The sequence below is a fragment of the Leptopilina boulardi genome, unplaced genomic scaffold (assembly GCF_019393585.1).
Source record: "Leptopilina boulardi isolate dan_hultmark-lab unplaced genomic scaffold, ZJU_Lbou_2.1 LbouV2_384, whole genome shotgun sequence".
Lineage (NCBI taxonomy): Eukaryota > Metazoa > Arthropoda > Insecta > Hymenoptera > Figitidae > Leptopilina > Leptopilina boulardi.
The window spans coordinates 2,003,919-2,148,097 of record NW_026137956.1 but is presented as its reverse complement, the minus strand read 5'-3'; the positions used below and the strand labels follow the sequence as shown (position 1 = coordinate 2,148,097).

Below are 144,179 nucleotides of genomic sequence, written 5' to 3'. Positions count from 1 at the left end.
TTGAAAACTATAAACTTTAAAAAAATAACACGTTTATGGGTAGCAAAAATATGTTCCATTTTTAAATGAAAAACAAAAAATACGTATAAATTAAAAAAAGTAAGCAAACAAGGACAACTAACTTCAAACTCAGGGTGATGAAAATAGAAAATCAATTATTTTATTTAGGTAAATAAATTTTCAAAGATAATATCATTGAGCACCACTGTTAACTCTAGAGTTAACTCTGAGTGAATGCCGAAAACACCCATCATCAAAAAATTTCATGATCAAAAATCAAAGGGCAAAAATAACTTCAAAATACAGGGAAAGTTGAAAATCAGCAGTCAAACATAACCTCAATATGTTTAAAATATAATAAAATTTATTTTTTTTTATATACCTGTTGAATATTAATTGGCTTTTAATAAATTTCAAATAGCTTTTTATATAAAATTATTTAAACATGTTAATTTTAATTATAAAATTAATTAATTAAATTAATAAATTTAATTTCTTTAAATGTTGTCATCATTTACAGTGATGCAGTCTATTACCAATAAAGCATAGTATACCCGATGTCGGTAAAAAAGTACGCTCATCTATTTTTTTCCACGTCACGTATTATAACCTGTCACTTCACGTATTTCCACTCATATTTCACTTTTAACTTTTACTTATTCCTTTAAACATCACTATTTTGACTAAACACAGGTATTTTTACATTCTGCTAACTTGCATCTCTCACTATACATATAAGTATTATAATGATCACTTAAGCGTTTTTTAATTTTTATTCACTAGTTAAAAATCTCACGTATTTAAATTGCACGAATTCCCCATTCCTTCAAATATGTGAATTCTCGTTTTCCGTATTTCAACCTCACTACTTCTAATATGGAATCGCGTTACTGATAATAATTCTTTTCTTTTTTAGGGAAGGCAATTTTTTGCTAAAGTTGTCAGTTGTCCAAGTCAAGTTATGAATATTTATAGACTTCCCACACAGCACAATATATTGCTGTAAGCTTACCTCAAGCATACATGTAATTTTTGTAAGCTAACCCTGTAAGTTTCAGGTAAGGTTGAGGTAATATAAAAATGTCCGCCATACAGTATAAGCTTACACAGTAATGCTATGGTAAACTTACATGGTAATGTCATGGTAAGCTTACATATAGTAGGGGCACTGTAAGCTTACACGGTAAGATCACTGTAAGGTTACAGTAAGCTTACACGGTAAGCTTATATTAATTGCTAACAAATAACAAAGTATTAATTTATCAACTTACAGTAAACAATAAATTGTTTTGCACAATTATATTTATTTTGTCATTTATATAAAAAACCCCGATAGGGTTTGCTTAAAAAAATTTACTGCGCATTCGTAAGTGCCATAGAAAGCTACTGCGCATAAATATTTTTAAAAAATTATTTATTGATACCTTTGAAAACTTGCCGTGTAAGCTTACTGTAACCTTACAGTGACTTTGCCATGTATGTTTTTACTATGGCCTTACTGTGTAAGTTTACTGTATGGCGGACATTTTTATATTACCTCGACCTTACCTGAAGCTTACAGGGTTAGCTTACAAAAATTACATGTAAACTTGAGGGAAGCTTACAGCAATATACTGTGCTGTGTGGGTTGGTTATCAATTTATCTAAAAGTATAACGAAATTTTATAATTACAACCAATTTCTAGCTTTTAAAAAACATCAATTTTCTTATATTGATAAAATTTTAATTTTCAATCACCCAAGTCATTTTTCCTCCAAAATTAACGTTTAAACTTAATTTTCACCATACATGATGAAAAATTTCATAAACACATTTTCATCTGGAATTATATATATCGAAAAGAAATATAAAATTATTCTCTTTAATTGGCGTTGTCGTTGTCGTCAGTGATACACTGAAATACAGTTGTTGGAAGGGAACGCGCGCTCATGAATCCGCAGCATTGAAGAAGAAGGATGAGAAACTTCATACTTAGAGTTCTTGTAAGGGCCATTCGTTTTCTCGCTGATAGTCAACTATTTGCAATGAAGGCGCACACTTAAAAAAAAAAAAAAAGAAAAAAAAATACACTTGCTTGTGCGCGCAAAAGCTTTAAAAATTACGGTAAACTGAGGAAGAGCGATGCCGACTTTGATCTTGTTGCTTCATCCCAGAAGTAGCGCTCTCTTGAACGATCGCTTGACTTCGAATTATTGTCTCCGTTCGTTTAAATTCGAAACAGATTCCTTTGCTCATTCTCAAGTTATTCGAAGATTGTCGCGCACACAATCCCAACAACACTTAAGGTGTTCAGATCCTGGAAAATCAAGAGGAGAAAGTGCTAAAAGTTGTCGTTGTCGTCGTCTCAATTCCATGACCCAACAATCACTATAAAATAGAGACGTCTAATTTTTAAACACTTAGTAAGCAAATTATCTGCGGAGAAATATGTTTTTTTTTCTTTAAAAAAAAGACCTTCAACTTTATGGAGGCACAAAGAAACAGTCTGAATTTTTTTTTAAAGATGTCAATTTATTTTTAAATTTTTCTTACCTGGATAATAAAAATGTAATATAGATATAATAATCAGTATTAAAAATTGAAAATTATAATTAAAAATGTAAATTTAGTAATAATTATTATTTTATAACATGTCAAAAACTTTGGTTTTGACGTAGTTGAAACGGACATAACCTCAAAATTAGTATCAGAAGTCAAGAGATGTTTTTATTATTATTTCTAAAACGAATATATTTTAAAAATATTTGTTTCGCTTATTGAACATAATTAAATTTTATATTTTAAATAAAGAAAATATTGAAAAATATTCTAAGTCCTATTTGAAGTATTTCTGGATAGAATTTAGTATATGGGCTTTATCAGATTTTTCTAGTTTGAATTGCCTCTCTATAATTCAAACGGGATTTTTTTTTGTAAAATAGTAATTTATATTGATTATTTTTTGTGTACATTTTAAACACTCTTATTTAATGTTTGTATTTTCTATAAAGATTTATAAAACACAAAATTGATACATCAGTGCTAATTTTTTTTAAAATAGCGACTGCAGCTCCACACGTACATTTCCAATTTTAAAGTACGTTTGTCCTTCTATTGATATTTTACATTCTCAATGCTTATTCTTTTTTTTCCGATAATTTTCGAGTTAGTAAGATAACTAATTAAATAATTATTCCAACAAACTATACTTATGCGAACTAATAAAAATAGTAACCACAACTAATAAATTAGCAGCAGTATATTTTATTAACTAAAAATGGTAACTCCAACCAATCTTTTCTCTCAGTGCACACATTTTTAGAAAATCAAACTTTTTTTTTTTTTATATATTTATTACAATTTTTTTTCATTCCCCTATAAATATCAAATGAAAAAAATATTCAAATTCAAGAAAATTAATGAATTTAAAAAATTGGTTTTATGCATATTTTGATAGATCTAATATCAGAAAAAAAGGATGAACGATTTTTATCGATCCAATTTCGTGATTTAAAGTTAGGACAGGTAGTTTATTAAAATGTATTTTTCAATATCGTACTGAGATTACTCCCTGCCGGGGTATAATAAATGCCCCTATCTATCTTTCTCTCTCTCTCTATCTCTCTCTTTCTGGGGCTCTCATCGCGACTATATCGTGGCGAATTGGAAGAGGCTTTTTTGAAGCGGGTCTTTACGAGCGTTAAAAACGCGAACGAAGCATAAGCAGAAGTATTCGTCTTATATTGCAAGTCACTCTTCAGAGAGAGAGTGAGAGAGAGAGAGGAAAAAAGTCTTTGTTTCTTATTTGTTCTACCTGGTCCGTATTTTGCGCTGACCAAACGAGGAAAACCAAAATTGATTCTTCTTTGCGCTGCGTCAAACACCTCAACCGCTCATCTCTCTCTCTTTCTCTCTTTACTCGATGTAATCATTTCGGAAGCGCCATTTGCCCATCTCGATAATCCACCGGAAAGTTGGACACGCTTAAATTGTACAGAATATATATATATATATATATATATATATATATATATATATATATATTCTCATGTACTGATGATTATAATGTTCGACGACCCGTCAAAACGCCACTGCTTATTATATCCATATAAAGATATCTTCAGGTGTAAAAGTCACTGGTATATTTTTCCTAAAAATCTCTATTAAAGCCAAATAAACTTAAAAATTTTTCAATAGTAATTTTCCCTAGTTTTCTCATTTTGTGGGGTACGCTCACGGTGCGCCAGAAGGTGGTTTAAATAAAAATGAATTGGCACTTAAAAATTCTTTTTGATTACACAGCCCCACAAAAAAAAGTGTCGTGCGCGGCAGCCTAGACTAGTCATTTCCTATGTATTTTGACGCGCTGAACACGAATCCGAAGTCCGTTTTGCTCCATCACGTCAGGATTTTTTTCTAACCTCCAAAAACCTGACGGATTTTGAGAGGTAGGCTATTTTTTTTAAAAATTGATGGATTTACTTCAAACTTGGTATCTAGGGGTTTTTTGGGTCGCTGATGACGAATTTAAAGTTAGATTGTCAAAATTCAAAATGGCGGCTCCAATATGGCGGACGAATTTTGTAAATATTGATGGATTTATTTCAAACTTTGTATCTAGGGGTTTTTTGGGTCGCTGATTACGAATCTGAAGTTTGATTTTCAAAATTTAAAATGGCGGCTCCAATATGGCCAATATGGCCCCAATTCCAATAGCGCATTCAACAGAAATGAAAGAAAACTATGAATATATGAAACTAGTTTTGGATAAAATTAGATACCGAGAACACAACTGGCAAATTTGTGGAGATTTCAAGATTTTAAGCATACAACTTAGACAACAATCAGGTTTTACAAAAACACCATGTTTCCTGTGTTTGTGGGACAGTAGAGATCAAGCAAATCACTACATTAAAAAACAATGGCCAAAAAGGAATTCTTTCGAACCAGGTTCAAAAAATATAATAAAAAATCCTCTAATCGACCCTTCAAAGGTGATAATTCCACTCTTACACACGAAACTAGGAGCAATTAAACAGTTTGTCAAAGCCTTAGATAAAAAAGAAAACTGTTTCAAATACCTGGAACAAAAGTTTCCAGAAATCTCTGATGCGAAACTAAAAGAAGGGGTTTTCGACGGACCACGTATTCGCAAATTGTTAAAAGATGAGCAATTTATCACCAAGATGAATAAAAAGGAAAAAGCCGCATGGCTTAGTTTCAAAGCAGTTGTCGGAAATTTTCTGGGTAATCACAAGAGTGAAAATTGGGAGCAAATAGTTAGTGATATGATTAAAAACTTCGGTAAGTTTACTTAGACTCGCATCGGGATCAATTCCCTGAAAATTTGGGAGATTACAGTGAAGAACAAGGAGAACGATTTCATCAAGATCTTAAAGAATTTGAGCGTCGTTATCAAGGAAATATGATGGCCGACTACTGTTGGATGCTGAAAAGGGATATTGTACCTGGAGGCATCAATTTGAAAAGAAAACCATTACACAGATCCTTTGAGGACAAAAGAGTGCGCTACCATAAAAAGACGTGAATACCTTACTTATATATATAAGAATTTTCATTTCTAGTTTTGAAAATCTAACTTCAGATTCGTAATGAGCGACCCAAAAAACCATTAGATACCAAGTTTGAAGTAAATCCATCAATTTTTACAAAATTCGTCCGCCATATTGGAGCCGCCATTTTGAATTTTGAAAATCTAACTTCAAATTCGTCATCAGCGACCCAAAAAACCCCTATATACCAAGTTTGAAGTAAATCCATCAATTTTTTAAAAAAATAGCCTACCTCTCCGAGGTTCCGACAGGTTTTTGGAGGTTAGAAAAAAATCCTGACGTGATGGAGCAAAACGGACTTCGGATTCGTGTTCAGCGCGTCAAAATACATAGGAAATGACTAGTCTGGTCTGCCGCGCACGACACTTTTTTTTGTGGGGCTGTGTTATGATTCTTAGATGAATAAAAAACATTTCTCAATAGTTTTTAAAATCAGTTTACGTGCCCGATTTAAATAAAATTGAGTTTTTATATAAAAATAGTGTTTTATGGGGAATCAGAATTTATTTAATCTAATAAATACTGTAATAAATGATAAAATAGTTACTTATTTTCAACTTTACATATAAATAATTATATTGCTGTAGTGTTTGTGTCCAATTTAAAAAAATTAAATTATAATGTTAAAAGAACGATTTTAAGAGTGACAAAATTTATTTAAGAGAGTCGAATGATCTCTGAAATTTTTTGGCAAGAAGAGACCTTTAATTATCGCTCTATAAAAACGGCACTAAACGTGAAAATGATAAACATTGATTTTAAAATACTTTCTTCTCGAAAGACGGACACTTTTTACAAAAGCAGCTAGAGATCCTTATCTTATATAAATTTCCTAAATCCTAAAGATTATACGAATCCATACAAAAGCACGATTGCAAAACGAAAAGTAATATAATGACAGGTACATTACCTCCTGCCGCCGTCAGATGGCAGCAGCATGCAGAGCGTACAAAGTCGCAGCTGTTATTAGATTACTTTTCTACTTTTTGTTTTACAACCATGTTTTTCTATGGATTCGTGCAGTCTTTTGGATTTAGGAAATTTATAAGATGAGGATTTTGGCTGATTTTGTTAAAAGTGTTCGTGTTTCGAGAAAAAAGTATTTTAAAATCAATACTATTTCACGTTCAAAGCGATAATTAAAGCTCTCTTCTTGCCAAAGAATTTCAGATACCGTTCGACACTCTTAATGCATAAATATAAAAACGAAACAAGAAAATAACTTCATTGTTAATAAATTTATATGAACCCAAATCTAAAACATCTATTATCTATACGTAAATAAGTATAGATTAAATAAATTCTGGTTCCTCATAAAACACTATTTTTAAATATTTAAAACTCAATTTGTTTTAAATTGGGCACGTAAGCTGATTTTAAAACCTATTGAGAAAAGTTTTTTATTCATCTTAGAACCATAATCAAAAAGAATTTTTAAGTGCCAATTCATTTTTATTTAAACCTCCTTCTGGCGTACCGTGTACTTGAATCAATTGAAACATTTTTAAGATTTCCATTTGCTCCAATTATGGTGTTTTAACATTAGTGCATTTATCCTAGTAAGTTAATTATTCTAAAAAAAAAATTAATCAAAAAGAACAATAGAAGCTTGAAATTACAAATCGCTTTGAGAAAAATTCTTCAATTTTATTACAAAATGTTTATATTATAGAAGAAAAGAGCAATAGAAAAGTTTGAAGTTACAAATTTTCGAAAAAAAAGAGCTGATAATTTTGCTCCATCCAACTCGATTGGAACTGTTTTCATATATGTGTTGTATTTGGATTAGCGATAAAAAATTTGATGCCCGCGCAATATTCATGGAGTGGAGGTAATGCAACGATATCAGTGCTCGCCACAATCTGAACGCAGTAAATCAAAATCCAATTTTTTTTCTTTCATTTACAATTTTGTGAATATATTTGAAATTAAAGACAGATATTGCTGACATCTCAACTTATTATATATGTGAATTGCAGGTACCTTTTTGTACAAAGCTGACTATAGCTACTTGCTGCTCCGGAAATGTTTCGGGTTTTGTAAGTCTAAATTATAATACCAGAGACTCGATGTCTTCTTTAAAGTTCTATATTCTATTGAAAATCGGTCTATTTCGAACAATACTCCAAATCCCTGGGGGTTATTCCACCATATATACATCAGATGGGAAACCCGTATACTATTGAAAAGCATTTTTGCCAATGATGTTTCTCTCTATAGTGAAAAAAAATTTCCTGTTAACCAAAAAAAAAAAAACGGTTTTTGAACACGAATAAAATGACAGAAAAAGGACAAATTTGAAAAAAAAAGTCATAAATACATTCGGTTTCTTAAGGATGATTCATACATTTGTAAATTATATATAGAGGTTGCGAGAATCTAAATAAAAAAAATCTTTTCGATTTGAGTACACAGATACTAATTATCAGAAATCATATATAAAATCGATTATTCATATTTCAACCAAGGGTTTTTAACTGAATCCTTTTCAGTCATTTTCTGCTAATTTCACTCAAGGGAATTCTATTAGTTATTGTTCTCGCAAAGTCCTTTGAAAAAAAGAAAGAAAAGACTTATTTCGAACAATAAATAACAAGCATTGTATTTAAAAAGAAAATTAGTGTTCTAAACGTCATCCTCTAGAGAATATAAATAGTCACGTGTTAACCTTGGTGCAAAAACTTAATAAGAAAATAGTTTCATCCGAAAATAATGATGCTACACAAATCTTGGTCTAACACCCTAACATTTCAAATTCGTTTCGCTTTCTTATAAACTGGAATGTGCTCTGAACTTACGTTCACCTGACTATATATATATATACGTATAGAGGAAGAGAGAGAGAGAGAAGAGAGCCCCATAGAGAATCCTTTCGCGCGACACTAATAATTGACACTGAAGAAAGAGAGTATTCTGAAAAACTGTTGAGGTCGAATACGAATTGTGTGTGAGAGATAATATATAGAAATCCGAGAAAAAAAAGTTCCAGGGGGTCCCAAAAACGTATGTAGTGAAAAAGAACCACGCCCCGAATATAGTAGTTTTTGGGCCTTATTTTTTTTCTTCTCTCTCTCTCTCTCTCTCTCTCTGTTCGCATATAAACACAATAGGAGATCCTCGATTTTTCACTGTCGACTGGACCGAATAACCAACCAGTCATGCCGATGTTGGTTCGGCCTGGTAATCATCTTGTTTTCGACGTCCAACACCGCCGCGCGCAGCCAATGCGCGCTTAAAGATTGAAGAATAACGTGAAGGATCGAATTGGCGTTAATTACGTCGCCACCGTAACGAAACAACCAAAAACCAACGACCGAGCCGTGAAAGTGAGATCACCTTGTATAAATATATATATAAAAGAATAGTGCAAAGACCTTATACGTGTATAATCGGTTTCCATTTGATTATGGTTATATAGGGGAGGATATATATATATATATATATACAGATTGAACCTGCTTATTGGACTGAACTTGTATCAGATTCGACACTTGTCCTGCGGCAACAACAAACTTTCACTTAAGAAGGTTCACAAGCCTCTCATCTCACTCAAAATATAGACTTTTTTTCATCGTTTATGTGAACCATACAACCTCCAATGCTCTCATACTCCACTTTAATAATAATGAGTGAGAGAGAGAGAGAGAGAGAGATAGTAATATATATTTCGAAACTTCTTAAATTAAGAGATTTTGCCTGATGTCTTAAATATATCTCATGCTTGCGAATTATGTGTGTTTTTTTTTTTGTTCACTTACATGAGACACCATAACGGGCATGCACATGATTAATTTTATATTATGGGAGCAATTAAATGATCAAAAAAACTAATTTGGCGCTACAAGTGCAATGTTATAATTTCTTTTTTTTACAAAAAGGAAATTAAGAATAATTGGAAACTTTCATGGAAAGTAGATTTTTTTTTTGTTATAGTCGCAACTTCTTGCGCAAACAATTTTATAATTAAATTAAAATATTTGTTCTTTTATTATATATGTATACATCTACTTATATTATAAAAAAGATTTCGCAGCCACCGGTTCTAAAAGTTGAATATAGGTTTAAAACGAACATAACCTTAAAACTCAAGGCCGCATGTCAAAAACATAGGTTGAAACAAAAATAACCTTAAAAATCAAAGTCATATGTCAAAAACATAAGGTTAAAGACACAAATAATCTCTAAATTTAAGGTTGAATGTCAAAAACAGGTTAAAAACGATAATATAACTTCAAAACTCAAGGCAAAATATCAAAAACATAGATCAAACCGAACATAACCTCAAAAATCACAACCATATCTCACAGAAAATTAAAATTTCATTAAAATTTTAATTTCTTGCCCTAAAAATTTTATTTCTTTTTTTTTTTAAATTTCAACTTTTAAAATTTTAATACTGTTTTAAGATAAAAATTAAAAGTATGGTGTAAATTTGTAGTGTTATTTTGCATGCGGAAGAAAAGTTAACTATCTTAGCTAATATTTAGTTTCTTTAGTTAAATCCAATTGCTATTATATGAATAGCAGTTTTTGATGATACCGGTAATAATAATTATTGCTATTATAGTTAAAATTTATAAGTTTTGTGACAGTTATAATTATGAGCTACCATAACTAAAAATTATCTATCCGTATATAATATAGGAAACTGTTTTTTCTCCGTGTGAAATGAACAAAAATTTTTGAAGATTTAAAAAAGTTTTTCCAAAAAAAATACAATTCAAATGACATATAATAAAAACAGACATCATTATAAGTGTAACAGAGGTCTTCATAAAAAAAACAACCACTAAGAAATGAAATATTTTAAAATGTAGTGTTTTTTTAACTCCTCCAAAGTTTTGTGAAGTGTTTTTTTTAAATCTTCCAGACTTATAATATATTATATGAAGGCATTTAAGAAATCAAACATAATAAATAAATGATCGCTATAGCAATGTATTTAGAGAATTAGGAAATTGAAATTAATCTTAAAAAAAATTTATACATATAGAAGCCAACAGTAGCGCCATCTGTTTGTTCTATAACCCTAAAAATGCTATTTGTTCAATGTCGCCTTTTTTCATTCGATTCTCTCTGAATTTCTCATTTTAAAAATTAAAAAACTACACAATAATAATTTAGTTTCAATTGCAATAAAATCAACTTATACTTAGAAAAAAAATAATTTAAAAAGTGTACTTATTGAATTCTTTTGATTATCAATGGAAAAAAACATTAATTTAAAATTTAGAGAAAGAAGGGAGGAATTCACGAAATGTGATGTCCATTTAGGGGTAGAGATGTTTACTTTTATACGTGACAGAGCGTGACATAGAAGGGGGTTGGGGTGAAAAAAAAATCCGGAAAAAGTCCGTGACATGATTTTGTGAACGTTCACAAAGTGGAGAATCGAATCGAACAAAGGGAAAAGCGTCATCGAACACTATAGAATATACACATGCTCTGATGCAGTAGTATACAAACTTGTATATATATATATACTAGCATGCATGCATTAATTTGTTTTCATGCAATTTAACCTTTAGAGGGCCGGCATTTTTTAATTGAAAGTCACCATGTTATAAACTGAAAATTTGACTATACTTATGAAGTCAATATAAGGTAGAAAAAACCTGACACCGGAACTGGCCACTATAGTGGCCACCCTGGCCCTCTAGAGGTTAAACATGCACAAAAATATTCATACTTACGCTATAGTAAATGTCTTTTCTAGTTTTCAAAAAAATCACCTATTTATGTAAATCATCTGAATCTGCTATTTGTGCACAGTAATGCAATGCATAAAAATAGTCACACTACAGTATAAATGTCTTTTCAGGTTTTCTAAAAAAATCACCTGCTTATTTGGATAAGCAATTTCTGCTCAGAATTAAATGTCTTTAGAGGTTTATAAAAATAATCACCTGTTATAAAAATCTGAAAGAAAAATAATAATTATAAATATGAAATTAAAATAAGTATAATGTTAATGTGTAATAATAATAAAAAATATATTCATATATATATATATGCTACTCAAATATATTCTCACCTTGTAAAATGTCAAAAAAAAAACCATGAATGAAGTTTAACAATATTCCCTCCAAAAAGGCAAAGTGTCAGCTGTCAGAGGTCAAGAGATAGTAGCCTAACAAAGATCTCGAGGATCTTAATGAAGACATCTTTTGAGTTATCCCAAGAAAGAAGGCACACCGTTCCAAATCATCCGCACAATGGACCAAGTCGGCGCGGCGGTTAAGGTAGTGTGCCGCGACCAGATCGACGCATAATGGAACCAGCTTTGTTGCTTCCTGAAAAGAGAAGACGATCTTCATGCCAATGTGCTGCAGGTCGAAACCATACATATATATATATATATAGGTATATATATGTATATACACGAGGATGAGGTGGGTATGGAAACTGGTCCTTGTTCACTGTCTTGTATTCTGTGAAACGAGAACCATTCCCGTATATACACTCTCGCAGTCGCGGAACCAAACGCGTGAAAAGGATTTCACAGAAAATTCGAACACGATGGGTGTTGGCATTTATGGTTTCGGTCCGTTTAGCAGATACCTGTATATACTATATATACGCACCAATATATACACATATATATACTCTACCTGTTCAGCTTCTCTCATTCGTAACGGATTCTTCGAACCAGAATCTTCACTCGCGAATTCAAAGATACTGATAGGCCTATCGCATACGAATTCATGAAACTATAGACGCTTAATGATCGCAATAAATTTTCTCGTATCTGCTCTGACAAAATGTTCGCTGCTCTCTGCACAAAAATATACAGCCACCTGCAAAAGTGCAACAGACAAAAATTTATATGATTTTCAACAAAAAGGAAAATTATGTTCTATTTACATATTTAATAATTAATAATAATTTAATTAAATACTGTAGGGCGAAAATTGAAACAATATTTTACCATAAAAATATAGTTGAACAAAAGTTTTCTTAATTTTCCGTATTATTATTATTATTTTGAATACTTGTAGAAGAAAAAAGAAAAAATTCCTAAACCACAGAACGATTATAATATGTTGACAAATAAAGAAAAAATTTCTTTCCTCGTAAATTGCACTAATAATGATGTATTGTAAGATTACATAAGCTTTTTAAACAGTAAGCTTAAAATCTTTCAGGTAAAGTCCCGAAAATCCGAAAATCTGATTTCGAGATTTAAAAGTTACCTGACTATAAAGGGATTTACACCAAGGGCATTTAAACTTAAAGAAAAGATATTGCTCACTCACTGCGCCTCTGATTTTATCTTCTCTATATATACTGCTGTATTATATGGAAAAAAAATCAGAGATATATATATATATATATATATATATACGAAAATGGGAGTCTTTAGTAGAAATGTCTATTATTTCAAGAAGAAGATATAACTTTATGTTATTTCCTAATAGCTAACATACAGCTAAGAAAAACATTTTTGTTATAACCATTTATATAATACAACTTTTTACAAATAAAATATAAAGATGAAACGAAACCTTCAAATTTATTACAATTTCAAACTCTATACACTGCAGTTTTTATTTCTATATTATATATCTTTTATTTTCTTTTATCGCAAATAAATTTCAAATACTTAATTATATATTGCGTATATGAAATTTTTTAAATTTATCTTTAAAAGATTACTATTTGGAGAATTAACTAATCCATCAACTGTTTTGATGTGAATTAATAAACAACATAACCTTCAAATATGCCAGTATTCGTAATTTATTAATTTAAAAAAAAATTAATTATCGTCAATTGGGGTAATTATGCCTACAAAAAGGGTATTTTTTTAGTCAACATGTCATTAAAATACAGAATTAAAATAAAAATTCGTAGCATTCCAAATCTTAATTTTAATCGTTTTAAATTATGAAACATAATTGAAAGAGATATAAAATTCAACTTTAGAATATGAAACGGATTGATTCGGAAAAAATATTTTGTTGAGTTACAATTAAAATTTAAATTCCGATAGAAACTGATTGTCTTGAAAACAAATATCAGAATGTTTCAGAATAATATTTATTAAAACTGATTGAAATTTAATGCAAAATTTTTCGTCAGGGCTAGAATCAAAATTTAAGTTAGAGAATAAGAAATTGGGAAAATATTGTCAAATAACGAATAATTATTTATGAATGCATAAAATAAAATAATTACCAGACGCAAATAACACTACGTTAGAGCATTATTGTTCATCTTAATTGAAAACTGCTTGCGTATTTGTAATCGCGTAATAAAGTGAAATATATTTTTAGGTTATAAAAATGAAAACATGTGTTTTCACTGCACAGGAACGGTATTGCCAACTTAAATAATATAGCGCTAAATTTAAAAACTTATGAAATTATTTATTATTTAAATAAATAGTAATTGATTTTTTTTTAAATAAAAATTACTAAATATTCGTACTGGTAAATTAAAATTTTTTCATATTGTTGAAATATTGGAAAAAATAATTGTAATTTAATATCGCTCTGCAAATAATGCCAAAACCTATAGAAATCTGAAATTCCGGCCAAGATCATTTGGAGTAACTTGAAATTTGTCATTTTGTCAATTCGATATCCACAATTCAAAATAAATTCAAGTTTTTTTATTACAATTTTTTTTATGTTATTACCCAGTGGGCAAAAAACCATGTTCGTTCTAAAAACGTTCTAAGGACGTTTTTAGAACGTTTCGTGTCCGCCAAATAATGTTCTGGAACATTTTAAAAACATGGATGTTCAAATAATGTTCCAAAACATTATTTGGCAAACATGAAACGCTGGGTATTGAAATTATTACAATTTCATTATAGATTAGTAACTAGATTAGGTAAAGTTAGATTTACTTAAGGTTAGGTTTGGTTGAGAGAAGTTAAATTAAATTGAACCTAACCTTATAAGGTTAGGTTAAGTTTGGATAATTTATTTAAGGTTTGGTTAGGAAATATAGTTAGGAGTATACCTCTCTTTCTTATAATCATATAGGATTAAGTTAGGTTAAGTAAGTTTAGATTAAGTAGGGTTAACTTTGGTTAGGAGTGGTTAAGTTAGGTTAATTTCTGTACGATTAAGTCTGGTTAGGTTAAGTTAGGTGTAATTAAGTTAGTAAAGTTAAAATAGGGTTACCTTAAGTTAGTTTAATTTAAGTAAGGTTAGGTTTGGTTAAGAGAGGTTAAATTAATTAAGATTAGGTTAAATTAGGATAATTTATTTAAGGTTAGGTTAGAAGTGGTATGAATATACTTAACCTAACTTATGTTAAGTATAAGGTTAGTTTTGGGTAGAAGTAGTTGAGTTAATTTCTGTACGATTAATTTAGTTTAGGTCAAGTTTTGTCAAGTTAAGTTAAAGTTAGAGTTTAGGTTAATTTAAGGTTAGATTAAGTTAGTATAGTTTATGTAAGGTTAAGTTAAGTAAGGTTACGTTGCGTGAGTAGAAGTTAAATAAGGTTAAGCTTGGTTAAAAGTGGTTATACAATATGTTTCATATATGCAATAATACACATTTGTACCTAAATTCAGCACTCTCGGTCAAAATAGCTACAACTATAAATTCTACCAGAAAGGAACGGTCATAAATCTATTTTGTAAAAAGAAGATGACACTGAAATCTAAAAAAATAAAGAGATAAATTTTTTTTAAAAAATCGCAAAAAAAGAAAATCAAAAATATATATGAATAAATAATGAATGAAATGAAGAGACAAACATCGAATGAATGACAAGGATATCTCTCGATTCCGGATTCCGATTGTACCTTGGGGTTTTTACGAGTTTATTTAACGAAGCCGAAGACAGCCTCGACTATAGTATGGTAAACGAAAATGCTTGTTAGAGCGTATGATCACAAGGAGTGAAGACGAGTCCTCAGAGGCGAATGAAAGAGGGGGTGTCAGTCGTGTGACACGTAAAGTGTCGAGAACTGGTAACTGGTACCTGATGATCTTTACGAGCAGTAGTATATGGGATGCCAATCCTAGTTCTAATCCTACAAAGCTTGATGCCGACGCACCACAAGGCTTATAGAAAATTTCTGAACAATTTATCCCCCGGCATGCAACACATAAAAAGGCACTTTTATTTCAAGCTGGTGCATCCACACGTGGTAAATGCGTCGCTATAAACTATATATATATATATATATATATAACAATATAGTATATAAATATATACTCTTATACTTAACAATGGTCCATGACAAGAGGTTCACTCTCGGATCTTTTATAGAGGGACCCCTTCAATTTGATTGTCCCGGTCACGTATATGTGTTTTTCCAAGAAGATTTGTTAGTTTTGTATATAAAGAGAGAGAGAGAGAGAGAGAGAGAGAGAGAGAGAGAGAGAGGAGAGAGAGAGAGAGAGAGAGAGAGAGAGAGAGAGAGAGAGAGAGAGAGAGAGAGAGAGAGAGAGAGAGAGAGAAATTGAAGAAAACAAATTACTCTTCTTCTTTTTTTCTGGTCAATATTGACTTGCAAGAATATCTCTCGTTTTAATATTAAACATATAGTCATTCAGATAAGATCATTATAATGAAATTCATGATATGATGAATAATAATGATAATAATAGTCGGTAATAATAAAAAAATTTATAGGTTATGTTTATGATTGTTTTAATTTGATTAAAATTAGTTTCTTTTTAATTACCTATGTATAAAATCATCAGTTTTTATTTTTGATGTATAATAAAAATGTAATCATTATAATGGTTTGTATATTGAAAGAGTTTGATCCTTTTTTGTATTTTCACTCCAAACTATCACAAACATAACCTATTTTTTTTGCTTCTTAAGTCCCTTTGTTCTTTATTCCAAACTATCATAAACATAACCTATAATTTTTTTGCTTCATACGTCCCCTTCTTCAGAGCAATTCATATATTTGTTTGCATTACAGTTGATTATTATATATATTTGATGAATTATTATTTATTACTTTTTTTTATCAAATTGTAGATTTCAAGGACCTTTATAATTGTTAAATAATCCTGTTAGGAATTTGTGGCCTTTGGTCCGAAAAAAAATTGAAGAACAATAAATTTGGTTAAAGGTTTTTATTTAACAGTAAAGAAAAAAATTCATTGTATCGAATCAGAAAAAAGAAATTCTAAATTGAAAAAGGAAATTTATTTCTTATCAAATATTATGTTAAAAACTCCTACTGTATAATTGTTTTTTATGGTTATTGTTTACTGAGGTGGAACATTGGTCAAAACTATATATGACGGTTATTCAAGTACAACCACAACCATAAAATTGTGGAATGGGGCGCATTTTCTCTCTCTCTCTCTCTCTCTTTCCAGATACCCATTGATTGTGTGTTAGTTTTCTCGCAGGTATATTACACGTTTGGTTTTTATAATAAATACCGTTCCTTCACACAGGATTTCCCAAATTTTAGCAAGCGTACAAAAAAAATTAGTTCCACTTAATTTTAACTTTACATTACGAGGTTTTTTTTTCTTTCTTTTGAAGAGAGAGAGAGACAGAGAGAGAGAGAGAGAGAAAATCAATTTTCTCGCTTTTACTTGGTTAGAAACATTATATCCAACACAACAGCTGTGTAACATGATAAACACAATCTTGTCTAGGGAAATTTTACGACCTTTATATATGTGATTCAGTTACAGAGATTTAAAGATATCACAGGTGTCATCAAATAGAAAATAATTACATATAAATGAATGAAAAACGATGAAATTATATATTTGAAAATAGAATTGTACTAGAAAATTACATTTAATATATATTGTATCGAGATTTTAAAATGAAAAAAAGTAACTATTTTCCCTAAGGCTATTTTTAGGTTAGAAATGAAATGCGCATGTACGTACGCATGCGCATTTGGTCAATTATTAATAAACTACCAGCGCTCCTATGAAATTAGCGCCAAATTTGATTTTTTCATTTTTAAAAGAATTCTATTACATATATAATTAATTTTTCAAATTAGAATTTGACAAAAATTCATTTTAAAACAAATTTTTATCTCGATTTTTATTACAGAATTTCTCTTTATACAGTTTTTCGTATAATGTAATTTTTTACTTAACCGAAAATTAATTTCTATTTTGATCGAATTTTCATTTGACAGAACTTTCATTTTTTTCGAATAATAACATTCGGCAGAAATATTTCGATGAAAATAAATTTTAAAATTAATCAGAAATTAAGCAGAAAATTTTGATTGGTTAATTTTAAAATTCGCGCCCAAATATTTCGGTTACCGTCAACTTTTTTTATCTACATTTTGAAATTCTGCCACTAAATTAGAATTTTTTTCTGGTATTTACTACCAAAAAAAAAATTTGTTTATTATTTTTCTAAATTTTACATAACACAATATTTCTTCTACTTCTAGGAAATTTGTATTTCATTTTGTTCCGCCTAATTTCCGATGAAATGAAAAATATTATTTTTTTTCTTCTTCCAAAGAAACATTCATTGATAAAAATCAACTTGTACATCATGAAAAAAAGGAGCATAGAAAGAGAAGAAAGAAAGAAAGAAAGAAAGAAAAATATTGAAGAAAGATAGAAAATGATACAAATCAATTTAGACAAAAGTAAACGAAAAGTTCTTGAAAAATGAACTTGTAACCGCTCCCGAAATTCATTAGGATTTACAACCTGAAAAGAAATTGTGATAGGATGCATTTTTTTTTTTTTTGTTAACCCCCATGTGGCTTTGTTCGATGATTTCTCTTTTTTTTCTTCATTTTTTTTTTCTTTTTGCCCTCAGCACACGTGCAATTATATCTTCCTCCTCTCTATGAGTTTTGAAAACGTCATCCCACGCAGCGACTGAGAACCGCTTGACCAAGGTAAAAGCAGAGATGGGCCTCCAAGTATCCCAGAAACCGCAGGGGTTCTTTCAAAAATAGGACTTGAGGCTATGCGTTAGAAATTCCTCACGATTCCACGCAAGAGACGACGTGTTCACAGGATATATATATATATATGTATATGGGAAAAAGAAGAAAAGAAAATTGTATACCTATATAATGTCCTCACACTGTCCTTTTCTATTGCCTATAAATCAGCTAATCCTCATTCAATTTGGTGACCTGAAAAATTTCTGCCGAAAGTCTCTTTCTTCATCATCATCATCATCATCTTCTTCTTCTTTTTTTCTCTTAAATAACCTTCGGGAAAATTATTACTCTCTAAATCTGAATTAGTAAAAATGTTTACTAATTTAAATTAGTGACTCACTTTTTGCTTTCAAAATTAGTTAAATTTTACTAATTTTTAGTCAAAGTTATTAATAATTAGTAAAATACTAAATCTGAAGCAAAAAGTGAGTCACTAATTCAAATTAGTAAACATTTTTACTAATTCAGATTTAGAGAGTACAACGTGAATAAAATAGAAATTCTCTTAAATTGGGCACAAATTAATTTTAAGACAGCACATCTTCATTTTAGCATCAAAAACAGAAGGAATGCAAATAAATAAAATTTTCCTTTTTAATCGTCAGCTGAGAATAACATACAAGTAACAGGTAGATTTATGTTTTAGATATCATTTGTAGCAAAAAAAAAAAATCCGTTTTTATTGTTCATTGGACGTCGAGGAATACAAGCTATGAAACTTTATGTCCCCGCTAAGCACCCAACAGATTTGTTAGGCACGTTCTCATCTCTATATAATATATAAAGAACAAAAATATTTACTACCATTCCCATATTTAATCTTTGCATACATATAATATTCAATTCAATTTTTCAACAAAATTTAAAGAATGAAAGAAAATGTTTAGACATGAATATATTTCGTGATTCTGAATATTATTTCTTCTTTTTTGAAAAGTACTTTACATTGTATATTGAAATTGAAAAATAAGGAACTTTGTTTACCCTAAGGCTATTTGTAGGTTAGGAATAAAGTGCGCCTGCGCATGGGAACAAACTAAAGGCACTCTCACACCTTTTTGGCTGCCTGCCTGCCTGCAGGTTACCATGGCAACGTACGAGTGTGAGTGAGACAGAAAATTTGAATATTCAAATTTGTAAATTTTCTGTCGCACTCACTCTCATGCGTTGCCATGGTAATCTGCAGGCAGCCAAAAAAGTGTGAGAGTGCCTTAACAGCGCTTCTATAAAGTTAGCGCCAAATTTGAATCAATTTTTTTTAATAAAAAGTAAAAAATAAGCTATTTTTTTTTGTTAATCGCAGATAAAATGGGACTAATGATTTCTAATAAGAAAAGCAATTTTTGAAAATGTTTTTTTTTTTATTGATAACCCGAATTTGGTAATTAATACATATTTGTCATAATTTTTAAAGTTAAATGATACTAATGAGTTTGTAGTATCCAAGGGATTGAAAATTGCAAATAAATCCGTCCCTGCTTTTAGTGCTATCTCTCTTTCTCTCTCTCTCTCTGTTTCTCACACACACATTCACACGAATACACACACTGCACCCTTTCCGACCGTCGTAACCCCCCTCCCCCTCACGCCCTTGTGCTCGCATCTCAATCTAGACCCCTCGTCATGTTTTAATTTCACGGCCGCTCTTCTCCTTCATTCTGAGCCCCCACATTGCGAACTTCTTATCCCCACCACTTGTCAAGAGTCCTTGAAGAAGGCGTGGCCAGGAGTTGCTCACTCATAAAGAGAAATTTGCGCGCACATACAACCTGCAAAAGCGCAATGTCGTGGGAGGATGACTGGATAGTGGAGGGGGGGGAGTAAAAAAGAGAGGGGATGATCCTGCAACACATACACATACATATATACATGAAACAAACTCCCCTCTGTGACCCCTTATATTCACCTGTTGAATCCTGGTTGAGGTGCAACTTTTAAACGCAGCGTGGCGATTGACTCTTGGGGTGGGGGTAACATCGTTAAAAAGAGAAAGAGGGAGGTGGTAAAAATTGAGAAGAAACCAAGGTAGAAATTATTGTGAATTCTGGTGGATTTTATTTTGGGCTAAATTTTTTATGAAAATAGAAATATATATATTTTTTTAAAATTATTATTGTAATCTCTTTTTTTTTGGGGGGGGGATTTTAATACTTCAATGTCATTTGGTTTCAAGTGGAGATCCAAGTGGCGCCATCTAGATGTACGGAAGGAAACCTACATCTGGATGGCAACCCGACTTACGTCCTTGTAACTCAAAACTTATTTTTCAAGGGGTCAAATTGAAACATATTTTCTTATTGGACCAAAAAATAATGATGATGAAACTTAACTTTAAAAAGAAAGAATTAAATTATTTTAAATTCTTAAATAACATAAAAAAAATTGACAGTTGATCGCACGGTTATTAATTAATTATATAAAATTATGAACTAATAAATATTTTCTTATTTCTACATTGCAAAAAAGACTTAAAATCATCAAAAGTTAGGAAAATTGTTATTGTTTGCCAATCTTATATTATTATTTGTTTAAACAATTTATTATTAATTATTAATAACATTTTTAAATACACATAGACAGTAGAAAATTTCTTTAAACTCAACTTTTTCGCGGTATAGTTATTATATGCAAAATTTATAAATAAAATATAGATTTGAATTTGCTACAAATATTGTTTAAAATTTAAACAATTATTTAAACAAATAATTGTTGTTATTTACTTACTATTTTCCGCAAATTTTTTTTCCCAATTTTGCCATTATTTTATCGAGCATAAAAACAAATAAAAATTATTATTTCAGCAATTATTGTTTAAACAATTTATTGTTGTTATTATTTACTAAATTTTTTTTTATGATACACCTAAAAAGATATGCAATTTATTTCCAATTTTGTCATTTATTAAGCTAAATACAAAAACATAAGTAGTAAAAATAAAATTAATTTTTTAAATAATTGCAGAAAAAATTTGTTTAAATAATTAAATTTTTTATATGTACACATCGCACGTAAAAAAGATGGAATTTTTCAACAATTTTGTATTTTATCAAGCTAAGAAAAAAAAAGTTTTTAAATTCATTCCGAAATAATTATTTTAGGTATTGTTTAAACAAATTATTATTGTTATTTACTATAAATTTCTTCAAAATGTACCAAGAAAGATGCTTTTATTTACTAATTTTACAATTTATCTAGGTAAGTATAATAATGAATGAAGATTTTATATAAAATTATTATTTCAACAATTACAACTGTTTAAACAAATAATTATTGTTATTTATTAATTTTTTACATTGCTTCTAGAAAGATGCAGTTTTTTTGTAATTTATTGAGCTAACCATAAAAAAATAAAAAATAAATATTAAATCATTTTTTCAACAATTGTTTAAACAAATAATTGTTATTTACTAACTTTTTTCTTAGTACTAGAAAGATGAAATTTTTCTCCAATTTTGCCATTTATTGAGCTAAGTATAAAAACGAATAAATATTCAATACTAAATTATTATTTTAGTAATTGTTTAAACAAATAACTATTGTTAAGTAATTATATTTTATACATTTCACGTTAAAATATAATTTTTTTTTCCAATTTCGCAATTTATTGAGCTAAGTATAAAAATAAATATTTAATATGTAATTATTATTATTATTTCAACAATTTTTTAATCAAATTATTGTTGTTTTAAAAAAAATTAGTAAATAATAATAATAAGAATTTGTTTAAACAATTGTTAAAATAGTGATTTTACATTTAATTCTTACTTCTTATTATAATTAATTCAATTAATTGTAAAATTAGAACAAAATGACATCTTTTTAGGTTTACTACACTCAGAGAAATGTTTTATTCGAACCAAATATAATATATTTGAGTTAAATAAACGTATATTTGTCTTACAATCTACTAGCCTATTTATTTGGGGTAAATAAAATTTTTTATTTAAATCAAATAAATATTTATTAGACTGGCAACATATCATTTCTCTGGGTGTAAAAAAAATTAGTAAAATAATAATACTTTGATTAAACAAAAAAAAGAAAGTTAATAACGTCTTGTTAACAATTGATAAAAAAATATTATTATTAATTATTATTAATAATATTATTATAAATTGACTTAAAATTATAATTGAATCGTGAATTTCGCACTCAGAGAAATGATTTATTTGAACCAAATAAAATATATTTGAGTTAAATAAACGTATAATTGTCTCAGAGCCTACTAACTTATTTATTTGGCGTAAATGAAATTTTTTATTTGTCAGAAATAAATTTTTCTTTGGCTTAAATAAATTTTTTATTTCAATGAAATGAAATATATTTGCAACAAATAAATGAGTTAGTAGGCTCGGAGAGAAATATACCATTTCTCTGAGTGCGAGAAGGGCTCAATATTGAATCATGGTGAAAAAACAGTTCTAAAAATATTGACAAAAATGATTATAGTTATTGGTTTTTTTTTTATTAAACATACATAATAAGTACACAGGCACTATCGAATACTCGAAATGTATACAAAAATAATCTAAATATTATTATATTTATATAATACGTAAAACTAAGAAGAAGTTCGTTATGTACAACAGAGTTTATTTTTTATAGATAAAAAATTTTTTTTTTTTTTCTAAAAATGTAAAACATAAGAATAGAATATATATATATATAATAAGTCCATATATATCTATGTAAATGCGATTTTTTGCTGTCACTGTGACACAAGCGAAATATCGCCAACGTCATTCAATACATATATGATCGAAGCGATTCGAGCACTTGGTTAAAAAAAAAAAATTTAGCCAGGGAGAATTTTTTTTTTTTTTTATTAATAACACCTATCCGTTTTTTGTTAAAATGTTTCTTAAGTTATTAAAAAAAAAAAAAAAATAATAATAAAGCTATAATTATTCCACCCGCACAACGCATTCTTCTCTGCTCTCCCTTGAGTCTCATTAAATTTCCTGACATTGTTCGACTTCGATTCGAAACCCTTAAAAACAAAAATCATTTTTTCTAATTACATTTACACAGTTTTTTTTTTTTTTGTTAATTTCTCCTTCGCACAATATAAATTAGATTTATTAAAAAAAAAATTCGAAGTCGAACGACGTGACTATTAAAAAAAACCGTACAAAATAGACTAAACATGTAAACAACAACAATATTAATAATAATAATAATATTAATAATAAATCATACAAATATAATACGCTTTTTTTCCAAATTCGATATTTAATATATATATATATATATTATATCGTTAATCCCGTCCAATATCATGAATTGAATTTTTTTTCCACTTGTCAAGTGCATAGAGTCGCTCAATTTCTATATTTAAAAAAAAATGTATAGAAATTATACACTTAATAACTTTCTTTTTTTACCGTTTTCTTTACATATATATATGAAATGTAATACACAGTATAAGATATATAAAAATGTCTCTCGATTTAAATACGTAATTAATTGGAGAATTACGATTTTGGAAGATTTTTTTTTTTTTTATCATTGGCTATATTTTGGCACGTTGAATGGACGCAATTAGAGTGCGTTTTTTCGTTAGATCGAATGCTCTGACAAAAATATACAGTCGAATAAATTTTTTTTTTTTTTTTTTTTTGATACTTAAAATTCAAAAGAGCAAACGATCGAAACGAATGAATTGACTGAATGCGTCATTAAAAAAAAAAATGATTTGATTTTTTTTGTAACATTTAAACTTATTTTTATAATGACGCTTTCAGTCAATGTATACAAAATTGCGAATTATTCTTGAGCAGAATGTGGTAGGTTTTCTGCTATACTGACAACGACGAATTTTAAAAACCAGAAGCGGCCTGCCGCTGTACTCAAATTCGTCATCGATTTAGGTAAATAAAAAATAAAAAAAAAAAATAAAATAAAGATGGAGACGCGACAGTATAGAGCTGAGATAGTATAGTAGATTCGATGGAATGTGTCGTGTCAGTCAAATCCATGGCACCTCCCTCCCTCACCGTTGAAATTTTTGAGCTCACGAAAAAACAACTACAAGGAATCAAAATTTGATTCCCTGTCGCTATTCGCCTGGAAAATGAAAAATTTTATTTTAATTTTTGAACGGAATAATGATAATAATAATTAAAGTTACAGTAAAAAAAAAATCGTCGACAAGAATCAATTATGTACACAAAAAAAAAATATTTACCTGAAACAGCGAAAGATTTTATTAGAATAGCGAAATATTTAATTGAAACAATGAAAACTTTTTTGCAAATATAGTGAAATGTTTCGCTGTTCTAGGTAAATATTTTCTTAAAAATTGTTGAATTTTTATGGAATATGTTACTTGGGGGTTTTAGGGGCCGCTTATTACGAATCTGAAGTTATCTTTTCAAAATTCAAAATGGCGGATCCAATATGTCGGACGAAAAAATAAAAATTATTCAGATCGGCTTGAAAATTGTTACTCGGGGGTATTTGGGGTCGCTGATTAAGAATCTGAAGTCAGTTTTTCAAAATTCAAAATGGCGTATCAAAATGATCGCTAATTGAGAATTTGAAGTCAAATTTTTATAATTATAAAAATCTGACTTCAAATTCTCAATCAGCGACCACAAAAAAGGCTCGGTATCAAGTTTCATAAAAATCAAACAATTTTTTAAAAATTCGTCCTCCATATTGGATCAGCCATTTTGAATTTTGAAAAACTGACTTCAGATTCCTAATCAGCGACCCCAAAAACCCCCGAGTAACAATTTTCAAGCCGATCCGAATCGGATATATTTTTTCGTTTGACATATTGGATTTGCCATTTTGAATTTTGAAAAGGTAACTTCAAATTCATAATGAGCGGCCCCTAAAACCCCCAAGTAACAAATTCCATAAAAATCCAACAAATTTTTAAGAAAATTTCTAAAAAAATCATTAATTTTTAAAAAATTTGTCCGACATATTGGATCCGACATTTTGAATTTTTAAAATATGACTTCAGATTCGTAATCATCGACCTCAAACCCCTAAAAATTTACTGCCTACTTCGTTTATTTATGTTTTTAAGTATAACATCCAATAATTTAAAATATTTAAAATTCCATAAACAATTTTTATTTAAATAATTTCTTGTAATTGCCTGTATTTAACACTGGGACAGGCAAAAATTTAAATTTATAAAACGTGGATTTTGGCAACATTGATTATAAGTTGTATCAGCTATACAATTTAAAATTTATAATTAATAATTATTACAATTATTGTTCGACAAAATTTAAAAAGTAACACTTAGTACGAGAACGACTATTCAAATTACGCGCCAAATTGTTTTTAGGTTATAACCAAGTTCTGACGTATGATCAGCAGTACTGTAAACGTAGAAAAAAAATAATAGCCATTTTTCATATGAAACATGACATCGTATTATAAAAATGTAAAATATTATTAAATTATGAGTGTTTTGCAAAATTTGTTAACGTTATTTAACCCTTTCAGGGGCACATTATTCTAAGCATACAAATTTTTGTTTCATTACGTATTTATACTTTTTTTGGGTCGCTGAATACAAATCCGAGGTCAGATTTTGCAAATTTTAAAAATTCAAAATGGCGAATCCAATATGGCGGACATTTTTTTTTTAAATTCAATATATTCGCCATATTGGATCCGCCATTTTGAATTTTAAAAAACTGACATCTGATTCGTAATCAGCAACCCCGAAAACCCCCGAGTAACGAGTTTCATACAAATTGCATTATATTTTTAAAAAGTCGTCCGCCATATTGGATCCGCCATTTTGAATTTTGAAAAACTGACCTCAGATTCGTAATCAGGGACCCCAAAAACCCCCGAGTAAAGATTTTCAAAGTCGTAGCACTTCGCGTTTACAAATAGCTGAATTAATTATTAAAAAAATGCATATTTTTCAGATTGATGGAATAATATTAAGTTAACAATAATAAATTATTCATAAACAATATTATAGATTCGTTATATTATATCCTTAGAATCTAAAAATAAGAAATATATGATTATTATTAGATAAATATGCCGGAAATACCAAAAATACAACAACAAAAAAGGTGGGACGTATACGTCCCACTGCCCCTGAAAGGGTTAATGCAAAAAATATATATTTACAAAGTATGAAGCAGAATATTATTATTAAAATAATTATTTAGTATTTAATAATAGATGTCCCATTGTTGAACACAAATCTTCAAAACAAGAAAAATGTATCAAGTTCCAAAAATTTTAAATTTTTCTACTTAATCACAATATAATCTTAATAGAATGTGTGCATTGTGAAAAAGGATGTTAGTTTTTCAAATTTCAAAATGGCGGATCCAATATGGAGGTCTTTTTTTCAAAAATTGTTCGTATTCGCTTAATAATTAGTATTCAGGGGTTTTTGGGGTCGCTGATTACGAATCCGATGTTAGTTTTTCAAATTTCAAAATGTCTGATCCAATATGGAGGTCTTTTTTACAAAAATTGTTCGTATTCGCTTAATAATTAGTATTCAGGGGTTTTTGGGGTTGCTGATTACGAATCTGATGTTAGTTTTTCAAAATTCAAAATGGCGGTTCTAATATGGCGGATAAATATGACAAAAATATTGGTTTCTTTGAAAAATTATTGGATTTTCATGCAAATGGGTATCTTAGGGTTTTTGGGGTGGCTGATCAGCCATTTTTAATTTTTCAAAATTTTAAGATACTGACTTTAGATTTGTAATCAGCAACCTCAAAAACCCTTGGAAAAAAATTTTCTGTACATTTTGGTCACTTTTTGTTGAATTCCTTCTGCCAACGAAGAGTTTAAAGGTGAAGAAAATAGAACAAAAATTACATAATTGAGAAAAAAAAAATAATTCAAAAATTCTTACCCTATCGGAATTGTACAGCTGCGCATGTTGAGCCGGAAGTCTCAACGTACTTCCAAGATCACGTTCAGCCATCGTGTGACCCTCACTTGTACTGTCCCGAACATCTCTAATATCCTTACGATCAGAGTTGGCTATCTTTGTCGAAGGCTGAATCGTCGTCTCTCCACAAGACCTTGCTAACGTTGAACCAGTATCCACCAAATCTAAACGAAGTAATTGATTCGCTGATGTTTGAATTGTCGTTTCAGTGCAAGAGCGAGCAAGACTTGATTCAAGATCACCTTGAAAATCATTGGAGCGCAAAATTTTTGTTGCTGGCTCAACAGTAGTTTCACCACAAGATCGAGCCAATGTCGATTCAGCGTCTACTGTTCTTGTAACTGTTGCTGAAACCTGTAAAAAAAAGAAATTCTTTTTTTAAAAAAAACTATTCCTCTAAAGTGACAAATTGAAAATTCATTTATCGTACCTGAAAACCAGCACTGACAAGTGCTCCAGTCGGAGAAATTGGAGTCTTTTTCACTCGAATTTCTGCTTCCTTGCAATCGCTACTATTAACAAGATTTGATTTTCTCATTCCAGGGTGGACTCCACCTTCTAAATAATCAATTAATTTGTGTTCCTCCACGGAAAATGTGCTCTTAATCGTAGGCTTGTGAATTGGCTGAGATGACTGTGGAGCTGATCGATATTTTGCACGTGGAATCATTACAGTCAAGGAACGGTCACGTTGCTCAGTGTTAACAGTTGCTACTGTAATACAAATATAATTAATGTATTTGAACATTTTTTTCCAATTGACAATTGCTGAAAAGGACAAATTTTTGAAAGAAACTTACTTGGAGGAACTACCGGCATCACTTTTCTAGCATGATGTCGTAATCTATTACTAGGTTTTCTAATGGGTCGTTTTACTGGAGGTGCTGGTGCCAACATTTGTGGAGGTGGTGGCAAAACATGAGGAACATGATGTGGAATCGCCAACTCTGTAACGCTGCCTTCACTACTTGTATCGCCTCCAGTTCCTGCACCTGGAATCATTGCTCGTCTATCACCAGAAGAGCGTCTTCTTCCAGGATGACGTAAACACGCTAAACCAACGCAAACAGCCAACAATCCAAGTAAAACTGCTCCCGTTGTTCCTAATGCAATTAGCAGTACTTTCAAATTAATTTGACATTTCTGTCCACTGTGCCATGGGAAGCATTCACAAGTATTGTGACCATGAGAATTTAATACACAGTGTCCTTTATTATTGCAAGCTGAACATCCCAATGGAGCTTGTGAGCATAATCGACCAGGATAAGCAGGATTCTCCGATAAATCAGCCCAACCTTCCTTACAAGAGCACTGATATGATCCTGGAAGATTGAAACAAACTGCATTCATTGAACAATCATGATGCGACCATCCATCCTCTACTGTTGTACATTCATCGAAATCTTCAGCTTCAACCTGAGAAAAAGAGAATTAATGAATTTCTACTCTTAAATTTCATTTCAATGATCGATATAAACATACCAAACTGAGATTTCGAGAAGCGTAGACCTCAGTACCACCGAGACTATAATTGCTGTTCACTAAATATTTTCGAATAATTCCCTTCAAATGAGTTCCATTTGCATTGTCAAATAGATAGACATGGAATTTTACTTGAACGGGTTCGGGAACAAATCCAGCAATTTTAACACCTTGATAGAGATCACGTAAATCACTTTGCATCAAAGTTCTATCCAATGCTTCCTTTACGTTAGGCGCTAATCGTCTATACTCTGCAGATGATGTATCATTCATACTGTCTGTGTAGAGGACATTGTCACGACCAATGCGATCCAAACCGACACGAAGGGTGTATGTGTAGGTAGCTAGAAAAAAGAGGCAATAGAACATTATTTTAAAAATTCTATTGTATAAAAAATTCTTTAATTTATATCGAGTCTATTAATAATAATCTAATAGAATTTTAGTTTCTGTATTTTTGTAATTAAATTTTTTTTTGTATAATTAGAACTTACGTTTACATGGTCGATCAGGGAACATTCTAGCAAAACCTGGTCTGCAAACACATCGCATTTCTCCACTAAATTCGGCGCACATCTCAGCTTTAAAGGCTCTACATTCAGGAACACATTGATTAATTACTGGATGAAGAGGAATCACTGGGGCACCTAAAATTCCTCCAGCTAAAACTCGATGAATTTCATTGCCTGCTGGATCTTGTTCATCTCTCGAGACTTCTTCTCCATATTCAGCCTCAACCTGTAAAGTTAATTAGTTTCTTTTACAATGTGTAATGGAGTATTTTGTTACATAGAATATATTTCGTATATTTTTTCGAATTTATTTTTTAAATCTACTTAGTGCGAGTCGATTCTATTTTTGTTTAGCGCCTTAGGGATTTTTGTAAAACATCTAGGTAGAACTTGATTTAGACTTTATCTAGATCTTGGTCTAAACGTTAAATAGACGTCGATTAGACCTTTCTTTTCTCGCTGGGATATTGAAACGGTTGTCATGGTAACGGTTCCTATAGTAACTATTACCATGGCAACCATACGAGTGTATGACGGACGTTTCGACAAAGCGAAACTATTAGGCTTTCGGCCCTGGGACACGAAACCCTAAAAATGGTCCATTATCAGTTAACTGAATTTATTGAGTCCAAGGATATTTTGAATCCTTTTCCAGTCTGGTTACAGAAAAGGTTTTAGTACCCAGACTTTTTTATTTTTTTGATTTTAGTAAGGCCTTTGACATGGTACCTCATACTTTATTACTTTTGAAACTTAAATCTTTTGGTTTGTCAAATTCGGTATTAAAATGGTTTGCTTCATAACTGTGTCTGGGAGAAGGCAGGCTGTTTTGGGACAAAATGGAGTATTCTCTGATTGGTGATGCATTGGAACGGGTGTCTCTCAGGGATCAGTGGTCCTTTGTTATTTAATTTTTTTACGGATGCGATTTGAGGAATGTTCTAGAATAATCTAAACATATGTACTTCGTCGATGACTTACAAATTTATATTCATTCTAGTCTGGATGATTTAATGGAGAATCTTGTCTTAATGAATGAAGATGTAAAGTCAGTATTAAACTGGGCAACAACAAATATTCTTGAAGTAAATATTGATAAAACTTATTTGATGATTATTGGAGCAACTTGTATACAAATAATATAAATTTCCCAGTGGGCAAAAAACCATGTTAGTTCCAAAAAACATTCTTAAAACGGTTTTAGAACTTTCATGTCTGCCAAAAACTGTTCTAGAACATTATTTGAACATCCATGTTCTTAAAATGTTTCAGAACATTATTTGGCGGACATGAAACGTTCTAAAAACGTTTTTGGAACGAACATAGTTTTTTGCCCACTAGGTTGAGTGATTATTTGTCGATTAATTTTAATGATACTATTATTCATTTTGTAGATTCACTAAGAAATTTGACTGTCATTTTTAGACCAAATCTTTCTAAGGACATAAGCAAGTTGGTAAAATCTGTAAGAGTGTTTATACGACTTTATCACAATTTAAAATTAATAAAAAAGCCTTAAGTCAGAAATTTTTTTGGCTACCTCTGGCGTTCCTCAGGCTTTACATTTGGGTCCACTCTTTTTTATGCTCTTTATTAACGATACACACCCTTTATTTAAACATAGCTTATATCAACTTTTTTCTGACGACCTTAAATTATATAAAGCTATCTCTTGTTAACAAGACTGTATTGAACTTCAGGCTGATTTTAGTGGGCTTGTCGATTGGTTCATTTTTAAAAACTTTTTTTGAATATTAAAAAATGTTATGTCATCTCATTTACTAAACATAGAAACTTTTTTGAGCATTGCTACAAAATGAGTACAGAAGATGTTTCTACAGTAACCACGGTGCGTGACCTTGGGGTTATATTAGTTTCTAGCATGGATTTTAATACACACATATGTCAAACTATTAATAATGCCAATAGAATCCAGGACTTCGTCATCCGTAATATTTCATTTTTTACAAATATTTTGGCCTTAAAAATACTTTTTTTCTCGTAAGTTAGATCTATTATCGAGTTTGCTTCTCTTATCTGTCAGCCTTATCAAGATTCACTACTAATTGAACTTGAACGTATTCAAAAAAAGATTTTTACATTTTCTTGATACGTCCAGAATTATCAGTGAGGCAAATCAGTTTCATACAAGTTTGGATTTTAACGTCCACTTGGAAAGATTCCTCGGAAAGTTCCCCCTTGGGGGTTCTATCAGAATTCCGTCGGAACTTCCATCGGAGTTCCAAAGAATTTCCTATGGGATTCCGGCGGAATTCTAACGGAATTCCGACGGAATTAGGACTCTAAAAATTTTGAAAAAAAATTAATCGGAATTCCATTGGAACTCCGTCGGAATTCTGATAGAACCTCCAGGGGGCACTTTCCAAGTGGGCGGCATCTCTTTAAATATGTTTATTACTAAGCTACGAGTACTTGCATATAATTATGATTAGACTGTTATAATCTTCGTTCGGTTCGTGGCGAAGAAGAAGGAAGGTTTTTAAACAATTCGAAATCGTATCACCGGCATTCGGATAAATAACCAGGAAATATATTTACCTCTTCAGCTCCAGGTTCAGGTGGTTTCTGATCACTCATCACAACGAAAATCGAGTCAATGGAATCATCGCTGGCCTCATTTTCATAAGATGCAGGAATCGACTGAAGAATAGTTGAAGTTATTGTTGAAATAACATTCGTAGGATTGATGAGAGTTTCTGTTATTGTTTCAACAGACGTTGATGTCATGGTATGAGTGAGCAAAAGCGTTCTAGTAGTGGGAGGTGAACCAAGAACTGAAGTTTGAGTTCTCGTTATGGTGAGTGTCTTGAATTTTGTGAACTAAAGTTAGAGAATGAAGATGAATTACTAAACTGTTATGATTAAAAAATCATTTTAAAAAAAATATGAATCTGAAGAAGAATGATGATAATAAACTTATTAACAATAAAAATGATTTTTAAATATTGTTGTTAATACCTCTTTTGGCTTCATTTCCAAAATAGAAGTAGATCTATTTTCACTGACTTCGTGTTCCTCAACGGTGCCAATGATTTCTTTGACGATTTCAATGCTTTCTCCTTTGATAAATAGTGGTATGTCTTTTGGTTTTGAAGTAGTTGGTGATGATTTACTAACAGAACTTTCGACCTTTGTTGCGATACTGTATACAACTCTGTTATCGGTATTATTTCGCATTGAATGTCTTGTGAAATGTGGTCTGAAAGGTTTTCGAACTTTGGTGACAGTTTCTCGATGAATGCTAGTTGGTCGCCTCTCTTTATGTTCTGGTTTTGAAGGATAGGATAAAGTTTCTGTTGATTCAATTTGAGTTGTAGAGGGCAAAATATTCTCCATACTGGGTTCAAGGAAAACTGGATAATCCGGTCGTTTACTTGGTTTACGGGAGACAATTACAGTTGACGTTGATGGTTCTGTCGATGGAGATTTACTTGCTTCAATGTGCGATGGTTTTGTTGCTGTTGGCATCACTAGATTGGTTGTCAAAATTGCCGAAGGTTGAATGGAAACTCTGAGAATTAAATAGATTATCAAAAGTGATTATCATATTTTGTATTATATAAAATTTTTTTTTTATAAACTACTTACTTGGATGCTTGTTTGGTTTCAAATGGTCTGGCAGTGTAAATACTGACATGTTCCGTTCGTTTAGTTTCCACGGGTCTAAGATCCTCTGGAACATCAACAACCACTGGTAAATCCACAGTGCCATGAATTATCGGTATTTTTGATTCAACATCTTGCATAACTGGTATGTGAGATGTTGCTACGGCTGAAGCTATTTGTATTGATCCAGAAACAGCAAGAACTGGTCTGACAGTAGCGATTTCGACTGGTTTTGATGTTTTCACTGGTGGAGGTGGTACCATATCTTCTGATAAAATATCCGCCAAGAATGGTCTAATGTGAGTAGGTCTTGCACTTGGTGGAATCATTTTAACACTTGGTGGTGAAAGTGTTGCTGCTTTACTAACTGATTCTTTCAAAGGAATAAATAACGGTGGTGGTCTTAAGCCAGATTCGTTTAGAGTGGTAATTTTTGAATCGGATGGACGATTTGTTGTTGTAATTTTCACAGGTGGTGGCGATAGTCCAACAACTTCTGTTGGTTTTAGTTTAACACTTTCCTGATGATCGGGCTTTTTAATCTGATCCGTTGGCTTTTGATGTCGAGGTGGTGGCATCATGTTTTGAGATGGTACCTTAGGTTTGATGGTGGTTGACATACCTTTCCTTTGAGAACCATCACTGGGTGAATCTTTGGCGTCTTCTTTAGAATCAGTACTAGCGAAATTCGTCTGGAAAGCAGTTTCCAATGTTTCATCAATTGGTTCTTTGTTTGGTTTAGGTTTTTTCACAAGTGAACTTGGAGGTCGTTCAGTTTGTGTTTTACTGTCTTCCTCATTGCCAATTGCCTCAATTGGTAGAGAAAATTGTGGTGGTCTATGCGAGTCATGTGGTTTTGCAGATCCAGATGTAATTGTAATTGGTGCTGGAACACGTATTTTAGGTTTTGTTATGATATGCGGATAATCTGGATGAATTCGTACACCAGAACCATGATCAGGTCGAGATATGCCAATGTACGTTGAAGTTGGTTTTGGAATTGCTTGGTCAAGATTTGGTCTTGAAGCCAGTGGTTTTGATCGATTGTGATTTATACTCCAATCAGGTTCAGCATTTAAACTGATAACTTGACCGGGTCCTGGTTTCATGTGTCCCTCACCAAAAAGAACGAAATCTGATTGATCTGGTCTTAAAATTTTAGAAGGGGGTTTGGTAATTATTTCCGGTTGTTGATAATTTCCTGGTTGTGCATCAGGACGTCCGTAAGGTCTACTGTGACCGTTTGGTTCAAATTGTGGAATTATTGCCGGTGGTTTTAAATCAATTGTATCGTCATGTCCTGGAATTTTTGTTCCTTGATAGGAGAAACTTCCTTGGACGTTGCCATAAATTGGAGCTCTATTATCGTAATTAGTTACACCATAGACTCCAAATGGTTTACCTTGAATAACAGGCGTATCGTAGGGTCTAACTCCATATTGATTACGCAAATCGTGACCATTGTTGTTGATAGGATATTGGAATATTACAGGTTTTTCATTAACTTCAGATTTTTTGTATGCATTCTGATTTTTTGTCTCATTTTCTGTGTTTGAATAATCCGTTGGAATTTCCGATTGTTCTTTGTCGTATTCGGGAGGTGTTGCAAATTTAACAGGATCGGAGTCTGCAGATTCTGAATCATCTACTGGTTTATTTGATTCATCGTCAATTGGAGTTGGTGAGTAATATTGATTACCAATATTTTTTATTTGCTGTTCAGACGATGGATTTTTATATTCCACTGCTCCAGTTGGAATGTATTCGTCAGTTCTCTCTGTTTGTGTATTTGGTGTTGGTAATTTCTCAATATTAGAGAAATTTGGAACTATATTTTGCTGATTTTGCATGTTATTCGTGGATTGTTTGTTGTTTGAAATAATATTGTAAGGAAAATCTATCTTATGCTTCTCATTAGAAGTATTCAAATTTTGTTTATTGATAGCAAAACGATTCGATAGATCAATTTGGGGTTTCAACGGCAGTCTTTGATTAGTGACAAACAGAGGTTTCTTAATGACGGGTCGTTCTGAATGAGGTCGATTATTTGTTCCTCTTGTTGGATAACGAGGTCTAAATGTAGGTCTAGGTCGTCTTGTCAATGAAATTCGTGGAGGTTTTTGATCTAATTTCCAATTTTTATTGCCTGATACTTCATTACCAGTTTCTGAATTAGCGGAAGAAAATGTATCCAGTGGTTTTTCGGTTGATAGTGAGACTTCCGTTCTTCGGGGTGGTGTTGCTTCAATTGGTTTTTTAAGTTTGTTAAAATCTCGTCGCGGTGGTAAATGTTGAACGGGGAACGGATGAGGTCGATGAGACACAGATTGAGGTCGAAGATTTACTGTTTCTGGCTTGTGATGGACCAAAATTTCCGTATGCACGTGACCTTGACCGGCTGGAGTGCCAGGAACTTCGGGTCGACGAACTGGATAGCGTTCCACGGGTCGTAGAATTGATGTTCCATGTGGTTTTATATAATCCTGATGAGTTTGTGATAGTGGAATTACATGCGGTCTCTTCGAATTTCCCGGTTTTGCAGTTATTGGTTTGTACGTTTTCGGTGGAGATGGTGGAATCATAAAGATTTTATCGTCCGTTGGATACTGTAAATTTTCTCCCTGAAAATAATCAAAGGATATAGTAAAACGAAAAATAGTTAAGTTGTGCAGTTACTAAATGGATGACTTACCTTTGATATGGATGTAAATGTAGGTCCAACATCTGATTCAGGATAAGGCGATGGATCATCAAAATATTGACCACTGATGTGAGGTTCATTGGTGTCTCCAAAGATTAGTGCTTGAGTGCCGCCTTGTGGTATTACAACATTTGCTACTTGACTTGGTTGAAGATTAACAAGTAAAGGTTGTCCTGTTCCTCTGTCTATTACATGAGGTACTTGATGTACAATCGGCTCCGTGAGTGATGGATTTGATTCAGCTTGTTGAGAAAATTCCGAAGGTTTCAAATGCAGCTTATCCTGTGACCAAGACTGATGATTGTCTTCAATCCAGGGTTTTGTTTTTAAAGAATAATCTGTTTGCAGCTGTAAAAATTTGAAAAATAAAGAAATAAAATCAACTACCAAACTAAGAAAAGGTAAATTATTTCAAAGCATACCTTATTTACAGAAGTTGGCAGTGGTGGTGTTAGAGGTTCCTTAGGATTCCAGGGATATTTGGGATTATCAATCTCCGGGAGTTGAGGATACTTTTCAACATTCGGTACATTAGGAGGCCTTAAAAGTGGATCGTTTTCCAAAATATCATGCTTTGAGCTAATTCTCTTCGGAGGTGGTAAAAGTGGTTGAAGAGGATGAGGTTTTTTCGAAGGATTCAGTGGATACCTAATTGGAACCTTGATGTGTTCTTCGTAAATCTGATACGCGGGGATAATTTCCAGGGGAATATTTCCAATGTGTGAAATTTCTTTATGTTTCAAATTTTCGCGATTATCTTCCACAACTTCGAGAACAGGATGCACTGGAATATTGGGCACTGACATTGGTGGCGGTTTCATGCCAATATGTTCGTCGTCTTTTAGAAATGTTTCCGGTGGTCTTGGTCCCATTTTTCCAGGCTTTCCAATAATTACATCACTATTTGCTGTTATCACTTCTCCGGGAGATATCGGAATTCCATCCGCAAGACTAGCGGTTACCTTGTGACGTGTTTCAGGAATATGATTGTGGTTCACATTTATTAGATGAGCTGAAACAAAATAGAATTGGTATTAAATATTTAAAAATTGTATTAAATAGTAAAACATGATATTAAATTCAAAAAAAAAATAAGGAAAAATTATGAATTACTTACCAACATTTTGACTTTCGGCGGTTTCTATATCACCATCGGCAAATTCCGCGACAGGTATATAAATCGGTGATCTAATAGTTGTTGTATCGGGTGCCTCAGAAACTGGTGCAGAGACAGCTGCTGCAGCAGCAGCAGCAGCTATCGGTGATGTATCATTTCTACGATTAGCTGTTTTTCCTTGCAACAATCCGGCCATAGCGGTAATTACTGGTCCCAACGCTGATAGACTATTAATTCCAAGAGATCCCAAGTTCAGAAGATTGCTTACTTGTATGTCTGAGTTTTGAATAGTAGGTCGTTTATTTTGCTCCGAATCCTCTACTGATTCAGGTGGTACAATTTCTTCCTATTTGAATAATCGAAATATTTTCAAAATTCAATCAAAAATTAATGAAATTAAAATTTTATAATTACCTGAATGGAAGATTCCTGCTCCTCGGGATTCGAATCTTCAGATTCGGAATTACTGTGAACATTGGATGGAAGTACTTCAGAACTTTCGGGTACTTGAACAACAACATTCTCATGACTAGCTGTTGCAAGCGTGTCTTGTAAAGTAGTACTGGTTGGCACACTCTGTTCATCGTCGTCGAAAAAAATAATCGTTGATCCAGTCACGACATTATTTACAGGATCAGAATGTTGTGACGTTGTTAAAAGAGCATTCATGTATCCAGCTTCAAGTAAACTTGGCGCAATTGATTCGGTGACAACATTCTCCACGATGTGAGATCGTGAGGAAATTGTAGTAGCTGTTTTCCCGTCTAGACCCGCCTGGAAACATTTAAAAAAAAAAAAAAAAAAAAGAAAGTATCGTTACTGGATTCTCTCTAAATGCCTCTTAAAACTTTTATTTTTTCTCTGCTATAAAATTGTGCTGACATAATCAAATTAAAAAAAAAATTACGCGGTTTTTGAAAATAATTTTCACTTTCTATTTAATTTTTGCTCGTAAAAAAAATTATTTTAAATTAAAAAAATATTTTTTTTTAATTACCTGAAGAAGTGTTGTGAAATAAGTAAATGTTGTTAAATAAGTTTTTGTCGCATAAATTTGAATTGGATCGGGTGTTTGATTGGCGGCAATTGTTTTAATTGATGTTTTCTTTGGTGCTTTCTCAAGTACATAATCAGTTGATGTGGCAACATTTGTTTTAATAACAGTGCTGTCTTTTTCCAAAAATGTATTAAAATAAGTGTAAGTGATATAGTAGGTCTTGGTTATATCAGGCGATGCACTTTCATTTTCATCGAGTGCAGTCAATGTGGTTTCAACGCTGATAGGACGAGGCGGCGGCGCTGACTCTGTTATTATAAGCTGAAAACCGAGTAAATACCTAATAAACATCAGTCACTTTCTATATACGAATGGCAAAGGTCATCACCTACTTCTCTCAGAAGATGCGAGAGCCTTTCGCTTATAGCTATTATATATATATAGAAGACTTAAAAGGGATTTTGTCAGTTGAAATTTTATCCCGTTACTAATACAATTTTTTTTTTTTTTTCTTATATAATTTAATTTACTATTTTTTTTAGAGTTCATAAATTTTCATAATGCTTCTTTGAGAAGGAAACAGATTTTTTTAATTGCTCGTAACAAGAAAAGAAAAAGTGGTTATTAATTTTAATATTATCTCATCATGAGAAATAAATTTTATCTTAATTTAAAAAATTTAAAATTGAAATGTAATTTTTTTTCTTCTAAATACACTATACCTGTGTGACAGTATCACTTGTCGATTGAATTCTGGTTCTTCCATCCTCAGTAATTGTCTTTTCTAGAACTCGGGTACTCAAATAAGTGTTTGTTTCCGGCCTTGGTGCCTCTGAGGGTTCGAGAATCATATCCAAGTAGTATTTAGGAGCTGTAACTGTATTTGTAATAACTCTGACGCTACTCTCTAATGCATTTTTCTCATCTGGATGATCAGTGTTTAGTGTTAGATATGTATAAGTAGTTTTAAAAACTTCTGTTTGTAAAGTAGGTGAGGCTTCCAATGTATAGGCAGCGGCTTCAGATGCTGGCTTCCGGTGACGTTCTTCTGTAGCCGTATTAGCAACAACCTGGAAATTTAATTTGTCATATTTTCTTCTAAATTAAAATTCTAAAATTAAATTCCAAATTAAAATTAAAGGATTTAATTTTATTAATTTTGAATTTTAATATAAATGGAATGATATAAATGCGTGAGGGGGAAATTAAGAATCACCTGCTGATCAGTAGAGACGATTGTAACTCCATCTTTGGTGATGGTACTGAGATAAGTAAAGGTCGTTGTACAAGTTTTGGTAACAAATTCATTTGGCTTTTCTTGTGGAAGTAGCATGACAACTGCATCTGATAATGTTAAAGTTGGTTGTGGATTTGAATTCTCCCACCTTAGAGCAGGAGTTGGCCCCGCCACGATGACCTCAACGCCATTGGACATAACTCTTGTTGCAAGATTAAATTTTCGTCCTTCTCCTTCAGAACCATCATCATCTTCTTTTCCAATGTATTCTGTCGTTTATATACAATTTTTTTTTTTTTATTTACGATCAAATCACAAGGATGAAAATTATTAATAGTCACATGATAATAAATTACAGGACAAATTATATTTACTTCAAAATACAAATTCTAAAATTACATCTCTAATTGAAATTTTAAATACCCACCTTGAATTAAAATAACCTGTTAAATAACCTGCTAATTAAAATTTGACAAATTTCATAAAAGTACGACATAAGAAAATAATTTTAGTTCAGATAAAGATTATTGTCAAAAAAAAGTATTTCTGAAATATTAGAAAAAAGTATATATACAACGGTTTGCCTTTTTTTATGTACAATTTATACAGATTTGTTTTTAATTTCTTTATTGGTTTTTTAAAAATTGGGGAGAAAAAACGGAGATCGAAAGCTTCCAAAGTTGCATAATTTATACTTGTTTTTCGAAGACAATTTATATATACAATATACAGATGCAGAAGTATTTGAAATAAGTATTTATGTACAGAGTTTAAAAATAGTACTATAAAGAAAAGAGATAGAAAAGAAGCTTTTGAAATTCAAATTTGTAACTTTGGAAACTGTCAATTTCACCTTTTAGCGAAAATTTGATTTTATCATTCTATACAATCAAGAATGATAAATTTTACTAAATATTTTCTGAAAAGCAATATAACATCACAAAAAAAAAAGATTGGATAAAATATATTTTTGAAGAACAATTTGGAATTTAATTTTTAAAATCAAGATTCATACATGAAATGGGTAACAGATTATTAGATAAGTTTTACTGTCCAGTATCTTCAGCACTGGAAAAATGTACTTCAAAGCGGAATTCTACTATTTTTATTACTTTAATAAACTTTAAATTGACAGTAATTTAAAGCTAAATTTAAGCGGCACAGTACAAAAATCTCGATTTTAAAATTAAAGATTAGCAAAAAATTATGTCTAAAAAAAACATAATTCTCTCAAATCAATTTGACAATCATAATTTGTGATGTTATTTTACTGATCCAGAACAATAAATGGGATACTCACCAGTAATAATATCTGGATTATTGTTTGATGTCGCGAGGCTTGATGTCAATTCCGCGGTTGGTGTCACTGTCACTGTAATGGGAACTGTCAATGTCAGTGTTGTCACTCTTGGTCTAACAGTCGTTGACGAAGTCACCTCCGTCTCAAGTCCATTAAGTTTTGTTACAACATACGTATAAGTTCTCAGTCTAGTTGACGTGACAATTGTCTCAGTGTAATAGACACTTGTTTTTAATGCCGGTGTTGGAATAACAGAACCCGAATGATCAGATGTTGGTACAACTGAATCAAAAATTGGTTTTGATGGTAAAATTTCAGGGAAATCAGGACGCGATAGTGATAGATATAAATCATCCGCTAAACCAGCTTCAATATCTTCAGGTGTTGGTGAAGTGAATGTTGTCGTTACTTGATTGACAATTGGACGCGATTTTTCAATACTGGAAATTATAATTTGACTACTTTCGAGAATGTATTCAGTGTCCAGAGGAATGACACTTGGTATATCAGCGTCATCAAAATCGGTGAAATATCCACTTTCGGTTTGTGGTGATTCTTCTTGTTTAGTAGATGAAATAACATTGACGAATGTTTCTAAGGGTTTGACGGTTAAAGAGTCTTCTTTAAGGGGTGGATCAGTTTTTGGGGTTGTTGATTCAACAGAGGAAATAGTATCAGAAATTATTTTTGGTTTCATAATTGGAGGTTGGTTCGAAATTTTATCGTCTTTAGTAGAAATTGTTTGTTTGCTGGTTGTAGATTCAATTGTCTCTTCAGTAGTAGTTGATATAGGTGTTGTTTCATCTATTTGGAATGATTCTGTCGTAATTTCGGGTATGACGTCTTTTGGAGAATTTTCAGTAACCGATTCTAATGGAGTTTCCTTAGTTGTTTCGTTTTCATTAAGAGTAAATGATGTTTCTGTTGTGGTGTCATAAAGATTCGTTGTATACCCATTAGTAGTGGATATTTCATCAGTTGTTCCTTTATCAATGTCAATTTTACTTTCATTCTTTTCTTTAGGATTTTCATTGTCTTTAACGTCAAGCTTAGCATCTGTGTCTACAACAGCATTTGCTTTATTACCATCCAAGAAGGAATTGTCTTTAGTATTCACAGTATCATCCATTTCTTTTGCAATATCTGTTTGTTTATCTTCTTCCTTATTTTGAACATTACTATCATATTTAGCACCATCATCTCTATCTTCATCATTATCATCATCATCATCCGGAAAAACAGGGAAAAAGAAATTATCCGTGATTATAATCGGATTATTAATATCCGGTACAATGGTTTCTTCAATTTTGGAAACCTCTGACAAATCTTTATTGTTAGGTTTGTTTTCAATTGTATTTGGAGTTTCGGGAAGTTTTGGTGTGTATAGATTCAGATTTCCATTTGGAATTTCTTCCTCTTCTTCGGAGTACTCTTCGTCGTCGTCATCATCATCGGACGGTAGAGTAAAGAATCCGGTAGTGATGATAGCCAATGTTGGCGAGGGTTGCGGTATTGGTCGTACAGAAACAAGTTTTTTTCTAGTAACCCTTTGGAATGTCGACGTTGTACTGGGTACAATTTTTCTTCTTCTAGTGATCGTTACCTTGTGCCTAGCAAATTCGGAATTAGGTTTTTCCACATCGGGATCACTAAATTCATAGGGACGATTTCTATCAAATTGATTACCGTAATTTTGTCTAGCGTTCTCGGTATATTGATAGTCAACATTTGGCAATTCATTAGCGTAGCCAGGAGTGTGAGCTGGTCCACGTGGACGAACACGAGTAACAACAATTCTTCGAGGTGAATGTGAATTGATTTCCTGTTCATGTGTATGGGAAACAATTGGTCTACGTCTCACAACAGTGCGGGCAAATTGTTTGCCATTTCTGCTTCTCACAACAGGAACCCTGATACGTACACGTTTTCGTTGTCTCTCGTCTGTTAATTTTTCATAATCGTCCGAATCTTGTACTCTCTCTCCAAAAGAATTAGTCGGGTTATTGTCAAATTTCTCGAAATTCTGTTCTTGATAGTGATTGCTAGTGAATTTCTCTCTGTCATCCAGTTCATATTGGTAATCACCTGAAACGGTATTCATCCAATTTTTTTTCGTTCTTCCTGACAGAGTAAAAAAATGTCATTTGTCGAGAAGTTGTGTCATTACACAAACAAAATCGTGGATTTAAAAATTTTGATAGTGTCTGAGAGCTTGTTGAACGTGTGGGCGCGCGTGCGGCGGCAATAATATTACAAATATCCCAAGAATGTTAGCGTGGTACAATGGGACAGAGGAAATTGGGAAAAAAAAACGAAATTAAGACTCAAGAGAGACAGAGAGTGAGTGAGAGATATAGAAAGAGTAGAGATAGAACTGAAAGGAAAGGAACTATACGAATCATCTACTAAAAATTAATTACAAAAATTATTTGGGAATGAAACATTGATGTTCACGGATTCAGTGAACTGTGTTCTAATCTCTCTCTTCATTAGAAATCTTCAGTGAAGATTTCAAAATTTCTAACTTTGGCGCTTATTAGATTATATTTTAAATAGTTTTTACGCCCATATGTATATTTATTCTAAAATAGAAATCATTCGGTAGAGTGATTGCTTATAGGAAATAATTAATTGTACAATAGTTCATCAACAATGGTTGAGCGAGGAGGATATGTTTTATGATGAAGTTGAGGATGAAAGGGAAATGCAACTGTATGGCTACGGATGAATGGGTTTTTTTTTAGGTGTAAATGGACGTGGAAATGTGCCGTCCTACGTCACCCACTACGCTCTCAAGACTTTGAGTCGGGGCATGTGGATTTGCTGGCTCCTCGCTTCCTGACAATATGTAACCCTCTGATTCGGAAACTCCTTGAAGTGTTGGTGGAACAGATGGTTCTACTGGTATATCAACATCTCTTCTTCTTCTCGGTGTTGTTGTTTCTTCTCCAATTTTCACAGTGCTAAGAACTGTACTAAATTCCCCAGGTCGTCGACCAGAAACATAAAGGGTCACTACACTTGATTCAGGAGCAGCGGGAGCAACAGTGTCCTTTTTGGCTGATTTACTCGATATTTTATAACGACGTGATTTTGATTCTGTTTCTTCTTCGGATGAATCGTCATAATTTTCCGATTTATAATCGGCATCGACTGGTTGATTTCTTCGTTCGACCTCTCCTGGTAGAGTATTGCTCTGAGATGCGGGAGCAGCTGCAAAAAGTGGATCCAACAAGGGATTCGGTTGCTGTGGATTTTGAGGTTGTTGAAGAAGATATAGCAATGAATTAAGATTTGCCTGTGGAATCGCGGCAGTTGGTGTCACTACAACTGTATCGGTAATGAATTCTGTTGCTGTGACGACATCAGAGGAAGATTCAACAAGTGTTGTCAAAATTTCCTTTCCTCGGAATGTTAGGGGAATAATTGTGCTTTGGAGTTTGGTGATCGTTGTCACGTAAGTTGTGGTGCGAGTGTCAAACCGTGTGGTTGGAGTTGCAGGTGTTGTCATGCCACCTAGTAATGGATTTTGTTGACCCAATTGACCGAGAAGTAATTGTGACAGTAAAATATTTGCCAAAGGGGAATTTGCACCGGGAAGGGATGGTTGAACAGTAGAGATAATATTTTCTACTGAATAAATAGTGGATGGTATAATGACAGATTGTGATGCCCTGCGACCTCCTAAACTTGTTAGGGTGTAGGACACTCTAGTTGTTGGTTTTTCGTGCAATAAAAAACGGGTTACTTCAACTTGACCCTGTGCATTGGTTCCGGTATTTTGAGAATTTATGACAACCAATGGATTGCCATCACCACTAAGGACTGTGCTGTATAATTCTGGGGCTAACACTTGTGTACTTGGCTGAGCAGTTATGATGTTACGTTTCTCGGTGATTCCGTTGGTTACATATGGAATTGTTACCTCCACGGGTACATAATGGGTAACAGTGATGGTTCCATCAAATTCAGGATAGACAAATCCAGCTTCTCGAAAATCTTCATGAGGTCCTCCTCTTGATCTGGAAGGTAATCGTCTGTTGTTACTACCTCTTCCTGAATTTCGTGACGATGATCGTGAACTTGGAAGTCTTCTCGATGAATCTCTACTACTGCCTCTCAATCTGGAACTGGTTCTTGATCTAGTGTCTACTCGACGAGTTCCTGATGTTGTTGGTCGTTTATAACTGGATCTAGTTGTACCTGTATCTTTTTCCCTTAAGGTGAATTGTCGAGATAATCCTGATACTGGTGATGGTTTTACGCGAGGTGATGTTCCACGATTTGGAGTTGGTTTGGTTCGGGAACGGAGATTATTAACTTCTGATGATTCGGAATTGTCGATTGGTTTTTTTCCCGTTATACTTGGTCGTGGTACATTCAATGATCTTCCACGATTCGCATATTTGGAATTGTATTTGGAATTGGTTTTACTAAAATCCTCATCACTTGAAGCGGCATCAGAGTCAATTCTATCTTCCAAATATCCTGAGGATTGTGACGAAGGTCTACGGGCACGATTACTGTATGCTCTCAACTGACTTGCTTGACGACGAACTCTTCTATTTCTTCCATAACCAAATGGTCTGATTTGAACGGGTTGTTTAAATGATTTTGCTGTTCTAGAGGAATTGCGTGCCGGTGCAGTTTCCTCGTGTTCTGAACCTTCATAATCGTTGTCAGCTATTTCCTCCACGGGAATATCTTCTAAATGTTGAGAATGTTCGCTAACTGATGCTTCATTTATACTTTCAGTGACGCCTTCCGTTGGTTCGGGTTTCTTGCCAAAAAGTCCTCTTGGTGGAAAAAGACCAGTTTGACCTTGTCTGGGTCTTGTAGATGGTAATGGGGTTGTTGGTCGAACATTCGCCCTAGCACGACTTACAACACCATTCTGACGAGTTAGATTATTAGGCCTTCTTGGTGCTGCTGGTGTTGTTGATCGTGGTGCAGTTGTTCCTCTCGGAGATACGTTTCCTAAAAGCGGTCTACTGCGGAATCTCAACAAAGGATTCGTTGATCTTCTTGGAGATTCTGTGGTGGTTTGTATAGTTGTTAAATCTTCATCAGCAAGTGTGTAGGGAGTTTCTTCGGTCACCAAAGTCGTTGCAGTGAATTCATTTGCATTATCTTCTTGATCATCTTGACGAGAGGTTGGCGTTACTTTGGCTAATGTTGAAGAGGGTCGAATTCCAGGTCGATATCTGCTGGAAGCTCCTGGAAAGACAGAACTTGAGGCAATGCGAGACGCTGGTCTTGCCGAAGAGCCACGTATTGAAGATGGTCCTCTTCGGTTAGCTGAAAATGATGACGAAGGCGTTATTCTTGACTGAGATCTACCACGAGTGGATCCTGCTGGTGCACCAGAACTTGACAGTGTGCTTGTTGGTGAAATTCTTCTGCCTGCAAATCTTCTCGAATTTGATGGCGATAAAGTGGATGAATAAGGACCAATTGGTGAAGTTACTCTAACTCTTGATGATGCATATCGGTTACCTTTACCAGCCAGTGTTGCAGTAACTGTGGGTGTGACATCAGTTCTTGTAATTGTCGTCGCACCTTGAGCATTTTTACGTTTTGGATTGAAAGTAGGACGGTTTCTTGAGGCGAAGGGTCTAATGACGGGAGTAAATGTCCTCTTTCTGCTTGAGAAGGTTAAACGTGATTTTTTGGTATTCTTCTGGCCATCTTCGTCCTCCTCATCGTCTTCTCCATCCTCGTCTTCTTCTTCTCTTTCTTGATTGTCATCTTCGTCGTTAGCAGTGGGATCTTCTGACAAAGATGACTGAATAACAGCAGGTGAAGGTGAAATGTGAATTCCTGTTGCATGATTAGGTTTTAGAGTTGCGGTAGGTGCCAAATTGTGACCAACAGTGGGACTTGTTAGATAGCTAGAAGTGCTTTCAATGATCTGAGCATATCTTCCCTCGATGCTCGTACCAATTACTTTTGATTCATAAAATACTGACGTACCATTAGCGACAATATTTCCTTGAATAAGCCTTACTAATCCAGTTCGATGACCATGAACTGGAGAATGCGTTGCTAATTTTGCTTCATCAATCTTTGTACTGGATGTGCTTTCGATGACTTTAGCGTAAAGACCATCAATTAGGGTTCCAATTTGTTTGGTGGTAAAGAAAACGGTTGATACTTTATCGGCATCGACAATGCTGCCCATATTTAGAGAAAGAACTCCTGTTGGTAAAACAGGAGTTGCTGTTGAAGATTTTGGTGTTTCGAGTTTAGTAGAACTTTGTTCAACTTGGGCATACAGTCCATCGATGTAGGTACCATATACGTCTGTAAGATAGTGAGTAGTTGTTCCATCAGCTACGTGACTTGATCTGACTGTTGATAATAATCCAGTCTTTGATAACCCACTAGCTTTTGATGGCGCAATTTCGTTCAAAGCCTTTTCATTTGTACCGAGGACTTGAACAGTTGGAATAGCACCTCCAATTGCTCGACCAGTAGCTACATTGTCAGCATCTTCGGGATAGTAAACACTGGTTACGGTTTCTAATCGACTATTCAAAACTGTTGAATCACCTACGTAGGAGGTGGTGAAATAAGTATAGGTTGTGTAAAAGGTTGTTGGATCTAGTGCAACTGTTGCCAATGGTTCAACGGAGCTAGCACTGTCTTTAATTGTCTCAATTCCATTCCACGTGTTGTCTATATTAATTTTACTGCTTGGTTTCTCGGGGAAAACGGGAACAAACGATGCAACTTCATTGTCAGCTGTAACTTTTTCCTTGTCAACATTTTGATATGATGGACTGTCTGAAATATCGGGTCTGTATGTCATCACCGAACCAAGTTCAATGGTTGGCGTTGCTGCAATTCCAGGTTCAACGACATTGCTCACAATTTCCTCGCGACTTGTTGTGATTGTGTCACCACCTTTGTAGAAAGTGGTCCAATAAGTGAAGGTTGTGAAATAAGTTACGGGTAGTGTGCTACTACTCTCGGCAGAAAGTACAGCGGTGGGTTTTATAGTTTCTGTGACGACATTCGTGACAGTTTCCAATCGACTGACAACATTGGATTCATCACCTTTGTACATGGTGGTAAAGTATGTGAATGTTGTGTAACTTGTCTGTAGCAAAAGAGTAGGAACAGGTTCAACTTCATGATGATTTGATTCTGAAAGTTCCTGATCCTCAGGGACGATATTTCTTCTTTCGGCAACGTCCAAAAGGGTACCACCTCCTGAACTTGAGGAGGATATTACGTCAGTTATCATTGATCCTAATACTTCACCATCGATTGGTGTGTTTGGTTTCACGTGCATTTGTTCCGTACTACTTTCAAATGTGGTAGGAACATCTGTATCTAAATCGGTAATTCCCTCAGTGGTAAAATAATCGTTGGCTGGTGTTGTAACTTCCTCTTCTTCGGGTTTGTTTAATTTTTTGACATCTTTCTTTTCTTCTTTTGCTTCCTCTTGAGATTTTTGACGTTTTAGTGCTTCTAAATAGGCAAGAATCTCCGGAGGGGGAATTTGTTCGGATTTTGATGGAGCGACTTGAACCGAAGTGGGTTGAATCTTTTCGGTGACAATATTCGTAAATACTTCGGTTCGGGTTTCTATTTCTGTTTCATCTTCGACAAAAATTGTTGTAAAGTACGTGTATGTTGTGTAGTAGGTTTTTTCTACTTTTTCATAGGATTTTGTACTGGATATCCCAACCTCACTGGGTTCTAGTTGGGAAAGAATACCATTGGGAGTGGTAGCTTCCTCCATTAATGTCGTGTCTTCAGTTGACGGTAATAGAGGATTTTCGGTGGTGAATTTATTTTCCACTGCCTTAGTTGATGGAGATTCGCCTGCGACTCTTGTTGGTGCTATGAAAATCGATTCAGACTCATCAAAGAGACCGTTAATGTCAACAGATGCTCCATTTGGACCTAGAGTTTGCGTGATGACATTTGTTTCGACGACTTCGCGACTCGATACACTTGAGGTACTCTCCTGGAAGAATGTTGTCAGATAAGTGTAGGTAGTGTAGAGGGTTTTGAAAATGAGTTCAATTTCTTGGTCCTCTTGCTTTTGAATAGAAGAATTCTCGAGGATTTTCGTCGAGGTGGAGCCTATTTGACTCGCTGTTGGTTGGATAAGTTCTGTTAAATATGTAACTTCGGATGAAACAGCTTCGCGGGTTTTTACCGAAGTGGTGGTTTGATCATTTTTTCCGGGTATAAAGAAAGTTGTGAAATAGGTAAAGGTTTTGAAAATCGTTGAAGGTAGTAGCCTGGTAGCTAGGGAAACTTTATCAGACTTGGAGGTTTGGTTTTTCCCTGGTATTTGATTTCGTGGCGCTTGGTGTTTGATACTTCTGCCCTGGGGATCTAGGGATAGAATTGCATTCGCAGTGTCGTCGTCTGTTGAAGCAGGAGTAGTGGTGGTTGTGGTTTTAGCTGGTCTTAATTTTGGTCGGAGTCTTGCGGAACCCCGCAATCGGAATCTAGGAGTCGTGGGAACGTTTTCTGTTGTTTCCTGAAGAGTTGTTAAACTCTCTTCAGTCGTGGAAACATATTCCTCAGTATCAGTTTCTGTTGTTGCATAATCCCGGGTTGTGGTTTCATCAAACGATGCACTTGATTCATCGGGGAAATAGTAGACATTCGAAGAAGTGTGAACAATTTGGGCATAATTTGTACCAACGTACGTTCCATAAATTGAACTCTTGTAGTGTGTTGTGGTTCCATCGAGGGAAGTTGTGGAATCGATTACTTTTAGAAGTCCAGTGGGTTTTAGTGAATTGGTTTCTAAATCGAGTAACAATGGAGATGTGGGTTCAACGTGTCCTGAGTCTTCGTTGGCGATACTTGGTTGTAATGTGAAAATGTCTTCGTTACTCTTGGCGCCTAAATTTCTAGGTGGGAAACCTTGGGGACGATTTCTGTTTTGTGGTAATTCGGTTTTTCTACCGACTACGTTTGTTGGTCGGATTTTGAGAACTGCGATTCCATCGTCTGGTCTTAGGGTTGCGTCACCTTTGATGGTTGTTGCGGGACGTCCAACTGGTGCTGGAGCAGTGCTTGGTGAGAATACAATAACAGTGTCACCGACTGTTGTGGTAAAATCGGCAAAACCATGATATGTGACAGTTGACAGTGACTTGGGATCGGGTTTTTTAGCCGATACTTTGGGTGGTGATTTGAATATTTTTGGCGCTCGTGGACGGAAATTCTTTTGTTGATCGTCTTCAAATGTTTCGGAAGCAATTCGTGAAACGTATTCCTGTTTAACGGTGTACGTTGGTAAATCATCTGCTGGACGAACTTTGGCGGGTTTAAATATTTGTGAATCGTCATTTAAATCATGTTCACCTAAAACATCGTTCTCGCTGAGATTATTTTTCTCCTCGGTTTTACTTTCGGAGACTGATTGACTTGCTGATGTTTCGTATCTTTCAATGGCGCTAATGGGTGAATTTTCCAGCGTTACTTTTAAATCCTCCTGTTGTGCTCGCGATGGATAAACCAAATATGCACTTGTTGGATCGGGTGATGGTTCTTTATCGTAGAAAATTCTACTTGATGTTGATAAAATTCTCGCGTAAAGACGACCATTGTCAAGAGTTGTGCCAAGTACTTGTGTTGCATATTCAGTGCTTGCACCATCTTGCACGAAAGTTCTTGCTGTTTTTGTTAAAAGACCTACAGGTGGTATTGATTTTCCAGGTCGGGCGGGTACTAATAAAACTGTAGTCACTCCTTTGGTTTTTTTTTTTCTCGAAAAGAATCAAATTTTTTGTCAACCATTTTACATGAAAATGAATTTTTCCCCAAAATGTACATATAATTTGCATTTAAATTAGAAAAATTGTGAACGAATTTATTAAAAATTTAAAAAAAAATAGATAAAAGAAATTAATTTGTAAAAAATTTATTTTTGGGAGATAATTTGTCAGTCATGTTTTGTAACAGTCAAAAATTTTGTAATTAAAGGTTAATGAGAGTATTACCGTAATTGTCGATAGATATATTTACAGGTATTTTTTTTTGTGTAAATTAGCGTATGTCGTTGGAGAGACGGAGTGGCGGACGGACGTTGGAGGTAGACGGCATCCAGTTGTTGTGAAGAGTTGAAGAGGCGAGGAGCAGACGGGAACAGTAACAGAAACAGAAAAAAAGAGAGAGACGTCTTAGTAGACGAGCTTTTTCTTACATTGAAGCTTTTTTTTTTTTTAAAAAAATCCCTGTTCCGCGAAACCCTGCCTCAGATGCATAATGATTCATTGCATTATTTATTCATCAATAACCCAATGGCTTATTAGTTAGAGAGTTGTTTTTTTTGCAGGCATTAGCATAAAACAGTGCAATAAATGTACAGGCAAAAGAGATAAAGAGATAAAAAGATAAAGAAAGAGAGAAAGAGAGAGACAGATAGAGTAAAGTAACAGGTGAATAAACTCCTACTGCTGAATTATCTCAACTTATTATTGTCATAAATTTTTTTTTTACACTCGATTTTATTGAACTATTAATTTCTACTATTATTTCCTATTTTTACACTTTTTTTCTCAATTGTTTTAAAAATGGAAAATTAATTTTTTTTACAGTTTAATTTAATTTAATCCTCAAAAAAATATTCGGGCAATATGAAACAATTTCTAAAAAGCATTATAGGAGTAATTTTTCAAAATCCGTTTTTGAAATTTTTTTAAACATATTTTTATTTGAATTATGTTTTGAAAAAAACGTTTAATTTATCAGATTTGAAAAAATGCTTTGTATATAATAATAATTAAATAGATGAAAAGAAATATATTCAGCAAAAAAGAAAATTAATTCTCAACATGTAAGTAGTTTAGAAATGAAAAATTTGTATTAAAAAGTGAATCTAAATTCGAGATAGAAAATAAAAAATGTATAAAAATTAACTGTACAGAAAAATTTGATAGAATAATGCAATATGGATAATATTATTATATTGAATATAATATATAACAAAATATAATATATAACAGAATATATATATATATATATATACAATGTATACAGTTTTTACGTTCCTCTTTTTACTTCCGCGTGGAAAATAAATACGAGATTGCAGATATTTAATAATAATAAAAGAAAAAAAAATTAAAGCAATCAAGAGGCAAGGCTGCAGAAGAAACGGATATCCGGCTTCGGATATAAAAATGGCAAAAGAGAAGTTACATCGAAAAATTAATTACACGGCCGCACATCGCGTCAACACGCGTGTAAGCATATTTTCAATATTGTATATATTAATGTAAATTCAATATTATTATTATTATTATTATTATTATTATTATTGGCAAACCGATTGGAAAATAAAACCAGAATTATTTAGGTATATACAAATGTGTGTATGACAATGCGCATTGTACTCAGAAATATCGAATTTCATTTGAAAAATAATATTTTTGTAATTTAATTTTTAATATTTTTAAAAGTGGAATTAACTAAATTTTTAAATTGAAAAAAGTTTTTAAATTTTGTAAATTTAAAATCGAATTTTATTTTGTCCGTTTAAAAAATTATCAATTATATATTTTGTATTTAATTTAGAAAAAAAAATTTGTTATTTTCAGAATATTGTAAAAAAAGTTTGTTTTTTTTTTAAATTGAAGTTTCAAATTTTTTTTCTTTCAATTGTGTAAACACGAAACTGTTACATTGCTCGCCGCAAGGCAGGAAAGTTTTTTTTGACACCTTTTTATTAACGAGATTTCTGTGTACCGTGCGCTGATAAATCGAAATTGATATAGGGAAAAATTTGAGAGAAAAGTATGAGAAAAAAAAGGAAAGAAAATTATATGCTTATTGCATTCCATTTTTAGTTCTTATGAAAATTGTTTTTTTTTTTTGTGAATTATGCGAATATTTTGAAAAATGAATAAAAAAAAATTAGTATTAGATAATCGCAGATTATATTAAAGAATGTGTTAACATTTTTTTTTTTTTGAAAGAAAGAAGAAAAGTGTGAAAATTAAAAAATGAGAATTGTGCTCGATCAAAAAAAAATATATATATATATACAAAAGACTAATTTGACATGCTGTATATTTAAATGTATTCGAGCACAATTTTTTTTTTTTTTTTTTTTTTTTTTAATGTGAATGTGTTTTCGTGATAGTGGCGTTAAAGAAAATTGTAATCGCGTCAATTATAGCGTGCAAAGGTGAACACGCTGAAAAGCCATTATAATTTTCGTCGCTTACCGTCCAAATCCCTTTCTATTCTTGCAGGTCTGATTCCTTCATTGTTTATGCTACCATCTGTAAATAGAAAAACAAAAAAAAAATTTTTGTCAATTTCAATCAGAAATAGAAAAAAAAAAAGGAAAATCTATTTATAGAAATTATGTGGAAAAAAAGGAAAAACGTGTCTTATATTCTATGAAGTTAGTAAAAAAACAAAAGTTTTTTTTCAGGTTAAATAAACTCTATACGTTCATTAAACTTCCTGCTTTCACGCGGAATATGAATATAAATGCTAATGATTTTACCTCAAAAAAAAAATGTAAATAAATATATGTGCATAAATAATTAATTTGTGTCCTAAAAAAAAATTTTTTTTTCCCAAGAATTTCTTGAATATGAATGGTTTTTTTTTTGAAATGTATTACATGGTAAGAAAAAATTTTTTTTTTAAATTAAAATATTTGAACTATAAATCAGAATAATGTATAAATTTTTAAATAGGCACAGTGTAAACAAATTAAAATAGCAAATACGATGATCAAATCATTTTGACAAAGAATTATTAAAAATTATTTTTTTAATAATTTTTGCAGGAATTTATAATTTTTAAATATTTTTCTAAATATCTAAAGAATTTATAATGATTTTTCAATAGTTCCTTAGCAGAAGGAAATAATCATATTAAAGAGTTTCTGATGACGCTACACTAGATGGCGTTATTTTTCCAAGTTCTATAACCAATCTGAATAATTCAATCCTTTTTGTATAAGTATTATTATATTGTTACGTTCATTAAAAAAATAATGATTTACTAAAAAAAAAACAGTCAATTTAAAAATAAACAGAAATTTTCTTTAAAAATAAAAAAAAAAATTGCAATACTTTTTAAAGTTAGTTGCTACTTTTTTGTTTTCCTAGAAAAATGTATGCAGTAGATAATAATTCATAATCAGAAACCGGAACAGTAACGTTTGTTTTTGTTTTCATAACTCCGTTATTGCTGCGAATCTACACTCTAGGCTTGAAGCTATACGCAAATATTTAAAAATAAATTTATATATTTATTATTTAAACAAAATGTAGTTGATAAGATAAAATAAATTTAACTTAATAATTTTAACTTATATCAAACATTGGAAACTTATTCTTATAAGAAAATAAACAAAACACACGGACAAAAAAAGTGAATTATTAAATCCGATTAAATCTAATAACCGGATTTTTAATATTTAACAAAGATCTGGTTTATCGTGGAAACAAATTTTTTGTTTTCTCAACAGTTTTTTTTTAAAAAACTGTTATCACAACAATTTCTATTTGTTTGACGAACAAAAAATTTGTTGCAACAACAAACCAGATTTGTTAGTACTTTATTAATAATCCTTTTTCTCCGTACACAATAAATTATAATAATAATAATAATAATAATAATAATAATATTATATTATATATTATATTATTATTATTATTTCTCCTATTATAAATTCTCACACACTAAAAAATAGTAGAATTTTTACCCCAAAATCGGTATAAAAATTAACTGCAACAAAATTTATCCAGCTATTTTTCTGTGGCAATAATTTTATATTAAACAGAAAAAAAGAAATTGCTTACAGATGCTAACTTATGTTTGCTATCGAATCTATCAAAATTAGTAACAACAGCTAAATTTTTTCCTATGACATCGAAAAATTTTTCTACATGATAACAATATCAGTCTTAATTTTTAAAAATTTACTGTTACAGCAAACTTTTTTGATCTCACAGAAAATTTGTTCGCTATATTAGCTAACGTAATTTGATGTGACAGCAAATAATTCGCTACCACAGCAAATTTTTTTTATGCGTGTATGACATTTACATTTTTAACCTTATCTACACTGAGAAAAAAAAATTTAGTGTTTGCAACAAAATTGTTTGATTAGGCAATTTTGGTTAGTGTAACCAAATTTTGATTGGCTGAAACAAAGTCACAGAGTTATCTCAACCAAAAATTTAATTAGGCCAACAAATTTATTTGGTTGAACATTTTTAAATTCCAACCAAAATTCAGTTACGACAACAAAATAATTTGGTTAACACAACAAAATATAGTTTGGTCTAAAAAACCAAATGATCGTTTGTTGTTATGCCATAACAAAAAACACTCAACCAAATTTTTTGGTTGACTCAAACAAATAGTTTGGTTGCTTAAATATACCAACAAAATTTGTTTTGTTGGCCCAACCAAATTTTGGTTGCTCTGACTAAACATTTTTCTCAGTGTAAGTTCATGAAAAATAGCTATTTTTGTTGTCCGTCTGTCTGTTTGTCTACTCTCTAAATCTGAATTAGTGAAAATTTTAACTAATTTGAATATATCAGTGACTCACTTTTTGCTTTTGAATTAGTAAAATTTAACTAATTAATAGTAAACAAATTTTTTTTTTTACTATTTAATTAGTAAATTTTAACTAATTCAAAAGCAAAAAGTGAGTCACTGATATTCAAATTAGTTAAAATTTTTACTAATTCATGTTGATATAAATTTTGTTAGAATTAAAAAAAAAAATTTTAATTTTTCAACTTTTTTTCGCAAATAATTTGCTAATTGTAGACAAATCGCATCTTTCTCAACAAGAGAGAGACATGAAATTAGTACATGCGTTCTTAGCACACACACAAAATGATGCATCTCTTCTATTAATGAACAAAAAAAAAAAATTTTTTTTTTCGTCCCTCCTCAAGGGGACCAATTACGTGGAAATACACACAACGTGTATAATGGGGGAAGAGAGGGGGAGGGGGTGAGGGAATCGTCTGGCGCAAATGCCTTTAGTGGAAATAAGAAAAGGAGAATCTCACACAGGCCAACATTGAAGATGTCGTCCAGAGGCCGCGACTTACAGTTATTTGACCGACTCCTTTGCTTGCTAAAGTCGTCGTCGTCTTCTTCGTCGTCTCGAGTGCGCGGAACTCTTTTAGCGAGCACTCATACACTCACATATATGGATGACATACGGAATAACCTTATAGGTGTCCTCCGTACATGATTTTTTTCCTCATCATATATATACTAGATATGTTTATAAGGATCAATTTCTTTGACATATGACTTGCATTTTTTAGGTTATGTTCGTTTTAACCTTTTTTTTGTTGAAATTTGGCCTTGACGTTATGTTCGTTTTTAACCTATATTTTTGATAATACAATACATTATAGTAAAACTACTGGTATTGTTGGCAGTAGTTGTACTATGTCAAAAATATAGGTTATAAACGAACATAACCTCAATGCCAAATGTCAAAAAAGAGGTTAAAACGATCATAACCTCAAAAATAAAGGTCTTATTTCAAAATAGTAGGATCAAAACGAACGCAACATCAAAGATAAAGGTTAAATGACAGAAACATAGGTTAAAAACGAACATAACCTTAAAATTCAATATTTATGTTAATAAAATATGTTAAAAACGAGCACAACTTTTCCTTTCCACACAGCACATGATATTTCCTAAATATTTCTGAAATATTTCATTGAAATTTTGAAATATTCCAATGCGAAGTCCTTGAAATATTTCTGAAATTAGGGAAATTTCCGCCTATAAGAAATATTGCCGTGTAATTTTGCTGAAATATTTCATTAAAATATTATAGAAAAATTTCTAACTTAAATGATGAGCACTGGTCGATCTCAGTTTCAATGGCCTGTATAGCTGCGTAGTAGATTTTAATTTTCTAGGATTCTAAGGTGTTGAACATGTTTAAAAAATAACGATTGATTTCATATTCTCTCTGTACATTGACAGATTTTAAGTTAAGACACCACTGTGTTTGAGGTTAAAACATAATTTCAAAATTAAGCTCAGAGTCAAAATACTGATCCAAGTAATTAACTTCAAACCCAGCGGCCATTTGTGACCTAGAAATTTACCTAATTACGAGGTTATGTTAATCGGATTTTAATCTTTAATCCAACGTCCTTCTGATCTATGTCCTTGAATTTAAATTTGAACATTTGACCTTAAATTATGAGGGTAAGTTTACTTCTTGACCCTTATACTTATCACCTAATTTTGAAGTTATATTTACAGGTCCATTAGATTTGAGGTTAAAACATAACCTTAAAATTACAATCAACTTAGATTCAAGTGTCAAAATCTACTAACAAACCAAGAGGACGCTGGGTTTGAGATAAAAATCGACAAACATAACCTCAAAATTTAGATGAAAACTGATAGCTAAAGTACGAGTATAACCTCAAAAATTTAAAGTAAAATTTTAAGTTTTTAGTTCGAACGGCTCCTGTGTTTAAGATTAAAATCAGTAAATATAACCTTAAAATTAGATAAAAACTGAGAGCTAAAGTACGAACATAACCTCCAAAATTCAAGATTACATGTGTAACGTCTACATGCATTTAATCTTAAATTTTTGAGGTTATGTTTGTATTTTAGCTCTCAGTTTTAACATAATTTTGAGGTTAGATTTACCGATTTTTATGTGTATGTGTGTTGACGATTCGTGCGTTTACAACGCCCGCTCGTGCGTTCATCCTGATTGATTCAAAAGCGACAACAACGGGACGAGAGAGAATTCATGGAATTGTAGACGTTCTCAATGGCATAGTATACATTATAGCAAACAAGTCGCCGCGTCCGGTGACCTGTCCTGCTCTACTCTAGTACCACCGCGCATCACACTTTGTAAATATATATATATATAACACTCCATAATCTGACCTTGAATGTTTGTGATTCTGATCATCGATCAGACGCGTAAAGGTGACGAGACGAGGTTAACGGAGCAAAAAAAAAAATAAAAAAAAAAAAAAAATGCTATAAGGTCTCCTCCGGTTACTCAACTATGTCACTGAGACAAATGATTATAATGATTCTCAGCGCTGTGACAGAGAGACGTAACGGAAAGTGTAACAAATTTTGGAATCATTGCACATATCGTCATTTTTGCATAATAAGCTTTACACGTTTCGAGGACAATTTTATAGCGGATTTTCGACGAAAAACGGTATAAAATTTTTTTTTTTTTTCAAGTGATTTTTATATGACATTATTTACGTGATTACTTTGATCTAAATTTCAAAGGGTCGAATTCGATAAAGTCGAATAATGCATTTTATCGAATTATTAATAAGTTCGAATAACCAAAAGATCAAAATTTTAGAAATTCGAATTATAAATAGTTCAAATTATCAGAAAATCGAATTTCGAAAAGTTCGAATTTGAACTTTCAACAATTCAACCAAATAAAGACGACTTATAAATTGTAATTAATTTCTTCAAATTTCTTCGACCAATGAACGATAGGGACAGTGAAGCATGCGCGCAGTTCCATTTGCCAAGTTCTACTGACACTATTCTGATATTCATAACCTAAAAATATGGAAACCACTTACAATATTACTACTAAGTCAGTGACGCTAAAAGATCATGTCTTAGTAAAACAAAACAACAATTAATTATAAATAAACAAGTAAAAAAGAAACTGTGATAATAGATGCTAAGTAGCATCGTGAACAATTGTTGAAAAAAAATGACTCTAATTTCGTTTACAAACAAATATATCTCTCGCTTCTTACCACTCAAAAATCTTCTCCTTTTGTAAGCGTAAAATAGACCCACTAAATATAAATATACAAAGAAATCGTTTTCTTCACCACGGTGCGCCAGAAGGTGGTTTAAATAAAAATGAATTGGCACTTAAAAATTCTTTTTGATTATGATTCTTAGATGAATAAAAAACATTTCTCAATAGTTTTTAAAATCAGTTTACGTGCCCGATTTAAATAAAATTGAGTTTTTATATAAAAACAGTGTTTTATGGGGAATCAGAATTTATTTAATCTACTAATTACTGTAATAAATGATAAAATAATTAATTATTTTCAATTTTACATATAAATAATTATATTGCTGTAGTGTTTGTGTCCAATTTTAAAAAATTAAATTATAATGTTAAAAGAACGATTTTAAGAGTGACAAAATTTATTTAACAGAGTCGAATGGTCTCTGAAATTTTTTGGCAAGAAGAGACCTTTAATTATCGCTCTATAAAAACGGCACTAAACGTGAAAATGATAAACATTGATTTTAAAATACTTTCTTTTCGAAAGACGGACACTTTTTACAAAAGCAGCTCGAGATCCTTATTTTATATAAATTCCCTAAATCCGAAAGATTATACGAATCCATACAAAAACACGATTGCAAAACGAAAAGTAATATAATGACAGGTACATTACCTCCTACCGCCGTCAGATGGCAGCAGCATGCAGGGCGCACAAAGTCGCAGCTGTTATTAGATTACTTTTCTACTTTTTGTTTTGCAACCATGTTTTTCTATGGATTCGTACAATCTTTTGGATTTAGGAAATTTATAAGATGAGGATTTTGGCTGATTTTGTTAAAAGTGTTCGTGTTTCGAGAAGAAAGTATTTTAAAATCAATACTATTTCATGTTCAGAGCGATAATGAAAGCTCTTTTCTTGCCAAAGAATTTCAGATACCGTTCGACACTCTTAATGCATAAATATAAAAACGAAACAATAAAATAACTTTATTGTTAATAAATTTATATGAACCCAAATCTAAAACATCTATTATCTATACGCATATAAGTATACATTAAATAAATTCTGGTTCCTCATAAAATACTATTTTTAAATATTTAAAACCTAATTTGTTTTAAATTGGGCACGTAAGCTGCTTTTAAAACCTATTGAGAAAAGTTTTTTATTCATCTTAGAACCATAATCAAAAAGAATTTTTAAGTGCCAATTCATTTTTATTTAAACCTCCTTCTGGCGCACCGTGTCACATTAGGTAACAATTAGAAAAATTAAAAATATATAAACGCAATGAAATGTAATCCCATTATTAGAATGATAAATCTCACGCAGTAAATTGTGAGAATTGGAGAAAAAAATAAATTTATCCCTTCTACATAAACATCTATAGTATTTAGTAACACGATTCAACGATTAATGAACAATTATAAATGCCTATTAATTTTACACTCTCTTCGAAAAGGAAGCGTTTAACTATATATATATATATATATATATATATTTGTGAAAAATAGCGGTTAATTTATTTATATTAATTTGCCGCGCCTCCATGCGCCTATATTGTTATATCAATATTACGAAATCATTTTTAGAAAGCGCAACAAATGATTTTTATGAATAATAATAATAATAATAAAGAGTGACAACGAGAATTATGAAATTCATTTTATATTTTCTCATGGTCCTAAACAATTGCAAGAATTTTGGCCGCCTATTGAGATGTATAAAAGAATAACAGCATGATAGCGCTAATATATGTAATCATATAGGAAGTTTTGGTATACATATATTATATATGAGGCCTATTACATCAAAAGAGATATTTTATTCAAAGTCATTTGTGATCTTGAAAATACATGAATTTTTTTTTTTTTCAAGAATAGAGACGATGCTTGAAAGGCTAAATATCCGTGACGGAAGAAAGTATATATATATATATATGTTTAAAATTTAAGGATCAGCAAGATTCATTCAATTTTATTTATATTTGTATTTATATTCAATTGCCCATGATTATTCAATAAAAATAATTAGAATTTTCAATTTGAAGAATTTGAATTAGATATAATTATTTTTTAAGACGAATTTTCATTTTTCGAATTAGCCTTTAAGAGATTTTCTTTTTAAACAAATTTTTACTTAACAAAGTTTTTACCAAATTTTTATTTAGGCAGAATTTTTATTTCACTAAATTTCTTTTTTACTCAACTTTTTATTTAAAAGAATTATAATTTAACCGAATTTTCATTAAGCATTTTGATTCTTATTAAATAGAATTATAAAATTGATACGAATTTTTAAAAGTAAAAAATTTCTAATTAAAATTTTCATTTGTTTGGATTTTAGTTTGCATGAATTTTTTTTATTTGATATAATTCTTAAAACAACGAATCTTCATTTGTCCGAAATTGCAAATCGTCCGAATAATACAATCAACAGAAAGATTTTAGTTTTTGGGCGCAATTTTTAAAATTGACCAATCAAAAATTAGCAATAGAAAATCGTGATTGGTAAATTTTAAAAACAGTACCAAAATATACTTAACATTGTGGTTACAAATGCATAAAATGAATTTTAAAAAAATTTCCGCCATATCAGATCCACCATTTTGAATTTCTCGAAACCGACTTTAAAAGCACAATATGCATTGTAGGTAATAAGTTTTCAAGAAGTTTCCAGTGTGAGTTTTCAAATGATTTAGTACACTGAAAAAAAAAAAATTATTTAATTCAAATAATCGGTTACTTGACTGTTATCAAATAAATATTTACTTGAACCAAATAATTTTTATTTAAATGAATTAAACTGTATATTTGAACCAATAATTTCTGTATTTGAAACAAATACCATTTAATTGACCTAAATAATAATTATTTGATACAAATAAATATTTATTTGATAATAGTCAAGTATAACAGATTACTTGAATTAAATAAATTTTTTTTCAGTAGGGAAAAACAAATATTTTTATAATACCCAAAAAATCAAGATAATAAGATTGAAAATAATTATTGTAATCCATCAAGTATTGTTTTTTTTTCAAGCAAATAAATTCTAAAACTGCGCTCTCATATAATACAACGAAGAAATAATCATCAAAGAAACACTCGCGCGCTATTGAGGTTGTAGGTTAGTTCCCACTTACTTGGGTGTCAGCCGGTCAGTAGAAGGCATGACCTATCCTCTTGGCTTATGGCCAACGAGGTCGTTCCGCAAAGAGTGGTAAATACAGTATCATTCACCATGCGCGGGAATTACAAGAAAGATAGATACCATTTTCGGTAATAATTGACCCTTGCCGCACATGTTTTTACCAGTAAAGCTTCATTTTCATGAATTAATGATTACACGTATTACAAATCACTAAAATTACAGGCACTAAACAAAATTTTACTTAACGGAAATCTCTTATGCTGAGAAAATAATTTGCATATTCCATATACAATTTTATTCAGTTAAAGAGAAAAAAGAAAAAATATGAGAAAAATATTTTGTGAATTTTTTTCGATAACAGGGATTTTATAATTTTGTTCAAAGCATATACACACATTTTTAAAACATTGAAATTTATATAAAAATTTTGGTATTTATGTTAAATTAACTTTTTTTTAAATTTACAGTCACTTTAAAATGGCTGGTACCATCCAATGGGTTGTTAAGGGAAAAAAATTCTTTGCAACGGTTGCTAAGGAAAAAAACGGTTGCGATGGAAACGCTGGCCATGGTAACGGTTGCTATGGAAACAGTTGCTATAGAAATGCTAGCCATGGTAACGGTTGCCATGGAAACGGTTGATATGGTAACTGTTGATATTGTAACGGTTGTCATGGAAACGGTTGCTATGGCAACCTTACGAGTGTACGACGGACGGACGGACAAACGGATGGACGCCAAAGCGAAACTATAAGGGCGCTCGCACAAGAAAAGACGGAGCAGTGTGCAGGATATGATTCAAATGAGTTAGAAAAGGAAAGAGCGATATTCCTGTCTTTTTCTATCTCATTTGAAACACATCCTGCACACTGCTCCGTCTTTTCTTGTGCGAGCACCCTAAGGCTTTCGGGCATGAGCCACGAAACCCTAAAAACGAAAGAAAAATTATAAATTAGAAAAACTAAGAATGGAAATGGGAGTGGAAATTGAAGAAAGTGGAAATGGAAGTAGGAATGTAAATTTGGAAAGTGGAAATTGAAAATAAGTGGAAATGGAAGTGGGTAAGGAAATTGGAAAAGGTAGTGGGAATAGAAATAGAAAAAGGAGAAGTGGAATAAAAATGCTAGTGGAAACTAGAAATAGTGGAAGTGGAAATAGGAATAGAAATTAAAAAATTGGAAGTGGAAATCGAAGTGGGAATGGAAATTGAAAAAAAAAAGTGGAAATAGAAATGAAAGTAGAAATGGAAATGGATTTACATAATCGACCGCCTGTAAAAGAAGCTGGCTTATTTTATATATATGTAATTATCGTTTTCTACACTTTGAATCGATTTAATTCAATAAATAAAGAATTTTTGCTCGCACGTATAAACAAATTGATTCAGTTTCAAAATCAAGTATATAACTCGCGTGCTCAATAATAATTTACAGCAGTATAGATCACATTATTTTTCACTATACACAGCGCCTATAACGAAAACATTTATTATCAGAAAAAGTCGTTTCATTATAGCAATGTGTGCGCAGGGTACAAATTAGTTTAAAGAGCGTTATATACTATACATTATGCTATATATATATACAATACATATGGATATTCGAAATGCCAGTGAGAAAAACATCAAAGCTTGTTGTTGTTGTTGTTGTTTTTTTTTGCCTCAATGAACAAGAAACGTGAAAATAGAGGAAAAAGATAATTCCAAATGTCAAATGCATAAATTTTGAGGTTTTTATATAAATCATCGGAAATAATAATAATGATTCTCCGAGTGGAATTTAGCTCCAATTTTCTCGCCAAGTCCGCGAATACGCTTTCCTTTTGAGATTATATAGACACACTTTTCATTGTTCGGAGAAAGCCATCAGGATACTATACTGCGAGATTATAACCAAGTGACTATTAACATTGACCACATTTATCAAACATAACAGCGTAGAGTATACGCGGATCCTACGTTGGCATTCCCGAGTAGGCGTTTAATAGTATTTCATTCAAGATAAATATATAATCAGCAACCTGAATTGATTTCAACTTCCTTCACGCAAACAACAGAGGAGAATTAATTTTTTTTTTCACTCGCAATTGAATAATGTTGTTTTTATTACACTCTGCAATCGTGTGTTACACATCTGTTATTTTTATTCGTGGTTGGATATATATATAGTTTGGAAAATTATATCATTATTACTAATTATATTTGTGGTACTTATGGTAATAATTAATAATATTTAATGTAGCACTATTGCCTATGGTTATATTTCACTTATGATTATCTTTCGGAAAGAAGAGGAATTCTGCTATAAAGGAAGTCTTTATCTTTGGATGAAGGTCTATTAATAGACCTGGGGTTTTTCGTTTCCTTATAGGAAGGGAAGTATACTGTTAAGAGAAATCATATAGTATTGGATGCTTCTTAGGTGAAGGATCCTTTGCTAATGATGGTGGGAGAAGAAAATATCTGTAGCGGATGAAAATCTGTTTATTAGAATAGAAGCTGAGAATAAATACGGTGTTCATTGTGATCAAAATCGGAAACGGGAATCAGAACATTAGCAACAGGAATTGTAGAGATAATCATTTGTAAGTATTGGAGATCATTTTAGGAGACAATAAAGGAAGGATTTAATGATAAATTCATTACGATTTTTAAGGTACATTTTTATTAGGATTTAATTGTTTGGAAATAACAACCAATGACTAATTTGTTTCTTTTTGTTTCGTTTTGTGCAAACGTTAAAAACTTAAAACTGAAAATATTCCCCTCAAAGGATTCCCCTCACAGTTCCGAAGGTGGATAAAGTACTCCAAAAGCAGGGTTACGGGTTTTAGTGGGTCAAATTTTCATAGGAACATCGCATCGTTTCTGAAACAATGAAATCAATCCTATGGAATCAAGTGAGAAACCCCTCGACCTGATAGTAGTCATAGGAGCATTGTAAATGTACAGTGGAACCTTTTCATTAAAACTATATTTCTCAAATTCGGAAACTTCATTAAAACTGGATTTTTTTCGGAGACATCATCAAGCAGATTGCAAGGATTAAAGAAAAGTTAGGTAAGATGCATTTGGTAGTTACGCCAAACGTTACGCTGGAGATCTTCAACTTCAATAGAAACATGCGGTAAATGTTTGGCGGAATCTGTTTATTAAGACTGGATGATTTTGGAATTAGGAGACATCATCAAGCAGATGACAAGGATTAAAAAAAAAGTGATGTAAGGTGCATTTCATGGACCCAAAGGTTACGCTAGAGATCTTCCAATTCAATAGGAGTATAGCAAATGTACAGTGGAACCTTTTCATTAAAACCAGATGTTTCTGAAATTCGGAGACTTCATTAAAACTGGATGTTTTTCGGAGACATCGTCAAGCAGATGGAAAGGATTACAGAAGAGTTAGATAAGGTACACATCGTAGACCCAAAGGTTACGCAAGACCCAAAGGATCTTCAACTTCAATAGGAGTATGATAAATGTACAGTGGAACTTTCATTAAAACTGAAATTCGGAGTCTTCATCAATCAGATAGGGATTAAAGAAAAGTTAGGTAAGTTGCATAAAGCGGAGCCAAAACTTACACTGGAGATCATCAACCTGAAATGACAAGAAAAACTTCAGGAGATGGTATCAGGAATCCTGTATCTAATAACGAATCTACAAAGATATATTCAATTAACCCTTCAGACAATCTCCTCTAAATTAGTCTTAACAGCTGCCTAGAAAAGCTATTGAAAACAAATGTCGTTACATCCAGATACCTTTTGCTTTTCGATTTATTATGTAGCCAAAAATATAAAATCACATTTAAGAGCACATATTTTTATCTGATTCCATCTAAATATTCCTACACAACAACAATTCTTCTTTGACTTTCTAAGGGAAATTTTTATAATAAACATCTGTTTAATCCTCAGTATTTTCACATCTTTAAGAATTGCAATAATTCCAAAATTGCTACCTTCGAACAATCATGACAATATTAATCGATTTTAATTTCCTGCATAAATGTTTTTTTTATAATATATTAGAAATTTATTATGCAAATAAAAATAAAAAAAAACCCCTTATAGCGTAAGATATATATATGAGATTTATAATTTATAATCCGATGCCTTCTATCATTGGCAGGTTTGTATTTAACGGTCACTCAAATGGAACACACGTTTCATTTTGCGTGCAGGCTATTTGAGAGAGCCTATTGCAATGGTAATTAGTAACTTCCATTATAATTATTTCATAAACGTTCTTACGCATTGACACCGACCTACCCCATTGAAATAAATATATATATACACTATATCATTTAGCATATATACAAGTTTCAATGCTCCAGCATATGAGACACCCACGGACGACGCGTTCATATGCGGAGAAAGTGACTGAACGTGGGAAATGCAACGTGGATATGTTGCACCTACCTACTACAACTACTTGAAATTGAAAAGTCACTTTCGTTTGGTGCACACAACTTAAATAATAATCACATTTCTTTATTTCTAAATTGCAATTTCACATTTATGACAATCTTTTTATCAAGCAGAAATGCTACTTCATTTTGTCGTAAATATATAAATTGTCATTTATAAATTAACTTTTATTTTCAATTTATTGATTTTTTTATCATCATTTATTATTTATTTATTCAATATTATTGAATAAAATATTATTTTATCAAAAAAATTAGGTTAAATTAGAAATGAGAATTTTTTATTTGCAATAATTTTATTTTTGTTATATTTTCTTCTATAAAAAAAAATTACAATTTGAAATATAAAATTGATATATTTCTAAAATTGTAATGGGAAAATTAATTTTGATTCTAAAAATTAGAATTATTATTCGTTACACTTTTACTTTAAAATCATTTCTTTAAAAAAAAAAAAATATATATATATAATGGTTTACGATGAAATAATGTGCAGGTGCAAAATTATAATTGCAAATATAGTGCGCGCACGTCAATTGACGTAAATATGTGCACCTTGCATAAAAAAAAAATACAACAGCATCGAGAGGGTGAAAGCACAAGATCTTTGACCGAATACTTTTTCAATACTTGCTATATAAATTTGTTGCGTAAGGTGTATATGATTGAGAAGAGTATATAAATGACGAAGTGTTAATAACGGTCATCGCTCTTGGAAAATCGATATACCCTACAGCAAAAAATTATTATTGCAAAAACTATCATATAATAATAATTATATAGATCCTTTATGTAAATTAGGATCACTTTTAATTTTCCGCATTAAACTCCCATATAATCAAATTGAATTCCATGCGTGAGTCATAAAACTATATCTGACAGTTGATCAAATCAACATTTCAAAGTCCAGTTATTTTTGCCAAGGGAGAATTTTACTTGCTGACAAAGTCATCAGTTAAAAATGTTTTATATTGTCATAATCATTAAATTAAAAATAGTTTTATGTCCGCTATTTTAAGGAGGAGAAAGATGAGTTATTATCATAATATTGTCTTTATTGGGAAAAAAAAAAAATAAAAACATATTTATTAATTTCAAGGCGAAAACTTGACATTTAATTGCAATTTCTAGATGATCATACCGGCAATCTCTCTATATATATATATGTTTATAATGAATCTTATAAATAAATTACCATGAATTATTGCGTCTATAATTCCTCAATGCCAGCAATCAGCAGTAATTTTTTTTTTTGCAAAGCATATAAGTGTTAATTAAAACGGAAAATATCATGACATTAAAGAAATTGACATTGCAAAGTGTTGAATATTTAACGCATTTGTTGATTCATTCAGAGTATCGAACTCCTATAGAAAAATATATTGATAAGAAATTTTATGTTGTTGGGTGCATTATCCTTAGGGGTAAAGTAATCTATCGCCATATTTTGATTGTCAGTGGAACTAATTTCCATCGCGTCGATAAAACGATGCATCGGATTTGGTGATTTCGGTGATTTTTGTACCAAACTTTACGTTAATATAAATTATTTTCAGTAGAATGCAAATTAGGTAAATTTTAATCCAATTTTTAAGAATTGGATGATCTTCAATTCTGGATAATTTGCGAATACTATTTTCGATTCATCAGAATAAATTTTGGTTCATCCAAGTTTTTAGCATTAGATGATCTCTATTTGTGAATGATTGGCGATTATTATTTTCGTTTTAGCAAAATATGTTTTAGTTGATCAAAGTATTTTAGCATTAGATGATCATCTACGGATGATAAATTTAGACCCAATTTTTAAGAATTGGATGATTTCCATTTGTAGATGATTGGCAATTGTTACTTCCGTTTTAGAAAAATCTATTTTGGTTCATCCAAAATTTTAGCATTAGATAACCTCCATCTGCTGATGATTGGCGATTATTATTTTCGGTTTAGCAGAATATATTATAGTTGACCCAACTTTTTTAGCATTAGATGATCATCTACTGATGTTTGGGTATTAGTTTGGTATTAGTAGAATGCATTTAGATAATTTTTGACCCAATTTTGGATTCAAAATTTTAAATCTACTTATGGATGATTGGCGATTATTATTTTCATCTTAGCAAAATCTATTTCGGTTCCCCCAAGTTTTTAGTATCAATTGCCCTTCATCTGCTGATGTTTGGCGATAATTATTTTAGTTTTGAGCATAATATATTTTAGTTCACCCAACTTTCTTAGCATTAATTGATCATTTACAGATGATTAGGTATTATTTTTATTTCCATAGAATACATTTAGATAAATTTTTACCCAATTCCTTTGGCATTGTATTCATCTACAGATGACTATTCTCCTTCGTGTTCTGATGAATATTATTTACTTTTCCCTTTTTAAAAACCTATTTTCTAATCACTGGAGACTCCAAAAAATTTGTATCCATAGAATAAACACTTCTAAAACGTAAATGATTGAGTAATAACCAGAATTATTTTCTGCTTAATATCACAGTGAATCGCAACAATAAACTTACGTAATTGTTCATGAAACCATGTTAAAATAAATAAACAAAATATTCCCTTCGGTGACAAATAAAATAAGGTCAATGGAAGTGAATTGCAACACACACTCACACATACTCTGACCTAAAATATTCCGTTAAATGTACGAACCCTGCGGGGAATTGAATAAGATTGATATTTCAGGATCGCCGCAACGACCCGAATAGTCACTTTCTAACCAAAAAGAAATACAATATCTGGATGCTGCCTCATCCATGTTTTTTGAGATCGGTCAGCCAAACATAGAGACAATTAAATTTGCATCTATTTTGCAAATGAGGAATCCTCGTCATGTCTTTCATAAGATGATTGTTTGATATCATCCATTGTTCTATGCCAAAAAAAAAGAATCACAAATTCAAGTCATCACAGGACATAAGAAAGAGAGATGTATATATATAAATGAAGGACGAATAGGAAATTTCAAAACTGTTTTAATTTTCTTCATTTGAAACAAGCCGGATAAGCTATACGTTTTTTTTCTATACAGGCGTTATCTGATTGATATGGATGAAAAATATTCATCAAGAGATAATCAATCGTTAATGAGATTTTTAATTGTAATTTAATAACTACCTGTATTCAATTCACTGGCCTATATTTTCATAGTATACAGTTTCATTTAGCGTCAACATCAATCGATTATCGCTTTCGATTTTTATACATACCTACTGAAGTATTGTAAGACTACAAATGTGTATGTGTGTGTTTCATTCAAGGCGAATGAGAGGAGGAGACCACCAACAGATTCGATATCCATCGATCGAGAGTGGAACGCGAGACCCACTTTCATAGGTGGTTAGAAATGAAAATAAGTTTTGGATCCTATACTTTATGACCATCATCATTTTCATTAAAATGAAATTTGTTTCGAACCTTAAATAAACAAAAAAAAAAGTTTAGTTGGGCTAAACATAAAAACCAATTTTTTTTTTTCATTAGAAATAGTTCCCTTCATAATCTGTAAATTCCGTTATACTAAATATGCATATTGTGATTTTTTTTTTTATTTTGCCATGAAAAAGAAACAAGACGAAGAGCATAAGAATAACAGATTTGCATTCACGATATTAACGCTCTAACGCTCTACTAGTCAACATTGAAATGCCTTTTTCTCAAAAAGTTATTCGTCGACGTAATTAAGTGTGGCACTAAAAGTGTATATACTGTGTGGATTACACTATCTATATGCGTGTGTAATTAGAAAAGGGCAAAAAACAATTAGAAGGTGGGAGATGTGACACAAAACTAATGAGATGTATCGAGGACGAATACCAAAGTGAGCAGCACAAACGGGAAACCTGTTTCGACTCGAAATCTTATTCGCATTGTATATATATATATATATATTGGGATCGAGAGTGTTCGGTCAACGGTAGACGATTTCAATGCCAAGTCCTTGTCAAGGTTCACTTCACATTCTCAGCTGTCGTAGGTTCCTTAATTCTAAATCCAAAATATCACAAATTATTCGAAGTCTTCTAAAATGCTTAATTCTAAATCCAAAAGATACCGAATTATTAGAAGTCTTCTAAAAACCTTAATTCTAAATCCAAAAGATCACAAATTATTCGAAGTCTTCTAAAATCCTTAATTCTAAATACAAAAGACTCCAATTATTCGAAGTCTCCAAAAAACCTTAATCCAAAAGATTCCAATTATTCGAAATCTTCTAAAATCCTTAATTCTAAATACAAAAGACTCCAATTATTCGAAATCTCCAAAAAACCTTAATCCAAAAGATTACAATTATTCGAAGTCTTCTAAAAGCCTTAATTCTAAATCTAAAAGATCCAAAATTATTCGAAGTCTTCTAAAAACCTTAAGCCAAAAAACTCTAATTATTCGAAATCTGCTAAAAACCTTATTCCTAAATGCAAAAGTCTCCAATTATTCGAAGTCTTCTTAAACCCTTAATCCTAAATCCAAAGGACTCCAATTATTCGAAGTCTTATAAAAACCTTAATTCTAAATCTAAAAGACTCCTATTATTCGAAGTCCGCTAAAAACCTTAATCCTAAATGCAAAAGTCTCCAATTATTTGAAGTCTTCTTAAACCCTTAATCCTAAATCCAAAGGACTTCAATTATTCGAAGTCTTATAAAAACCTTAAGTCAAAAAACTCCAATTATTCGAAGTCTGCTAAAAACCTTAATCCTAAATGCAAAAGTCTCCAATTATTCGAAGTCTTCTTAAACCCTTAATCCTAAATCCAAAGGACTCCAATTATTCGAAGTCTTATAAAAACCATAATTCTAAATCCAAAAGACTCCTATTATTCGAAGTCTTCTAAAATCCTGATATTTGTAGAACAGAGAATTCTTTTAAAGATATTGTTTGGCACTTCCAGAAATTCGTGCCGCAAGTAATTAGCGCCTTTTTGAAGAATAAAAAAGCAAAGATATAAATACCAGGAAACTGATTTACAGCAATCATTAAATAAAATTATCTTTCTGGAAATAATTGTTCCAATTTCTGACAAAGTCTCCGAATATCGCACCGAAGATTTCAAGGATGACTTAGCATTGCGCTATTTGGATTTTATAACAGTTAATCATTATCGTCATCCGAGAAATAATATAATTTATCGTAGACTTGACCATAGTAGCAGTGGTATTATTAGGTGTCATAAGAAAAATCACACGGTTTGCAAAAGAAGAAGTCGACGACGACGGTGGATGACCTCTTTTTCTCTAGTTGACGGGCGGTCTGATTCAATATCCACCTGTAGATCTCTTGGAAATATAACCTGGTCTTGATAGTGTATATATATATATAATAATCGTTACGACTGACTCGAAGAAAGCCGATGTGGGCCGAGAGTCCGTCGTCGTGTATATATCCCTCGAATTTCGAATATAGCCTCTGGCTCATAACGGATCGACACACTGACTTCTCGTGCGAAGCAGAGAGAGAGAGAGAGAACCTACTTACACAAACGTCGAGGTAGGTTCGTGTAAACATGTCCCTTACCTGTCTCCCTCAATTATTTACTAACCACGTGCACGTGACTTGCTTCTTCTTAATCGGTGCGTCTCTCTTTCTTTCTCTCTCTCTTTCTCTTTTAATTGCCACGAAAAATGAGATTCTTGTTGACCGCTGATAGTATTTCATTTCAATTACAAATAACATTGTAATGATATATGAAGAAAAAAAAACGATTAGATGAGATTCCAAGTTTTGATGACGTTGTGAAATATAAATTAGAAATACTTACAATTTCATTTTTTCAATTATGGAATTTTCATTAAAACATTTTTCCTTTTACTTTCACTGTATATAGAAAGAAGTGGGAAAATTAACTTAGGTGATAATTAAATTAATTATATTAATTAGAAAATGATTCAAATTTGGCGCTGATTTCGTAGGGGCGCTGTAGTTCAACAAAGAAAGCTAATGCGCATGCTCCGGCGCATGCGCTGTTTACTTATAACCTAAAAACGGTTTCAGTCAACTATGATAGTGAAAATATATTTTTTATTATAAATGTTTCATCTATTATTGCAATGTAAATAAAATTTTTCTCAATTACAGAAAGAGTGCGGAACAAGTCGTTCTCCTGATTATTCAAAAAAGAAATTACTACATTTGTCAATTAAAAATCAGGTAGTTAAGAGAAAAATAGTTTGCGTAAAAAAAATTTTATGGCACCATGTATAGTTTGGATGAAAAAAAAGATCAACGATATAATGAAAACGGTACTCCTAATGGAACATCCTTGTAACGCATAAGGATATAGGAGGTGAGGATTGGTAAAAATTTTGCCAATATTCCCTTGTAGTTAAATTCAACAGTCACATAAAGATAACGCACTGGTGCTATGGTATATATATATATATATATATATATATATATATATATATTTCTAACGAAACGAAATCAATATTATTCCATTAGGAGTTTATCGAGTTTATATTGACGACAAAACATAAAACAGTTGTTCTTCAAATGCAAATATTGAAATCATTTGCATTAAATATATTATTATCTTAATGGTGGAATATAAATTTTTCTAGAACAAAGTATTAAGTATGAGAAAATATTCGATTGTAGATTAATTATTTCTATTTTTTATTTCACTAATTGAAATTGGAGATTTATATTGTTAACTATCTAGTGAGCATTTGTTAATTTATTCGTACTATCAAAATAGAGGAAAATTGATCTGAAATTATATGGTGTGAAGTTTTTGGGTGCATTATCCTTAGGGATAAATTAATCTAACGCCATCTATTAAATGTCAGTGGAACTAATTTTCATCGCATTGATAAATCGATGGATTGGATTGATTTTGTACCAAACTTCACGTTGATATAAATTATTTTCAGTAGAATGAATTTAGATAAATTTTGACCCAATTTTTAAGAATTAGATGACCTCCACCTGCTGATAATTGAAGGTTATTATTTTCGTTTTAGTAGAATATATTTTAGTTGACCTAATTTTTTGACCATCAGATGATCATTTACAGATGGTTGGGTGTTACTTTAGTTTTAGTATAAATTCAGATAAATTTTAACCCAAATTTTAAGAATTGGATGATCTCCACTTATGGATGATTGGGGATTATTTGTTTCGTTTTAGAATAATCAATTCTGGTTCATCCAAATTATTACCATTAGGTGACCTCCATCTTTAGATCATTGGTAATTATTATTTTCATTTTGGCAGAATATACTTTAGTTTACCTAAACTTTTAGCTATTGCATGATCATCTACGGATGATAAGAAATTATTTTTGTTTTAGTAGAATACATTTAGATAAATTTTGACCCAATTTTGGATTCACTTATGGATGATAGGCGATTATTATTTTCGTCTTAGCAAAATCCTGACTTTTTTAGCATTAGATGATCATCTACGGATGTTTGGATCTTACTTTGTAATCAGTATATAATAAATTTAAATAAATTTTAACCCAAATATTAAGAATTGGATGATCTCCACTTATGGATGATAAGATTGTTTCGTTGTAGTAGAATAATCAATTTTCGTTCATCCAAAATTTTAGCATTAGATGACTTCCATCTGCTGATAATTGGCGATTACTATTTTCTGTTTAGCAGAATATATTTTAGTTGACCCAAATTTTTTAGCACTAAATGATCATCTGCGGATGTTTGGGTATTAGTAGAATATATTTAGATAAATTTTGACCCAATTTTTAAGAATTAGATAATCTCCACTTATAGATGATTGGCGATTATTACAGTAGAAAAATCTCCGATTGTGCAACAATTAATTATTTCTTTTTGTATTTATTATTCCACTGAATGGAATTAGATTTAGTTCGTTAACCACCGTGGAAGCAAACGAAGATGAAAATTGTATCCAAATGAATCTGTATTCAGATTGTGGAGTTGCCAAACAATTTTTGACAATGGATATAAAAATCCCTTACGCTACGCATGTTTATATTGAATGAAGGATATGTTAAATTGATCGTGGCAAGGAAATAAATTTTTAGTCCTTCTTTTACAGTGAAGTATTACACACTACTGACAATGAGACAATGTCCCAACGTCATGGATGAATAAGAACACTTGTTCGGGTCAAGCGGAATCCAAAGAGAGACAGGTTCTCCTCATCCACCAAGGAGGTCAAGAGAGCGAAATGAATTTCTCTGGGCATGATCAAGTGGAGGGAAAGAGAGAGAGAGAGAGAGAGACACGTCGTTGGGTGTCTCTCCTTGGGGAATTTCGATCCTTGTATAAAGTTGACTGCCTCCTCAAATGCCGCTCGCTTACTTATGGGAAAGGAACGCGCCCACGTGACACTCCTTTATTATTACTGACAACAACGACGAGTAGTCCGCGCCTTCTCAAACGATCGCGAATCATCTCTCCCTCTCTCTCAGCAGCTTAATACAAGTGCATTTTACAAGTCTTTCCCTTTATACCTACACGTGCTCTCAATCAAGTAATATAAAAATTTACAAATCGCCTACGTGCGTTACTCACTTCTTCATCAATAATTGAGGATTACCTCAATGACACAACTCCCGATGATGAAGAGATGAAAAAAAATTGCATCTCTTATGAAACGTATATTCCTTTTTCTTTTGTTAAAAATCTTTCATGGGAAATCCAACATAAGAATCGATTTAGATTGCGATGTTTGAGGAAAAGATATATAATATACGATAGAGAAGGTCGCTCATCAAAATTTAATCATAGGATGGAAGTTGTTTGAAGAGTGAAAGGATAATATATAAGGAGGTGGTAATAGAGTTGTAGAGGACGCGATAACGGTATAAAAGTGTGGAGGGAGGATTTGCTATAAGTTTATTTTAAATTCATTTTCACACATTCCTGATCTGTGTATATATATATATATTCTGCTCGGATGTTTTTAGAAGTTGTCTCCGAATGGAATTTCTATTTCACCTGTTTCTATGTAGAGAAATTGATTGTACTACTGGTATATATGCTTTTAGTGCATAGCGTTCAAATTAAAGAGCTGTATTACCATGAGTGAGAGTGAAATCAAATGACTTTCAATTTTATACAAATTCTGAATTAAATCAATTTTAATTTATTGATACACGTTTATCGTGTTTGATGAAAAAATAATTAAACATCGATTTTAATGGAGTTGTATTATAGTCTTAATTCTCCAGAATTTATTTTGGTAAATTTTGACCTAATTTTTCAGAATTGGATGATTTTCATTCATTGGTATAATTAGCGATTATTAATTTCGTTTTGGCAGAATATGGTTTAGTAGACACAACATTTTTAGCATCAGATGATCATCTACGGATCATTGGGTGTTACTTTGTTATCAGTATAATACATGTAGATAAATTTTAATCCAAAATTTTAAGATTTGAATGATCTCCACTTATGGATTATTGGCGATTATTACATTCGTCACAGAAAAACTATTTCGGTTCATCCAAGTTTTTAGCATTAGGTGACCTCCATCTGCTGATAATTGGAGATTATTATTTTTGTTTTAGGAAACTTTATTTCAGTTGACCCAACTTTTTTAGCATTAGATGATCATCTATGGATAATTGGGTCTTACTTTGGTACCAGTATAATACATTTACATAAATTTTAACCCAAATTTTAAGAATTGAATGACCTCCACTTATGGATTATTGTCGATTATTACTTTCGTTTCATAAAATTCTATTTTGGTTCATCCAAATTTTTAACATTAGGTGACCTCTATCTCCTGATAATTGGGGATTATTATTTTTGTTTTAGGAAACTTTATTTTATTTGACCTAACTTTTTTAGCATATAGATGATTATCTACAGATGTTTGGGTATTAGTTTGGTATCAATATACTATAGATAAATTTTGATCCAATTTTTAAGAATTGGATGTTCTCCAATTACGGATGGTTGATGATTATTATTTTTGTTTCAGCAGAACATATTTTAGTTTATCCAAATTTTTAGTAATTAGATTATTATCTACAGATGATTGGGTATTATTTGGGTTTTAGTAGAGTATATTTAGATAAACTTTGACCCAATTTTAAAGAATTGGATGATCTCCACTTATGAATATGATTGTCGATTATTATTTTCGATTTTGTAAAATCTATTTCGGTTTATCCAAGTTTTTAGAGTTAAGTGACCTTTATCTGCTGATAATTGGAAATTATTATTTTTGTTTTAGCAGAATATATTTTTGTTGATCCAACTTTTTTAGCATTAGATGATCATCTACGGATGTTTGGGTATTAGTTTTGTATCAATATAATATATTTAGATAAATTTCGACCTAATTTTTAATCCAATAGAAATTTTTAATCCAGTTACGGATGTTTGGTGATTACTATTTTCGCTTTAGCAGAATATATTTTAGTTTATCAAGCCAATTAGTAATTAGATGATCATTTACGTACGTTTAGGTATTATTTCGGTTTCAGTATAGAACACATTTAGATAAATTTTTGATCCACTTATTTTTGAGCATTTGATCCAGATGCTTATTTCCCTTTGTGTTCTAATGAACAGTTTTTAAAATCCAATTTTCTATTTTATATGTCTTTCCACTTGAAATACCTATTAAGTGATATCGAAAGTGTTCTCTCCGCATGTAAGAATTTCCTTTTAAAATCATACTACAGAATTTCTCTCTCAACTGGAAAAGAATTCCTTTCTATTTTCAAATTCTCCTTTTTTCTTGTATATCCGATTAAAAATTAAATTCTAAAAATCAAATTAAAATTTGATCTTTTCATTCATCTTCAAAAGTATATGTAGATCATCAAAAAAATAAAAGGGAATTTTATATAAATGTAACAGTATAAAAAGAAAGGGGGAAGCTTTCTACTTTCCCCTATCTTTTTGTTCCCTAATTGTTTATATTGTTTTTAAATGTTTCATTGTTAAAATGTCGTGCGCGCGCTCCTGTTTCTATGATATATCTAATTATTATATTATTTCGTAACGTCGTTGTCTTTTCTATTTCTCTCCATAAATGTATGACATCAAAAACAAAAACCATAATAATCATTTTGTAGTACACCATTATTAGGGCGTTTTTTCTTCCTCATATTATTGTCAATTGTAATCCATTAGCGTGTTTGATTTGGTTTTATATTCATCGTGGAGACGAATTTTTTTTTTTTTAGAAAGTTCAAGTCGAAGGAAAATAATAATGTTTCATTGAGAAAGAAATACCAGATCGCATACCAATGAGGGACTGTATCTACATATAATATCAGAGAATGCATCTGGGAATTATTATTATTGAAAAAAAAAAGAAGTAGAAGGTGGCGTAAGTGGTTGTTCTCTAACCTATCGTTATAAAGGTAGCCCGCCAGGAGCTTGTGAGATGCCAATGTATCATAGACTAATCCGAGGTATATAACGTAGAGAGTTTATCCGGAATTCATGCCAGTAGGTCAACTATAGAACCAAGCCCATGGCGTTCTTTCGGATCTAATCATGCGCGGACATAAGACACTCTCAATACTTGATTCTCCCGGATGCGGAATTCCTTATATTTTAATATATTCTCTCACACATATGTATATATATTTATACAATTCTTAATGTCCTCTAAGAGACGTCGTTGTCATCGTATGTGTGTGTGCGCTAATCGGGAAAGCGTACGCACTACCGGTATTCTCAAGTTTTATTTATATATATATATATATATATATATATATATATATATATTTATATATATTGCTATATAACAAGACGTAGAGAATGAGCGTATAAAAAAAATTCTTCGACCTTTCAAAATACTTTGAGAAGAGATACTTTCTCCCAAACCTTTGAGGAAGCCAAAGAAGAAATTCTTCACCTCAAATTATGGCGAAAGTCACACGTGGAATGTTGAAAAGAATTTTATATATTACGAAGGAGAAACCAGAACAACAAAATGACATATAGATCATTCTGCTAATATACAATAATTAATAAATATTATGTTTATGGAAATTATTAACTTCCTGCCACAATAAAAGTTTTTTTCTTATATTATTTTGTTTTTATATTATTTTTAATGAATTATTTTATTTATTCCTATTTATCACGAAATTTTTAATAAATAATTTTAATTTAAATTCTAAAGAAAAAACTGCTAGGTGTTAAAAAAATTACACTTTGCTTTTTCCGGTCTGTCAGACCTTTTTTTTTTGTTTTTCTAATTTTAAATTATGTAATGAAAACTGTTCTATATATTTTTTTTACATTGAAAAGACTATTCTATTATTTTATTTATAAATAATTGAAGTATTTACTGCGGATTACATTTTTTCGAGAATCATGAAAACGTTAAAACGCAATAATTGTAGGTTATGATGACTATATGGCAGAACAGGTTGCGCACAATGATGCGCAGAAGTTAAATGGCTAATAATTTCAATGAAAATTCGAACAAATACAAATTCTGATGAATTAAAATTATAAAAATTTTGCGAAGTATATTTTCGGTTTTAGAAAAATTTGAAAAAAATGAAATTTAGAACAAATAGAAATTCGGCTAAAAAAAATTCTATCCAATTATATTCTATCAAATAAAAATTCTAACAAATTAATTTCAGGCATTATTTATGCATTTCAACAATTCAAAAATTTGTTAATCAGGAAAAAAATTAAATTCTTCAACCACCGTGAAATGTATATATATAAAAAAATAAAGGAATTGTTATAATAATTCAATTTTTACAATCAATTTCCCTTATAATTATAAAAGAGCAATTAATTCTAGTGTATTATAATTACACTTTTAATGAAAGAACTTTGATGCTCGAATAGAGGATCATTAATTTCTATTGTACCCTGAAAGTGAAATAATTTCATTACCAGAGGGAAATGAAAATTTATTATATCTATTGAAATTTTCAATTGATTTCAATACAATTTCCAGACAATTGAGCGCAGAATAAAAAATTTTTTTTTCTTGTTACACAGGAAACAATGAAATACAATTATTTTTATGCATATAGAAAATTGAAAATATATAATTTAATTTTTAAATAAAGAGGAAAAAAAAATAAATTTTTTCATTTATATCTAGTGAAATTTCTGCGATGCAGCATCTTTCTCTTTGACTCGTCCCTGGTAGATATATTGGTGTGCGCGCGATTTCTCATTATATCACGATGTCCTGGCGTCGTCGTTTAGTGCACACTATATACTAGTCGTCGAAGGTGAAAACGCTTTCTATTGCAACGAACTCGATTTAAATGCAACACCAGTCTCGATACTGTTATTTCTATTCGATGTATAGTTTATTTTATTTAAAAAAAAAAAAAAAATGTTATGGGTGAAAAAAACATCTTCACCTGAAATACAGGTGAAAAAATTTCATCCGGAAACTTTTGTATTTGTGTACATATAGAGAAAATAGGTAACATTATAATGAGTTTGAACTATTCAATATTCTATATAGTATTTCAATACAATTGTCTGAGAAGAGGTGTATTTATTGTAAAGTATCAGAAGAGTGAAATATCTATAATTAAAATTGAAGAATATCTAAATTGTTAGAGGGTTGTCTAAATCAATTGAAAATGTACGCAAATAAAAGAAAACAGTAATTTGTGCTATTCTCGTTTGGATTTTTCCCTCATAACATAACCTCAAAATTTTTTATGTTTAACTTTTGTTAATTTAATTTATCAATCAGACAAAAATTTGTTTGAAATGAACTAAAATTTCCTTGAAACAACCAAATTAACGTAAATCAACTAAAATCTATCAAATAATGCATTGCTATATAGTTAAACGAGCGTTTCTTTGATTCAACTAAATTATTCAATTGTTTACTGCTATTTGAATAAAGCAAATGATTTACTGCATATCACTAAATTTTAATCTTAATCGAAACAAAAAGTTAATTTTACTTTTTAAGGGTATACTTAGCTCATTAACATAACCTCTTAAATGAATTTTATGCATTTATTGGAATGAATCAAATTTTTATTTGAATTAACTATAAAACTTTTGGATGAATCAACCAAAAATTTATTTAGTTCAGTCAAATTCTTTCTTCAATCAAAAAATTTATTAAAATTAAGTATTAACCAAACGTTTATTTAGATCAAATAAATTTTTTGTTTGAATCAAATAAATTTTTTGTTTGAATCAAATAAATTTTTTGTTTGAAATAAATGCAAAAAATTGTGTTAATATGAAAAAAAAAATTATTTAGTTCAAACAAAATTTGTTTGAAAAAACAAAAATTTGATTAGGAATTTTGAGGTTATGTTTTTGAAAATTCGTTTTGAGATATGGAAAAAATAATTTCTACTTGTTTTGTTGTTGTTTTTTTCCTTCTTTTTTTTTAAGAGCAAAGAACTTGAAGAATCTGTAGCATTCAAATAAGAGAAACAATAAATTGTATAAACTTCCGGAAATTGTTGAATAATTGCTCTTTAATTAAGTACGAGATAATCTATCGTTTTAGCACCAAGTGAATAGAAAAAAAAAAAAATTACAATGTAAGAGAGGCATAAATTCCTGTTCTCGGGAAGCAAAAAGGAAATGTTCACGATAAGGCATAATCATCGCGTGCAAACTATATAGCTGCTCATTTCCTTAACAAAATGTTAATATAAATAAGATACAAATTTCATCATGAAAATCGCACAATTGTTATGTTATAATCGCACAAATATCTCTCTCTATATAAAATAAAAAGATTTCGCCGCTGTCTCCAGTATGGGTCATTCCATGTCAAGTGTACTCAACTCATGTTTTTGACTATAGGTTAGGTTAGGTTAGGTTAGGTTAGGTTAGGTTAGGTTAGGTTAGGTTAGGTTAGGTTAGGTTAGGTTAGGTTAGGAATGGGTCATTCCATATCAAGTGTAACCAACCATTGTACTAACCATGACAAAAACATGGGTTGGTTACACATGATATGGAATTGAATTTTGAGGTTATGTTCGTTTTAATACTAATATAGGTAGATATATGGGTTGTTCCATATCAAGTGTAACCAATCATTGTACTAACCATGACAAAAACATGGGTTGGTTACACTTGATATTAATATATCTACCTATATTAGTATTAAAACGAACATAACCTCAAAATTCAAGATCCTAGGTCTCTTCAAGGTCAGGGATCAAACTTAACCTTAAAATTCAAGGGCATAGATTTTCAGGATTCAAGGCCTTAGTTCAAACATAACCTCAAAATTCAAGGACATAGTTGGGTTTGAGGCTATGTGCGACAAACATAACTTCAAATTTCCCTAACCAAGAAACGAACATAACCTCAAAATTTAGATAAATTTTAATACTTGCAAGCCTGGGAATATTACTATTTAATAATATAATTAAATATTAATTAAAATATATTAATTTTATAATCGAAAGACAATTTTTCGATCCGGACGCCAAAATTTAAGAAAACGACAAAATTTTTATTCTCAAAATTTTCATTTATTATCAAAAAAATAATAAATATTTATTACAATTTTAGTTTGTGGTAACTATATTTATATTTTTGTATAATTAGTAACATTAAATAAGCTTATAAATCATCATTTCGAAATTTTTCACAACTTTCGTGGTCATTATATAAACTATTTTCCAATTTTTCTAATTTCTAATTTTTCTTAAGTATTTTTGTGCAACAAAAATATTTTTAATTTCTTCATATATATATATTTTCTACATTTTTGTCCAAATAATCATTAATTTTTCATCATTTATTTCTGAAGATATCATTATACAGTTTTTTATTTCTTAATGCATTCAACATTTTTGTTCAATAACAAAATTTATTACTATTCATTTATTTCTAGAGATAGGTATTATTAGGAAAAAAATGTCACGAAAACTTATTAGAAGTATATTTTACAAAAAAAAAAAAAATTATGGGAAATTCCTAAATCACAAACAAGTTTCGTTTTTCCTGCTTTCAAGTTTCATTATATTTCTTCACTCTGCTCATGTTGGCAACTCGAGGAATTTTTTTTTTTCATTTTCTATTAGGCAATAGTCTTTGGAATCATGTGACTTAATCGTGTAAATATATATATATATATATATATATATATATAAAGAGAACAAAAAAAAAAAAGAAAAAAAACTACAACATGGAAGTTTGCGGCCAGGAAAAGTTTGAAGCTAATTTCAATGGAAATAACAATGAGAGTATTATTAAAAGTGGAGCGCTCATTAATTACCAAGCTATATGTATATTGTTCATTACATCCTCATGAACTTTATAGTGAAAGCTTTTATAAACGATGCTCGCGTAAATACCTAATAATTATTCTGAAAAATACCATTTCGATAATTGTGCATATTCAGAGCCGGCTTTACAGGAACGTTTTATTCCATAAAAAATAATTAATTAGAATTTTCAATTTAGAAAATTTTATTAAATATCATTATTTTTTTTAGACGTATTTTCATTTTTTGAATTAGACTTTAAGAGAATTTCATTTTAAACGAATTTTTCAATTTTTACTTTACAGAAAATTTTTATATAACAAATTTTACGTACCGAATTTTTATTTAGTAGATTTTTTATTTTTCAAAATTTCTTTTTACCCAACTTTTTTTTTTAAAAAAAAATTATAATTTAAGCGAATTTTAATTTAGCATACTTCTCATTTTAACAGAATTTTAAGTGATACGAATTTTTAAATGTAAACTAAATCATCGAATTTGCATTTATTCGAATTTTTATTTGCCGTAATTCTTAAAATGACAAATCTTCATTTGTTCGAAATTGCAAATGGCCCGAATATATTACAATCAATCGAATGATTTCGGCGCGATTTTCGAAATTGACAAATCAGAAATTATCAATAGAAAATCTTTTATGATAAATTTTTAAAAACCAGCGTCGAAATTTTTCTGTCGATTATTTGGTTTAGCCTTTTGTTAATTTTTGGATAAATGAAAATTCGACGTTTTAAGAATTCTATCAAAAATAACAATTCGTTTTCGTACAAATAAAAATATGGATAAAATGGGGTTCGGAGAATTGGAAATTTGAGAATTTAAAAGTTTGGAATTTTAACTGTATTACAATTTTTTTTTTTTTGATTATCAACAAAATATATAATTGCAAAAATATTTATTACAAATGCGTCCATACTCGCTCCGGGTTGAACAAATAACCTACAATATTGGAAGGCGCCAAAATTAATATACCGGCAGATCGATTATGTAATTTCATTTCCACTTTCACCCTTCTAGTTCCAAAATTCCAGTTACATAATTCCACATTCACTTTTTATTATTCCATTTTCACTTTCACCCTTATAATTCCATTATCACCCTTTCACTTTCACCTTTTCACTTTTATAATTCCATTTTCACTTTTGTGAAAGTCATGCAGTGAATGTGAAATAAAAAAAGTGAATGCGGAATTGAAAAAGTGAAAGTGGAATTGAAAGAGTAGAAGGGGAATGATAAAAGTCGATGGTGAAAGTGAAAGTGGAAATGAAATTATATAATCGACCCCCGAATCGTAATTTTTTAAATTTTAATCGTAATCATATGTTTAAATTGACTATTAGAAAATAGAAAATTACAAAAATATCCCTTACAATAATAACGCAATATTCTCACCAGGCGCCATTTCTTTTTAAAACCGATCCTATCCATATTTATAATTAATAATAATATATATATATATATTGATGTTACATTGGAAAATGAAAAAAATCTAAACACGACTCCTGCCAATTTGCGAAACACACAGAATTTTTCCTAGGTCGAAAGTTCTCACGCTTCTATAGAGAACGGTCGATTCATCGTTCAAAGTTCTCACAATCGGTCTTTATATACTGTGGTTATTATAATGGAAGGTTTATATATATAAGAGATCAAAACAATTCTTTTATTTCTATGTATCTTCAATATATATAGATAATATGTTCTAAATACTTTTATATATATAGTCGAGGTGGTATGCGAAAATAAGTATAAGTATCCCTCTTGCCATATAGAGAAAAAAATAAAAATTTTATATCTCTGCTCACAGTTTTCGGTAGGGTCGAGGAACTACTCGAAACTCGATTTGTATTCCACACAATCTCAACGCAGTGATTCTTGGCTTCTAAACAAAATAAAACCGTCTCGAATTACAAACGTGAAAGCATCTCCCTAACGTCTTTTTTTTCTCTTTACCTGGTCTCCGCGATATTTTGCAATTGTTTTTTTTTATGATGAGATTTCACAACAATTGAAATGCTGTTTAAAAATAAGATTTTAAAATTTTATTATTATTTTTTTTTTGTTGAAACTTAAAAAAATGACAAAGGCAAGATGGTTTTGTTTTATTTTAGAATACATGCAATTATTATTTTTTATTTTTTTTCTCGCTGTAATATCTATAGTAATTTCGCAAAGGGTATATGTTTTTTTAAACTAATTTTTAAAATTTTTTCATAACGAATTTTTGATTTTGATTACGAATTTGATGACAGTTTTTCAAAATTCCAAATGTCGGATCCAATATGGTGGAAAATTTTATCAAAATCGGTCGAATTCGAATAAAATCTGTTACTCAGAGGTCGCTTATTACAAATCCAGTGTTTGTTTTTAAAAAATTCAAAATGACAGATCCATTATGGCCGAAATTTTTTTTTTTTTTTAATTTAGATTCAGGAAACTTGTTACTCAGGCGGTTTTCTAGGTCGCTGATTACGAATTTGATGTCGGTTTTTAAAAATTCAAAATGTCGGATCCAATATGATTGAAAAAAATTTTAAAAACAGTTTGGATTTGCTTGAAACTTGTTACACGGGATGTTTTATTGGTCGCTGATTACGAATTTGATGTCGGTTATTAAAAATTCAAAATGTCGGATCCAATATGGCGGACAATTTTATTAAAATCGGTCAATTTTGTATAGACTCTGTTACTCAGGGGTCGCTTATTACGAATCCAGTGTCTGTTTTTTAAAATTCAAAATGACTGATCTAATATGGCGGACAATTTGATTAAAATCGGTCAAATTCGTATGAAACTTGTTACTCGGGGGGTTTTCTTTTGTCGCTGATTACGAATTTGATCTCAGTTTTAAAAAATTAAAAATGTTTGATACAATATGACTGAAAAAATTTTAAAAACAGTTTGGATTTACTTGAAACTTGTTACTCGGGATGTTTTCTTGGTCGCTGATTACGAATTTGATGTCGGTTTTTAAAAATTCAAAATGTCGGATCCAATATGGCGGACAATTTTATTAAAATCGGTCAAATTCGTATAAAACTTGTTACTCGGGAGGTTTTCTTGGTCTCTGATTACGAATTTGATGTCGGTTTTTAAAAATTCAAAATGTCGGATCCAATATGGCGGACAATTTTATTAAAATCGGTCAAATTTGTATGAAATTTTTTACTCGGGGGGTTTTCTTGGTCGCTGATTACGAATTTGATGTCGGTTTTTAAAAATTTAAAATGTCGGATCCAATACGGAGGACAATTTTTATTAAAATCGGTCAAATTCGTATGAAACTTGTTACTTGGGGGTGTTTAGGGTCGCTTATTACAAATCCAGTGTCGATTTTTAAAAATTCAAAATGGCGGATCCAATATGGCCGAAACTTTTTTTCAAATTCATCGATTTTACTTAAAACTTGTCACTCGGGGGTTTTCGTGGTCGCTGATTACGAATTTGTAGTCAGTTTAAAAAAATTTTTAATTATGAATGCAGTACAGGTGTTCAATTTTATAAAACTACATCAAATTCGTTGAATGCTGAGATATTTGGTAAGACATTAACATTTTCGTTAATTTTATAATGGAAAAGAAACACTCGCGACCAATTTCGCATTCGCATACATATATATGGGAATAAAATTATTACATAAGGCAAAAAAAAAAAAAAATTGCACGCTTTATTTACTCGTCACGCACTTGGTGATCTTTTGTGAATATATATATAGTATATGTTCGAAGAATCAAAGGTTTCGAATCAAGTGGGTGTAAACGGATTTGAATGTGCGCGCGAGGGAATGGACTTGGGACGAAATATCGCGATCTCTCAAGAGCCGGTGCCCTCGATCTGCCCCCATCGAGCGAGAGACCAAGGTTTCGCAGCTCCTTTTGATTTACGTGTATTATACGTATACAGTTGGTTGAAAGTGATGGCCTAAATTGCCGACGAGTTTACCTCCTGTCGCAACTTACTAACTATATATATATATATATTTCTCTTTATACATAGTTTTCCGTAATTTGATCATTTCGCTATTGACCATATATGTCTTTTCTCAATTTTCACTGATTCATTAAATTTTCTTTTTTCATTCACTACTCATATGTAAGCTATATAAATAATATGAGGAAACACACTTTTCGAAGGTTTCTCTTACAGATGCGAAATGTTGCGGTCTCTTTCAACTTGCGTCCTAATTTTCCATCATCAAGTTCTTGGATCAATGACGACGTCATTATAATTTTAATATATTATTTATTTAAACTGAAAGTGAAGTATATATAATTAAGAAATTAGTTTTTGTAAACATAAAATGCCGAGCGTCAAAAATTAAGTAAAAATTTTTCGATTTTATTTCTAAAAACTGCACTTTATAATAGGGGAATGTAATCATGATTGGACCGGTCCTCATGAGTGGACCACTTCTTCGTTTTTTTTTTTTTTTATGTAAAATAATTCTGTGCATAAATGAAAATAAAATAAAAATTATAATAAAAGTTATTTCCGCCTTTATAATGGAAAAATTTTTATCGTCAATTTTATCATTTGCAAAATGATTATTATTATAATTACATAAGACACGTTGTAGCGCTACTACATAAACTTGAAAATATAATATATATGTACTGAAAATAATATATATATATATATATATACATTTTTATAATAATTATACCAAGTGTGGAAAATGAAATATTTTCCCGCGTCTATATTTGTACAAATTTCCTACTATAGTTTATCTATAAACATTCATCATTCATCAGATGGTTACGCTTTTGCATTATTATAATCTTATATTTTCAATCGTAGGTGGGTTTTATTATCTCACAGGATCAAAAATATTCTAGTATACATGGTTGTATTGTAAACAAGTTTCACGCATTCTGACATTAAAACTCTCCTTTTTTTTCTCTCTCTCTCTCTCTCTTTCATATAAAAAGATTATATGAAGTATGTATATGTGGAAGAATATAAAACATGAAAATCATAAACACAATTTTAATTGACATTTGACTTTTTTCGATTATTATATCGATACAGCAGCAATTCGATAATAAAAGTTTTTATATGTATATAGGGGAGAGTGACAAACAATGAGACACCATTTTTTCAAAGACATATTAATATGTCAAGTTTATATATTTATTGAATACTTTTTGCTATTACCATAAAGTTTAAACTCTTTTTTACACAATGCACACATTCTATTTTAAATTATATTGTTATTAAATAGAAAAATTTGAATTTTTTGGAACTTGATACATTTTTCTTGTTTTGAAGATTTGTGTACTGAGAAAAAAAATTTAGTGTTTGCAACAAAATTGTTTGGTTAGGCAATTTTGGATCTTGTAACCAAATTTTAGTTGGCTAAAACAAAGTCGTAGATTTATTTCAACCAAACATTTGGTTAGGCCAACAAAATTATTTGGTTGAACATTTTTAAATTCCAACCAAAATTTGGTTACGACAACAAAATAATTTGGTTAACACAACAAAATAGTTTGGTCAAAAAAACCAAATGATCGTTTATTGTCAAACAAATAGTTTGGTTGCTTAAATACCAACAAAATTTTTTTGTTGGCCCAACCAAATTTTGGTTGCTCTGACTAAACATTTTTCTCAGTTTGTTCAACAGTGGAACCTCTGTTTTAAAACTGAAGGTCGGGAGCTCTAACCACTGGACTACCATCCTTGTGAGAGATTTAAACTAACTGTTCTCTTAAGCTATCAGCTGAGAGCGAATCAAATTATTTGGTTGTCGCAACCAAATTTTGGTTAGGACAACAAACCATCATTTGATTTTTTAGACCAAACTATTTTGTTGTGTTAACCAAATTATTTTGTTGTCGTAACCGAATTTTGGTTGGAATTTAAAAATGTTCAACCAAATAATTTTGTTGGCATAACAAAAATGTTTGGTTGAGTTAACTCTACGACTTTGTTTCAGCCAACCAAAACTTGATTACAAGAACCAAAATTGTCTAATCAAACAATTTTGTTGCAAACACTAAATTTTTTTTCTCAGTGTAGATTTTCAATATTAATTAATCAATTATTACTCAAGGGTTTTAATTGTTGTTGATTACGAAAGCAATGTCAGTTTTTCAAAATTCAACATGTTAGATCCAATATGGCGGAATTTTTTTTTAAATCGATCAATTTCGTTCAAATCTTCTTATTAAGGGGTTTTTTTAGGTCACTAATTCTGAATCTCAAGTCAGATTTTGATTAAATGTCAATTAAAAAAATTGGTTTTTTTTCATCTATTTTTGTTATTATTGTTATTATTATTATTATTATTTAATATTATATTATTATTGTTATTATTATAATTATTTTTATCAGTATCATTATTGTAAATTGGAATTACTCTATAGTGTCCATTTAACGTTCCGGACTTGACGCCATATAGAATAGAGTTGTAATTTATAGCACGAAAGAGGGAATCGTACTAATACTCCGGATGTAATCGGTTGAGAGAGAAAGAGAGAAAAAAGTGAAGATTGCGTAAGTTGGGACATTAGTTTCACCATCATCAACACCAGATGTGTATGAGATTTCTACCATTCGTAGTCCGTGTCCCTGTCTTCGTTAATTGCCACTACTGCTTCTAAGAATCTCTATGGTTATCTTCCTATAATGACTTCGAGTTTCGAAGCATCAGCATCACCCTTCCTCCCTCCTACACCCCTCGATGAGAATTGCACGACCGGACTTGCATCTCGTGCATCTATATATATATATATATATATATATAATACTACAAAGTAGGAGCCTGCAAAAGACTTTCATAACAATCAGCCGCGCCCTTGGTTCTGTATTCCTCTCTCAAGAGAATTGTTTATACACCTGCTCTACCAGTCAAGTGAAACATGCAAAAAGATTTATATTTATTAAATAAATAAATTTTTTTTTTCGATATTACTTTCTCTCTATTTTCCATCCGTTGAGTAAAATAATTTTTACACTCGCTTAAAATTACTTCAATAAGTTTTATATATATATATATATATTCATATAGATATATGTATTTTTTAAGAAATCGTGGAAAAAGCTATGGTAACACTATAATGTGGGATTTTAGTTGAATCGTTAAGACTTGATTAGAAAACTGTATTAAAACACAATTTATGAATATTGATCATATTTGGAGTAACATAGTTATTTACATAAATTTTAAAAAGAGAAAAATTGAAACGTTTTAGTTGAATGCACAATATTATGCGAAAGTATAATATTTTTTTAAGCAGAGTTCAACAAAAATTCATTATTTATATAATAGATACTGTATCCTTTTTTTCTACTAGCGCCTATACGACGGCCATTGACCGTCTCCGTTACTTATATTCTTTGTCCAATCGAATTTAATTTTCAATTTATGTTTTATGATTTATTACAATTATTTTATTAAATATTTAATTATTTCAAAAAAAAGTGCGCGTTATTTTGGCCTAAGCCAATCAGGCGATTTCAACTCAATATGGGGCATTCTATGGGAAATTTTAGTACATAGAAAAAAGAGTTTTTCTTTCTATATGTATCCTCGTTAGTAATTAATAAGCAGAAACTTAATCTCTGTTCTCTCGAAGGAGTGTTCCACTTTTTTCTGCCAAATGATTTGTTGAAAAAAGTTTTTCAGGATCTTAATAAAATTTGGTATTCTAGGGTTTTTGGGGTCGCTGATTATCAATTTGATGTCAGTTTTTCAAAATTCAAAATGGCGGATCCAATATGGCGGACGAGAATTAAAAAATTCATTGGATTCGCTCGAAAATTGTTACTCGGGGGGTTTTAGGGTCGCTGATTACGAACTTGGAGTTAGCAAATTTGATCATTGTTAAAAATAAGTTTTAGGAAAGTCCGCCATATTGAATCCGCCATTTTGAATTTAAAAAATTTGACTTTTATTTTTGTATTTACATTCAATCACTCCAAAATACTTTCTGATTGACGGTCGAATTTTTTTTCGTGCACGCTCGCCCTTTTTTTCAATTACTGGCAAACCCGTCAACATTTTTTATTGTTCTTAGAATCAATGGAAAGCTTAGATTTAAAGGAATAATTATGTTAAAGGACAATTTTTTTCGTCGATTTTCCTGGACCATGCAAGAGGTTAAAGTCAAGGTAGGAAATAAGCAAAAAATTACAATTATTTTTTCAACTTTGTAACATGATATATTTAAGGCCAGGTCCAAGTGAGGCAGCGCCATCTACATTGAAACTAAAATTTTGGAAAATTTTCAACAGCCTTTTCTTGAAAACAAGAAGGTAAAATGCTTTTTCCTTTATGGATAATTGATTATTGGCAAGATATACACCAGCTAAAACTTTTTTTGAGTTAAAATAATAAAAAAAATTTCATGTCAACAAATTAAATATGAGCACTTTTTTCACAAAAGTATGAAAAAATCTGTTTTTACATAAAAAAAACATTAAAAAAATGATTAATTTTTTATTTAAATAATATAAATTTTGATGATAAATACAAAGTGTAATTACTGAAAAAAATAGCAATGTCGATTGAAATTCACTACCAAAACTGCGGCTTTGCGTAACTCTGCTCACAGATGGCGCCCCTAAAAATTCCGCGTAAATTTAAAATTAACTTTAGTCTCTAAGGAAAAATCTCTAATGTTGACAATGTTTCAATGAGTAAAATAAATTTATTGTTTATAAAAATTGGATAAAATTTCTAATTGTGAGTTAAAAGAAAAAAAATCACATTGTTAAAATAAAAAAAAAATTATTCGAATTAAATTTTTTAAAATACTATCCATTTTGAGGGTATTTGCAAAAAAAGAATGAATTTCCCGAATTAAATAGAATTAATAAATTCACAATTTTATCGAATATCAGGTATGTTTTAAATTTTTTAATCCTTTTTACCGGGTTTACTTTCGCGTATAACACTTGAAATTATTTCCATTTGCACCAATATCAATTAAGGTCAAATCAAATCTGTTACACATATAATTCCGCATATGCCAATCGACTAAAGTGAAAATTGTTAATGATCCTAGTGTTGAAAGTAACACATTCATATTAAATTCGTTACACATTGGATTTTTTTAGAGTTGTATTTATATATATACACTGTACTCTTATAGAAAGTGTGTTTCGCGCGCGTTTTTCAAAGTTAAACATTTTAATTAAAATTCCATTCAGACTTATGGTTCCACTCGTGATTTGAAATTAGGTGGAAAATTATTAGGTAAACGGAAAGAAAAAAAAAAGTAGAAACCTAATTTGCGTGAAACCTCATATTTTCTTGAAAATTCATAACTTGAATATTATTGAGCAATATTTGCGAGATTCTCAAAGTTTTGAAGAAGTTAGAAGCTATATATATATAGAAAACGATTTAAACCGCAATACACAAGACGTTTATGGTATAAAATAACATGTAACTGACATTCACTGACAGATACACAATAGGAGTAATAAACGAGATTTATAACCAACAAATATAAATATTAAATGATAAAAAAGCTTTATGGATTTTTTTTTTATATAATTGATGCGAACTTTGTTGAGGAGCGGATTAAGATTTATAAATAGCGAGTGAGAGAAATGTAATAATGTATGTATTATATACTGATTAAATATTTGACATCAAATATAATATAGAAGATGATTAATTCTTAACGGAAACATCAGATTTGAATGATCATCTAATGATAAATTATACCTGTACGGATGTTTCTTATAGTATTTCTATTAGAGCTATATTTAGGATCTCTATTTTCAATGTGTTTAAAGTTTGCTATCAGTGTCTCAAACTTTAAAGAAAACCACATTGTTTTCTGATAAAGAAATTTTTGAATTTTTAACATAGCTTTATATTTTTTTGTAATTCTAAAATCAAATATAGGTTAGACCAACAAAATTATTTGGTTAAAAATTTTTAAATTCCAACCAAAAGATTACTTATTATACTAACAGTACAGATATATATTAATATGTGACACGCTCTCCAGAAAGGGACCTTTGAAGCAAACGAATTATAGGTTATGTTTACGGTAATTTTAACTTGATTAAAAGATTCTTTTTATACTTTTGTAAACTTAAAATCAGTTTTTGTTAAATATTTTTGATGTAATATTAAATATCAATAATTTGTATTAAGGCTTGATCCTCTTTGTGTGTAATTTTACTTAAAAATTTCAAAACATAAACTACAAAATTTTTTTTTCTAAGATCCCTTTCTTCAGAGCGTATCACATATTTTATATTATAATTTATTCTATTATAATAGTAATAAATAATTTTTGACCATTATATACACAGAAAATTAAAAGGCATTAAAATAAGCTGCAACGCTTATTATTTTAATCCAATTTTGCTTATTTTAATCCATTTTGGTATTAAAATAAGCAAAATTGAATTAAAATAATAAGCGTTGCAGCTTATTTTAATAATGCCTTTCAATTTTCTGTGTAAAATTTTTTCTATTCTAGAATTTTTTTTGAAATAAACAAAATATAATTTATTTAATATAAAAAAAGTATATCAGAAACATTTTAATAAAAAAATACCTTCCGAGGATTGAATTTCAGATTTTGGAATATTTCTGTATATTGTAACTCACCTGAAACAGAAAAAAAAAATAAAATTATTTAGATTATTATTTTTTTCAAATATATTTTAAAATGTTTTTATAAATAAATCTTTATTAACCCTTCTGTACAATGTATTTACAACTCACAACTCATTCTGTAATTAGTATACGATGGTAGGGAACATGAAATAGAACGTAATTTCTTTTGAAGCGTACAGGTAGAAATAAATTAATGGCAGGTAACATAGTCGGATAGCTAATTTAGTAGTTTAAAGGAAGATAATATTTATATATATATATATATATATATATATATGTTCAACCGCAATTAGTAATTAGTAAATAATAATTCGTAATCAGAACACACGTTTTTAAGTATTCCAAAAAAAATCCAGAGCAATAATTTAGTTTTATTTTCGGTTTTTTCAAAAACTTATTTCCGCATCATTAATAACAATAATAATATTATTTTTATTTATTATTATTATTATTATTATTATTATTATTATAAGCGCAATAATAATAATAATAATAATAATAATAATAAAATAACAATAAAATGCTTATATTTATAAGAAAAGTTGAATTTGTGCCAATTAATTCATCCTTTTCACCATATATATATTTCATAATTTCAAATCGTGCATTTCTCGTACTGTTCACCTGCAGCACAGATAGTTTATATAGACAACTGATTGCGCCAAATACGTATCTTTCCAACAGTATCTCAATTCTCTTAAGTCACGTTCAGTTTAAATTTAGTCTCTCTTTCTCTCTCACACAGTCTTTTGATTAGATCTAATAGATATTCCACCTATTTTACGGCTGCGTAAACACGTAAATGTTTGCCTTGTCTCTTACACATATTTATATTCAATTGGCATATTAAAAAAAAAAGGAAAATCAAGGTCAAGATTCGTACTGAAAAAGTTCTGTTAACCTTTTCTTTATATATATATATATGTATATATATATATATATATTTTATCGTGTGTGAAAGTAACTTTTGTTAATTAAAACCAGTTTTTCTTTTTCGCTTTCTTTTTATTATTCGTTTTTCTCTGTATCCGTGATTTAAAAACGAAAAAAAAAAAAATGTTACAGAATTATAATTTGAAAAAATGAAACATTATTTTAATTTCGAAAATACTTGTAATATTTTAGAACATTTTTTTAAAAAATTAAATCTGTTTACTATAATGTGACTTGTAATTCAATTATTATTCACTTAAGAATCATTTTCGACTTCTAATGGACTATTATTATTTTTGTTTTTTTTTTTTAATAAAAAAAAAACCGTAAATAATATGTTTTCATTTTAGATAAAAACTATCTAACTGAATAGATTTAAAATTACAGGGTGATAAACGTTTTTTTGTTGAATTAAGAGAATTTGGAAGACTTTGAAATATATAGATCAAATGATATTATTCTAAAAGCGATCTTATTATATGTAGAAAAAAATAATCTTACGAAATTAAACCTTGAATTATTAAATGTATATAGTTTATAATTTTTTTTTCCGTGTAAAATAACTGTTGATTTGAGTGTAAAAAAAACCCCCAAGTTTTTGAGTGACTATGAAAAAAAATTTTTTTTTCAAACTATATTTCCGTTCATTGACTTTCACTCATCTTAAAACTTATATATTATATACAACACATTATATGGTCCATTATTTTGACTAATTCTTACCGATATAAAAGGAAAATAAAAAAAATATTAAAAATAAATTTTAAAAAAAATTCTATCAAAGGAATTTAAATTTTATAATAATAATAATAATATTTATAATATTTATAATATAATAATAGAATATATAAAAATTACTACAACATATAGAAATAAAATATAATTTTACATTTTTTTAAAAAATGTTTATAAAATAAAATGATGAAAATTATTTTTTGTAATTACTAATAATAACAATAATCATAATTTTATTATTTATTAAATTAAAAATTATTTAAAAATGGTTAATTATTTATAATTGTTTATTTATATTATTTTATTAATTATTATTATTTTTCTATTATTATTATTATTATTATTATTATTAATTATTATTATTATTATATTTAATAAACAAATGAAATTTTGATTAAAAGTTAAAACTTCCGCAACATGATTCATAATTCTAAATCATGATTTATTAAACGACAATTCATATAAGCTTATACATTTATTTATTAAAGATGCATCAGAGAAAGCATTAAGGTTACGTGGTTCTTACGCATCTTCGCACAATTTTCTCAAGCACTTTCTACTAAGCAGTTCCGCAAGTTGATAACATTTTTTTTATTACATTCATTCAATATATTGATGATATTTTTTTTTTATTTAAAATAATAAGTCATTATTTATCGATTTTCATTTTTACGTGAAATTATTTTCATTACGCAATATAATTTATATTATTATCATATATCAAAATTGAGCGACGATAAATATATACATATATTAAAATATATATAGGTATGTTACAAGCATCGCGTGAAAATTGTTGTCATTTACAAGTCTCATTTGACGCGCAAACGTTTAAGGTGAATATAACTTGGCATTTTGCAATAACAAATAAATAACATACTCAACGTGATGAAAATGTGAAAAGAAAGAAAGAAGGAGAAAAAAAAAGTTCATCGATTTCTCGCGTAATGCCGCGGGGTTACATAGCCTTGATTGGTATCGCCGGAAAGTGATTGTCCTTGCATTTCAAACCATTCCTTCGATCTTGAGTTTATAGCGGCTTTTACTCGCGTATATATATACATATATAGGTACCGTTTGACAATATCACAATCAAGTACACAGTGACAATTATTTATGTCCAACTTGTATTCAACAATGTTGCTTTGAAAAACTATATTTATATATATATATATTAATTTGTCTTAAGTGGTATTATGCTTTAGAATTTCCTTTGTTTAAGTTTTAAGTAATCGTTTTCTTTTTTTTATTTACAAAAATTTGTTTTTTGATTAGTTGAGAATATTTTTTAGTACGAGGGGAAGGGAATAGAGCGCAGTGATTGGTTTTCGTCAGTCACGTGTTTGCAAAAGGAGTGGGGCGCCGAACGCATTCATTGGTGGTAGCGCGTAACGCGCTACGCGAGTAGTGGGGGATTCGACGCTAGGATTGGTTGTTGCGCGCCACGCGTAACACGAGAAGTGGGGGGTTCGGCGCAACGATTCGACATTGCAAATGTAGTGGGGGTTTAAGGGAACTCACCATCTTTATTTTGAGTTCTTTAAACATTAATGATAGCAGGAAGTTATATTTTTTTACTTAATATAATAGTAGATTAATAATATAATAATTAATAATGTAATAATTTATAATAATTAATAGTATAATAATTAATAAAATTAATAAAAAAATTAATAATAAAATTAATAATAAAATTAATAATAAAATTAATAATAAAATTAATAATAATAATCATAATGAAAATAATGAGACTCAGCAGGTGTTAAGAAATAAACAGAAGGAAGTATAATACTCATTTGTTTCCTGTTGACCATCAGATAACAACCGTTAGCCGAAATTTTTGAAAGAGAAAACAATTATTTTTTAAAAAAATGATACACCTAATGTTTTAACAGTTGATAATTATTTTCAAATTACGTGTTAATTTTAACGGAGTCACAGCGTGTGACTTTTTATGCATGTTCGTGTAACGTTACGTTTACACGGCTCAAAGTACGTCCAGAGAATACAATATTTATACGATTTTTATCATATGAATTTCACATCACGTCTCATCAAAATTTTGTAAACTCTTATATAAAAAAAAAAAAAAAAAAAATTCACCTAAACACATTGTTTTTGTCACTTTAATTATCATATACAAAAATTTTTTTTCGCAATTTTTTTTTATATTTCTTTTTCCATGAAGAGAAAATTAGCCTGTGGAGAAAAAAAGTAAAGTGGAATGAGTTCTTGAAGGAATGCGAGATTATAAAATGATAAAGAGAGAGGGGGGGGGGAGAGAGAGATGTAATTTGACACGAAAAGTGGTGTAAGTCAGTTATGGTCAGACACTACCAAGAGATGAGAAGAGTAAATGTCATTTGATATATAAGTGATGTCTGTTGAAACGAAAATTTGTCATTGGGGTTTAAAAAATTGAAATTTTCCTCTTCAAATGAGGAATTTCTCATTATATATTGTGAACTCATATTCTATTCTCCCAATGAAACGCGTTGGTTTTCATTATTAAGTTACACACAACAACGTGCACACACTCTAATAAAATGTTGAGAAACTAGTATATTATGTCTTTTCTTGTGTCATTTGTATAAGATTGTGTATATACAAAAGAGAGAAAGAGAGGGACTTAAACTATTATATGTTAGTAGTGAGAGACAAAACTGACACAATTTTAAAAACCACATTTATGATCCATATTTTGCTAAAATTATTATTTTTCAGTTATGAAATTTTTATTTATTTTTTACTTTTATTCCTTTCAATTAAAAATTATTGCCTATTTATTATATGTATATATTTTTTTTTAACAAATTCGCAAAAAAAAGAATTATTATATAATTTTAAATTACAGAGCCAAAAACATTAGAAATTAATAACTTAATAACTATAATTATATAGTTTATTGTTGTATTTATATATTATATAATCTCTAATTATGTACCTAAAATAAAATGATAAAATTATTATTCCAAGAAATAGCGAGAATAATAGCTAATTTTTAATATAAATAATTAAATTAATTATTTCTTAATTGTAAATTAATTGTTTTTTCTTCTTTTTTTAATTTAATTTTTTCTACCAAACAAAATTTTTCCCAAAAATAAGTAGAAAATTCACTGATTTTTGCAAAAAATGATATTATTTTGTTCTATTTAAAGTGGAACTTTGTTTTAGGGCCTGGACAGTTTTTCCTGTTTTGAAAAAATTGCAAAATAAACTTATTTTTTAAGATAACATTTTTTTCGCCAAAAAGTTATTAACAATTAATGGGAATTTTTATAACAGTAAAGAAATTGACCCAATTCTGACATGTTTAAAATAGGGCTTTAGCTAGGACGTAGCAAGTGTTGCTAGTTTGAAAAAATAAACTAAATTTTATAAATTGCCATATTTCTAAATAAGTTACTAGTAACAAAAAAGAATCTCTACATTCCAGCATAAAAGCCTTACCGGGCTCTAGTTAGGAAAACTGGTGAGGAACTATTCAGGACCTCATTTCAATGTCTGCACAAGTAATACTGTTTTAATTTTTTATAGGGTTTGATAAGCATTTCCCTCCGAAAATCCAAATAGAATATTCACTAGATTTAAAATAGGGCTCTAGTTAGGGCCTGGCTAGTTCTCATAGTTTAAAAAATTCCAAAATATATACATTTTTAAAATAATACTTTGAGAGAAATTTATTAGTAACTACATAGAATCATTGTATACTAGTCATTTAGTCATTTTTTTATTATGGAGCTTTGAAAAAAAAATTTAGTGTTCACAACAAAATTGTTTGGTTAGGAAATTTTGGTTCTTGTAATCAAATTTTAGTTGGCTGAAACAAAGTCATAGAGTTATCTCAATCAAACATTTGGTTAGGCCAACAAAATTATTTGGTTGAACATTTTTAAATTCCAACCAAAATTTGGTTACGACAACAAAATAATTTGGTTAACACAACAAAATAGTTTGGTCTAAAAAATGAAATGATCGTTTGTTGTCCTAACAAAAATTTGGTTGCAACAACCAAATAATTTGATTCGCTCTCAGCTCATAGCTTAAGAGAACAGTTAGTTGACATTTTTGTTGACCTAACAAAAAAAATTTGTTTGAGCTAATCAAACATTTTTGTTATGGCAACAAAAAACACTCAACCAAATTTTTTTTGTTGCTTAAATACCAACAAAACTTTTTTGTTGGCCCAACCAAATTTTGGTTACTCTGACTAAACATTTTTCTCAGTGGCGCAAACATCGTAAGAGCCTTAGCAGGCGCTAATCAATTTCTCTGACAAGTTTTTTTTTTTTTCTTAAAAAAATTTTTCTCTAAAAAAAATAGGAAAAACTAGATACCACCCCAGCAGGCCCATATTTAAATTTCTCCACAGCAAAAATAATTAAATAAAATTCCAAATCAATGATTAATTTATACATAACTTAATTAAGTAATTTAAATAATGATGAGAAGATTGTTTGTGTGTATGTATATAATGAGAATATTGATGCAATTGTGAAAAAAAAGGACAAGTGAGAGATTTATAATAATTGTCTTTGTCAAGGAAGAAAAAGAAGAGGAAGAATGCGGAAAGAGACTTTTAGAGTTAAGGAAGAACAGTATTTCCGTTGAAACAGTTATTACAGAGAAGTATATATAAGGCGTTGCAAAAGCTCGCGGCAATTTTACAGTGTTGACCGTTGTTGATGAGTTTGACCACAATTCATTTAATGAGATAGAAAACAACAAAGAATGATGTATTTCGCGCTCCACTGTATATTTTCTCTCTATGAAAGAATAGGAAATAATCTCTCAAGAGCGCGCAATGTGACTCGCTTAAGGAATGTACAAGGACTTTTATAAAATGCGCCTCTGTTACTTATATATATATATATATATATATTTAAAGAAACTTCTCCTTTCTTTCATAAAACACAACTATCTACAAGATCCATATATGTGTTTAAATGACTATAGGAGATTTTTTCTATAGAAAAAAAAAAAAAGATTTTGTATTTGCAACAAAATCGTTTGGTTAGGCAATTTTAGTTCTTGTATAACGAAATTTTGGTTGGCTGAAACAAATAAGTCATTGAGTTATATTTTAACCAAACATTTTTGTTATGCCAACAAAAAGCACTCAACCAAATTTTTTGGTTGCAACAAATAGTTTGGTTGCTTAAATACCAACAAAATTTTTATCTTGACCCAACCAAATTTTGGTTGCTCTGACTAAACATTTTTCTCAATGATATATGACAGTGAAAAAAATTCTAAATACATGTAACTTTTGTAGCTTTTTTTACTATCTATCCAATGGTATATTAAAATTAGCTAATTATTTACTTCGAAAAAAAAGTTATACACAAAAAACAAAAATTGCAAGTATCACTACTCAACTTTTAATCACAGATTTTGATGAAACTTGGCACACTTCTAAAACATGGAAAAATATTGAATACGTACTTTTTTATATCGGCCCTTTTTGAATTTTAAGGGTAGAAAAAACCCTTTTTCAATTTAAGGGATAAAAAGCAGTATCTCATACGTAATTTACTAGATTTGCTTGAAACTTCTCACTCAGGGGTTTTTCGGGTCGCTGATTACTAATGCGATGTCAATTTTTAAAAATTGAAAATGGCGGATCTAATATGGCGGACAATAAAATTGAAATTCAATCGAATTTACTTGAAAATCGTTACTTGAGGGTTTTTGCAAAGGCAAGAAGCAATAATGCAACCAGCAATCTAACCGACATTTTGAATTTTTAAAATCTGACTTCGGATTCGTAATTAGCGACCCCATTGGTATTAAATTCGTAATCGTTGACCCCGAAAACCCCCGATTAACGAGTTATTCGATTGAATTTCAATTTTCTTGTCCGCCATATTGGATCCGCCATTTTGAATTTTTAAAATCTGACTTCGGATTCGTAATCAGCGATCTCAAAAATCCCCGAGTAACAAATTTCAAGCAAATCTAGTAAATCCGTATGAGATACTACTTTTCATCCCTTAAATTGAAAAAGGGTGTTTTCTACCCTTAAAAAACAAAAAGGGCCGATATAAAAAAGTACGTGTTCAATATTTTTCCATGTCTTAGAAGTGTGCCAAGTTTCATCAAAATCGGTGATTAACAGTTGGGTAGTGTTACTTGTTGGTCCACTGATGACTACATTCCCCTATATTTGTATTCCAAAAATAAAGGATTTAAGCAAACAAAATTGGTGTTTGGAGTTAAAATCGATGCTTTGTTTTTCGACTAAAGAAATACTATTTCAACACTGTTTTTTTGGGAGAGTAATAGATGGAAAAAAAATCGCTAATTCCTTTGATAAATTATAATGTTTAGACAACTGGAAAGACATTGTGTTTCGCGGTATATAAAAGATAAAATCAAATAGTGATAAATTACAAGCTTATAAAGAGAGAGAAAAAGTGAGAAAAAGAGAGAGAGGGGGGAGAGAATACCTTGTGTCCACATAAGAGAATACGGTTGATCAAAGATTTTCAAAGGAGTAATTCGACACGCAATACCGCACTCGTCTAGAAAGTACATCAAGCGACAAATTACGGTGGTTATCTCTTTCTTTCTCTCTCTCTCTCTCTTTCTTACTCGCTCGTTTTCTTTGATGCGTGTGTATGCATTAGCGCGCGTGCGACTCTCCTCTCTCTCTCTCTATATATATATATATATATATATAATAATAATTATCGTCGATGGCGCTTTAACCGCGATCATCTCACGGTATGCACATACTATAACGCAGAGCAATGTATACATACTAACATACATGTAGCCAATAAGGAATTCTCTATGCTCATTATGATCTTTTTAGTCGCGAAAGACGTCTCTCAGCAACACGTAACCGTTATTATTTACTCAGTCAGTCGCTATACGAGGTACTTTCATCCTTATGCAACGGAGCTTGATGATATCTGCCTTCCTCTTCTTTTTCTTTTTCTTCATCATCATTTTCTTCTTCTTTTAGCGCCTATAATATCTTTTAGAACACTACCAATTTTTGTTTGTGAGCACTCTTATGGGAATTATTCTCCAAACTCTTTTTCTCAATCAGTAGCCGCGCGCACGTGATTCATCTCCTTATCTCACGTTTGTTTTTCACGTGGGGATTATTTTTGCCATTGTGTTGCTGCTGCTGCTGTTGTTGATGATGATGATAATAATGATGATAATAATGATGTTAATTTATTTGTTGATGATGTAATTGTAAACACAACTGATCATAATTCAGTTTGTTTCATTATTATTTGTGCGATGCGCCATACGAGAATAGAGGCAAAAAATTTTAGGTTATGTTTGTAATTGTATTTTGCGAAATCATTTACAAAGAAACGCTACTACGTAAAATTACAACAATCACTTATATAATCGGACGGAGAAAAATGAAAATTATCAATTCAGTCCTAGTATTTTTTTTAGGGTTTAGGTTTAGGGTTCTAAAGTTTTATATTTAGAAGTAGAAACTAGGAACGTAAACCAGTAGCGTTATAGGCATAGTAACAAAAAATTATAAACGTAAACAAGTGGCCATTATACTGTTTACCGAGTAGAAATTGCCCTATCAGGGCCCTAGTAGGGAATGAAACGCGACACCTGATCAGGGCCATATCAGACACGGCGTTTCATTCCCTAATAGGGCAGCCTGATCCAGCCCCGATCTGGGCCCTAGCAAAATTTCTGCACAAGTTCGAAAACTTTTGGACTGAATCCCAAATAGTTTTAGAATACTTGATCAAACATCATATCCTGAATTCGCATTTCTAAATTTTTAGGACTCGATACAAAATCCTAAATTAAATAAATAAATTAAAGCTCAATATCTAAATTTTAATATTAAATTCTAAAAATCAATCATTCGCCTTAAAATATTTGGTATTTAGTACTATATTTCTGAAAATTCGTTTTGAATAATGCGAAAAGTATTCCAAGATTAAAGTTAACTTTTTTTTTTTTTTTGCTCATCAAATTGTTATTTAGTTTCTTTTTTGCATTGTATAATCTCCGTATAATCTAAAATATCTCATGACTTCTGTGTCATTGATTTTATATATAATTGATTTTTCAAAGTGGACGCAATTTAAAAAGGAAAAAGAAAAAGTCGTAGGCGTTTTTTTTTAACAGTTCTGTGAGTTTACGACTGAAATTTACTGCTACATCTTAACTGTATCCACCAAATCGTAAACGATGACAAGCATTCATTAAAACTATATATATATATATAAATAATCACTTGCCGACAGTCTTCTTTTCCTGAATGTTGCAAACCAAATTGCTTTTTTGAAATTCTTCCGCGATTAAAAAATAAATTAATTTCTATATGTTAGTTAAAAAAATACGTACTAATAAAAAAAAAAAAAAATTACTTTCTGAATGTTAGGAAAATTTTTGGAAGAAATAATATCACTTTTAAAAATTCACAACGGCGGATCAAATATGGCGGTTTCAAAATTAAGAAACCGTTTGAATTCGTTTGAAACTTGTTACTCGGGGGGTTTTTTAGGCTCGCTGATCAAGAATTTGATGTTAGTTTTTCAAAATTCAAAATGGCGGATCCAATATGGCGGTTTCAAATTAAAAAACCGTTTGAATTCGTTTGAAACTTATTTCTCGAGGGTTTTCAGGGTCGCTGATTACGAATCCGATGTTAGTTTTTCAAAATTCAAAATGGCTGATCCAATATGGTGGTTGCAAATTTAAAAATCGTTCCAATTTGCTTGAAACTTACTTCCCGGGGGTTTTTGGGATCGCTGATTAAGAATCTAACATTAAATTTATAATTAGTAATCTCAAAAACCCTAGAATAACGAATTCACAAGTGAATTGAATCAATTAAAATAATTTTTTTTACTATTACAGAATCCGCCATATTGGATTTCAAAATAAGAACATCGGATTCATAACCACTATCAGCTAAAACCACTAATTAACAAGTTTTAAATAAATTTAATGAATTAAAAAAAAAATTTTCCGCCATATTGAATTTTGAAAAAATGAACTTGTTTTTTAAAAAAAATTTGAAATCAAACGAAATATGATTGAATTTTTTTTGTAAATATAATTACTTAAAAAATCTTGATAATATCTGAAATAAATATATATATATATATATTTCATAAGAATAATCTACAAATATTCATAAAAGGTAGCCAAATGGTTTTTTGCAGTTCTCGCTAATTTCAAAGAAACGGGTCTCAATTCTTTTCCCCCTTGTAACGCGGACACGCGCCTTTACTAAACGCATAGCGGTTCCTCATAGATCCGTAAGTATACACACACATACGTGCATATACAAACCATACGGCGGCATTCGCGAGCGCCTACGCGAACACATATAGAAACAGGTTTATCACATACGTCATTCTCCATTGAACGTTCAAGTCTCCTTTGCCAAGTTTTGCAATGCTTTCACTCAGTAGGTCGCGATTAACACGTTTAGCATCATTATAACAATATAAAGATATAAAAATATTAATCTGAATTTAATTTTATTCTTTTCAAAAATCATTCAAAGATTCTAAAATCATAATCAATCAATGTAAGATAAAATCTTAATAATCTTCTTCTTATTTTCTTTTTTTTTCTTTTTCTTCTTCTTCTTCTTCTTCTTCTACTTCATGCGTGAAATAAGATTAATTCAATTCCATGATTTACAACTCACAATCTTCTTTACCGTTTTTGTGTTATATACGAAAAATTTTCTCCTATCAAAACGCTATCAAGTTCCACATTCCAATACATATCGGGAAATTAATGATGAAAATTTTTTTATAATTATCATTATAGAGCACTTAGCATATTACCTCTTTTGGCACGTTTGCAAATTTTTTTTTATGTTATTAAATACTAGAGGAATGTAGTCATGAGTGGACCAGGTTTTGTTTTTCGTGTAAGTTGCATGTATTTAGAATTTTTTTCACTGTCATAGAAACATTTCCTGAACGTTTTTTAACAAGTATTTTTTTCAACTATTTGTTTCTTGTAGTCTTCAGTTACATTAGGTTAGATTAGGTTATGTTAGGTTACATTAGGTTAGATTAGATTACGTTTGGTTACATTAGGTTAGATTAGATTACGTTTGGTTACATTAGGTTAGGTTAGGTTAGGTTTCTGGTAGGGTAGTTTGATTGGGTTACATTAGGTTAGGATTAGGTTACGTTAGATGAGGATTAGGTTAGATTAGGTTCCTGGTAGGATAGGTTAGGATTAGGTTACGTTAGATTAGGATTAGGTAGAATTAGATTTCTGGTAGGGTAGGGTAGGTTAGGTTAGATTACATTAGGTTAGGTAAGGATTAGGTTAGGTTACGTTTGGTTACTAATGTAAGGAGTAGGTTAGGTTTCTAGTAGGGTAGGTTAGGTTACATTAGGTTATGTTACATTAGATGAGGTTAGGTTAGATTTCTGATAGGGTAGGTTAGGATTAGGTTACGTTAGATTAGAATTAGGTAGGATTAGATTTCTGGTAGGGTAGGGTAGGTTAGGTTAGATTACATTAGGTTAGGTAAGGATTAAGTTAGGTTACGTTTGGTTACTAATGTAAGGGGTAGGTTAGGTTTCTGGTAGGGTAGGTTAGGTTACATTAGGTTAGGATTAGGTTTCTAGTAGGTTAGGTTAGGTTACGTTTGGTTAGATTAGGTTAGATTAGATTTTTGGTAGGGTAGGGTAGGGTAGGTTAGGTTAGGTTACATTAGGTAAGGATTAGGTTAGGTTAGATTACATTAGGTAAGGATTAGGTTCGGTTACGTTTGGTTACTATTGTAAAGAATAGGTTAGGTTTCTAGTAGGGCAGGTTAGGTTACATTAGGTTATGTTGCATTAGATGAGGTTAGGTTAAGTTTCTGGTAGAGTAAGTTAAGTTTGATTAGGTTACATTAGGTTAGGATTAGATTAGGTTACGTTTGGTTACTAATCTAAGGGGTAGGTTGGGACCTACCCCTTAGGGACCTTACATTAGGTTATGTTACATTAGATGAGGTTAGGTTAGGTTTCTGATAGGGTAAGTTAGGTTAGGGTTAAGTTTCTACTAGGTTAGGTTACGTTTGGTTTGATTAAGTTAGGTTTCTGGTAGGGTAGTTTAGGTTACATTAGATGAGGTTAGGTTAGATTTCTGATAGGGTAGGTAAGATTAGGTTACGTTTGGTTAGATTAGGTTAGATTAGGTTTCTGGTAGGGTAGGGTAGGTTAGGTTAGATTACATTAGGTAAGGATTAGGTTAGGTTACATTTGGTTACTAATGTAAGAGATAAGTTAGGTTTGTAGGTAGGGTAGATTAGATTACATTAGGTAAGGATTAGGTTAGGCTACGTTTGGTTACTAATGTAAGGGGTAAGTTAGGTTTGTAGGTATGGTAGGTTTCATTAGGTTATGTTACATTAGATGAGGTTAGGTTAGGTTAGGTTCCTGGTAAGGTAGGTTAGGGTAAGTTACATTAGGTTAGGGTTAGGTTACATTAGGTTATGTTACATTGTATGAGGTTAGGTTAGGTTTCTAGTAGGGTAAGTTAGGGTAAGTTATATTAGGTTAGGGTTAGGTTTCTAGTAGGTTAGGTTACGTTTGGTTAGATTAGGTTAGGTTTCTGGTAGGGCAGGTTAGGGTAAGTTACATTAGGTTAGGGTTAAGTTACATTAGGTTATGTTACATTGTATGAGGTTAGGTTATGTTTCTAGTAGGGTAGGTTAGGGTAAGTTACATTAGGTTAGGGTTAGGTTACATTAGGTTATGTTACATTGTATGAGGTTAGGTTAGGTTTCTAGTAGGGTAGGTTAGGGTAAGTTATATTAGGTTAGGATTAGGTTTCTAGTAGGTTAAGTTAGATTAGGTTACGTTTGGTTAAGGTAAGTTTCTGTTAGGGTAAAACCCTTTATTGTAATTTTATCCTATTAACAGATATTTTTATTTTTATTCATCAGTTTTATCTATAAATTATTTGAATCGATTTTTATATTAACAACAATAATGAAAAATTGAAATCTCCTCCTATATTGAAAATGAATTATATTATGTTATTTTATATTGTTTATAAATTGCTATTTTGTGAAGAATCAACAAACACAAGAAGTTTTAAGAGTCCGTCGAAAGGGCTACATCATTCGAACCGCTTGCGGTGGGAAATAGCTATAGAGCACTCTCCTATAATACACACTTCGCGTCTGGGAAGTAGTTAACATTTTGGCCCCGTTCTCACTCTATGTTATATCTAACGAGCTATAGGATTGCTATATACTCGAGATTCATTCCTTCTGCGTGAGAGAGATGAGATGACTTGATACACGCGAAAAACTTGAACGACATTGGTCGCCTATTTCATTCATTATAACACCTCTCTTCGACTTGATTATTTAATTTTAATTGGAAGACGAAGAACTAGAAGAAGAAGAAGGAATTCTCGTAAAACAAAAGAAAATCACCGTTTGTCAGGAAATACACGAGTCTAGCTATGTAACAAGAACATATATATATATTCTTATATTAGAAAAAGATTTAGCGGTTCCAGTTCTTGTACTAACCATGTTAGAAATATAGGCCAAAAACGAACATAACCTCGAAAGAAAAGGCTATATATATCAAAAACATAGGTTAAAATGAACATAATCTCAAAAAAATAAAAATTGATAAAAGTAATTGAATTTTTAGTTAGCAATTTTTTTTGTCCTTAACAAAATTATATTAAATATTAAAACTCAATTTTGGTAAAAATTAGTATATTAAACAAGTATAATATATACAGCAAAATTATTATCAAGGAAAGCAAGTATATAAGCGATTAAGAAATCTTTTCCTGGACACCAAAAACGATTCGAGCGTTTCGTGAAACAGGATGCCCTTTTGGAAACTAGTATGTATATTTATATATTAAGCGACTTATCGTCTAATATCCTAATGTAACAACTGATACCAAGTTAAACTGGTTCGCTAGTTCGGCCATGGACTATAACATGACCAGATTTTATATACTTCCGTGTGTAGGAGAATGTGTATATAATCATATAAAAGATATTTGGTGACGTATATTTAATGATACACTTTTTTCCTCTAATTATCTTGTGTTATAACCAAAGAAACTCTTATACAAATTGGGTCAAATTCGTACAAATAGTGTCAGTTTGGTACAAATAATGACAATTTGGATACAAAAGATGTCAGTTTTGTACAAATTGTGCCAATTCGGTTCAAATGGTATCAATTTGGTATAAATAATGCCAATTTGGTCCAAATAGTATCAGTGTGGTACAAATAATTACAATTTGATACAAATAGTTTCAATTTAGTCCGAATGGAATATCAGTTTGGTACAAATAATACCAATTTAGTACAAATCGTGTCAGTTTAGTATAAGTTGTGCCAATTTGGTACAATGGTATCCAGCTCAGTGTAAATAGTGTCAACTTTATCAATTTGGTATAAATAACGCCAATTTGGTACAGAATGGGTCATTTTGGTACAAATGGTGCTAGTTTGGTACAAAAAATTTAAATTTAGTTAAAATTGTATCAATTTACCACTAAATGGGTCAAATATAATAATTTACTGACTGATAAGTGAAGCAGAAATAGTGTTAGACACTCTGGACACCGGTTATTCGACGAATCCAAGAGAGAGAGAGAGATACAGTTAGATTAAAGCCGAGCGGGTTTGCTCGAGCGGACCGACTTGTTCTTCTTGGTACCCGATCTTCAAAGACTCGATTCGAACGCAAAATGATTATCCCCTTTATCCAAAGTCCCGTATGTAAATTTTCTATTCATCGATCTCAAGAAAAACCGTTTCACTGAAAGCAAGCGGCGGCGGCGGATCTTCAAACTCCCACGAGAGAGCTTCCTAGATTCACATTTTCTATTTCACAAAATAAGTGCGCGCTATTTTTTTTTTACATTATTATTCAACTTTCACGATTTAGAATATGTAAAAATTTAGAAACGATTTATAAAATAAGAACGTATTTGTATATGTACAAATATGTATATACAAATATATTCACAAATATGTATATATATTATATACAAATATACATACAAATATATGTATGCACTAATTTACAGATGGACGTGTGTCACAATTGCTGAGGCATAACTTCATCAAATGGTATGCACATAGCAGCGAAAGGCACACCCATAGAAAGAAAAGTCGATTGGTCATTAATATATAAACCAGATTAATTTATTATTATTCGAAACTTTAGGAATTTAAAAAGGTGGGATAATCTTGATTATAAATACTAAGAATGATTTTTTATTGTAAACGAAGTGAAAATTTACAACACACACACACATGTGTTTTGATGAGTTTTCATTACGGATATAATAAATACAGTTAGACGCAAGTAAATTTTTTGATGATTGATTTGTTTTGCTTTTGAATATTTTAACGATTCTAAATGAAGATCAACAATGATCAATGTTTATAATACACCGTAAAGAGAAATTAATAGTTTTATTACATTCCTTATGCATTCATTCGTTAAGAGAATGCTTACGCGGGTAGAAACTTCCGCTACTATTTAAGTAACTAGTTTTGCATTCGCAATAGCTTCACAACAACTGTCTATAAATTACAATCCTAAATGGCTGTACTCTTATGTGCAGTAAGAGTTATTGGTTGAAGTTTTTAATTACAGAATTTATAAAACCATCATGTGCACCCAAAAAAAAAAAAGATTTGTTGAGTCATCCGTTTCTTTAATGAGGTATTTAATTAGTAGTTATACAAACCAAATATTTGGTCTATTTCTTTTACGGTCAACTAGTTATTAATTAAAACTTATCCTGAAACTAATTCTGTTACTGATTTTGATTCTGTTTTTGAAATTGATTTTGAAGCTAAAGCAGATTCTGCAACTGATTCTGATTTTGATTCTAAAGACTGTTTTTGAAACTGATTTTGAAGCTGAAACTATAATTGTGAAACTGATTTTGAAGCTGATTTTGATTCTGAAACTGACTTTAAATCTGATTTTGAAACTGAAGCGGATTCTGTAACTGATTCTGATTTTGATTCTAAAACTGCCATTAAAACTGATTTTGAAGCTGAAACTGCTTCTAAAATTTATTCTGAAGCTGATTCTGATTTTGAAACTGATTCTGTTGCTGAAGCAAATTCTAAAATTGATTTTAAATACTTTTGAACAAGGACGATTTAAAGAACAACAATCCATATAGATCATTCTCACAAACTTATTTTTATTTAAACTACATAAAATATTATTCTACAGTTTGTAAACAAAATTCAGTACTTCCTTTTCATAAAAATTCAGCGATGTTTTAATATCCGAGTTGTTATTTTATCACATATTAAATCATACCTTGTACGGTGTAAATAACTCTATACTCAACATGGTATACGAAAGATTAACCCCTCCACTAATAGAAGTGCACTTCTTATTTTTTTCAAAGTGTATGCAGCTCACCTTCTCTTTAATTTTTGACGGGCAATAATCGTTTACCAACACACATCCATTATTTACAGATCCCCAGGAGTAATTTATCCATAGTTAACGTTTTGTACAGACAATTTATTAGTAATGCATTCTCTATTTGTAGTTGTGTGTATATATATATATATTTGAAGCACAATTGTAGAACAGAAGTTAATTTTCCCTCTATGCAACTGTATTTACGCGTTAGGAAAACAGGAATTCATGTGTTCGTGGAGAGACTATAGTTGTTCTTATGTCCTAAATTCGTTTGGCACGCCGTACCAATCGGCAATTATGTCATTTCGTATTTGGATCGACCTCCTCGCGCCAACATGTTTCTAACTCGTGCACAACGAGAATTACAGTTAGATTACTCCCTATATAAGAGATGTAGGTACGGGCTTTTGCGGATATATGTATGTATTGTATAACACACGATACAACACAACATCTAACATCACATATATATACATATACGATCTACAATTCTATGAACACACACGGAGGTCTAAATCCAGATAATGCATCCTTCCAAGGATGGTAAAATGCAAAAGCTGCAATTGTAAACGCACCTGCGGCAAAGTAACAATATTTTTGATGCTTTTGTTTATTTTCTAAAAAAGAAGAACCATTTCTAATCTAGAATTGCATGAGAACTTGGAATCAATCAAGTTGAACGCATGCAATATTGTAAATTATAACCTGTTTGGTTTGTTATTACCGTGTTTTACGGTTATTATTATTAATACTAATATTATATTACTAATATTATTTATTTAATAATATTATAGTTGCTGTTCAGATGAATATGTTCAGAAAAGAACAAGTGAGACGACAGTAGAAAAAAAGCGTTTAGAGAGATAATATAAACAATGACGAAGCTAGTATTAGAAGAGAGTTTTTGTCATTAGTAAAATGACTCAACTTTTTCAGTTTGTAATGAATGAAAACTGATGTGAATTACATTTTGAGCGATTGAAACGTTTATGTTTTTGCCTTAGGAACTGGACCTAGGGGACTTTAGAGAAAGTATCTTTTGGAGCATATACGGATGATAGTTAAACGAATGTAAAACACTGATTAAGGAGAAGTTTTACTGCAATTGGTTCAAGTTAATACTGGTCATCTTTAGTTTTCAGTCTTCTTGCGAATATAATTTCGGTATTCTCCTACTGATGAAACTTTCCATGTTAGTCTAAAATTCAGAGAATGGAGAAAACTGTCCTAAAGGAATTGATAATAAGCTTAAGCAATGCAGAATCAATAGGTATTCTCTAGCTGAGTAATTGTAGTCTCCTTTCGAACTTTCGTTTGTTGATGAAAGGTTATTTCCGTCTATAATCATGGAAAATTGCCGAAGGTCAGGGTCCTTGGAATGCGGAATTTGTATACATATCAGAGAGACGCGATAGTCTTCGAATACTATTTTTTAATTTTACATTTTATTGTTACGTATAAATAAATTCTGAATCTGATTCTGATACTAATTTTGATTTTGATTTTTAAACTAATTCTGTTGCTGAATCTGATTCTGATTCAGATTTTGATTTTTAAACTAATTCTGTTGCTGAATTTGATTCTGAAATTGATTCTGATACTGATTTTGATTCTGAAACTGACTTTGAATCCGATTTTGAAGCTGAAGCTGATTTTGATTCTAATTTTGAATCTAAATCTATATTCAAAAGCAGATTTTGAAACTGACATAAAATTTGATTTTGAAGCTGAAGCCGATTCTGCAACTAACTCTGATTTTGATTCTGTAACTGACTTTTAAACAGATTTTGAAGCTGAAAGCGCTTCTAAAGCTGATTCTGATACTGATACTAATTTTGATTTTTAAATTGATTCTGTTGCTGAATCTGACTCTGATAACAATTTTGATTTTTAAACTGAGTCTGTTGATGAAATTGATTCTGAAATTTATTTTGATATTGATTTTTATTCTGAAACTGACTTCAAATCCGATTTTAAAGCTTAAACAGATTTTGATTCTAATTTTGAAAATAAATCTAATTCGGAATATGATTCTGAAACTGACTTTAAATCTAATTTTGAAGCTGATTCTGAATCTGATTGTGATTCTGCAACTGATTCTGATTTCGATTCTAAAAACTGACTTTAAAACTGATTTTGAAGCTGAAGTCGATTCTGCAACTATCTCTGATTTTGATTCTGTAACTGACTTTGAAACAAATTTTCAAGCTGAAAGTACTTCTAAAACTGATTCTAAAGCTGATTCTGATACTGATACTAATTTTGATTTTGATTTTTAAACTGATTCTGTTGCTGAATCTGACTCTGATAACAATTTTGATTTTTAAACTGATTCTGTTGATGAATTTGATTCTGAAATTTACTTTGATACTGATTTTTATTCTGAAACTGACTTTAAATCCAATTTTGAAGCTGAAGCAGATTTTGATTCTAATTTTGAAACTGTTTTTGAAACTGAATCTAATTCGGAAGCTGATTCTGAAACCGACTTTAAATCTGATTTTGAAGCTGATTCTGATACTGATTTTGATTCTGTTTTTGAAACTGATTTTGAAGCTGATTCTGCAACTGATTCTGATTTCGATTCTAAAAACTGACTTTAAAACTGATTTTGAAGCTGATTCTGCAACTGATTTTGATTCTGAAACTGACTTTGAAGCTAATTCTGATACCGATTTTAATTCTTAAACTGACTTTAAGTCTGATCTAATACACCACATGTGTCTTAACCTTTGGTTCTCAGCAAAAATCCAAACTATTAATTAAAACCTCGTATGGGTTGTCATATATATAACCTTACGGATTACAAAAACTAACTTTAGATTAATAACAAAAAAAGCCATTGGAAACATTTATGGAGGTACATTAAAATGGTGTGTATTCAAAAGAAAGCAGGATGCTGATTCAGAAGAAGATGTGGTGCAATCACTTTAAACACAGTAAGTAAAAGTCTTTCAGTTTTCAGTCTTCTTCGAAAGTTACTTTCATCAGAAAATGTTTCAAATTGGAGCAAAGAGCACAATAATCATCCTAATGGGAAAGGGATAATCCAAAAGAAATTTTGCTGCTGCTGCTGCTGCTTTGGAATCACTAAACACTTAACTAAAATTTTATTCCTAATTTTCATTATCTGCAATAGACTCTCATCGATTTGATCATGACCTTTAAGAATCCGTTTGTTATTTATTTGGTTTACTGAAATAAATACACTAGGGATTTTCAACGCACACCATTTAAAGAAAGTAAAACAATAAGTGTGAGAATAAAATTAATTACCCCGGTATGCAACAAATCCGTTAAGTTCTTTTATAACAACAACCAAGTTGGGAAATTAACATCGAGAAATAATGAAAATATCTTAATGGGCGCACACTGACACAAACAATTGTTAAACAGTAGAGAACATTGTCTCTTGGTCAATTCCGCATTCCCGTTAAGATTCTATAAAAAAAAAAAAAAAAAAAAACACACCACAAAGTCTCATCCTATTTCTCTTTGACTTTTCCAATAGTAATTATCGACTTGACGCTTGTGTTCCATTAAAGTTGTATGCATTCCATTAAAGTAAAATACTCTCTTCCTTTTTGCCTTGAGCAATTTTAAGAAGGACGCACATATCTATTTTTATTATCACTTATTGCAATTTGACGCAAGTTGTGAAGGTCTGTAAATATAAGAACGTTATACACTTCGGGCGATTATCCTATATCTGTATATTATATACAGAAGAATAAGAAGAAGAAGAAAGAGAAGAAGAAGAAGAAGGTGAGTTTGCCGCATAGAATGTAAATAAACGGGAATAATATACAGTCGGTGACTAGATAATAAAGTAAGATGCGAATCACATTGCAAGAGAATTGACCAGTGAGCGCGTGCCGCGAAAGGCTGACCCCCTACAGCATCTCGTGACTTGGGTCAGGAGAAATTCCATAGATAGAGCAAATCAAACTTATAAAGACCTTGAAGCACCTTGGCTTATGAAGATTGTACCATCTTTGCGTGTGCACGCCTCGGTCCAAAGATAACTATATATATATATATATATATATACATAGAAACAAGTATCGAGATTTTCTATATATATACCATTAAACGAAACTATTAGAAAACTCGGTATATCGATAACGAGCAATCGACTCTTGATTTCTCCTAATTACTATGTATATAACAAATCTATTCTCAAATACGCAGTTGCAATGTTTAAAAAAAAAGTTAGAAAATTCTTCTTTTCTTTTAATTTATTTAATTAAATCACTTTCAATTTCTGGAATCAAATGACGACCTCAAAAACAATTTTGGCAACAACAACAAACGATCATTTGGTTATTTAGACCAAACTATTTTGTTGTTTTTAAGCAAATTATTTTGTTGTCGTTACTAAATTTTTGGTTGGAATTTAAAAATGTTCAACCAAATAATTTTGTTGGCCTAACCAAATGTTTGGTTGAGATTCTGAAGCTGATTTTGATACTGATTTTGATTCTGATTTTAAAACTGATTTTGAAGCGAATTCTGCAACTGATTCTGATTTTGATAGTGATTTTTATTCTGAAATTAACTTTAAATATGATTTTAAAGCTGAAGCTAATCTTGATTCTGATTTTCATTTTGAAACTGATTTTAAAATTAGTTACCTTCTGGTTCAACCAAATAATTTTGTTGGCCTAACCAAATGTATGGTTGAGATTCTGAAGCTGATTTTGATACTGATTTTGATTCTGATTTTAAAACTGATTTTGAAGATGAAGCGAATTCTGCAACTGATTCTGATTTTGATACTGATTTTTATTCTGAAATTAACTTTAAATATGATTTTGAAGCTAATCTTGATTCGGATTTTCATTTCGAAACTGATTTTAAAATTAGTTACCTTCTGGTTCAACCAAATAATTTTGTTGGCCTAATCAAATGTTTGGTTTTGAGATAACTGTACGACTTTGTTTTAGCTAACCAAAATTTGGTTACAATAAACAAAATTGCCTAACTAAACGATTTTGTTGCAAAAACAAAATCTTTTTTTATTTCTTCTGCATAGCAATTAAGAAATCACAATAAAATCTAATTATTTCTATTGAATATTTTGATATGCCCTAATTTTTCGAGTAAAACCGGTTTCCATACAAATATCTTCACTCCTTTCACTTTTAATTCTCGATCTTTGAAAGCATCTTTATATATATATATCCATAAATCCATAAATCCTATTAGATTATAATAGAATTTATGGAGATGTTTCTAATGAATTTTTTTTCGTTTTTTACTTTTTCTTTCTTTTTTGAAAAACGTCAAGTTTCCATTTAGAAATCGAGAATATTCTTTATATGGCTTTTGAGGGAAGTCACCAGGATTCTATAAATTATCATATATACGGGGTGAAATCGACATTAAAGAGTAGCTGCACACTATGTTCTATACCTAGTCGCATATATGCATACATATATATATATATATATATATATATATATATATGCGTTATTTATTACAAAGTTTCAGAGGATATAATATTATATCTGCGTGGGAAGCAATACCAAGGACATGTTGAAAACTTACAATCAGATAAATAAGTAAATAACTATAGTCAGTAGCATAAGTCATTGCCGTGTATCGTAAAACTGTCACTTCTAGCATCATCATTCTTATAAAGATGTTTATACGCAAAAATTAAACTATTATTAAATATTATATCGATTTCTTAATTAAATATATATTTTAAAAAAAAATTATTTTATGATATAATAACTAAAACTCTAATTAAAATAACTAAATTTAGTTATATTGTTTAAACAATAATTTAAAAAAATTAAAATAATTAAAATAACTGAAATAACTAATACTATTTAAATAGATTATTGCAAAACAAGTTAAGTAATTTTTAAGGTCACATGGCTACTGTTATCGCAGGATATATAGATATATATATATTCTAAACTCTGTGTATTAAATAACCAAGCATATAGTACAATTGCATAATTATTTCCATCGTACGTTTTTACTTCCTTATTTAAAAAAAAAAGTTGTTTATTTTTTCTACATATATACATTTATTTATTCAGTATTCAATAATAATCTCAAATCATATTTAAAAGTTATATTTATGATACTATTGCTACATTCCACTTATATTGTAGGACATTGATTCCATATATATATATATAGCTCCACAGTTAAAACATCTTTCTGGATATTATAAACTATTGAAAATGCAATGCAAGCAATAAATAATGTTGTACTTTTAACAGATATAATAATCATTATCATCTGACAAAGAATTGTAAATAATTTTCAGCTGAGGATTCAAGAAAAATTATTTTTATTTTTTTTCACGTTAAGGGAATGTAGTCATGAGTGGATCACATTTTCTTCTTCGTGTATAACATTTTTTTGGACTATTTTGTTTTTTGTAGTCATCAGTGGACCACACTGGAAAAATCATCTTAAAACTTTACAAATTTCAAAATTTCAAAATTTAAGACATAGGAATTGGATATCAGACTTAGGACTTATGACTTTATACCATGGACAGACAGACAGACAGAGAGACATGCGGATGGACATACACTGTCAAGTACTTATTCCCTACTGATACCAAATCATTGAAAATTTATTTTGTCAATGCGCTCTTCATGAGTTTTTAGTGAATTTCTAAAGAGTTTGTATATAGATACGGGAGACGCATGAATATTCCCCAACTGACATTTTACCGAAACGCATATAACAGAAATATATAACAAAATTGACCAATCGCAATTTTAATGATAATTTTGAAATTCGCACCATAAAAAGTCGGTCAAGGTGACAAATTCTGTTATTATGCACTCAGAAAAAAGATATTTTTGAACCAAATGTACCATTTTTTTTATATTTACCCAATTTTTTGGTTTGTTCAAACAAAATTTGTTTAATTCAAATAAATATTTATTTGATCTAAATAACTGTTTGGTTTATTTTAATAAATTTTTTGAACAAAGAAAAAATTTGATTGAGCTCAATAAACGTTTGGTTTATGCAACCAAATGTTTGGTGAACTGTATATCAATGCATTTATTTTGTTGATTTAACCAAAATTTGGTTGCTTCAAACGAATTTTTTTCTGTGTGTGCGTTTCGATTAAATAACAGTTCGGTAAAATGTCAGTTGGGGAATATTCATGTGCCCCAAAAAATTATTTTTTTACATTAATTTTTTTCAAAATTATAAATTTTTACTTTTTTAATTTGTCTCCTTTTTAAATATATTTTAATATTCTGTTTTTTTTTCAAGAAGAAAAAAGAAAAAAAAATAATTGTACAAAATACTGTTAAGTTTGATATGGTGTATTTTTATTTCATCCATATAAAGAATCGACTTATTGGCATGAATGGCTACTTTATATATAGTTGTATGGATAAGCAATTTAAGAATTTATTTATTTTGCCAGCAGCATCATGTAAACAATCTATTATGTGAACTTGTTTCCGATGTCGTGTATCTATATGTAAAAAAAAAAAAAAAAAAAATTGCGTAGCCACGCACGCTATGAATTACGTACAATATATATATACAACATTGTTACGTTACCCAGGTAAAGATTCTATCTCTCTTATGCCATACAAGTAAGTGAAGATTCTATCTACTTTGCTTATACACAAAAGATAATAATCACAATGAAGACGTATCAAATAGCTTCTATATGTGAAGATAAAATCTTCATCGAATATTGATTAGATATAGTTTATCGATCGCATATTTAAATGAATTTCCGTATATATATATATATAGATCATCTTGGATGAACTTCCTTAAATATATAAATTCATTATAAATGCCCAACTTTCTCTTAATAAATAATCGGAAAAAAATATATAGAACAACTTTATATTCTTATCTCAATTTACAACTGGACAAATTATCTATGCCACTTATTATATATATATAAAATCGTCGTTTTTGACTTTAAAATTAGAAATTCCATTTACATAAGTTTTGCTCTCTCTCTCTCTCTCTCTCTCTCTCTTATAAATGTTAAATTCCATTTCTAGAAAATATAAATTTATAATTACAGTAAGAAATATTTAAATTAATTTTCACATCAAAATTCAAAAAAAAAAAAATTTTCCTTCACGTATTTCGAAAGTCGACGAAAAACTGAAATTTTTTTTTCTCATGCCAAAAATTCCTAAATTGAATAGGGGAGAGTGACAAACAGTTACACCTTTTTTTCAAAGACATATTAATATGTCAATTTTACATATTTTTAAACACTTTTTGCTATTACCATAAAGTTTGAACTCTTTTATACACAATGCACACATTCTATTAAGATTATATTGTGATCATCACTGAGAAAAAAAATTTAGTGCTTGCAACAAAATTGTTTGGTTATAGGCAATTTTGGTTTTTGTAACCAAATTTTGGTTGGCTGAAACTAACTCGTAGAGTTATCTCAACCAAACATTTGGTTAGGCCAACTAAATTATTTGGTTCAACATTTTTAAATTCCAACCAAAATTTTGTTACAATAATAAAATAATTTGGTTAACACAACCAAATAGTTTGGTCTAAAAAACCAAATGATCGTTTGTTGTCCTAACCAAAATTTGGTTGTTGGTTGACTCAAACAAATATTTTGGTTGCTTAAATACCAACAAAATTTTTTTGTTGGCCCAACCAATTTTTTATTGCTCTGACTAAACATTTTTCTCAGTGTAAATAGAAAAATTTGAAGTTTTTGAAACTTGATACATTTTTCTTGTTTTGAAGATTTGTGTTCAACAGTGGGACGCCTATTATTAAATACCGAATAATTATTTCAATAATAATATTCTGCTTCATACTTTGTAAATATATATTTTTTGCATTTAAAAAACGTTAACAAATATTGCAAAACACTCATAATTTAATAATATTTTACATTTTTATAATACGATGTCAAGTTTCATATGAAAAATGACTACTATTTTTTTTTCACGTTTACAGTACTGCTGATCGTACGTCATAACTTGGTCATAACCTAAAAACAATTTGGCGCAAAATTTGAATAGTCGTTCTCTTACCAAGTGCTACTTTTTAAATTTTGTCGAACAATAATTCTAATAATTATTAATTATTAATTTTGAATTTTTTATTGTTTTTTAGCATAAAAAAAAACTTTTATGTCACCGCATGTCACATTTTTAGTCGCTGTGTAAGTATAAATGCGCATGTGTGTAGAGCTGACACAACTTATAATCAGTATTGCCAAAATCCATGTTTCATAAACTTAAATTTTTGCCTGTCCCAGTGTTAAAAACGAGCAATTACAAGAAATTATTTAAATAAAAATTATTTATGGAATTTTAAAATATTTTAAATTATTGGACATTATACTTAAAAACATAAATTAACAAAGTAGGTAGTAAACTTTTTTTTAAAACTGTCCTATCTATATAAAAATCACCATTGTATTTCAAGAAAAAATTTACTCTGATATGTCAAAAACAATTTTTTTTTCAATTTTCTTTGTAAATAATGAATCAATGTTGCTAATATTTTTGGAGATAGTGTGTTCTGCCGTACGATGTAAAAACTTAGTTAAGTCATATTTTTGAAAAAAATGAGTTTTTGATATCAATGGATTCGTAAGAAAAAACTGCGTCTGATTACGTTATTAAAAATTTTTGATTTTAATTATTTATTGCAAAAAATAGTTATTAAAAATCTACAAAAACCCAGAAAATGAAAGAATACTTGATAAAAACTCAGTTAACTCGAGTTGAGTAGTCCAAAAATCGTAGGAAGCTTTGAGATCGAGCATAAGATACGAAATAAAAACTTAGTTAACTCGACTTGAGTGTTTTCTCTTTCGAAAAGTGGCATGAGCCGGACACTGCATTTCGATGGGAGCAAGCGTAAGTCAACTTCGTTAAAGTTCGGATTTTCGTCGGGTGAATTCGGAATCCCATGCATTTAGCTTGAGTTAACTAAGTTCTTACTTCTGAACGAAGGCTCGCGCTCGCCTACCTTTTCGAAAAGCACTACGTAACTCGAGTTAACCAAGTTTTGCTTTTAAAAAATAAAACGTAAGTCAATTATTTAATATAATTTGTTTAAATAATTAACTTTTGACTTCAGAATTAAAAAGAACTCTATCAAATTACCTAGAAAGTGAAGTTAGATTAAAGAATTATTTATATATTACATTAGGTTTTTAAATACAAACAGTTTTTCGTCATTTTCTCCGTTCGAACAAAATATGACTTAACTAAGTTTTTATTTCGCACGGCAGTGTTGTCATAAACATGGTTTACATTTAAATTTTGGTCGAGTTTCTTTAAGTATATAGATTTTCAGAAAATCCCCTCACCCCTACTTAAAAAAAGGAGTACTTTAAAAAAATTTCGAAAAACCCAAGTTTTAAAAAAACTTTTAACTCGTAAATTTGTATACTTATAAAAAAATACATTTATATCATTTTTTTTTTTCGGTAAAGAAAGAAAAAAAAATATCTATAGATATAGAGATTTGTTCGTTTTTTTCTGTTTTGAGAAAAGTTGAATAAATTAAATGCTGGTATATATGTGGAATGCAGAGAGATTATATTGAAAAAGGAGGAGGGGTATCATCTTAAGTACTGGCACCTGCAGACAGGTCATCGGGCTGAGAACCAGGAGGCCAAGGAGTCTGGCCCTGTTTACGGGAGAAAGTTATAATGTCCGGCTTTAACAACTTCCAAGAGAGAAAGAATCATGTGCAGAGAGAAGGGATACATAACGCAAGTGCGTGTATATGACTGATATTTTAATTGATCACAAAAATATAATAAGCGAAAGAAAAATCAAAAGTCGAAAATCAATATCTTTTTCAACAATTATATTATTATTATTATTATTATTATTATTATTATTATTATTATAGATGACCTTTTCAATAATGCCCGAACAAAAAGTGAAAAAGTATATCTCTATATACAAGTGTCTTAATCACTGTAATTAAAATATGAAAACCATTTATTATAGAATTCTAAAAATTAATTTTCCACTGCCGAGTATAATTATTAAAACTTTTCAAATAGAAAAAAAGTTCTACTATACAATTTTCCCTTTCATTTAACAAACTTGCGTTGTTGAACAATTTTTATGATTTTTACTTAAATTTTTCTTTTTTTTTTTTTTTGGAAATGATTTTGTAATTTTAGAAAAAATATTGAAATAAAATTTGTTAAATGATATTTTTAAAAGTTAAATGAGAATTACAAATAATTTTTATAACATTAAAGAAGTTCAATTTAAAAGAAAAAGAAGAGAAAAAAAATTATGTAAAAATACCAAAGAGATTAGATTCTTTAATTTAATTTATTAATGTATGTCGTAAATTATCTTTTAGATCTTCTAAAAATACATACTCCTTGGATGGTATATATATATATATATAAATGCCTCTGCCAATTATATAATTAGAAAGTAACATATGCTTCGAACCCTGAAACTATAAGGTGTATAAGTAAAGTTAACGCTGCGGTATATGAAAATGAACTATTGAATGGAAATACAAGTCATGCAACATATATGTATAAACAAACGAAAATATATCCGTATATGTATTGTGAATTTGTTACCATTTACACACGGGTTTGTTTGCACATTAAAAATTTATTTTAAAAATAAGAACACCATATAATATATCTTCTTCCTTCTTCCTGCTTATTTCTATCTATATAGATACTAATTAGTGTACCATGTATACGTAAAAATATTAGTTTATAAATTTTACCAATTACGTATAAATACAATTAATCGAATTTAATTTATAGCAACTACAGTTTCAGTTAGAATTAAAATTTAACGTCAAATATGAAATCAGCGACCACAAAAACCCCCGAGTAATAAGTTTCAAGTGAATTTAACCGATTTTTAAAAATATATCCACCATATTGGACCCGCCATTTTGAATTTTTAAAATCTGACTTCAAATTCGGAATCAGCGACCCCAAAAATCCCCGAGTAATAAGTTTCGAACGAATTCGACCAATTTTTGAACAAACTTCCGCCATTTAATTTTTTTCAAGGTCACTGATTACGAATCCGATGTCATTTTTTCAGAATTCAACATGGCGGATTCAATATGGCTGAAGAATTTTTAAAAATCTATCGAATTCGTTTGAAACTTGTTACTCGGGGGATTTTTTAGGCTCGCTGATCACGAATTTGATGTTAGATTTTCGAAATTCAAAATGGCGGATCTAATATGGCGGAAAATTTTATTAAAATCGGTCGAATTCGTTAGCAATTTGTTACTCGCGGGGGTTTTTGGGGTCGCTGATTCCGAATCTGAAGTCAGATTTTCAAAATTCAAAGTACTGGATCTTGTATAGTGAAAATTTTTTACAAAAATCAAACTAACTTTTTAGTTTTCAGTTTTTTTCTTTAAGAATCACAAAAGGACGCTCCCAATTCGTGTATTACACCAAAAAAATTAAAATCTCAAGTTACTTTCGCTAAACACTAGACATTTAGAATTTCACAGCTGAGTGACGATAAACGTCCCATTATGCCAGAGATAAATATTGTATTGTGTATTATATATATATTCCAATCACGAGAAGATTCGCGGGTCATCTTTAAATCCTGAATCGTGTCTACGACTTTCGAAAAAGTTTATAAGGCATTGTGAGTCGTCGTCGTCGTCGATGAGTTTGTGGCTCTTTTACCATCAGAGAGTTTGTATATAGCCACATCATGATTATTCAGAGAAATCGAGTTGTATGTGCACGTTTGGTGTCTCTCAATGTGATTTCACTTTGATCGCCTTGGAGGCATTTTCAATAAGCGCACCTGAGGAGAGAACGATTAGGCGAATTAAAATAATCGCTTGTTTTCTATCGCGCCATCGAATATTTATAACACATATCTCTCCTATATATTATATATATATGCGTCTAAAGCAAATAATTACTATATTATGTATGTGTGTGACTATTATCAAATAAATATTAACCAAATAATTTTTTTTTTTAAATTAAATACTGTATTTGAACCAATAATTTCTGTATTCAAAACAAATACTCAAAAATTATTTGGTAAATATTTATTTGATAATAGTCAAGTAATTGATTTTATTTGAATTAAATAAATTTTTTTTGTAGATAATAATAATAATTTGAATCGAGACGAGTGTGTTAATGATGTGTGAAAAAAAATAAATAGCGGAAATAGACGTTTGTGATAAAATATCTCATAGTTTCAAACATCTTTTCAATGATCAATCGTTTTATAAATATTAAAAAAAAAAAAAAATACTTCATACTATCATAAATTCTTTCTATATAGGAAGAATACACTCTCATAGTGCATTGAACTGACTTAAGATCTATATTTCTATTTCTATATGCATATATAGCTACATAATAGATGCTCCAAATGCATCTAGAGTATATATCTCGAGAAGAGTGTGCATAATACCTCTCTTGCATATTTTCCATGTTCACTGTTATATGCATAATGTATACGCACCGAGGGAAAAAAAAAAAAAATAACAACGAGCATATACATAACTCTGAAATTCGATTTTAGTTATTTTCTCAAAGCTATTTACTTTTTAAATATTTATATTGCTACTTTTTTTTTCTTTTTCAAAAAAACAAAACAATATTTTTTTTATTTCGCTGAAAAAACAACATTTTTAGATATCAAATTTTTATTTCACAAAATTTCTTCATACCCAACTTTTTATATTTAAAAAGAATTCTAATTTAACCAAATAACTCTCATTCAACCGAATTTTAAAAGTGAATACGCATTTTTAAATTTCTAATTCATTGAATCTTCATTTGTACGAATTTTTATTTGTACACTGAGAAAAAGAATTATTTGTTTCAAATATAAACATCAGTTTAAAAGTTTTTGTTTAACCCAACACAGTTTTTATGTTTAATTTTAATATATAGAAAATATTTTCTACTTTGGCTTAAAATTATTATTTGTTTGAATAATTATGTTTGATTCAAACATATTTTCTGTTTGGCTTAAACTGAAAATATGTTTAAAATTTTTATGTTTGATTTAAACATAAAAATTTATTATGAATAAATTGAAATCAACCATAATTTATGTTTAAATTAAATATATTTTCACATTGAATCAACCAGAGAATATATTTAATTTAAACATAAATATGTTTGACTGTATAACAAAGCTATTTTAAGTTTGGGTTAAACATATTATGTTTGAATCAAACATATCGTATTCTCAGTGTACGATTTTTTAATCGATACAATTTTTCAGACGTCGAATTTTCATTTGTCCGAAATTGCAAATGACCGAATATTATATACAATCAACAGAAATATTTCGGCGCGATTTTTAAAATTGACCAATTAGAAATTATCAAGAAAATAGTGCGATTGGTAAATTTTAAAAATATCGACAATATCTTTCTGTGGATTATTTTTTTTTTTTTTTTTTTTTTGGGGGTTATTTTGCAATTTTGAATAAATGAAAATTTTGCGGTTTAAGAATTCTATCAAATAAAAATTTGGATAAATTAAAATTAGGCGCATTTGAAATTCTATGTATTTAAAAATTCGAAGCACTTAAAATTCTATTAAATGGTAATTTTGCTAAATTAAAATTAGGTATTAAATTTAAAATTTATTGTAAATAAAAAATTGTGTAAAAAGAAATTCTGTAAAAAAAAATTCTACCAAATACAAATTTCATACCTAAAAATTTTGTAAAGTAAAAATTCGTTTTAAAATGAATTTTTCTATTTGTTCTTTGTTGAAAAAAAAATTTGTCACCTTAATGTATATATATCTGATTAGAGTTTGTTTATATATACATTATTCTATTATTCACACATATCAAGAAGAAATGCTACTATATACTTCTATACAGTTAACCTCAAAACGATTATATGGTTAACGGTTGTCTTTTTTTCTCCTTTTTTTTCTCAAAATGACATGAATAAACATTTTAATAATGTGTATGTAACAGTTCTTTTTGATGATACATTATTCCTTGAGTTATAAATCTTCAATAACAATAAGGTAATGATGATATAGTATAAAATATATATAAATAGTTAAATACACTGTAACCCTTAAGTATAGATGTTAAAAAGAAGAATATAAAGAAAATGTCAATGAATATAAGGTGCACATTATGTCCATCATAAAGTATATTTTTATTAATACACATTTATGTATTTAGCATAACTTGTTTGTTGTGGTATATGTACTGTATATATATATAATGATAAATGCTTTCTCAAGTGAAGGTCTGAACGTTAAAGTGTGAAACGATCAACCTTGACAAGGATGCGAAGCCTTTTAATGCATTTAAAGCTTCCAGTCATATTTTAACAACAACTAATATGTTTGCCCTGCTTTTATGTATAGTGTTAACGTATCCCGTACCAAATGAGGTAAAGGATCATCTTTCACGCGTAAAATGTATAGTATACTTATAACGGACTTAGAGACTTAGTTATGGTCCCAAGCATATATATATATATATATATATATATATATATATATATATATATATATATATATATACAGAAGAGAAGACGCGATCCATTCAAGGTGCGATTACGACATACATACCCGCAAATTAAGCTCGACGCGTAAGGAATTCTATCCGTACACGGATTTTATCGATAATTACTAAAACGTCTCTCAACGGGCGTTTCTTTGCGTGTTTCTTGCAGTTTTAATAGAGAAAGTTTTTCCGAAAAAGTAAAACGTTCGCGTGCTTCATTCATGACGAATATATATATATAGGAAATCTATTTAGATTTTCCTTTTAGCTAAAAATTCCCTCTCTCTGAATCATTAAAGAAAAATTGTGAAACAATATAATACACCTTGAAGAATTTTTCAATTTGAAAAACATAATTAATTTTATTAGTGGTACTGAAACTCCGAAGAACATTACGAAAATTGTTAAATGTACAAGTAACAACATAACAAAGTAACAAAATAATAAAGTAACTAAATAACAAAATCACAAACTGACAATTATCTAAATAACAAAGTAACAACATAACAAACTAACAAAGTAACTCAGTAACAAAGCAAAATATAAAAGTAAAAAAATATCTTAATAACAAAGTAATAAAGTGACAGAGTAACAAAGTAACTGAGTAACATAGTAACAAAATATCTAAATAACAAAGTAATAACATAACAAAGTATCAAAGTAACTGAGTAACAAAGTAACAATGTAACTGAGTAACAAAGTAACAATGTAACTGAGTTTAAAAGTAACAAAGTAACTGAGTAACAAAGTAACTAAGTACTAAAGTAACCATGTAACTAAGTAGCAAAGTAACTATGTACTAAAGTAATTGAGTAACAAAATATCTAAATAACAAAGTAATAACATAACAAAGTATCAAAGTAACTGAGTAACAATGTAAATGAGTAACAAAGTAACTAAGTACTAAAGTAACCATGTAACTAAGTAGCAAAGTAACTATGTACTAAAGTAATTGAGTAACAAAATATCTAAATAACAAAGTAATAACATAACAAAGTATGAAAGTAACTGAGTAACAATGTAACTGAGTAACAAAGTAACTGAGTAACAAAGTAACTGAGTAACAAAGTAACTGAGTAACAAAGTAACTGAGTAACAAAGTAACTGAGTAACAAAGTAACTGAGTAACAAAGTAACTGAGTACTAAAGTAACCATGTAACTAAGTAACTGAGTAACAAAGTAACTAAGTACTGAAGTAACCATGTAACTGAGTAACAAAGTAACTAAGTACTGAAGTAACCATGTAAGTGAGTAACAAAGTAACTATGTACTAAAGTAATTGAGTAACAAAGTAACAATGTAACTGAGTAACTGAATAACAAAGTAACTGAGTAACAATGTAACTGCGTAACAAAGTAACTAAGTAATAAAGTAACCATGTAACTGAGTAACAAAGTAACTGAGTAACAAAGTACTAAAGTAACCATGTAACTAAGTAACTGAGTAACAAAGTAACTAAGTACTGAAGTAACCATGTAACTGAGTAACAAAGTAACTAAGTACTGAAGTAACCATGTAAGTGAGTAACAAAGTAACTATGTACTAAAGTAATTGAGTAACAAAGTAACAATGTAACTGAGTAACTGAATAACAAAGTAACTGAGTAACAAAGTAACAATGTAACTGCGTAACAAAGTAACTAAGTAATAAAGTAACCATGTAACTGAGTAACAAAGTAACTGAGTAACAAAGTAACTGAGTACTAAAGTAACCATGTAACTAAGTAACTGAGTAACAAAGTAACTAAGTACTGAAGTAACCATGTAACTGAGTAACAAAGTAACTAAGTACTGAAGTAACCATGTAAGTGAGTAACAAAGTAACTATGTACTAAAGTAATTGAGTAACAAAGTAACAATGTAACTGAGTAACTGAATAACAAAGTAACTGAGTAACAAAGTAACAATGTAACTGCGTAACAAAGTAACTAAGTATTAAAGTAACCATGTAACTGAGTAACAAAGTAACTATGTACTAAAGTAATTGCACTGAAAGAAATGCTTTGGGGGGAAGTGACAAATAAATATGGCTGGGGTTTTGTTTTGAACTGGCGATAAAATTAGGTTATGTTACCCACTTTTCTGTTGACTTAAACATCTATATGTATGGAACGCCATTATGTATGGCTGAATTGCCTATATAATATATGTCAGTATCCAAATAGCTGTTTACCAATTCATTATGGGAAAACTAGAAATAATTCTAGCTGTACCGACGAATTATTTCTTTCAGTGTGAGTAACAAAGTAACTATGTACTAAAGTAATTGAGTAACAAAGTAACAATGTACCTGCGTAACTGAATAACAAAGTAACTAATTATAACGTAACTGAGTAACAAAGTAACTAAGTAACAATGTAACTAATAACAAAGTAACTAAGTAACAAAATAACTGAGTAACAAAGTAACTGAGTAACAAATTATATAAATAAGAAAGTTATAAAATAACAGAGTAACTTAGTTACAATATAACCAAGTAACTTAGTAACAAAATAACAATGTAACTTAGTAATAAAATAAAAAAGTAACTTTGTAACAAAATAACAAAATAAGAAAAATCTAAGTAATATAATAACTGAGAAACAAAATAACTAAGTAACAAAGAAACAAAGTAAAAAAGTAACAAAATAATATAGTAACAAAATAACTGAGTAACAAGTATTCTAACATTAAATTTTATATATATCGTTCCATACATTTGAAAAAAATGTTATCCTAACTGAAAAATTTTTACTGTTATAATATGTCAAGGAAAAATTTAATTAATTTTTAGATAAATTATTAACTTGAACTGTAATTTTGTAAGATATGCAAAATAAAAATACTACCTTCTTTTACTTTTTGAATTTTTTTTTTTTAAAGTTAAGTAAATGCATTAAAGTGAAAGTTTTAATTAACTTTTATAAAAATTTTAAAAAAATCAACATTTTTAAACACGAATAGAAAAAAAAAGAAAGTTGACATTTTTACGGAAAAATTTATATGTTAAATTTTTAATGAAAAAAAAAATATAAAACGAGCAATATAAAAATAATAAAAGTATTTTAATAATTATAACAGTATAATTGAAAAATGGAAATTTAAATTTTATTCTATACTTTATTACAAAATCTCCTAAACTATCAGATATAATATTGTTAGTTTTCTAAAAAGACTTTAAAGAATTATTTTATCTATTTGTGTGTAAAGTCTTATAAAACTTTTTATATATTTTTTTTTTTTGGGTATGTTTTCTACTTTCATTCGGGTTTCAAATATATTCGTGCGTCAAGAACTATAAATAAAAATTTCCAGTATTCCCCTTTTGAATTTACATAATTTAACAAATACTATTTCTAAAATTTCCCCAAAAATAACAATTTTTCCGAATTAAAATTACTAAATTTTTTTTTTTTTAATATAACAAAATAATTCTTTTCTAAATATAGTATACTGCTTCTTAACTCCATTTAATAATTTGTCTACTGGCGGAGTACTAGCGCGATACTGGTACCAGTACTCTGCGCCAGTAGTGGATTATGAAAATTTTTGGGTACAGAAGTGACAAAAATAAATTTTTAAAAATTTATTTAATTATAAATAAAATAATTTGTTATTAGCTAATTATTCAGATTACTATCTATATTAACATATTGAAGATCATGAAATATAGAATAATATATTTCAAAGTTTTCAGTAAAAAAAAAAGTTTCAAAAAAAAAAAAACAATTCCAATCCGTATTTTCTCTGATAATATGATAATTATAATGAGAGGAGGTATAAAGAAAAAGAAAAGAAGAATTTTACATTAACTTTGAATTGGAGAAACTGTGACATTAAATGCTGTGATCAATTCATTGAGATGTAATTTTAAGGAACAGGTGTTATAGAGAGAAAACTTGTTGATTTCGAGTCATTAAAATGTGATCGGTGTTTTTCATTAAGCCACATACACTATTCAATTGAAAATATAGTAATTTAGATCACTTATCGTGTGACTTTGAAAATAGTATATTATATACACATACATATATATATATATAAGTAAGAGTATAATATAACTATATTGACAAATTATAATGCACATTCTACCTTGTTACTATATGCGCAAGAAAGGAAGAAGCACGCTAGTGATTTTAATGCCAGTGAGCGCATTCACCGCAATCAGTTCACGCTCTGAGAACGTTTATGAATTCTCATTTATTTTTCTTTTTCTTGTACTTCATATATGACTTTCGATTATATCTTCTTTTTTTTATTAAAAAATTCAAAGTAAAGAAATTTGAAGGAAAGAAAATTCTTTTGGACTTGACTTTGATATTTTATATATTAAATACTTGTTTTACTGAAAGTAACGATATATAACCGCGAGTGATGCTCAACATATAACACATTCCTTGTGGTTTTCATATATACTTTCTACAAGCGAGTATATATACACTTTAAATGAATATAATGTTTTGTTAGTTTTTTCAAATATATATATATGTACAATAAAAGTACATAACTCTTGGTTAATTGACTTTTAAGCTATAAAATAAACGAAAGTGAACATACGCAAATGGACTGACAAAGTGATTTTTATGAAAGTTTTATTTAAATGGCGCGAGAGCCATTGCTTCAGTACACACAGAAAATATATATAGTTTTATGAAAGAAAAGTGATGGAAATTTTAGTTTTTTCTTTTTTACTACACCAATTTTATTCCGAAGAGACATAGCTGAAGATTGTAATAAAGATATATATAAAAATACAATTTCTATAGAGAAAAATTTCTCACTATTATCACTATTGGAAGATTTGATGCATAAAGTTTTTGTTTTTCAAGATATTCTAATTGCTATGCTAAAAAAATTAGAATGAAAACGTTGTCTAACTTGACCTAATTTTACTGAAATTAACCCAAACAGACAGAAATTAATCTAAGTTAACTAAATCGAAACTAACTGTACAGAAATTAACCTTATTTAACCTAACCAAACCTAACCTTACTTAACCTAACTTAGTCATACCTCTCTTAACCTAACCTAACTTAACCTGACTTAACCACTCCTAACTTAACCTTGCTTAATCTTACATTCTTACCTAACCTAACTTAACTTAATCTTACCTCTCTTAATCTGACCATGCTTAATTTAACCCCTCTTAACCAAATCTAACCTAACTTAACCACTCCTAACCTAACCTTACTTAAATTAACCTTGCTTAATCTTACCTTACCTAACTTAACCTTGATTAATCTTATCTAATCTAACTTAACTTTATCATACCTCTCCTAACCTAACTTTACTTAAATTATCCTTACTCAAACTAACCTAACTTTGTATAACCCCACTTAACCAAACCTAACCTTACTTATATATTCCAGCTTTTATTCTAATACTTATTCCAATACTTATTCCAATACTCCCACTTTGAAAGATTCTCCGGAAAGTGCCCCCTGGAGGTTCTATCAGAATTCCGCCGGAACTTCCAACGTAATTCCGTCGGAATTCCATCGGAGTTCCAAAGAATTTCCGATGGGGTTCCGATTAATTTTTTTCAAAATTTTTAGAGTCCTAATTCCGTCAGAATTCCGTCGGAACCCCATCGGAAATTCTTTGGAACTCCGATGGAACTCCGATGGAATTCCGACGGAATTACGTTGGAAGTTCCGGTGGAATTCTGATAGAACCTCCAGGAGGCACTTTCCGGGGAATCTTTCCAAGTGGGCTTATTCCAATACTTATTCCAATACTTATTCCAATACTTCATTTCCATAAGGGTATTTATTTCTCCTCTTTTGAGTATCATCATCTCTAAAGTTTCCAATCATAATAATTTTGATTACATTTATATACTCCTCTTTTTGAAAATATCCGTATTCATGCTGTTTATGTTTGTGTTCCTCATTATAATTCTGTTTCTAAACTTCTTGATATTTCTAATTGTGTTCTTCGTGATGATTGTGCTTATGATGCTCCTTATCCTCGTTACCATGATGATTATGATGTGTTTCAGTTTCCTTGTGGCTGTAACAATGCTAGTGATGGTCACTGTGATGAATATGTTTATGACCGTGCAGATGATTTTACCGACTGGTGGGTCCATGAGTGTGTTTGTATGATTCTTCTTATCCCCGTTATCATAATTATATTTTTCCGTTTCCTTGTAAATGTGACGATGATTATATTATCTTCACTGTGATGGATTTAAAGACTCCGTAGATGATTTTACTGATTGTGAGTGATATCTCCATGATTGGGTTTATGATTAGAATTTTTGATCAAATCTTTCATTCAAATTGATGACAAAATTTTAGAATTATTGATGTGCATAGTTCATCCTACGTCACCAGATAAATAAAAAGATAGCAGTTAAAAAATAGCAATTTTGTTATGCTTCCGGTTGGCAAGAAAAACAACAAATTCTTGTTAATCTCCATGTTTTAAAGCCAAGAATCTAAATTGTAATTACTTGATCGGAATTATTGAGTAAACGACCAAAATTACTCCAATATATTTGAGTTTTTAGAATTTGTACGACTGTTTGAGGATGTTTCGTTTTTAAGTTCATTCCATTTGTTTTTTGTGTCTTCTTGTAGATTAGCTTTTCAATATTTTTGCTTTTGTTTTTCAGTTGGAAATTTTGATACTAAGTTCTAAAGAAGGTTCTCTGGAATTTTCAGAATTTATGTTTCTTCTGCATTAGAATTTAAGAAACAAATTATTCATGAGTATGATGAAACAGATTTGGCGAAACAAATAGTAAGCTATTGTATATCTTTAGAACTCGAAACTATTTAACTTGCTTTACCATTCTTTAAAAAGCATACCACTATACATTAATTCGTTAACAATTAAAAAGAATCAACGAGCCAATGAATTTATTTTCAAAATTACACCTCCCAAGTATGTCATCTACACAATTCGAAACATTAATCTTAAGTCATTTTTTTCTCCAATCAAAAGTATGTATTATAAAATACCATATACCAATATGGTAAACAGGGCATATAAACCGGTCATAATTTTCATCAATACATATATTTAAATATATACAATCTGTATATACACACCAAGTGGTCATAAAAAAATAAAATGAAAACAGTATAAACATTATTATGCAAGTCTCATTATATTTCCCACAAGTTGTGGGAAGGTTGAGGTAAATATTTTTTTTCTCCTCTTTCTCTAAGGAAGGATATTTACTATTTTAGTAACATCGGTATTAGTAATCAATGGATAAAATGAACAAATTGTCCGCCAATGGATAAACCAACTCGTGTGTGTGTGTGTGTGTGTTCATTATACACTTTACAACATTCGCAAGAATTGGCATGGACCAGTATTTTATATTGGCGATAGTTTATACCATATGGGAACATTTCGTCTATTAGTTTACTAGCAGCAGCAATAGTATTTATTCGTGTAATCGAAATGCTAGCTCCGCTAAAGCCGGTCGAGTGTGGAAAATTTCTCGGCACTATAAACTTTCATTAGGCCAATGCATTTGATCCTGATTAATTGTGAGACTTTCCCCGCTTGATGGTGACTATAAACATATATTTATGTATGTATGTCTGACTTGGCGCTGTTATCTTCGAATGTACAAACCAACGTGAAAGGCAAGAAAAAAAAAGAGATGGTGTTGTATTTCCATAGGGGTCTTTAAAGAGCGCTAATTTTTTTTTCCAATAACATTTGATAATAATTTTTTTATGTGTACTTTCTTTAATTGATATTTTAGAACTATTTTTTTAAAAGAATTTAGATGTTTAGGAATATTAGGCAGAAGGTAAAATTACAAAAATCAGAAGTATTTTAAGGAAGGTATATAGAAAAGAAGGGTAAAGCATTAAGAATTTAGGAATTTATGAATATTAGGTAGAAGTGAAAATCATCAAAATTAAAAATATTTGTATTTAGGAATATATTAGCTATAAAAGAAGTGAAAATCAAAAAAAAAAAAAATGCTTACGTAATACCCCTTGGATTTTCAGTATCACATTTTTTCATAAATAGATATGAATTTCCCATCGGTATTCCATAAGTTGTTTTATTGATGCCATTAAAGTGAATGTTCCTAGTGAGTGGAGTACTTTAGCATCTATAGAAAGAGATAGAGAGAGAGAGAACAGTGAGATTGGTCGAAACTGATGCCTTTCTAAATGTTTTCAAGGTGAGAGAAGATCTTTCTTCTTCTTGTTCTTCTTCTTCTCTAGGTGGGACATTAAACCTTTAGTTCGCACGCTTATACAGAAAATCAGTAAAGATCCATTCACTCTTATTTTATTGACAATCTTTGCGAACGCACCAACTGGTTTCACGAAAACTGATAGCAGCATCTTCTATTTTTAGCATGACATCAAAACTGCATTTCTTCATACTAAACATTTTCGTGACGTGCATAATGTGTATTTTTTTTTCTTTAATTCGATGAAAAAGGACGATCGAACATTCTCTCCAATTGAAATTCAAATATTCTCTAAACGACTGTTTTAGATGGTTTTGTTTTTAAATTAATTTTATTTGCTTTTTTTGGGGTCTTCTTATTTGTAAAGTTCCATTTTTTTTTATTGTTATTTGAATTCTACTTTTTGATTAGGAACTATAATTGAATTTGTTCTAGTTCTTATTTTTATTCCTAGAAGCTTTCAGTAATAGGGATTAAAATTAATTTGATTCTGAAAATTCCAAAATTTTGCTCCCACTTCCGTTGTTCAAAATTTGGTTACTGCTATTGTGCTTCTGTTTTGGATTTGTTTATCTTTTTCCTCGTAATCTTTTTTCTACTCTTATAAACTGTTGGTATTTCTCAAGTATTTTCATTACAAAAGAGTTCTGTGAATGTAGGTTCTAAAATCCTGTATAGATTCGAAAATCAAGTATAGGTTCTGAAATCCGTAGGTTCTAAAATCCGTTGATTCTAAAATCCATAGGTTCTAAAATTCGTAGGTTCTAAAATCTGTAGGTTCTAAAATCCATAGGTTCTAAAATCCATAGGTTCTGAAATCCACAGGTTCTAAATTCCGTAGGCTCTAAAATCAGTAGGTTCTAAAATTCGTAGGTTCTAAAATCCATAGGTTCTAAAATCCATAGGTTCTGAAATCCATAGGCTCTAAAATCCGTTGATTCTAAAATCCATAGGTTCTAAAATTCGTAGGTTCTAAAATCTGTAGGTTCTAAAATCCATAGGTTCTAAAATCGGTAAGTTCTTAAAATCCGTAGGTTCTAAAATCCGTAGATTCTAAAATCCTGTATGGGTTCTAAAATTAATTTAGAAGAAACAAAGACCTGTATTTACCCCACTGAAAATTTTGTCAGAACTCTTAAACTATTGCCAAAGAAATGTAAAACTAAAATTGTAGGTTCAGATAATAGTACGTTGAGTAATTAATACTTCCAAACAATTCTATTTTTAACTGATACTAGATTTCAATCCGGATTGGATTTTCAAAATCTGCTAATTAAAATTAACGAGTTTACAGCAGTAACAGATTGTATATCTACATTTTTTTCAAATTGAGTTTTACTATGAAAAATTATTCAGAAAAATAATTGTCTCTTTCTCTATTATTTCCAATGTACGTTAAGAAACAAGATTTTTTTTTTTCTACTTTTGTGACAAAGTGAAAATGAGATCAGTGTATTTATAATAAGCAACAAAGTTTTATACACATTAAGGCAAATAGTTGGCGCACGATACCGTCAATTTGCACTCGTTAGTCATCGTAGTCTTTTTGTATTGAATTATGAGCTCACGATCATTGCTTCAGTTCGCGTGAAAAAAAAGGAACTCTGTTCATACCACTAGTCAATAATTATTATATATACTTCACGCAATAATTTTTATGCATCTTTGCTCGATTACTATAATTTCACTGAGCTTTACAACTTTACACTAAACAGTGTATATGTTTCCCTTTCTACAATGTTAGGAATTCAGAATATATACGTGTGTATTAAAATGTTTCAGTTCATCATGTTGCGAGAATATAACAAAAAAAAATTAGGTTTATTTCTTTTTCGTACGTTTAGTTTTACTTCAATATACATTAATATTATGCTTGCATATATACCATATATTTGCGGAATTTAACAGATTGGGAAATTACTTTAGAAGAAAATAACAAAATTCCAGGAAATGGACTAATCATCAAATTAGTCGAAAATTTCATATAATAATAGAAATAATAATAATAATAATATTAAACAAATATTAGTAAATATTAAAGAAATAATGACAATAATAATAAACCGTTAAAATCAGATTATTATTTAGTAACTAGTGGCTTCACAAGGCATTTTCACTATCTCGTGACGTGTTGGAACTGAAAGTTTAAACGTTTTTCGAATACATTTTCTATATATATTATTATCATAATGGACATAAGTATATATGAACTAGGTTAATGCAGTCAAACACTTTAAGTGTGAAGGATGTAATAAAATTAATATCAATCCAACAGTTGTGTTCATTTAATATTAATATATTTATATATAAAAAAAAGGAAATTTTAATCTTTTCTCTCTCTCTATATATATATATATATAATGGCAATTCTTGCTCAATTCACTTGGATGTGCAATTTTTACCACAACCTTTTCGTCTTCTCGAATACTTGCATTATGTACAAATCATTAACTTCGAGGTTTGCAATAAAATCCAAATTTATAATCGGATTTATAAATTAGCCAATGCAATAACAAAATCATAATCTTTAAGCAAATACAAGTATTTGAAATGATTTTTGAAAAATTTTTAAATATTGTAAAATTAAATTTTGATTTAGAGATTTCGAGAAATTAATAACGATCACTGAAGAAAAGGAGCAAAGAAGTAAAAGTATTGTAGGTTATGTTTATGATAATGAAAATACAAAAAGTGCCAAACCATCTATTTTTAAGTCTTCATTACATCCAAAATAAAAACTTATTTTTAGGTAAATTAATAAGGAAATTTTTTAATAAAGGTACAACTGTGATAAATATATACATAACCTATAATTTTTTGCCTCTTTGCACTCTTTCTTCAGTGTTCATTGCTTTTAATTGTTAATTTCAAAATTTCAATTAAAACTGCATTTAAAACTGATTTTAATTTTATGTAATTAGTAAGTGATTTTTAAAGGTACAACTGTGATAAATAAATATACAACGTATAATTTTTTGTTTCTTTGCTCTCTTTCTTCAGTGCTCGTCGCCTTTAATTCTTTAAAACAAAAAGCAAATATTTGACGCACTTAAATTGTTTCCAGGAATTTTTGTACAATTTCAGAAATATTTAATTTTTCTCTCCTAATTTTTCAATTAGTTTACTCAATTATCCATCAGAATTTCTCGTTTTATCAAATTTTCATTTAACAAAACTTTCATTTGTTATAGAATAAACAATCGTCAGAAATATTTCGGCGGCAAATTTTAAAAATTAACCAATCAGAAAGTAGACAGAAAATTTTTGAAAAATCCCCTCAAAATATTTGTGCCAAATATTTTTTCAAACAAATATATATTATACACATAATCTGATAAATAAAAATTCGGTTAATTTTAAAATTCAAGATCGAAATTTTTCAGTTCATCTTTTGTATATCGAGTAAATTTTTATTTAGCAAAATAAGTAAAATCTCGCTCTGGGTTTGTGTCACAAATATAAAAATTCTATATAGATATATTTGATTAATCTGTAACGAAAAATTCTAAAATTTACTATACATTAGACGATTGAGGAATTCCTTTCACAACCCTTCGTGACAGGAATCCTTGGGAGAAAATTACATTCTGTATATATATATATATAGCTATAGAGAGAAAGAGATAGAAGGCGCACCTGTACAATTCTAATTAACGTGTGCCGTCAATACGCAGAGAGCGCGTATACTTTCGACCGAGAAACGCATGTTGTGTCCGCACTACTCGATTTCCATTCCAATCTGCAATATAAGAGTTGTCTCCAATGGACAAAAGGCCTTGCGCAAGGGATCATATGGAAGTATTTCAAACTGCCGCGCGCAATAAGGAATCGGACAATCGAGCAATATATATATAGACAAATCCAGACTCTCTGGACCTTGCGCGAACGTGACTTTAATGCCCAATGCAAAAATTTACTTTGTAATCAGAAATAAATATATATATATATATATATATATATATATAGTAAAAGCGCAAGAAATTAGAGGAAGTGGATATAGAATCTTTTGCATTGAACACCGACATATCAAACACGCAGCTGCACTCTCTCAGTGTTGTAGATAAACGATCGATCAACTTATATATATATACTCCTATGCAGAAACTCTGACGATTTCTATACCTTCTTATATATTCTCGCATAAATAAGGCTTCATTGAGATAATAACTTTTACCGTTACTTTTTATTTTATTCTCAAAAAAAAAAAAAATAATAATCCCTACTGTACTTCTATATATTTATATTGCTGATGTATATAAAGGCCATATATCACCGCTATTATTTTCATTGACAAACTTTCGTATCATTGAAATGGTATATTAAAAATTATTGGAATTATTTTACTATACCTGACGTTATGATATAAATGGAAAAAAAATATCAGTGATAATTTATGAAAATTTATTATCTATTTCCTTTTTTTTAAAAAAAACGCTTAAAATAACTAATCTTTTACGTCCGAGGAATATTATTATTTTTTTTTGATAGAATTCCTGAAGAGGAATAAATCATTCAGATTTCGAAACTAAAGTTATTATAAAACTAAATGTTATTTCATTTATTTTTTGCTGGTAGCTAAAAATAATTATATATAAACAAAATTATGAGAAAATTTACAACTATAAATAGTGGGTATTAGGCTACTTCCACAATAGCGAAATGGCCTTGAAGTCAATTTTTTGACAAGACGATGCGCGCGCATCCATTACCAACTAAAAAAAAAATTTACTCCACTATTTCTGCAATTTAGGCTTGTTAATTGAAAATTAACAATTTAATTATTGAAATTATAAAAAAGTTTGTCGTGCTAAAGAAAATAAAAATTTTTTACCCTCCGAGGTAAAATGCTATTTTTTTTTTAATTTTTAGTACTCGTTAAATAAACATTTTATTGACAGAGTTGGCAATGGATGCGCGCGCATCATCTCGTCTTAAAAAATTTTGTTTTAAAAACAAGATTTAGCTATTGTAGAATCAGTCTTACTTAAAATAATTTAACATAACATAACCTTAAAATCAAAATCTATTTTAATTTTTCTTTTAATTCAATTAATAATAAACAATTTTTCTTCAATAAAAATAAAAATTGCAGTTTATCTAATAAATCTCCAATGTTGCATTTATGTTTACATATAAATACATACAAATTTTAATTTATTTTGTAATAAACATAATTTTATTTTTTGCGGAATTGTTCAAAATTTACCGATGTAAAGAAAGTATTGTAAAACAGCTTTAACTAATTTTAGAGGCATATTTGCCTAGTGGTACATTTGAGAAGTTACGATTTTACACAGGGTAGTGAAACTCAAAAATTATCCAAAACAGGGATGTGTTGCCAAATTATATAAGAACATCTCACATGTGACACATGTGAAGTGTGATAAAATGCAACATTTTGGACGTTCTACTTTATAATTTTGGCAGCAACACATCCCTGTGTATAATTTTTGAGTTTCACTACCCTGTGCAAAATAGTTAGTAAGTGTAATGTGCAAATGTGTAATAGTTACAGATTTATTTAATCTGTAATTTATTTATTTAGATTATCGTATTGAGAAAAAAGTGGTCATTAGGGAAAATATTTTTTAAATTATAAAAATAATTAAATTTTGTAGTCAACAAAAAAAAAAGGTTATGGTTAAATATTAACTATTCACTATTAACTACTTGCTATTTACTATTAATTATTAACTATTAACTATTAACTATTAAAATATTAAGTTATTATAGGTTATTTTATTAATTACTAATTTTTAAATAATTAAAAATCAAATGGAACACAATTTTTGTAACTCAATTGAAAACAAGATTCTATATATATATATATATATATATATATATATATATATATATACAAAAAGTAACAAATAGTTCTAGTTGACTCTAATATATAGTGTCACTGCTTTTTTATGCAAATTTATAAGAATTTGCATAAAATAGCAGTGATCCTATAATGGAGCCAACGCCAAAGAAAAAATTAGTTTTATTCGCAACCAACATTTATTAATTCTAAAAAAAAACTTTCCTTTTCTAGATGTTATCAAGAAAATAATTCTTTGTTCCTAATCATTTTTTTTTAACTATATCACAAAGACGAATCTCTTTCTTTATCCTCACAATTCTTTCTAATTTTTTTTCTATTCTTTGGAAGTTTTTAGATTTGCTTATAAAATATGTTATACTTCCAAGAAATCATTAAAAAAAAACCGGAGGAAAAAATTTATAAATTTAAATATTCAAAAGCAATGAAAATTTTTAAAAAACAAAATTTTAAAAAAAAAGTTTTTTAAAATACAAATATAAATAAATTTATACTCTTTAAATCTGAATTAGTAAAAATTGAGAGCTACTAATTTTAATTAGTAAGAATTTTTACTAATTTTTAGTCACTTTTTACGAAAACTTTAGTAAAAAATTTTAAAACTACTAAATCAAATAGTAATATTTGACTAAATATTAGTCAAAATTCTTACTAATGTAAATTTAGTAGCTCACTTTTTCACTAATTCAAATTTAGAGATTCGATTTTTCAAATCAAAAAATTTTATTAGTCTGCGACAATTTTTCCAAAAACCAATTTTATTCTATTATATATAAGAATAAAAATAATGTTATAAATTAAATATAATTAAATTAAAACGCACTAAATATATATAATTGAGCTAAACGAGAGAAATCTGAATAAAAATAAGAAATTATTGCAAAGAATTTTATCCTCAGGGAAAATTCTATTACACTGAAAAATCAATAAGAATTAAACATTTTAGAGAGAAAAAGGTCTCTTACTCTATAAAAATAAAGAAATAAAAATTATAGCTCTCTCTGTGTATATATATATATATATATATAAATAATTGTCCAATCACAGTAAACTACAATAATAGCTCCTCAATTAACTTTACAACACTCGTCAAAAACTCGCCTACATATAATAGCCGACAATACTCGATACACTTCCCTGAAGTTAAGATTACTTAATTTTTCCTTCAACTTTTCCTAAACATAAAACAATAATTCTTTACGACGTTCAATTATTATCAATTGAATTGCTACCGTTTTTCCCCCAATTTGATATTGATTTAATAACTCAGCGAAAAATCCCCTATTAACGTTGGGAGCGGGAAAATTTAAATTCAAAAAAACTCACCCTGAATGTCCGTTGCGTGAATCGTTGTAAAAATAAATGCCACAATAAGCAACTTGGTAAACCTAAGTAGCCGCATCTCAGCACCCATCTTCTTTTTGATGATGTTGTTTGTCCTTTAAAATTTTTGATTGATTATTATTTGTCCACTTTGATGACTGTTGCACTTTGAATAATAACAACGAATAAGCGAACCACACTGTCATAAAAGCGACCGTTAAGCGATGCCCGTTAGGAGATGAACAAGCCGGTACTCTGGTAAAATTGCCACCATGTGTGAGATGATTTTGATTTTTTTTTTTCTTTTAATGTCGAACAATTACAAATTCAGTCACAAAAACGAAAATTATAACCCAAAGAACTGAAGAACATTTAGGAAAAAAAATAATTCAAAATTTTTGAATTATACTTTTTTTTAAGGTGGAAGGGGAAACAGTCGCGAACAATAATATGTATAATTAAAACAATGACGACCTTTCTTCGGATGGTTTGTAACTTGGTCTGTGTTCCGGTAAGAACTGACGAGACTCGACAGTCTTAAGGAACAGGAGAAAGGTCTATCGAGCAGCAGCCCCTCTCTCTTAATCTTTGCATTGCCCCCTCACCAAACGCACTCCTGTCTCTTCATTGCAGACTCGACCTGACTTGATCTGCTTCATAAGATTCTTTAGGGTATAAATACTAGATGACTGTTGAACATACTGATGATAATGATAATGATGATGATGATGATGATGATGATGATGATGATGATGGTAGCAAGTATCACATAGAGAAATGGTTGTTGTAATATCATCAATGTACCTACTTGTTGTTATTACCACCTTGTCAAGTCCCTCACCCGTTATATATATATGTTACATGTACCGTCATTCATTTACTATATAGTGAAGAACAAATTGTTCTACACAGGATTCATCGTGGGTGAGATGATCGTTCACCAACGAGAGTTGAGAAAGAGAGAGGTGAGAACAAGTCTTCTTGATCTAGTCGAATGGTATATATACGGATCCATGGAGATGGTGAATGAAGAAAGATGTGAGAGGAGAGAATGAGAAATGGATGAATGGGTTGTTAGGAGTGTTTAAGTTCAGGAAGGGTAAATTGATAACGATATCATAAGAGTGTTTGTGAAGAAGAGATTTTGATTTTGATATCTTCTGTAGCATTTTTCAAAATACTAGACGAAAATTTTGATATGTTCTACACCATTTTTTGAAAACCCGAAATATATTAATTCCATTCTGTTAAAATAAAACACTAATTCAAAATTTTAATTCAATGTTCTATACAATTTTCGTAAATCCTATTAAAGCAAACCACCTAAATTTTGATTCTGATATGTTTTATACTGTTTTTGAATTTTAAAACCAGAAAGAAATTGTTAAAATATAAAGTACTAAACCAAAGTTTTGATTTTGATATGTTCTAAAATCGTTTTTCTAAACCAAATGGATGACAATTCAATTCTGTAATAATAAAACACTGAATCAAAATTTTGATTTTAATGTGTATTATACCATTTTTAAAAACCAGAAAGATTTAGTCTATTAAAGTAAACCAGAAAACCATAATTTTGATTTTGATATATCGTTCCAGGACGATTTTCCTAATGACCTATTTTTTTAATAGTCATTTTTCCTAATCCTTTTTACCCAATTGCTTTTTCCTAATCCAATTTTCTTAATTGTAAATTCTTAATATATTTTTTTTTCCTAATAGTAAATTTCTAATGTGTAATTTTTTTCCTAATGGCTACTTTCTCCTAAAAGACGAATTTTTTGAATTATTTTTTTTTTTGAATTTTCAATTGTTTTTTATTCGTAAATGTTACCTTCATGAAGTTGGCGTCGACGCGCTCATCGTCGAATATTATTTTTCACGAGACCAAGAATATTAAATTATTTTTAAAAAGGTTTTGCGTCCACATAATACCTTGAAAATTATGTCCCAAGGCATTAATTGGACCAAAAATTAAAAAAAAAAATAATTTAACATTTTTGGTGCTATGAAAAACAAATTTCGGCGCTGAGTGTCGACGCCAACTTTATGCAGATTAAATGTTTATATTCAATTAATCTTTTAGTTTGACATATATCTTAACAAAATCTATAGTTACAAATTAACCTGTTATATTTCATTTCTAAAAACCCATTAACGCCCAAATGTCCACAATTTTTAACTTAACTTCAATGAAAGAATTAAAACATTAAAAGACCAGATATTTTAAAGCCCATGGGTTCTTGGGGGTATTGGGTATCGCTCTTTCAGATTTTGAGGTCAAAATAGAGATTGGTCCACCAGAAAATCCAATATGGCGAATAAAATTTAAAAAAAACCTAAAAAATCACTGTTTTTTTTTTTAAATATTTTTTTTGAAGCCGAAAACATTTCTTCTAAGACATCTAACCTATCCTATTGGTGGATAAAATAGTTGTACTTTTAAACTATGATCATGAGAACCTTCAATTTCAAGATGGCGGACTCAAAATGGCGGAAAAGTAATTGCAATTTAGTAGATATGAAAAGAATATTGAACTAACAGTTAAAAAGTCATTAAATCTGCCTCAAAATGGTTACTCGGAGGTTTTCGGGGTCGCTGATTACAAATCCGATGTCGGTTTTTTAAAATTCAAAATGGCGGATCCAATATGGGGTACGATTTTTTAAAAATTTATTGAATTCTCTTGAAACTTTTTACTCAGGGGTTTTCGAGGTCGCTGATTACGAATCTGAAGTGAGTTTTTTAAAATTCAAAATGGCGGATCCAATATGGAGGACAATTTTTTAAAAATTCATTAGATTCCTTTGAAACTTATTACTCGGGGGTTTTCGAGGTCGCTGATTACGAATCTGAAGTCAATTTATTAAAATTCAAAATGGCGGATCCAATATGGAGGACAATTTTTTAAAAATTCATTAGATTCCTTTGAAACTTATTACTCGGGGGTTTTCGAGGTCGCTGATTACGAATCTGAAGTCAGTTTATTAAAATTCGAAATGTCGGATCCAATATGGCGTACGATTTTTAAAATCTAATACAATTCGCTTGAAACTTGTTACTCGGGGTTTTTCGGGATGATTTGGTAGCCTTGGAAAAGGCTGATTGTTATAGTTGCTGATTACAAATATCAAGTTTGTTTTTTAAAATTGTAAATGGCGGATCGTAAGTAAAATTCAATTTTTAGTTGTTGAAAATTATTTTTAAAAATTTTAATTTTTAAACATCACCATTCCCACAATACGCCAGTATTAACAGCTACCGCGGCGCGGTATGAGTCGACCGCCTCGCCGCGCGCGCCGACATAAAATCTTTGACATTTAATATCTCAAAAACAAAAAAAATCGTCATTCTGAAAATTCATATACAGATCGGAAAAAATCTCAGCTTTCGTTTGCAATTATTTATTTAAAAAAAAATCCCATCGATTTTAGTGAAAATAGCAAATTTATGTTTAATTATAAAAAATCAAGGTCAAAATTGAAAAATTTTGAAAAAACAAAATTCACTATTGGAAAGAGCATGAAAAAACCTTCAAAAAACATACCTGCCAAAATTTTTTTTATTGCATTTATAGACAGAAAAAATTTAAACAGTAGACGGTGTTAGGGAAAACTGATAAAATTAACCCCCCTCTATCTCCCCCAAAATTTCAAAAAAGTCAAAAATTTTTTTAAGGATATTTTACTATCAGATAGGACAAAAATTTCCCCAAGTTTCACTTTTTTTTCGAGAAATCAATTTTTTAACTCAGGACATTACACGCGTAAATTGCCTCATATATATGTTGTCTAATTTGCAAACTTGCGCAAATTATAATCATTAAACCGCAACAAATTCAAAAACAGAGAAAAAAAAACTGGTTGAAAGGGAAATTGAAAGAGAAAGAGAGCGGCTTTACCAAA

At 30.0% G+C, this 144,179-nt stretch overlaps 1 protein-coding gene across 3 annotated transcripts; it reads right to left on the bottom strand.

Annotated features, from left to right (window-relative positions):
• Window positions 1–22,873: 22,873 nt before the first annotated feature.
• LOC127288282 (mucin-17) lies at window positions 22,874–140,797 on the bottom strand. 3 transcript variants are annotated; one of them, XM_051315640.1, is made up of 19 exons: window positions 140,277–140,797; window positions 52,506–52,562; window positions 40,303–42,387; window positions 38,982–39,271; window positions 38,488–38,835; window positions 37,766–38,086; window positions 37,183–37,542; window positions 36,769–37,114; window positions 36,074–36,663; window positions 35,643–35,999; window positions 32,933–35,571; window positions 32,303–32,855; window positions 31,883–31,984; window positions 29,306–29,549; window positions 28,812–29,155; window positions 28,130–28,745; window positions 27,760–28,043; window positions 27,291–27,683; window positions 22,874–24,496 (listed from the first exon to the last, which is right to left on the bottom strand). In XM_051315640.1, the coding sequence occupies exons 1-19, from the start codon at window positions 140,362–140,364 to the stop codon at window positions 24,458–24,460; spliced, it is 10,056 nt and encodes a 3,351-aa protein (XP_051171597.1). In that variant the 5' UTR covers window positions 140,365–140,797; the 3' UTR covers window positions 22,874–24,457. The 3 variants fall into 3 exon arrangements, with proteins under 3 accessions (XP_051171597.1, XP_051171596.1, XP_051171598.1); XM_051315639.1 differs by having other exon boundaries at window positions 31,883–32,164; window positions 140,277–140,796; XM_051315641.1 differs by lacking the exon at window positions 40,303–42,387 and having other exon boundaries at window positions 31,883–32,164; window positions 140,277–140,794.
• Between the last annotated feature and the right edge of the window lie 3,382 nt (window positions 140,798–144,179).

Bases quoted from the DNA above. Each gene is read 5' to 3' on its own strand.
- LOC127288282 (XM_051315639.1), bottom strand. From the start codon at position 140,364: ATGGGTGCTGAGATGCGGCTACTTAGGTTTACCAAGTTGCTTATTGTG. The intron at 39,272-40,302 runs GTGAGTATCCCA...TATAAACGACAG, and splicing joins TAATCCAGATATTATTACTG to AATACATTGGAAAAGAAGAT. The intron at 24,497-27,290 runs GTAAGAATTTTT...TTCATTTTCCAG, and splicing joins AGCTGTACAATTCCGATAGG to GCGAATAGCGACAGGGAATC.